The 144,179-nt window shown below is 34.2% G+C and overlaps 2 protein-coding genes across 2 annotated transcripts; one reads left to right on the top strand and one right to left on the bottom strand.

Moving 5' to 3' along the window:
- Positions 1 to 57,637: 57,637 nt before the first annotated feature.
- IGFBPL1 (insulin like growth factor binding protein like 1) lies at positions 57,638 to 120,617 on the bottom strand. The gene is made up of 5 exons (XM_074281809.1): positions 119,982 to 120,617; positions 75,832 to 75,941; positions 71,930 to 72,046; positions 70,915 to 71,068; positions 57,638 to 65,472 (listed from the first exon to the last, which is right to left on the bottom strand). Exons 1-4 carry the CDS (start codon positions 120,481 to 120,483, stop codon positions 70,919 to 70,921), a joined length of 879 nt encoding a protein of 292 aa, XP_074137910.1. The 5' UTR covers positions 120,484 to 120,617; the 3' UTR covers positions 57,638 to 65,472; positions 70,915 to 70,918.
- On the top strand, positions 57,647 to 59,660 carry ALDH1B1 (aldehyde dehydrogenase 1 family member B1). The gene has a single exon (XM_074281808.1). The coding sequence runs from the start codon at positions 57,647 to 57,649 to the stop codon at positions 59,198 to 59,200; it is 1,554 nt and encodes a 517-aa protein (XP_074137909.1). The 3' UTR covers positions 59,201 to 59,660.
- Positions 120,618 to 144,179: the final 23,562 nt, after the last annotated feature.

Genomic DNA, 144,179 nt, shown 5'->3' on the forward strand with positions numbered 1-144,179 from the left:
CTTTCTGCTTCTGTTTTATGAGAAAATTCAACACATTCACATTCATAGTTAAAATGACTAATTATGTATTTCCCACCATCTTATTTTCCCCGTGTTATACTTTTCTCTTTCCTTTCCCTCTTTCTCTCCTCCTCAGTGTTTTGTTTTGGACCACCACCTCCCTCAAACAGCCCTCCCTTTTCACAGCCCCTCCCCTTTTCTTATCACTTTCCATTTCTACTTCTGTTCTCCCTTCTATTAACCTCCCCCTTTCCTTTTCCCTTTCCTCCCCTACTTTGCAATAGGATGAGACAAGTTTCTCTGTGAAGCTAAATATGTCTGATATTCTCTCTTTGAGCCAAATCCAATTAAAGTTCAGACAATTCTCTTTTCCTTCCCTTTTTTCCCTCAGTTGTAACAGGTCTTTTTTGCCTCTTCATGAGATTTAATTTACCCCATTTTACCTCCATTTTCCTCCTTTTTCAGTACAATCCCCTTTTCACTGCTAGTTTATTTTTTGTATCATCATAATAAAGCCAAATTATATGAACCTGTAAGTATATACCTAAGAGAGATACAGTTCTCAAGAGTTAACTATATCATCTTTCCATATAGGGATGGAAACTTTTATAACTTTTAAAATAAATGATTTTTCCTTTCATTTTTACCTTTTTTATATTTTTCTTGAGTTTTGTATTTGAAGATCAAATTTTCTTTTCAGCTCTGGTCTTTTCATCAGAAATAAATGAAATTCATCTGTTTCATTAAATGTCCATCTTTTTCCTTGAAAGACAGTGATGAATTTTGCTGGATAGATGATTCTTAACTAAATCCAAATTCCTTTGACCTTCAGAATATCATATTCTAAGTCCTTCAATCTTTTAAAGTGGAAGCTGCTAGATTCTGGATAATCCTGATTGTAGCTTCCAGAAAGAATTATTTCTTTCTGGCTGCTTGCCATATTTTCTCCTTAATCTGATAATTCTGAAATTTAGTTATGATATTCCTTGGAGTTTTCATTTTGGAGTATCTTTCAGGAAATGATTGGTGAATTCTTTCAACGGCTATTTTCCCCTCTGGTTCTAGGACATCATGGAAGTTTTCTTTGATGACTTCCTGAAATATGTTGTGTAGACTTTTTTTTTTCATCATGGTTTTTAGGTCGTCCAATAATTCTTAGATTTTCGCTCCTAGATCTATTTTCCAGGTCAGTTGTTTTTCCAATGAGGTATTTTACCTTTTCTTCTATTTTTTTTTTCATTTGGGGGGAGGTTTATTTAACTGATTCTTGATGTCTCATTGAGTCATTCACTTTCATTTGTTCAATTCTGATCTTTAGTGAATTATTTTCTTAAGTTAGCTTTTTTATATCACTTTGCATTTGGCCAATTGAACTTTGTTCTTTGGATTGTTTTCCCATTTCACAAATTCTGTTTTTCAAGAGTTGGTTTCTTTTCCCATTTCATCAAATCTATTTTAAGGAGTTTTCTTCAGATAATTTCTGTGTTTCCTTTTCCAAACTCTCCTACAAAGTTCCATTTCCTTTCCCCATTTTTCTTCTCACTGTTTTTAAAGACATTTTTTGATTTTTTCCAAGAGAGTCTTATAAGATAGAGATCAACTCATATCACCCTTTTGGGCTTCATCTGGAGATGTTTTGCCATTAGTGTCCTCAGGGTTTGAGATTTGTTCTTCTCTGTCTCCATAAAAAGCTATTTATTGTGAGAGCTTTTTGGGGGGATGGTTGGTCATTTTTAAAGGTAGAGGGTTACTCTTGGGACAGAGGGGAGACTATCCCAAACTTCCTGTATGGGTGATAAAGGCTCCACACTGCTCTGGAACCGGTGCTACTGACTTCATTTCCATCCTGGGTAGATGTGGCCAAGTCTCATTATTCTGGGATTCAGGGACTCACTATTTTCCTTTTGTTATTGTGTTAAATGTCTCACAGCTAGTGTGCTGATCCACTGGCTTCTGAACTAGGACAGAATAGCCAACCTGCTGTTTTTTGGCTAAGAGCCTCCCAATAGAGTTCCCTGGCATGTGGATACCACCCCATCCTGGATCTATGTGATGCACCTGCGCTCAGCCACCACCAATTTCTGATTAAAACATAGTTTTTTCTGAAGTTCTTTCAAATTATCTTCTGCTAGAAATTTATTGCACTCTCCAAATATTTATGGATTCTGTCACTCTAAAACCATTTCATAGACTTGACCTGATGTTGATCTGAGGGAAGCCTGGAAGAGCTGAGACAAAGACCTGTCTACTTTCCACCATCTTGATTCTGGTCCACCTGATCTGATTTTTCTTTTGTAACATGAAGAATATGGAAATATGTTTATAAGACTTGTGCATATTTAATCTATATTAAATTGTTTGCTGTTTTGGATCGAGAAATTTTTGCAACACAAGGTTTTGCAAAGATGAATGTTGAAAAATGTTTTTGCATGTATTTTGAGAAATAAGATACTATTTAAAAAAAGAACAGAGTACAATCTGATATAATGGAAGGTACCCACATCAATGAGATAAATTTTCATTGTTTAGTTGTTTTCAATTATGTCCAACTTTTCAAGACCCTATTTTGGAGTTTTCTTGACAAAGATATTGGAGTGATTTGCTATTTTCTCCTCCAGTTAATTTTACAGAGGAGGAAATCAACATAAACAGGGTTAAGTGACTTATTCATGGTCACACAGCTAGTATATGTCTAAGGCTGGATTTGAACTCAGATCTTCTTGACTCCAGACTCAGCACTCTATCCACATCATTGTGTTAATAATTAATAAATAAGCTACTCCTAGACAATTGATATTATTTTTGTTTTTCATTCATTTGGTTGCATTTAACTGTTATGGTACCCACAGATTTGTTCATGAAGTTTTCTTAGTAAAGATACTGGAATGGTTTGAGAATTCATTTTTCGGTATTGTCCCATGTTACAGATGAATAACTAAGACAAATAAGGGTTAAGAAACTTGTCCATGTCACACAGCTAGTAAGGATCTGAGTCCAGATTTGAACTCACATTTTCTTGACTCAAAATATAGTGCCCTATCCACTGAACCACCTAGCTGTCCTGTGAAATTATTATCCATATGTTAAACAACAATAACTAACATTTATGCAATGCTTTAAGGTCTAACAATATAGATTAATGAATAGAGGCTTAAATAAATGGCTTACCCAGTCCTGTTTTGTTTTTAGGTTAAAAAATACTCTTTTTTAGGCAACATTTAGAACCGTTACTAAAAATGCGAAAGAGCAAATAATACTCCTTACCTCCTCCAATGATTTAGCCAGTTAAATTTTAATATTTCAGAGGATCTATGGTAACTGAGGCAGACAAAGATTAAATGGATTGTTTGGGTCACACAGCTAGTAAGTATCTGGAACTAGATTTATATTCCAGGTTTCCTGACTTGAAGTTCAATGCTATACCACCTCCCTGACTTATTTTCCTTCTCTGAAATTGCTACATTCTATTAGCCAATACTATTTATTTATTTATTTTGCAGCAATACTCATTAATGACATTGGTCTAAAATTTTATTATTCTGCCTTATCTTTGTCAAGTTTAAGGATACAGAACATATTTGCCTGTATGCTATCTTTTTCTTTTTTTGAAAATATTTTTTCTGTAATTCTGTAAAAGGTATCATTTGTTCTTTGATAGAATTCATTTATGAACTCACAGTCCTGAGAAAATGTTCTAACTGGTTTTAGCATTTCATTAATGGGAAATTTAATTTCTCCTTATGAAATCAGTTTGTTTATTTTCTCAATTAAATTTTAAATTATAAATTTTCATTCATTTATCTTATAGTTTCAGATTTAATATGCAATGTATGTAGCAACCTATATAAAATGTATGTTATTTTTATATTTGTTTCTGATTTCCTATTTCAGTCATTTGTTATTCTGTTTACTTTTTCTAAAATAAATTTAATTTTCCTATTTTTCAACTTTTTGTCACTTATTTATCAACTCAGTTGTTATTTCATTTATAATATTCCAAATTTGTTCTTTTATTTTGACATCTATCAGTTTTTTCTTTTGGTGTATTAATTTGTCAATTTTCCAGATTTTTAATTGCAAATTAAACCACTAGTTGACTTCTTTCCCTTTTGCTAATATCATCATTCAAGAAAATAAATTTACTTCTGAGTACTACTTTGGTTACATCCCACAAATTTTGCTAAGGCAGAATTCTATTGCTATGTGATCTTCAACAAGATTGTTGTTGTTTATATAATTTTTTTTAAACCTAAACATCATCCAACAATATATTTTTAGACTCTCTAAAATCTTTTTGCCATATTTTCCTTCTTACTGTTTATTACATTATGCTCTATTAATGCCATGCTTAAAATATCTCTTTTTTTCAATTTGTCACTTCCTTCTTTATAACAAAAAATGTGATCAACTTCTTTTTTGAATGCATATATGTATTTTTTTCTTTTGGTGCCATCTATATGTCTAACACATCCAATTTCTGTAGCATTCCATTCAAGTCTGTAATTTCTTCCTTGTTTGTCTTTTTGCTTGATTTGCAGTGTTTAAAATATAGGAAAAAATAGCTCAATGAAACAGAATAGATAATCCAGAATTAGAACCAAAGGCTTAATATAAATTCAAAAATTATAAAACACTGGGAAAAAGAATTATTATATAATATAAAACGCTAAGAATATTAGTTAAGTATGCCAAAATACAAGATTGGATAGACATCATATATTATATAGACATCATATATTATATAAATTCTAAATGGATCAATGCTAATTTTTTTAAAAATTATAAAAACTTATAATGAATGTAAATTATGTAATTATTACAATTATAGAGGGGAAGAAAATTATTTTCTATTGAATAAAGAGAAGAAATCATAGGAGACCTTAAATTAGACATTCACCACTTCCTAACTAGATATTCAATGGATTTCTGATTGGTCTCACTGGCAAGTTCATTTATCTGTTCTTCAAACCACCCTGCCTACTACCAAAGTAATTTTTCTTTAACCCAGATCTGACAATATTATTTCACCTACTCAATAAACATCACTGTTTCCTTATTGCATCTTGGATGAAATTCATAATCTGCTTTTTGACTTTCAAATTCCTCCATTAACATTGTTTTACCCTGTTTTTCTGGTCTCATTATATACTGAATTGCTCATTACTCACTTATGATACCCTATCTCCTACTTCATCCACTGTAGCATCTAACTGCCCTTCTTAAGAGTAGGAATTGTTTTATTTTCCATCTTTGTATATCTGACCCCCTGCCACAAAGTCAACTATTGATAAATTCTTGTTGCTTGACATAAAAATAAATAATTTTTGTACATGGTGGGGGAAGCATCTAGAAATTAAATGAAGAAACATCATGAAGAATATCACAAAGAAATAATTTTTGATGTAAATATTCCTGATAAAAACCTGAAATTCAAAAGCTATAAAGAATTGGAACAAATTCATAAGAATAAGATTCTTTCTTCAATGGCTAAGAAATCAAAGGCCATGTACAAGTACTGAATGTGGGCCTGTAATTATGCTCAAATCCTAGCTGGGTGGTCTTGGTCAAGTAACTTATTGACTCAGAACCTTTTTTCCCTCATATGTAAAATAATGTTAATAAGCCCTGGAATATAACAGGGCTATTATGAGGATCAAGAAAATTAATTTAGGTAAAGTATCTTGTAAAGCAGCTGGAACCAGAGGATAGTGCTGGGTCCAGAGTCAGGAATATTTATCTTCCTGAATTCAAATTCAGCTTCAGACACTTAACTGACTGTGTGACCTTGGATAAGTAATTTAACTCTGCCTCTGTTTCCTCATCTATAAAATAAGCTGGCAAAGGGAATAGCAAACCACTCCAGTATCTTTGTGAGGATAATCCAGAAAGGGTCACAAAGAATCAAACGTGACTGAAAATGACTAAATAACAACAACAAAAAAAGCTTACAAATTAGCTAAAAGTGCTATTAACATGATACTTTAAAAAAAACACAAATTTTTGATTAACACAAAAATATTCAAACTTCCTAATAACAGTATTAATATAAATTAAAGAAACTCTGAAGAATTGCTTTACATTCACAACATTCACAAAAAATAACCAAAAAGGATTAGCAATGTTGGTGGGACTATAAAAAAAACAGGCATACCACAGTATATGCCCGAGACAAGAGTTAAACATACCTTATTTATAACATGGATGAACTATTACACAAAAAGTTAAGGCCACTAGGATGAGAAAGATAATAATCAACTGAAGAAAAATCTTTGTATTATCTCTAATAAGGTGTGAATTCCAAGTTATTTAGTCAACCAATAGAAATGTATGACCTAACAATGTGCCCCAGGACAAAAATGGTCTAAATTCTAAAAATGAGATTTGGAAATCACTTATAACTATATAGAGTATTCCAAGTACCTAAAATAAGAGGAATGAAAATCAAAACAACTTTGACATTTACTTCACGCAGGAGATTGATAAAGATTTTTTACAAGTTGACATAATCAATGTTTGAAGAGTTGTGGAAAGACAGGTATTCCAATGCACTGTTGGTGGAACTATGAATTGGTCTAACCATTCTGAAAAGTAATTTGGAATTATGCAAAAAAGTGACAAAAATGCCTATGCCCTTTGATCTAGAGATCTCAGTGTTAGATAGAGATTTCCCAAGAAGTTCAATGAGAAAATGAAAGCCTCTATCTATACCAAAATATTCATAGCAATGCTTTTTAAAGCAGCAAAGAATTGAGAACAAAGTAGATTCCCATCAGTGGGAAATAGAAAAACAAACTAAAATATATAAATGTAAAATAATATTACTATGATATAAAAATTTGATGAATGCAGAGAATAATAGGAAGGCATATGAACTGATATAAAGTAAACAAAACCAAGAAAATAATCTCAATGGACAGAACAATAAATCAAAATTGAATGCTGAAAAATATCATGATCAAGAACAGCCTGAAGGAAGAGACACAATAAGGGACTACTGTCTGCTTCTTTTTAGAGTTAAGGGACTATAAATGTTTAATATTGCACATAATATCAGGGTCTTTTTTCAACAAGATAGTTCATTTTGCCTTTTTTCCCTTTCTTTTTTATTATAAGTGATGACTGAAATTTATTCTCAATGAATATATTGAATAATATAGATGTTACAAAAACCATAAGTTATCAATAAAATATATATATTTTAAAAACCAAGCTTCTCGATTTCCTTATCTATAGTTCATATGCCAGGCTAAATTTTTAAAAGATATTTAAACTCTTACAATAGGTAAGGAACAGGGATTTTACTCTTGGAGCTATCACAGAGTAATGTTGCCCCTCATTTGGATTTTCTATGGGCATCTGGGGAATTGTGTATGTATGGTAAACAACATGACCCTCTAATCATTCAATATGACTCTTCTTTTCAGGTATCTCAGGAAAATACAGAAAAGTATATGTTTTGGCCACCCCAAACAGATGAATTTCTCTAGAACTGAGAGCATACTTAACTGCAAAGGAAAATGGGGTAAGGCAGAGAGGGAATCCCTCCCTAGCTTTTTGAAAAATCAGATTCAAGAAACACTGAATCCAGTTTATAGGAAAAAATGAATCTGACATGTCCACTCTGTGCATTTAATAATAAAGCACTCAATTAAGGAAAAGATTAGCTTGATAGGCCAGAAAATCATCCTGAGAAGTTGAAGGAGAATGGTAGGCTTTTAGGGAAAATGACAGGGTATGTGGACAAATGAGATCACAATCATTGGTCTCTGTCAGATAATGGGATGCTATTCATTTTCATGATAAAAGAATTCTCCCCTTTGCCTAACTTATTTCAAGACCTCGCTTTAAACACTTAATGTGAGTATTTTAGATTTCTAAAATGCAGTGCTTGTCTGGAAGTCTGCCAGGATTTGAGAGAGTAAAGGGGGGAGAATGGGGAATAGAAGAAAAGGCACTGATTGATTCAGGTGGTAAGGGTAGAAAGTGTTTGTCATGTTTGTATTGTCTCTCACTATTATTCCATGCATGTTCATGGATGCTAGATGATAAGTGCAGAATTGCTACATTAATGAACATCTGCCTTCTTTTCAGAAACTGAGCTTTAGTGCATCAGAAATAAAAAATAAAAATTGAGAAATGGGAGCCATCTGGTGGAGATTGCTTTTTTCACATTTTGTTTCTGTATCTAACAAAAGATTGTCTTTCATGACCAGATTCTTTTGTTAGAAATATATATGTATGTATACATAAATATATGTGTGTATTCATATATACATATATATATAAATATACAAATATATGTATATACATTTACACATACATATAATAAAATTTTTTGTTAAAAGTTTGCATGTGCATATGTATGTATCTCAATTCATTGAGTCCTGACAACTAAATTTGCCCAATTTGCCATCTTTAACCCTGTCTTCACTTGTCTAGTACTACACAGCAGGAACCAATTCAAAACCTCAATATATTTCATGACCATTATCCCTCAGGCCCTGGACTGAACCTGTCCCTCAATTTACTCCACCTCTACCCAGCACAGAGCATTCAAGAGATGGTCTCTTGTTCCTGGTTTTGACCCCTTATGTGTAGAAATATTTGGTGCTCAGAATTTGAGTTCAAACGGTCTAGGAAACAGGGTAAAGGATGTATTATTCTTGGTGTTTGGTACCTTTTTTAACATAATAAGCCATAATTAATGTTGCCAATCACAAAGTATTTGTTGAAGAAATGGAGGGAGGAGCTTCAAGGAGAGGCAATCACTCATGTCACCTATACATTTAATAAATTCATATCACATATAGTCCTGAAATGTATATAACAAGAGATTTCTAGTCAGGGATTGCATAATAATCCATCTGATTTTGAGGAAAAAAAGACATAGCTTTTAGTCACAATTTATATATGTTAAAATAAAAGATATATCAAAGACAGGTGCCAGTCTATCACATCAACAGCCAAGATTCCTTTTATCTTCATCTAAGAATTACCACAGTGTAGTTGAGATCTGTCAACTACTGATCAATTCTGTCAAGATTCCAGACTGACCTGGGTGACTTTAGAACTTTGGGACATATTTAAATTTATATTTGGCAGTTAAGTGGCTCAATAAGTAATGTGCCAGGCTTGGAGTCAGAAAGATTTATTTTTCCTGAGTTCAAATCTGGCTTCAGACACTCTCTAGATGTGTGAATCTGGGCAAATCACTTAACTCTGCCTCTGTTTCCTCATCTCTAAAATGAGCTGGAGAAGGAAATGGCAAACCACTCCAGTATCTTTCTCAAGAAAATCCCAGATGAGGTCACAAAGAGTTGGACATAACTGAACAATATGTTTTATGCTCAAAAGGACAAAGGAAGCTAGAGTCCATTAAGAATGAATCAACCTCAAATTCAAGTACCTTTTAATGCACCAGTCATCAATAGGATAGAGAGTGATACACATAAATGGGTTGGTTAAAGTTCCTTTTGTGGTTCCATGGTTCACTTTTTAAACTCATCAATAATTAAGATTATTTTCTATCTATATGTTGATCCCCATCTGTAATCCTCCCAGGAAAGGTGTTTAATGTGACCATACTTCCTCAGAACACATATAATTGAGGAATCAAATAAGTCACTTCTATGTGCCAAGAACTGTATCTTGTTCCGAGGATACAATGGCAAAAACAAAATAGCTCTGCTCTCACTGAACTTACAACATGCTGAGAGGAACATACATATATTACATAGTAATTATTATATTATTTTCATATAATATTATGTATTATATTATATTATATTTACAAAGAGAGAGAAAAGTAATTCCAAGATATAAATACAAAGTAACTTTAAAAGCAGGAATCTTGGGGGGAATCAGGAATGATCTCTTGAACTGAATTTTTACAAAAGCTAGAATTTTCAAGGAGAAAAGGTGAGCAGGGTGAGTAATTGAAAAATGAAGGAAAGATTACAAAGGCAAAAAGATAGGAGAACAGAATGTTGTATTTAGAGAATCACAAGAAAGTCAACTTGGCTGTAGTATAATATGCCTGAGGGGGAAAGAAATAGCCTAGAATATAGTCTATACTATAAATAGTCTAGAAAAGATAAACTACAGCTAAAATGTGGAATGCTTTAAGTACAAAAGATATGTATTTGTATTTTATCCTAGAAATAATAAGAAATTGTTTTAGTGATATGGCCACAATACTCCAAAGAAGTATTAGCTTGAGAGAAGTAGCTCTTATATGAGTGATTCCTCCTAGATAAATCTGTTTTACCAAACCATATCTATATTCTATTTGAATGTGGCAGAATCCATTCTAACATACCTTTCCTGATGGAAGAAGATGAAAAATGGATGATTTGAAACTTTGTAGGTAAATTATTAGCAAATTTAATATAAAATTAAAATAAAAATATATTGGGTTGGTATATCAGCTGAACTTCCCTTGAACCTCTTACTTCCTATAATTATTTTTATAGAATCATACAAAATCTCAGAATTAGGAAGGACCTTAAAGATTGGCCTAACCTATTCTTGAACAAAAATCCCCTATGTAACATTAAATTCTATCAAAAAGTAATTTATTAGGTGTCATAATTTCTTATGAAGATAAATTTATTAACATATTGAGTTATTTTGTTAACTTATATTATGGGCATTGTACTAATTTCAGGAAATATAAAGAAAAAAATGAAAATAATTCTATCCTTACAGATCATTTTTTTGCTGATAACTTCAACATTTATATACGTAACCCTCATCTATCTCCTGAGCTCTTATTCTATATGTACTTCTATTTATCATTTCTTTCTCTGGATGCAGAAAGCATCTTTTTAATGTCCTTTAGAGCTAATTTGACTATTTATAGAAGTCTAAATGACTCATTTGATCAAAGTTGAACTTAAAACAATATTGCTGTTACTGTATACAATGTTCATTTGGTTCTGCTCATGCATGGATAATTTCTCAGCATTGATCTTTGCATAGCCTTGTGTTCCAAATTTTCCCCTCCTTCCCTCAACCCCATCCCTTGGATGATAAGTAATCCAGTATATGTTTTACATTTTAAAGTATGTATTAAATCCAATATATATAAGCACATTTGTATAATTATCATGCTTCACAAGAAAGATCAGATCAAAAAGGAAAGAAAATTAATAAGAAAACAATGCAAACAAATAACAAAAAGAGTGAGAAAGTTATGTTATGATCCACATTCAGTTCCCACAGTGCTCTCTCTAGGTGTAGTTTGCTCTCTTCATCATGAGATTATTGAAACTGGCCTCAATCATCTCATTGTTGGAAAGAACCACATCCATCAGATTGATCGTCATATAATATTGTTGTTGCTGTGTAAAATTATCTCCTGGTTCTGCTCATTTTCTTACCATCAGTTCATGTAAGTCTCTCCAGGCCTCTCTGAAATCATCCTGATGATTGTTTCTTATAGAACAATAACATTCTGTAACATTCATATACCATAACTTATTCAACCATTCTCCAACTGATGAGCATCCACTTAATTTCCAATTTCTTGTTACTACAAACAGGACTGCCACAAACATTTTTACACATATGAGTCCCTTTCCTGCCTTTAAATTCTCTTTGGAATATAGGCCCAGTAGAAACACTGCGGGATCAAAGGGTATGCATCATTAGATAATTTTTTGAGCATAGTTCCAAAGTGCTCTCCAGAATGGCTGGATCCATTCCCAGTTCCACCAAAAATGTATTAATGTACCAATTTTCCCACATCCCCTCCAACATTCATCATTATCTTTTCCTGTCATCTTAGCCTATCTGAGAAATGTGTAGTGGTATCTCATAATTGTCTTAATTTACATTTCTCTGATCAATAGTGATTTAGAGCACCTTTTCACATAACTACAAATGCAAATTTATAATTAATTTCTAAATAAAAATTGTCTATTCATATCCTTTGACCAATTATCAATTTGAGAATGGATTGAATTCTTATAAATTTGAGTCAATTTTTTATATATTTTAGAAATTAGGCTTTTATCAGAACCCTGAAATGTAAAAATATTTCCCAATTTATTGCTTCCCTTCTAATCTTGTCTGCATTACTTTTATTTTTCCAAAACCTTTTTAGCTTAATATAATCAAAATTATCTATTTGGTGTTTATTTATGAGTTCCAGTTCTCTGGTCACACGTTCCTTCCTTCTCCACAGATCTGAAAGGTAAACTATCCTATGTTCTTCTAATTTGCTTATAATATCACTCTTTATGTCTAAATTGTGAATCCATTTTGACCTAATCTTAGTATATGGTGTTAGATATGAGTCAATGCCTAGTTTCTGTCATACTAGTTTCCAATTATCCCAGTAGTTTTTGTCAAATAGTGAGTTCTTATCACAAAAGATGGGATCTTTGGGTTTGTCAAACACTAGATTACTATAGTTATTGACTATTTTGTCTTGTGAACCTCGCCTATTCCACTGATCAGTTATCTATTTTTTAACCAGTACCAAATGATTTTGATGACTGTTGCTTTATAATATAGTTTTTGGTCTGGAACAGCTAGGCCACTTTTATTGGTATTTTTTTTTATTAATTCCCTTGAAATTCTTTATTACTTTTCTTCCATATGAACTTTTTTATTATTTTTTTTCTAGATCTGTAAAATAAGTTCTTGGGAGTTTGATTGGTATGGTATCAAACAAGTAAATTAATTTAGGTACTATTGTCATTTTTATTATATTTGCTGGGCCTACCCATGAGCCCTTGATATTTTCCCAATTTATTAGACCTGACTTTATCTTGCATGAACTGTTTTGTAGTTGTGTTCATATAGTTCCTGACTTTCCCTTGGTAGATAGATTCCTAAATATTTTATATTATTGACAGTTATTTTGAATGGAATTTCTCTTTGTATTTCTCATGCAAGTATTTCCATCTTTTTCTAAGATCATTGAACTCATAATGTCTTGTAGCACAGTAGTATTCCATTACAATCATATACCACAATTTGTTCAGCCACTACCCAATAATTGGGCATTCCTGTAATTTCCAGTTCTTTGATTTGGTAAAGAGAGCTTCTATAAACATTTTAGAACATAGAGGTTTGTTTCCTTTTCCCCTAATCATTTCTGGATTGTGTAATATGTGGTATTGCTAGGTTGAAGGGTATAGGTAATTTAATACAGCTTTGGACATAATTCCACATTATTCTCCAAAATGGCTGGATCAGTTCACAATTTCACCAGCAATGAATTAGTGTCCCAGTTTTACCACATTCCCCCAAATTTGTCATTTTCTCTAATTATTTTAGTCAATCTGATAGGTGAAAAATTCCATATTTCTCTCCAAAATGTTGGATCAGTTCACAGATCTACCAACAATATATTAGTGTCCCATGTCCTCTCCAACATTTGTTATTTTCCTCCTTCCATCATTTTAATTAATCTGATAGATGTGAAATATCACAGAATTGTCTTAATTTGCATTTTTCTAATCAAGAATGATTTAAACTTTTTTTTTCAAATGACTATAGCTTTGGTTTATTCATCAAAGCACTGTCTATTCATTTCTTTAGTCCATTTATCAATTGAGAATGGCTCATATTCTCATAAACTTGATAAAGTTCTCTATATATTTGAAATGAGACCTTTATTCAACAGTCTATAAAAATGTTCCCCTAATTTTCTGTTTTCCTTCTACCTTGACTATATTTTTTGTACAAAATATTTTAAAATTTTATTTTAATGGCATATTATTTTTCCAATTACATGTAAAAATGGTTTTCAACATTCGTTTTTATAAGATTTTGAGTTCCCAATGTTTTTCTTTCTCCCTCTTTTACCTCCTCCCTCATGAAGACAGTAAGCAAATTGATAGAGGTTATACATATACATTCATTTTCAACACATTTCCTTATAAGTCATGTTGGGAAATAAAAATCAAAACAAAAAGGGAAAACCACAAAAAAAGAGAAAAGCAAACAAAAGTGGAAAATACTATGTTTTGATCCACACTCAGTCTCCATAGTTCTTTCTCCAGATGTGGATGGCATTTTAAACTATCTAAAATTTATTTGAATTGACTTGGATCACTGAATTGATAGAAGAGCTAAGTCTATTTTAATTGATCATTATACAATCTTACTGTTGCAATGTACAATGTTTTCCTGGTTCTGCTCACTTCATTCAGCATCAGTTAGTGTAAGTCTTTCCAGATTTTTCTGAAATCAATTCTCCTCATCATTTCTTTTAGAACAGTATTATATTACATTTGTATACCATAACTTATTTAGCCACTCTTTAATTCATGAGTATCCACTCATTTTCCATTTCTTTGCCACCAAAAAAAAATTGCTGTTACTAATATTTGTGTACCTGTGGATCCTTTCCCCTCTTTTATGATATCTTTGGATAGACCTAGTAGTGACACTGCTAAATCAAAGGATAATGTACGGTTTTATAGAAGCTTTGGGCATAGTCTCAAATTGCTCTTCAGAAAGGTTGGATCAGTTCATAACTTCAGAGTTTTTTATTAATATAAATAATAATTATTATAAGTAGTGATTTAGAGTCTTTTTCATATGACTATAGACAGATTTAATTTCTTCATCTGAAATATCTTTTGACCATTTATCAATTGGGAAATGACATATACAAATTAATCTACTTATTGTTTACCTTTTTATGACATCCCATCTCCTATCTCTGGGCCTTTTCATTGACTACATTTTCCCGTGCCCAGAATACATTTCATTCCTATCCTCACTCCATCCCCTGCCCCAATCTTCTCAGATTTCTCTGTATCTGTCATCATTTCTTACAGCACAATAAAGTTTCATTATATTCATGTACTTTCTATATTTTGTCCAGGCTTTCCCCTGTTGATGGGCACCCTCTTAGTTATCAGTTCTTTGCCACTATCAAAAGAGATGCTATAGACATTTTTGTAAATTCCCTCTTTCTTTTTGATCTCTTTGTGATTCAGATTTAGTAATTCTAAAGAATTACTGGACCAATTCCTCATTCCACCAAAAGTGTGTCAACGAGTCTGTTTTTCCATGACTCTCCAATATTTGTAATTTTTTTTAACTTACCAACTTTGCTTATCTAATTGGTATAAGTTGAAATCTTGGTTTGGCTTAATTAACATTCCTTAATTATCATTTAGAAACTTTTTTCATATGGCTATAGGAAGAAAAAATTTCTTCCCTTAACAATTATCTATTTATTTCCTTTAACTTTTTACCAATTGATGAATAATTCATATTCTTATAAATTTGAATCAATTGCTTATATATCTGGAAAAGGCTTAACAGAGAAATTTGCTGCCAAGGTTTTTTCTAGGTAGTTGTTTCTCTTCTAATCTTAGCTGAATTTGATTTATTTGTACAAATATATTTTAATTTTATGTAATCAAAATGTTCATCCTATTTTCTGACTTTCCCTTTCCCTTCTCTGGTCTTGACTTTTCTCCTATCTATAGACCTGAAAGATAATTTCTTCCTTTTTCTTCTAATTGCTTTTATGAGTTGAACTTTTATATATCTATTATCATATGCCCATTGAAGCTTATCTTGGTATGTGATGTGAATGATTGGATGAAATTTATTTTCTGCTAGACTGCAGTTCAGCATTCTTTTTTCAATTAGTGATTCCTTTCACTCAATAAATTGAGTCTTTGGATTTATCAAATACTAAACTATTAGGATTATTTGCTTCAAGATGTCATATATCTAATCTGTTCCTTCATTTCACCTCTTCATTTTTAACCAATACCAAATTCCTTTTTATGATTATTGCTTTGTAGTAGAATTTGAAATCTGCACTGTTTGGCTCCCTTCCCCCCTCTTTTTTGTTCATTTTCATTTCATTTCCTTCAGTTGATGTTCTTAACTAAATTTTGTTCCTCCAAGTAAAAAAAGAACTTTTCTACTTTAAAAGAAGTAGTCCTTTAATAGTTTGATTAGCTTAACTCTGAATAAGCAGATTAATTTGAATAGTATTATCATTTTTATTATCATCTCTGTCTGCTCATGAGCATTCATTACTTCTCCAGTTATTTGCATCTGTATTTGTGTAAGGAGTGTTTTTAGTATACAACTTAGAAGGTAGATTCTTAAATATTTTGTAATTTATAATTATTTTAAATGGAATTTGTCTTTCTCTTTCTGCTGAGTTATCTTGATAACATATGGAAATGCTGATAATTTACATAGATTTATTTATATTCTGCAACTTTGCTGAAGTTTGTTTCAATTAATTTTTTATAAGTACACAATCATGTCATCTGCAAAAATAAATAATTTATTTCTTTTTGGCATATACTTATTCCCCCCATTTCCTTTTTCTTATCTAATTGTTATAACTAGCATTTTTACCATTATAACAAAGAATAGTGGAAGAATAGGTAGTTTTGTTTTACTTCTGAACTTATTAGACCTGATTCTAGTTTATTCCCTTTTCATAAAATTTTACCTCTTGCTTTTACATTTAATACAATAAGGAAAGGTCTATTTATTTCTATGTTTTCTAATTTTTTAAACATAAATGGATATAGTATTTCATCAAAAGATTTTGTTGTATCTATGATTATAACCATATGGCTTTTGTTATCCTTTATTAATATGGTAAATTATGTTTACATCTTTCCTAATATTAAACTAATTCTGAATTCAAGGCATAATTCCAACCTGGTCATATATAATGAGTAATCTTTATAATATGTTGCTGTTGCTACTTTGTTAGTTTTTTTTTTACTTTTTCATGCATATTCATTAGGTATATAGTTTTCTTTTTCTGTCCTTATGCTCTCTAGATGAAATATTAAGACTATATATCATAACACGATATCACCACCAGTTGAGGTTATTTTTATAAACACTTTGATTAATTTAGGGATGGGGAGTACTTGCTAGAATTTGCTTGTAAATTTCCACCCATCCCTTGCCTTTGTGTTCATTTATGATTTGTTCAGTTTCTTTTTCTGAAACTGAAATGTTTAAATTCTTTATTTTTTTGTTTTGTTATTCTGGGAGTTTTCTGGTTTTGTAAATATTTATCCATTGTATTTAACTTGTCAGTTTTATTGGTAAATAGTTAAACAAAATAATTTTGAATAATTCATTTTACATTTTTGTTTGTAATTCAGTTTTTCATCTTTCTTTAAATCAGCTTGTTTAATGGCTTAACTATTTTGGTTTTTTTCCCTTCTTTTTTTAAATCAGTAGCTATAATAGCTATCAATGGCAGCTATTTTAATGGGTTTTTTAAGTTTCTAGTTTATTTATTAATTCAATTGGTTTTTCCTTTTAATTTTTAAAATCTCTTTTATGATCTTCAGGATTTTCTAGTTTAATGCTTAGTGAGATTTTTTTAATTTATTGGCTTTTTAAGGTTATTTTAGTTGCATATTCAATTCATTAACATGTTCCTTCTCTCTTTTACTATTGAAAGTGTTTGGAGAGAAAAAATTTCTCCTAAAGATTGTTTTGGTTGTATCCTCAAAATTTTTATGTGTTATCTCATTTTGTTATTATCTTTAATAAATTATCTATAATTTCTGTTTTTGTTAATTCATCAATTCTTTAAGATCATATTATTTTATTTTCCACTTAATTTTCAACTCTTTCTTCATCAACTCTTTTTAAAGTACCATTTTATTGTATTTCATTGTGTTGAATAAAGGATATGTTTCGTTAGAATGTCTGCTTGTCTGCATTTGTGTAGAAGATTTATGCCTTAAAATATGTTGAGGTTTTTAAGTAGCATATATAACTAAAATATATGTGTGTATCTATATCTATATAGACATAGATATTTAAATATAAATTCTCATTCAATAATTGACATCAGTGTATCTAAAATGTTCAAAAATTCTATTTAGATCCTTAACTCCTTTTTTTTTAACATTTGTATAACTCTGAAAAGGATGTATTGAGACTCTCCATTTTATAGTGTTATTGTTTATTTCTCCCTTAAATTCAAATTCAATTAGATCCTATGCCTTTTGTTACAAATATATTAGGTAATTATATTAGTCATTACCTAATATACTTTATCATAATGTAGTTTCCACATTTATCTCTTTTAAGCAAGGCTATTTTTTCTGTTGCCTACTCTGAAATTATATATACATTTAAGTCCAATTACAATATAACAGATTTTACTTTCACTCTTTATTTTAACTCTGTGTTAATCTTTATGTTTTGAGTGTGGTTCTTATAAACAATATATTGTTGGATTCTACTTTCTAATCCATTCTGTTTTTTCTTGCTTTCTTATGGCTAAGTTCATTTCATTCACATTCTGTTATGCTTCTTGATTGTATATTTCTTTCCATTTTTTGCAACTTAATTTTTATAAAAACTATTATTTATTTCTTTCTTTTTAACCTCTTTTCATGCTGCTTCTTCTGATCTTAGAGTTTATTATATTTCTGATTTATTTCTGAATCTGTTTTCCTTTTTCCCCTTCCTTTCTCTTGTTCCTGGTTCTTCTTGCCATTATATTCCTTGAATAATATCTGCTATGTTCTTCAAAGACCACAAGAGTGCTTGGGTCAAAAATAAACTTTAATCAGATCCTATGTAGTCTGACTAAAGACACATTCTGCCTTTCTGGGATTTCTGGAAACCTTAACTTGGGTTTTGGCAATACACATGCAATTTTGGATCTGAATTGTGTTCCAGGAGTCTTAGCAAGCTGGAGTCAGAGAGATTGCATTACCTCTAATGGCAGCTAAGTAGCACAATAGATAAAATGCTAGGCCTAGAGTTTGGAGCACAAGTTCAAATCCAGTCTCAGAAATTTCTTAATTGTGTGATTCTGGTCAAGACTATTAACCGATGTCTGCCTCAGTTTCCTCATCTGTATACTGGGGCTAACAAAAGTACTTCACCAAGAATATCAACTGAAATAATATTTATCAAGTGCCTAGTATATAGTAAACACTTAATAAATGTTTATTCCCTTTCCTTATCCCTGCTCTCTCTCTCTCTCTCTCTCTCTCTCTCTCTCTCTCTCTCTCTCTCTCTCTCTCTCTCTCTCTCTCTCTCTCTCTCTCTCTCTCTCTCTCTCTCTTCATCAAAGGGATAACACCATGACTTGTTCAGTACCCAAAGTCCTGTTCATAGATTCCTTCTCCTGTATTAGAGCCACAATTAGAGTCAGAATGGCCTTTCTGTTTCTGAGATCTGATTCTGAGATTTTCTCCCATGGGTTAGTGAGCTAGCACTATATCCTGATATATCCTGGTTCTGCCCCTCAGGGTTTAAGATCCAATTTCATGGGTTAAAGCAACAATACCACATCCCCTAAATCCACCTAGAAGTTAAAGCTAAGATTCAAATCTCTTCTTAGGGGTCATATATGGGGGCAGCATTATAAACCTATTTTCCTGGTATTTGGGTCCTTGATCCCAAGCAACCTCTGTTGTAATCTTGTGCTAGAAAGTTGACCCACAATGATTTTCTTAGATTTCAGATCTCTACTCAGACTGGTGATTTTCTGAAATCTTTGTGGGGTAGTTGTAAGGAGAGCTGGGTTGCCCTGCTTACTCTTTCTGTTCCATTTGGGTTTGCCTGCTAGGTTTGGAGAGGGTTTTTGTCAACTCTGTTAAAATAATTACCTCCTGTTCCATTAAGTAGAACATATTGTCAAATGCTAGTTTCTAATGCTGAATCTATATTTACTTCCCTCACATGATGAACTATGATAGAAAAATACATGGTTATGCATATAAAAATTCTGCTGTGACTAAAAAGGGACTAAAATTAGTATATTAGCAGCAGGAATGAAGAGAATGACTATGTGATGGTGATATTCAAAGAAAAAATGAAAAACCTTGGTGATTCACTGAATTTAGGGATGAAGAAGAGATGCAAAAATGACATCATGTTTTATAAGATTGAATGATTAAAAGAAAGCTGATATCATTGATAAAGACAAGAAAAATTAACAGGAAGAGATAATGTTATGAGAAATTGATAAGTTTTACTTGGAATTGTTGAATTCCTTATGACAATGAGAAAACAAAGTGGAAATTTTAGTAATAGTAGGCAGCTGAAGATGTAGAAGTCAAGTTCCAGCAAGAGGCAACAACTAAAGATACTGATTTAGGAATAATAAACATAAAGGTGATGATTGAAAACATCAGAATGCATGAGCTTTCTGATATATGTCAGAGAATGAGATACATTGGCATAGAAAAAAAGAGGTAAGAGAGTGAGACAGAAGATGGGAGACAAGAAAAATGGCTAACTAACTCACTGATAATAGCTCAGTTTAGATAAACCAATAAATCTACTGATTTGCTATTGCACAACTCTACTTTAAGCTATTACCTCAAACCCTACTCAAGCTGGCAGTTTTCCTGTCTCACGAGCAGCTCACAGCTGATGAATGATTTTCTAATATTAATGACATTCTTATTTTAAGAGAAATTCAATATGTCATTGATATCATCATTTCATTCATCTTCTACACTAGCTATTCTGAAATTACCTCTTCTAGATTAATCATTTCATTTGACTGTCTTTGGAAAAGTAATGTTATTCAACAAGGAGAACATTAATTTTCCAAGACTATGACATACAGCAAAAGGAAGACATAACACTGTAGAACTCACTTTGGCTCCAAAAATCATCACCTCTCTTCAGGAAATAGCTCCAATTTGCCACCAGTTCTATATTATTTCATCTATAACACTTTATACATAGTGAGGAAATTAATTGATTCTTTAAAAATGTAATCAGAATGAGTCAAGTGTATGTGATTAAGTCTTTAATAATAGTATGGATTATATATAAATATATATACATATATATATATGTACACCCATACACATATGCACATGTGTAAACACAATAAACATATAGACATATTCACACATATATATATTGCAATACATGTGTGTCCTTATGTGTTTGTTATATTTTTATGCATATACATATATGGTTCAGTCTACTAAAGACTCAATCATACACTTGACATATACACATACATGCATACATGCATGCATGCATACATGTGTGTATATTTCCTTTCTTGCATTAGGTCCCCAGATACTACTAATTTTAGGATTTTGTAGGTAGCTATGTTTCTAAAACCATCTCATAAGTCCCTGCAATGTTTTTCCATTTAACAGTTTTACAGTTAAACGTGTCTGTCTTTGGCTCTCTTAAACCTTCAATTTTTGTTGTTCTCTTTCCTTATATATACATCACACCATCATCTAGATGAAAATCGAAAAATCTAATTAATTGTATTGATGTATCTAAATACAAGAGTTTGACATCATGTGAACTAAATGTCTAGATATTTCAATAAAATTGAAATCTATTCAGGGTGAAATGAGTCATTTGCCATCATTTATTATGTTTGTCTTTGCTTAGAGAGGCTGATTATTTCCATTGAGGCACTGTACAAAATAGCTATCTAGGCCCAAAATTTTAGTTTATCCCAAGGGTAGGTAACTAAAATAAAATGAGAAGGTAGCATGGATTCAGAATGCCATCATTTCCAAACTTTCTTCACTTTCATGACCAAACAAATAATCGTTTCTACTCACTATTGCTACATGGGAGGATGATACTGTAACTCATTACAACTTTTTCATTGGCAGTTAAAAGGAATATATATAGAAAGAAGACACAGGTATGAGTGGAATATGAAGGAATAATATATTTTTAATGATGAAATTAATGTGTGAGAGAAGAATGTACTGAGAGAAAGGGAAATAAAGAAATGGAATTGTATAAATTATCTGTCATAAAAAGAAGTCAGACAAAGCTTTTACAGTAGAGAGGAAAGGGGCGAGGGGAGAGAGGGTGAGTGAGTGAACCTTTCTCTCATCAGAATGGAAATTTCCTCAAAAAGGAAATAACATATATATTCAACAGGAATATAGAAATCTATTTTACCCTGCAGGAAAATAGGATGGGAATGGAATATGAGAAAGTGAGGAGGATATATAAAAGAGAGCCCCATGATGTAAGGCTTATTGGAGGATGGAGTCATCAATACCAAAACACTTTTGAGGAGGGACACAATAAAAGGAGAGAGAAAATAAATGGGGGAAATACAGTTATCAGTAATAATTGTAAAAAAAAATGAAGCAGTTTCTCTGATAAGGCCTCATTTCTCAAACATAGAAGAAACTGAGTCAAATTTATAAATAATAATAATAATAAATGATCAAAAGATAAGATCTGTGCCCAAAGGGCTATAAACTCATGCATATCCTTTGACCTAATAACATCACTAATAGGCATGAATACCAAAAGAGATTTTTAAAAATCAGAAAATAACTGATATATTAAAAAAAATTACACAGATCTTTTCTCAGGGGAAAAAAAAGGAAATTGAGGGGAAACCCATCAATTGGAGAATGACTCAATAAACTGTGATATGTGTTTGTGATGGAATATTATTGTTCTATGGGAAATGATAAGCAGGATGCTCTCAGAAAAAAAAAACACTAAAGACAACAACAATCTGCAAAGTCTTCCATGAACTCAAGCAAAGTGAAACATAACTGTATGCAAAGTAATAGCAATAGCAATGTTCTGGGATGACCACCCATAAATGGCTTTGCTATCCTCAGTAGTACAATCATCCATGATTACTCTGAAGAACTTAATGATGAAAAATCCTATCCATACCCAAAGATAGAACTGATTGTGTCTGGATAGAGATGCCTCTCTCTGTCTCTGTCTTTCTGTTTTCCTCTGTCTCTGTCTCTCTGTTTCTCTGTCTCTCTTTCTGTCTCTGTCTCTCAGTCTCTCTGTCTCTGTGTATGTGTGTGTGTCTCTCTATCTCTGTCTGTCTGTCTGTCTGTCTCTTCCCCCCTCTCTCCCCTTAATTTTTCTTGAGGGTTTTTATTTTTATTTGTTTTACATGTGGCTTCTTAATTGTGGCTGGGGATAAGGGAAAGAACCTAGAACCAAAAAAAGTTTAAACAGATGTTTAAAAACACATTCTTTTTAATGTACTTGAGGTAAAATATTAAATAAACAACAAGAAAAAATCCAATTCTTCTGCTAATTATTATTCTAATCTTACTTCAAAGAAACCTGCTATCCTTGAGGGATGCAGATAGACACCAAGAAAATACCAATAAGTTATCCTTCAAGGATGTTTGGTGCACTGTCTCTGACCTTGTAGATAGACTCAAAAAATGAACATCTCTTAGTCCATAATGAAAAGAGGGAATGGTTTCTAGGTCCTCTTTCCCATCTTTGAACCAATCAAATTGTTACCTGCACCTCATCTATGTAGCCAACATGTTGTCATCAGCCCCATGATGTAATCAACCCAATAACTAATTATGGTATTTCCTCAACTACCCTGATCTTTTCTTTTTTTAAAAAAAGTTCTGTCTTAACTCTGAGATACCACTACATACTTGTCAGATTGGCTACAATGGCAGGGAAAGATAATGCAGAAGGTTGGAGGGGATGTGGGAAAACAGGGACACTGATACATTGTTGGTGGAATTGTGAATCCATCCAGCCATTCTGGAGATTGATTTGGAACTATGCTTAAAAAGTTATCAAACTGTGCATACCCTTTGATCCAGCAGTGTTACTACTGGGCTTATATCCCAAAGAGATCTTAAAGAAGGGAAAGGGACTTGTATGTGCAAGAATGTTTATGGCAGCCTTCTTTGTATTGGCCAGAAACTGGAATCTAAGTGGATGCCCATCAATTGGAGAATGGCTAAATAAACTGTGGTATATGATTATTATTGAATATTATTTTCTGTAAGAAACGTACAACAGGATGATTTCAGAAAGGCCCTGAGAGACTTATATCAACTGATGCTGAGTGAAATGAGAAGGACCAGAAGATCGTTATATACTTCAACAACAATACTGTATGATGATCAATTCTGATGGACGTGGCCATCTCCAACAATGAGATGAACCAAATCAATTCCAATAGAGCAGTAATGAACTGAACCAGCTGCAGCCAGCGAAAGAACTCTGGGAGATGATTATGAACCACTACAGAGAATTCCCAATCCTCTATTTTTGTCCATCTGCATTTTTTATTTCCTTCACAGGCTAATTGTACACTATTTCAAAATCCAACCCTTTTTGTACAGCAAAATATACTTTAAAATATGTAACATGTATTGGTCAACCTGCCATCTGGGGGAGGGAGGTTGGGGGAAAGAGGGGGAAAATTGAAACAAAAGGCTTGGCAATTGACAGTACTGCAAAATTACCCATGCATATATCTTGTAAATAAAAAGCTAATAATAAAAAAGCTCTGTCTTGATCTAGTGATCTTAAACAGAGACAGAACCATTGATTTGTTTATTAAATTATCTTGCTTAGAGAAAATATGCCTCAGTCTATGTTTGTTGAATTTCACTCACAACATACAGAAATAGGCTAAAATTTTGAACTTCACCTAACAATAATGGAATAAAAACAAGTATGAAATTAAATGATAATTAATAAGGCCCTAAATAAGTGACTTTAGAGTCTCTTCTCAACATCAACTCATCTGTCCCTCAACTGGTAGAATATTAAAAGTTAATTCTTTATTACAGAGTATAAGGAAAATTTTTAAAAAGCAAAGATTTCCCAATACAATGAAGAAACACTGTTGTTAGATAAGAAATTCCCAGAATAATTTTGCAATAACAAAAACCAAGAGAGTTGTTAGAAGATATAGCAAAATAACAAAAGAAAACAGTACAAAATTGAATTGATCCCCTAGAATAGAAACTAAGAATCTTGGCAAAGTGGTGATTAATAAGTAGCATGCTTTGTCTTAAATGGTGGACTACAAAAGATAATGGTCTCTACCTTCAAGGACCCTTACACTCTAATGGGGGAGACAATATGTAAACAACTAAGTGTATGTGTACGTATGTTGTGTATTAGGGAGATATATGTGTGTGTATGCATATATATATATATACACACATATACACAAAGATATATATATATATACATATATATACACATATACACAAAGATATATGAAATAAATGGGAGGTGGACAGCTAGATGATCCTGTGGTTAGCATACTAGATCTAGAATTTAAATATGCTTCAGACACTAACTTGTGAGCCTGGACAAGTCACTTAGCCCTATTTGCCTCAATTTCCTCATCTGCAAAATAAGCTGCAAAAGGTAATGATAAACTACTCCACTATCTCCAAATGGAGTCATGAAGAGTCAGACACAACTGAAAAAGAACTAACAACAAAGATGGAAGGTAATCTCAGAAGGAAGGTACTAGCAGTGAGGATGGAAGTGGGGAGGGAAAACAAGCCTTCTTGCCAAAAGTGGAATATAAACTGAGTCTTAAAGTAGGAGGAGTTAATAGTCAGAGTTAAGAAGGAAAAGCATTCCAGACATAGGGGACAGTCAGTGAAGACAGAAAGTCAAGAGAAAGAGTTTCACGTACAAGGAACAACACAAAGGCCAGTGTTACTGAAGACAGAGCAGTGGTATCAAATTCTTACAGAAATTGGGGCCATTACATCTTACCTAAGATTTCCTTACATAAGAATACCCATCTCCCAATTACTCTGTGTGTATGTATGTGTGTGTGTGTGTGTGTATGTCTACCTGCGTGTGTGTGTGTGTGTGTGTGTGTGTGTGTGTGTGTGTATTCCTGGTAGATAAATAGATATGGATAAATGTATAAATATACATACACACACACATATATACATATATATATATATATGTATAAAGAGAGAGAGAGAGAAAAAAAAAATTTGATCCTGAGAATAATAGTGAGCTACTGGAATTCATTGAGTAGGAATGGTCAGATCTAAGTTTTAGGATTACCACTTTAATTTCTGAGTGGAGAATAAACCAGAATAAAAGAAACTTCAAGCAAAGAAATCAACCAGCAGGAATAGTCTGGGATAGAGGTATGAGGGTCTATATGGCTACATAAGGGTAAAGAAAAGATGTGGTATATAAGAGATGTTTCAAAAGCTTGGCAACAGCTTGGTTAAAGGAAGTGAGTAAGAAGAGGTAAGGATGCCACCTAAGTTATGACTGCCCTAAACAGAAATAAGGGAGTAAAGCAGAATAAAGGATTTAGGGGAAAAATTGAATCATATGAAGTCAGTGAGTGCCACACTTTTAATCAAACATCCTTATCAGTAAAAAATGTTTGAGGATGCACTTTAAATATAAATATATATATATATATATATATATATATATATATATATATATATATATATATATATATATACTTATTGTAAATTACATACATGCACTATTGAATGAATAATGTATCATCTATGTGATAAAATATACATAAGAAATCAAATTAAAATGATAGAATAAAGATAAAATAAACCTTTTTAGATAATAGAACAAAGAAACTGACATGAACTGAGAAGGCATTTAACTGTCAGTCAATATTAAGTGTTAGAATTATTAAATTATTAAAATTTTATTAATTTAGTTTTTATTTTATTATTATTAAAATATTAGTAAAGCTTCATTTCATTCTTACTTTTTAAATAAAAATAAGTAGAAATTGAAGTTGCAATATTTTCCCCATATCCTAATGGATCTTCTTTCATCCTTCCCCCATCCACTTTGGAGGCTATTGATCTATGTGATACAAGTAATATTTTCCCAATTTTACAAATAAGGAACCTATGATCCAAAGAGTGGCCTTTTCTATTCTCATTCTGCCCCATTAAAATTCTGAGACCAGGACTTTGTTCCTTATTATCTGACTCTGAGATTCCTTTTTTTTTTTTTCCAAGCCAATCTCTGAAGCACTTAATACATGGCATATACCTTATATCAAGAACCAAATGCTCTCTTGGCTATCTGTCACTGTTAACCCCCAGCAGCCCTTCTTCTATGTAGTGACCTCCTCACTGATGAAGATAAAATGAAGGTAGGAAAGATTACTTGCCTCTTGGTATGAATAATAAAATGATATGGTCACTTTAAATGTTTAGGTATGCATATTTAATTTTCAAGATGTCTTTGCAATTACAAAGAATTGAAATTGTAATTAGAGTAAAATGTCACCAGGTGGAGATGGTGTCTTCCTGGGAACAATAGGCTTAGCCAGAAATTAAATTTGCTTGAAACGGCAATAAAAAATAAAACTATTGTTTTGCAAAACCAGAATAGCTCTTAAAGAGCATAAACCTCAATATTAGACAGTATTACCAAGCTTTAGATTTAAATTAGGATTTTAATAATACACTTTTAAATAAAATGAACATTTTATTTTCATTAAAGCCTTAAATATTATCATATTAGCTATTCAAGATCTTTTATACTTTACTTCCTTTATTTTTATATGGAACATAGAATATGAATTTCTTAAGGGCAGGATTGTTAAATTTTTCCCTTTGTATTATATAGCATTTAGCAAGATGTCTTGTACATAATTCCCACTAAATAAATAAATGTCATTTAAAATTGAATTAAAGTGAAATCTTTTATGGGATATGTAAATATCCAAGTCTCATCTGGTGTTAAATTATCTTCAACATTTTCTTTTATAGGAAGAAAATTTAAAACCATTGGAAAAATACATTTCTATATCTGTACTGACTTTCAAAAGAAATATTAATTTGTCTTTCTGGCTTCTCAGGTCTTCATTTCCAAGTTTTTCTTCCAAAGGCTAAGTTAAATGTAATGGCTACCATTTATGTATCATTGACATAGATGATCTCATTTAATCCTTATAAGCAGCCCTTAGTCTTTAATTTTAGTGTAAGATGGAGATAAATCAGTACCTAACTCACAGGGTTGTTGTAAGTATAAAAAGATATATTTCTAAGGCACTTAGCACAGTGCCTAGCACATAGTAGGTGTTATATAAATATTTATTCTCTTCCTTTACTCTTTCCCTCTGAGATCACTTTCAATTAATCCTATATAGGTTTTGTTTCTACATATTTGTTTGCATGCTGATTAAAATTCCTAGAAAGCCTTTTTTAATATTCTTTCTTTTGCCTTTCTTTATATTCTGAGAGATTACCACATATCTGACACATAGTGTGTACTTTATAATGTTTAATGACATATTATTTGTATCCATATGACACTACATCAAGGACTTCCTAGGGATTGTGTTTCTAATGCAAAAGGTAAAGATAATCCATCATAGCTAACAATTTTTATCCCTGGCAAAAGCATTCATAAAATTCCATGATAGAATCAAAAGTGAATTTTTAAACCACTGATTAGCGGAGAGAAGTTTTCATAGCATTCCATGGCTTTTGCCAGGAAATAAGAGTGGCTTATTTGACAGTTTGATGGGACTGTCTGGCTTGCTTTGTTTACCATCAAACTTCAAATTTCTGTTTCTCAATCTGAATCTGATGTGGTGACTGGCCTAAAGCCAATTTTTAAAAAAGGCAGATAAAGTCTGTGAGAAAAGACACAGAAGAGGAGGCAGCCAACAACTGGAATATTATCAGAGCTAAAAACCAATGACCCCAATTCTTGTTCACAAATAATCTGATGAGACATGATCCTAAAAATTGAGTAATTTTTGTTACTGTCTCTAAAGTTCCAGAAAGAAGAGGGGGCAGGTCATGAAAAGTGAGAAAGCGTAACACTAACAGCAAGCGTCAGTTCTTATATAATTAAGATTTGTTCATATGATTTTCATGAAAAGGTAGCTCTTGTTGAAAAATTGTGACCATGTTGCCTAGAGGGAGAGTGTTGAAATGTAGCAGGCACTAAAATGGGAGTCAGAAGGCACTGAGATTCAAATTATAGTTCTAGCATTTTCTAACTGGGGACTATGGACAGGTGATTTATACTTTCTGAGCCCTAATTTACTTATCCATAAAATGAAAATTTATATCACCAGTACCTTGACCTCACAAATTGGTGTAAGAATCCATTGAAATAATGTAAATGAAATATTTCTCAAATTGTGAAGTCTTACATACATATAAATGTCATGTATTATCATTATTTTCTTATTCCCCCCTTTCGGATGATATTCAGATTAAAAACTATCCTAGGACAAGTTGTTGTCTGCAATTATCTCTTTTAACATTATATTTACTTTTATTCATTTAAAACAGACTACTATGTCAGTGTATAAAATAGATTGCATCTTGTTTCCATACATGATTTTACTTTCTGTCACTAGGTTTCTAGATTTTGAAAGCTTTCCATGGCATGTTTGTTCCAGTTGTTCCATCATTTTTAGTCATGTCCAACTTTTCATGGACCCTTTTTGAATTTTCTTGGTAAAGATATTGGATCATTCCAATATTTTTCTTTTCCAACTCATTTTTACAGATGAGGAAACTGAGGAAAACATAGTTAAGTGACTTGCTAAAAGTCACACCGTTAGTAATTATAAAAGGCCAGATTTGAACTCAGATCTTCTACCCTAAGCCTGGTGATCTATCCATTGTACCACCTAGTAAAGCATTCATGGAATGTTGGACATTATAACTGTAACAGGGATGATTCAATGGGACAATCACTCTGGCTCCATGGCAATGGGTATATTCATTAATCTCTTATGGAGGGACAAGGGTTTCAGTTTTGCTAATTTAAGAGACTTTATTAGTCCCTGTGACTATAGAGTAGCTGGTTGACACCTCAGAAATAGGCAAATACAACAAATCAAGATTTGCTTCACTTTTTTTGATTAATTGTCTAGACAAGAAAGTGATCGAGAAAATATTACTAAATTTTTTGTTAACATTATTAATGCAAATTAAGTTTAAAACTATGTCATGCATTTGCAAAGATCTGGGTGTTATATTTGCCAGAACACCCTTGATTATATCCCTTGCTATGCTTGACTTTTAATTCCTTCCAATAAATTTTGTAATTATTTTACCTAATTCATGAAGCATCTTCTTGGTAACTAATGTGTTTTAATTTAAATCTATGAATCATATGAGTAATATTATTTTGACCATATTGTTGCAGCTGAGCCACAAATGCTAAATATATGTCCAAGGTTTTCCTTTTTTCCCCATAAATTATTTTGTAGTCTTATTTTTGTAAATCTTACATGCATTTTATGGGGGGGGGGTTGTAAATTTTTTATTCACTTTAAACTTAACTACAAAATGAGAAAAGAAAAGGAAAAGAATCTTTTCATATACACAGCAGAACATGAGAGGATTCAATATAAAACAATAAATTTCCTTTTTAAGAAGAACTACATAATAAATAGTACACATTGTTTTCTTTTTTTATTGGGAAGTAGCTTTTATTCATAACACATTTGCTTATATATACACACATATAATCATATTTGATTTAATTCTATATGTAGCTTTGATATCAGATTTTTATTCAAAAACATTTTGCTGAAAATATTCCCCCATTTAACTGTTTACTTTCTAATTGCTTTGAGTTTGTGTGTAAAACAATTTTATTTATTTATTTATTTGTTTTTATAATTATAATTTTTTGACAGTACATATGCATGGGTAATTTTTTTTACAATATTATCCCTTGTATTCACTTTTCCAAATTTTCCCCTCCCTCCCTCTATTCCCCCTAGATAACAGGCAATCCCATACATATTAAATGTGTTACAGTATATCCTAGAAACAATGTATGTGAGTACACATTGTTTTCAAAGGTATTTAGCTTTCCTTTGCTTCCTTCTAGGTTTTCTTTTGTTTTCTGTTGTGCATATTTTACTTCATTTTTTTTCTCCTCTTTCCCCCATCCAACCCTTAAAAAAAAAGCTATAATTAAATGCAGATATAGATATAGACCTAGATATATACTTATCTATAAATACAGATAGATATAGATATATACATTCATACACATAGATGTAAGACTATACTATGCATATTTCTACTTGTCATTTCTTTTTCTGGAGGCAAATAGTTTCTTCCTTCATAGTTCTAATTAAAGACTTGTTTTTCTAAATCAAACCACTTATGATTTCCTACATCACAGCAATATTCCACCACAATCACTTTCTATTTAAGAGATTGTCTATCAAAATTTCCACAAATTTTTCTGCATTCCTTCTATCTTTAATTATGTTAGTTTTATTTATATGAGAAATGTTTTAATTTCAAATAATGGAAATTATCCATTTTACACTTCAACAATGCTGTCACCTTATGATAAAGTTTAAGGTCTAACACTGCTAATTCCCCATTCTTTACATCTTTTTTCCTAGTTTCTTTGAAATTTCTGACCTTTTGTTCTTCCAGATAAACTTTATTTTTTTAACACTAAAATAATTTTTGGTAATTTAATTGGCATGACATTAAATAGATTAGTTAGACAAAAAAATTGTCATTTTTTATTATATTGGTTTTACCTATTCCCTGAATAATAAATATCATTCCAATTATTTAAATCTAACTATCTTTGTATAAAAAAATGTTTTATGTTTATGTTCATGTAGTTCCAATATCTGTTTTGGCAGATACGCTTTCAGTTATTTTATACTGTCTGGCTATTTTAGATGGTCTAAAATAATATTGAATAATATTGGTGACATGTAGTATAGTTCCCCTGGTTTTTCTCTTAATTAAATCTATTTTAGTTTTAACTTTGAGATTATAAATGCTATCTCTGTTTTTTGTTTTGTTTTGTTTTTACATAAGATTCTACTCCAGCCCTTTATTTTATCTTTGTATATAACTTCTCATTTTTGTTGTGTTTCTTGAAAGCAACATATTGTTGAATTCAGATTTTTAATCTGCTATATGTTTCTGCTTTATCGGTGTGAGCTGCAATGTGAGTGTGAGCTACAATTACTTGTGTGTTTCCTCCTTCCTATTTTTCTTCACTATCCTTCTCAACTTAATTACCCTATTCCTCCTCACTCCTTTAATTTACTTCTACCTACTACCTTGCCTTCCTATTCCTTAGCCTACTTACTCTGAGACCTTCCCTATCCTCTCCCGACCTTATCCCTTCACCTTCTTATTTCTCTGTAAATTTAGAAGACTGCTGTAAATGTAGATATCGATATAAACATATAATAATGTATATATGTTGTTCCCTCTTAAACCCATTTCTGATAAGAGTGATTTTCTAGTACTACCCACCCATCCATTTCACTTCCTTGTACGGCATCAATTCTTCTTTTAATGTTTCATTTGCATGGGATAATTACTCCTTTTTTATTTCTCTCTACACAGTTTTATGTTTTTAGAATCTCCTTATCATATGCTACTCAGCCCAAGCCTTTTTTTATACTATCTAAATAATGATAATAAGAATACTGATAACATTTTCACATATTAAATATAAGCAATTTACTTTATTGAGTTCTTTATAATTGATCTTTAATGTTTAACATATTTCTCTTGAATATTTATGCTGAATTTCTATTAAATTAAGCTGGTTTTGTCACAAATACCTGAAAGTCTTTTAGTTCATTGCATATCCTCTTTTTTTCATTCAAGATTGTACTTAACTTTGCTCAATAAGTTACCATTGGATGTAACCCTAGTTCTTTTGCTCTACAAAAAATATAGTATTCCAAAGAATGGATTGTGTCTGAATGCAGATTGAAGCATACTTTTTTTTTTTTAACATTTTTTTACTTTTACTTTCTTTTTGTGGTTGGGGAGAATCTTTTCTTTCACAACATGACTTTTATGGAAATGTTTTATATAACTATGCATGTGCCTTCTCAATAGGGGAGAGGAAGCCAGGAGGGAGGAAAGTGAAAAATCTAGAACTCAAAGTTTTTAAAACAAATGTTTAGAATGTTTTACAAGAAACTAGGGGAAAATAAAACATTAAATTATTATATATATATATCCAAGACTACAAGCCTTCGGTGTAATAGCTACTGGGTCTTATATAATCCTTATTGTATCTCCATGATATTTAAGTTGTATTTTTCTTGTTGTTTTTAATATTTTCTCTTTAACTTGGGAGCTTTGAAACTTGGCTATAATATTCCTGTAAGTTTTCTTTATGGTATCTCTTTCAAGTGAAGATAGTGGATTTTTTTTCTATTTCTGCTTTCCCTTTTTGTTCTAGAACTGTAGGAAAATTTTCCTTGTTAATTTCTTGTAATATTATAATATTGATTCTTTTTTTTGATCATATCTTTCAGATAGTACAACCACTTCAGTATTGCCTGTCCTCAATCTGTCCTTCAGATCAGTTGTTTTCTGATGAAATGTTTCATATTCTTTTCTATTTTTTTTTCATTCATTTGATTTTGTTTTATTATTTCTTGGTGTCTTAAAACATCATTAGCTTCCCCTTGCCCAATTCTAGTTTTCAATGAATTATTTTCTTCCTTAAGTTTTTGATTTCCAGTTGGTTGACTTTTTTTCATAATTTTCTTGATTTCTTTGGATTTCTCTTTTTTTCCCCTAATTTTTCATCAATCTCTCTTATTTTATTTTTAAAGCCCTGTTTGAATTTTTCCAAAAACTCTTTTTGGGCTTGGGACTACTTGATGTTTCTCATTGAAAAATGAATATTTTTTTTAATTCCACTATCTTCCTCTGAATATGAAGCCAGATCTTATATACTAACTTAACTTACTCATTTTTATTTTGTTTTTATCAGCTATTATTATAATCAAATTCTAATCCCAAGGTATGGGAATGATAGCATAAGCCTCAGACCTTCTTACTCAAATTTTCTGAACTTTGCTCTAAGGACCCAACTCTTAGGTATTCCTCACTACCCTGAAGCCATAGCTAGGACCTCAGATATGTTGTTCTCTCTGTGGTCCCTCTGGTGGCTTCAGACTATAGCTTTCTTCTCCACCCTGGAATTGAAACCAGGGACTGTGCTCTCCTGAAAGAGCCCACAGCAAGCAGAATCCCCATCCCTCTGCTGCCATATTCACCAGACCTATGCTAATTCCTTCTCTGTGTAAATGAACTATTGTTGCTTCTCTGTGCTGAGCATTAAAATTATTCAGACTACATGAGTGGAGCTTTTGATTAACCAATTAGTATTCACTAATAAAATTATACTATCCTCATCTAATTTGGAAGAAAGTAAAAAAAAATGCTTCCCCAATGAGCCAAACTTATTTAAGGTCCACTGAGAACATGTTCTAAATTCTGTCTCTTATTTGCGTCTGTGGCACTTACCGTAATATAGCACATATTCAGTCAGATCTGACTCTTTGTGACTCCATGTGGAGTTTTCCTGGCAATTGGTTTGTCATTTCCTTCTTCACCTCATTTTATAGATGAGGAACTAAAGCAAACAGGGTTAGGTGACTTGTCCAAGATCACAGAATTAATAAGTTCCTAAAGCTGGATTTTAATTCACAAAGATGAACCTTCTTGACTCTAGGCCCAGCACTCTATCCACTGTACCACCTAAAAGATCTTTCATAAATATTCAATGGGTTGTCATAAAAGAAGTTGAAGTTCACTATGGCCTAATGGTCTAAACAACCAGAACTTCCCTAGAAAAAGAGATTTTCCCCCATACAATGAGATTACCATTCTTTCTGGTATTATAATTTTAAAAATAAAATATGATGTTCCATTCAAAAGATAAGAACAAACATTAATCAATGTGTTCTGTAGGATAATTAATAGAAATACTTCAGCTTCTGCTTCTGACACTGTCAGAGGAGATTTCTGACTACTATGCTTCATCTAAATGTTAGAGTGACAATAAATAAATGATTTGACAACAAGCAATAAGTAAGTATAAGGTTATCACACATATTGATCAAGAATGTAACTTATTTATTAACTATATTCATGCCATATGTATTTTATGTGTGGGGTGGCTAGTGGTACAGTGGATAGGAAGATATAAGTTCAAGTCCAGCCTTAAACACTTACAACTATGTGACCCTGAGCAAGTCAATTATCTCTGTTTGCTTCAATTTCTTCATCTGTCAAATGAGCTGAAGAAAGAAATGGTATACTACTCCAGTATCTTTGCCATGAAAAGCACAAATGGGGTCACAGAGACTTAGATGTGACTGAAGTGACTGAACAACCACAAACATCATTTTATATGTACTTGCAGGTTTCTGGGAATATCCTTTAATATTTACTTACCTATTTCCCCACCTGCAAAATAAGGATCATAATAGCACTTAGCTCACAGGGTTATTGTAAGGATCAAATAAGGTGACATTTATAAAGCTCTTATAGTGCCCAGCACATAGTAGGTCCTATATAAATATTAGGTATTGTTGTTGTTGTTATCTGCCACTATAATCTTAAATTCTTTGTGAGAGCTTCCCTCTTTGTACTTGAATTCTTACTCTTAGCACAATACATAGTAGGAGCCTGATCATATCTTGTTGATTAACCTATTATGAACCAATAGTTCTAGTTGTCTCAATCTATCTTGAATCTCTATTACCCTAACAGTGTTTGGGGCAACGCAGTGGGCTTAAAGGAGACTCAGACCATCCCAACACCATTCCCCATCCCGCTTCTTCCTTCCACTGGAAACTTTATTTCTAGTTGGCTTTGCCAGGCACTATCTCACCAGGGTAAAATCTTTGATATGCTTAAAACTAAGAAACTGTCATGCCCTTTGCCCATCTTAAAATTCTATGTGTTCTACAGGCAACAAATTTTCCCCCTCATAATTCTATCTGATCACCAAGGCCTGCTCTTCCCTATCCCTTTCACATTAGGGAGTTTAGGGCTATGATAACTCCCCCTCCCCTGCATCTGGAAAATTCACATAAAAATTTTGGCCTTCCTTTATATTAGAAAAGTATAGATTTTTTTTCTTTTTCTTCTATGGGGTATTTATAGGCCTTTGTTGTAAAATATGGATTAAGTATTTGGTTACATGTTATATGTAGCTCAGTTTTAAGCAAAAATACTAGTCTTTGTGTATTGTCTATTGGCTTTCATGTTCTTAAACTTTTTACTTATTTTAATTTTAAAAAGGAAATTGTGTATATTTATAGTATTAAAAGATAAAATATCTTGATGTTATATAATACTCTACATATATTTCATGCGTTTCTGAGTTTCTAAACTATTTCTGTCTCATCTGCTGGACTTCATATGTCATCTATGGCTTCTGCAAAACTCTCAAAAAATTCCCATTTAATTTCTTATGCTAGCCTGTAATATATAAAATCCTCAGTAGAACAAGTCATAATATGAAAGGAATAACTGGCCATAGCTTTATTTTGTGAGAGGCAATTTGTTTAAAAGTCACACCACTATTAAGTGTTAAGTATCTGAGGCTGGATTTGAACTCTAGTCCTCCTAACTCCAAGGTTAGTGCTCTATCCACTTCAGCATCTAGCTGCCCCTGGCCATAACTTTATCATGATCTGGAAAAAGTCGCCTGACTTTGTAATATCCCCAGGAAAGTCTCTGACATTTAAATTTTTTTAATTTTTTTCATAAATTCACTACTCAAAGGATTTGTTCATTTATGTCATTTACAAGCTACACATGAACAAATTCTTAGAAATCAAGCAAGGAAACCAATCCTTTGAAACCAGCTTTATGAATAGTATGCAATAAAGAGCTTATAAAATGTACTAGAAAGAGATTCTGTCCACTGTCACAAAATAAAGCCTGTTTCTTTTCTGGAAATGCATAAAGACAAGGTCTATTGTAAAAGCTAACTGAGCAGTCTGATTCTGATCCAGTCAGTTCTATGAATGGCATCAGAACTACATTTCAATAAGCATTTGACAAGCAATGCTACCATTATAATTTCTACTAATGAAGATCTTCATTTATTCTGCAATAAGTTGCTTGGGACATTGAAAAGTTAAGAGTTTTGCCTTCAGACACAGCCAGTATGCATCAGAAGTAAGACTTGATCCAGATCTTCTTGGGGGAAGATAGGTGGCACAGTGAACAGGACTCAGAAGGACTTGAGTTCAGATACAGCTTCGAATTCTTACTAGCTGTGTGACCCTAGACAACTCATTTAATTCTGTTTGCCTCCAGTTTCTTCATCTATAAAAATAAATTAAAGAAGTAAACAAGAAAATCCCAGATACAATTGAAATGACTAAATAACAACAGATCATCCTGATGCAAGCTAGATTTCAATCTGATTCCATGTGGTAATACTCGTTAATGCTTATGCTTAATTTCTTACTAAGGTATTTTTATATTAAAACTTAAACATGTAGAATCAAAGATTTAGAAAGCTACATGCTCTATACCATGTACAAATTCCTCCATATGTACTAGAGTCAGAAAGATCTAGATTGAGATACACAGGGATCATGTGATTTGGGGCAAATAACAGCCTCTTTAGTGACCAAAGCAACTCTTTAATACTTTAGGTTGCAGAGAAAGTGTTGATTTGAATTGAAAAAATTCTTCCCTGGTAGCTCCCTTTGCCAGGTCTAAAAAGAAAGACAGAGACAGGAGAGTCAGAGACACAGAGAGAGAAAGATAGAGACAGAATAAGTCAGAGATAGAGACAAAGAGAGAGGCAAGAAAGAAAGAAAATAAAGAGAAAGAGAGAGAAAAAAGAGACAGAAACATAGACATAGACATAGACAAAGTCAGAAAACACAGAGAGAGAGCGATAGAAAGAGACAGATACAAAGAGAAAGAGAGGCAAGAGACAGACACAAAGATAAAGAAAGAGAAAAGGTAAAGGCAAAGAGAGTGGAGAGAAACTGATACAAAATGTCAACAAATACAAACCTTAGATACATTTTAATTTGTTTCTTGATATTTAACTTTCATTATTCTCAATTTGATTCTAGCTTCATCCCCTGATTTGTATACACCTTGTTTTTCAATACTATTTATCTTTATATGATCAATCAAAAATCTTTTCATTGTCTCCAGTGCTTCCAGACACTGTAGCACCAAAAATCCTATCAGCTTCTGTTGTTAATAAGCAGTGACTTCCATCCATCACAGCCACAAATGGCCTAGTCCCCAGTTAAGCCAGCAGATCCAAGCAGAGGCTCTTCCCTCTTATCCCCATCTCTCCAGCTTCTCCATGAAAAGAAAGAAATTGGAAAGTCACAATCATGCAGGATATACTCATGACAGAAATATCATATTAGTAAGAACCAACATTCAACATAAAGGTTGAAAGTTTACAAAACACCTTACATGTTATCTCAGTTGATCCTCACAACAACCTTGTAAAGTAAGTATCGTTATTAATCCCATTTTGCAAATGAAAAAACGGATGCTATGAAAAATTAACTGATTTGCTTACAATCAAATTGTAAGTATCTGAGGCAGAATTTCAACTCAGGTCTATTTCTGATTGCAGCACCTGGAATCCTATCTACTGCTCCACTCAGCTGCCCAAAGAATACAACTTCCCTAGCCCTGCCTTTCCTAATGAGAACTGAATGTTCCTTTATCTCAAGATGAAGTACACAAAGAGTCACAGAATGTTAAAGATACAAGGGCACTTTGAAATCCTTTTGTACAACCCTCTGATTTTTCAAATAAGGAAATTGAGACCCAGAAAAGTGAAATGTTCAGAGTCACAATAAGATTCCTTTTCCCAATAGAGAATACAAGAATAAGCTGTTTCTTTAAAAACTTTAAATATAATAGTTTTGTTTACTCATTAATCATCTTTCTGCAGTTGCATTTTAGAAGTTTGATTTAAATATATCCACTTCCCTATATAGACTGTATTTAACATGGACTATATATATCCTTTTACATTTGCAATAAATCCAAATGCAGTATAATGCTTTTAAAAAAGTAAAACTCTAAACAAAATTTAACAAGCTTTAAAATGGTTTACTTGCAAATTACACTTCTAACAGACTTCTAGTGGTTTTAAAAAAACACAAAATATACCTTCATAAAAACTTTTTTAAAAATATTCAAATTAAGTAAAGGGGCCAAAGCTCCTGGATACTGCCCCATAAGAGAAGAAATAAAGACCTGGGACACAAGGTCCTGTTGGAGGCAGAAATCTTTTAGCATCATACCAGACAGAAATACTGAGATCCTTTGCATAGAGAGCTTTGGACATTTTTAAGCCACCAAAAGGATTGGGCATTGAAACAGATTAAAGGTAGACCATAGAAGCCCTAATTTTTTTGTACTTAATAGTAATTTTTCTAATTACATGTAAATATAGTTTTCAACATTCATTTTTGCAATTTTTCTTCTTCCCTCCCTTCTTTTCCTTCCATCTCCCCTCCCAAGACAAGCAATCTGATATAGCTTATACATGTACAATCGTATTAAACATATTTCCATTTTAGTCCTGTTGCAAAAGAAAAGTCAGAACAGAAAGAAAAAATGATGAGGAGGGAAAAAAAGTTAAAAGCATGTTCTTCAATCTGCATTCAATCTCCATAGCTCTTTTTCTGATTGTGGATGGCATTTTGCAATCACACATCTTTGGGAATTGTCTTAGATCACTGTATTGCTGAAAAGAGCAAAGTCTACCATAGTTGAATAACAAATCACACGGTTTTACTGTTACTATGTACAATGTCCTCTTGGTTCTGCTAACTTTACTCAGTATCAGTTCATGTAAGTCTTTTCAGGGTTTTTCTGAAATCCCCCTGCTCATCATTTCTTAAAGAAAACAATATTCCATTACATTCACATACCACAACTTATTAATCAGTTCTCTGGTTTATGGGTATCCCCTCAATTCTTTGTACCACATGTGAGTACATATGGGTCCTTTCCCCATTTTTATGATCTCTTTGGGATATAGATCCAGAAGTGGTATTTTTGGATCAAAGGACATATACAATTCCAAACTGAAAAAGTACTAATCCAAAAGACTTCTTAGGAACAATAATAAGTTCCTATTTTAACTAATTGTTTTTGCTAACTAAGTGCAAAGTTTAATAGTTTCCATACTCCAGAAGTAATTCAAAAGTTAAGTGCCCTCTAAATTTTGGGGGCCCTGGTACAAAGTCCCTTCACTTTGCCCTAGTTCAAGCTCTATTACAAGCCTAGAGAAAGTATAGAAAGTGGTTTATATTTTCCAAATAGAAACATATGCTTGCTTTCCATCAATCACTCTGATAAGAATGTATCCTTATTTTTCATTTCAATGCATACCCAATGTCACATTTCACAGTATGAAAGAGTATTAGACTTGGAGAAGCCTTGAATTTAAATACTTTACATATTTTATCTCATTTTGCTAGTCACAACATTGCTATAAAATAAGTGCTATTATTATTCCCACTTTAGAGATGAAGAAACAGAGACAGACATAAAGTAATACACCTAGCAAATGTCTGAGGCAAGATTTGAATTCAGATCTTTCTGACTCCAACTCCAACACTCTAGACATTGCACCAGCTAGCTGCCATATGAAAAGAGGAATAATAATATCTAAAGGCTAATTTCACAGGATTATGGGAGGTGGGGAGAGAATCAAATGAGATAATAATGGTTGTAAGCTGTTCTGTAAACCTAAAACACTGTCAATTATTATTATTAATTGAATAATGATTTAATGTATTATCTTTCCTAAATAACATATTTGCTTCTTTTATTTTTAACTAAAGATAAAATTAGTGGTGCTGGGGCAGCTAAGTGACACAGTGGATAAAGCACCAACCCTGAAGTCAGGAGGACATGACTTTGAATCAGGACTCATACACTTAGCACTCCCTAGCTATGCGACTCTGTACAAGTCACTTAAACCCAATTGCCTCAGCCAAAAAAACAAAAAATAAAATAAAATAAAATTGGTAGTGCTTAATTTGCTTCATAGTATAAACAACGAGGTTGGTGATAGTCTTAATTGGAGGATATTATCTGATTCATCCCTCTTTTAAGAAAAAATTCTTTATTTTAATAAAATAAGAAAAATCATTAATCAGCCTCACTGATCATTCTACTCAAAAACATGATACAAAACTAAATTAATACTTAAGTACAAACAGAAATTTTGGCACCTTAAGTATTTTTCTTGTCAACCTTTAACTTTTATCAATTTTCTAACACTCCTCCATGAATTTATCCCCATCCTTGAACAGAATTTGTTTTTCAGCTCATCCTGAATAAGTGAAAAAAGAAATCAGAGATTCAAGTTCAGTTCCCACCTGTTAAATATTACCACTGTGACTTTAGGTAAGTCACTTAACTTTTCTGGGTCTTAGTTTCCTATTATATAAAATGAGAGGGTTAGACTAAATATTCTCCAGAGTTTTTACCTTTATAAATCTATGCTATAGAACCAAGCTTCCTAACTGTGGTTAATACACCAAATGGGGTCTCATAACTGAATGTGGGGAGTCACAAAATTATGATTTATTATCAGTAAATGTTTGATATGTATACCTATTTTATATACCTAAATACTCAAGATAGTGTCAAAATTTCTCAGATGAAAAGAGGTCATAAGTGGAAAGTTTAAGAAACCATGCTCTAGGACAGGGATTCTTCTTCCCTTATAAAAAGTGGACCCCTTTGACAAAATGATAAAGACTATGGGATCCTTCTCAGAATAATTTAATTAAATAAAATAAAATATAAATAATCACAAAGGTAAAATGGTATTAAAATAGTTACCAAAATATTTTTTAAAGTTTAGAGAACCCCTGATCCAGATCCAGAAATAATTATGCCTTTATTTTATATGCCACCATCCTGATAGTTAAGTCCCTTAAGTTTACTTAAGAAAGAAATTTTTTTAAAATTCCATTTTATCTTCTTTGTACAACAGAAATTATTAGCCCTTTTTGTGTCACAGACCCCTTTGGCAATTTGATAAAGCAATGGCCCCCCTTCTCAGAATAATGATTTAAATTCATAAAATAAAAAGAAAATCAACCATATAGAAATATAGTTACCAAAATATTCACAAAACAACTGGTCATTTAAGAACCTCTGAGCCTAAATCCTAAGCCTAGCATTCAAATTTTTTTCCTGTTTAAGGAATAATTTCATTAACTAAAAAGGCATCTTTAACCTGAATAATCAAAGCTAAATTATCATTAAAATTTTATCTATAGAACTATTTCCACCTCAAATCATGATACAATGATGGAAATTTGAGGCATAAGACTCAAAGGCTAAAGAGAGAGAGATTTATGAGTAGAGACTATTCTAGGTCTATTTTATAATAGGACCAACTGTAAATCTAGCAAATATTAATCAGTAAATGTTCACTTTTTATGATGATTCAGTCATAAAAGAACTGTTTCTTCAAATAGTCTATTGCATGTAATTACATTTATCAAAAAAGATTTTTGTCCAGAATAAATAAAGTTAAAACCCTGTTAAATATTAATCTGAGGTTATCTCAATCTTATATATATATATATATATATATATACAGATATATGATATACAGAGTTGCTTTCTTACCCCTGCCCCTTTTGGGTCTTAACTTGAAAACATAATTGAATCATAACTTGGGAAAGAGTGGAATGTCTGCAAGGTTTTTTTTCTTTCACCTCAATAGTGTTCTATCTTTTCCAAATACAGGTCAACATAGTTTTCAACGTTCATTTTTGTAGGATCTTTTGCTCCAAATTTTTCTCCCCCCTCCCCGACATAGCAAGCAATCTGATTTAGGTTAAATATATGCAATCCTTTTAAACATATTTGTCATATTGTACAAGAAAAATCAGGTGTTCTGCAAGTTTAAAAGCATATGGAATACCTCATTAAAAAGAAATATGAATATGCAAATAAAAATATGTTCCAAAGGAAGCAATAACCACATACTTTTTTCTATAATGCACATCAACCCTCATCCTCACTGGCTCAAAAGTCACATAAATGACTTGATGACCTCGGATTATCTCTTTCCTTTGTGCCTTCCACTTATATTCAGATCTACCTATTTTACTTTCTTTTTATGCTTGACTATCAAAGGAATGCTGTGGCAGAGTAAATAGAGATGTACTTGATGTCACAAGTTCCTAGGTTAAAATTGTATCTTAGATATGTACTAGCTATGTGACCATGAGCAAGTCACTCTACATTTCTAAGCCTTGCTTTCTTCATCTGTGAATTAGACATTATAGTATCTATCTCAATGTTTTCTATAGTGTTCAAATGAGAAAACAGAAATAATTTGCTATTATGGTTGAGTCACATCTGACTCTTCATGACCCCCTTTGGGATTTTCTTGGCAACGATACTAGAGTGATTTGCTGTTTCCTTCTCCAGATAATTTTACAGATGGGGAAATTGAGGCAAACAAGGTTAAGTGACTTGCCTAGGATCACAAAACTAATGTGTCTGGGATCAAATCTGAACTCAGAAAGATGAGTCTTCCTGACATTAGACCCAGTACTCTAACCACTATGACACCTAGATACACATTTTAATATTCATTCTCTTATTTAAACTTCACAACAATCCTGCAACAAACAGCATATTTTGAAAAGCTAGATGGCTCCATGAAGAGAGCAAAAAACCTGGAGTCAAGAAGATATCAGTTTAAACCCTGATTCAGATATATACTGTCTGTGTACCACTAGGCAAGTCACATATCCACATTTCCTCATCTGTAAAACAGGGTGCAATAAAAACATGTTTCCTTCAGAATTGTAAAGATAAACTAACATTTCCAAAATTTTAGAGTGCTACATAAATTTATGTTATGGTGGTAGTATCCTCATTTTCCCAATGGAGATTAAGTGACTTGCTAAGATATAGTAATAAAACATTGAGCCAGAATTTGTATTGCCATATTCCAACTCCTGGCTAGGTGGTCTTCATTCTATATCCCACTGCTACTGGAATTAGTTGAGCATCATGACAAAAAAAAATTCACTGGATTCTTCATGAATATGAATAAGAAACATAGCAGGATCCAATAGAAAAACAGAATGTGTCTGAAACATTATGATTAATATTCAAAGACCTCATCAGACATATTGAGCATGTAAATTTGATAAGGGAACCAAGCATAATGTATTGTGAGAAGGGACAAACTTGAAAGGTTTCATTTCATTTGTCCATAAGGAAGAATTTCACTATTGGAAGAATAAAATATTAGAATGAATCACTAAGGAAAATTATTGCATCTATATCTCTGGAAATTTATTTTAAGGAAAACATGGAGGACCTTCAGTCTTGAAAGTTCTGATAAATGCATGAAGACTGGATGAGATAATCTCTCAGGTTCTTTGTGAAAGCCTCATTCTCAAGGAAAAGCTTAAAATCTTGAAGAATATTTTTTTTCTTTGAGAATCTCAAATAAATCTCACCATTCTATTTTTAATGAAGTTTTATCAAACTTTTGATGTTGCTCTAAATTACAAGGATTTTTTCTCTCTTGTATCCTCTTGTATCATCCTCTCCAGTGAGATCAATTATGACCTCTATGCAAATAACTCACAAATCCAATCATTCAATATCAAATGCTTACTGGCATCTCCAAATGGATTTCCCATCAGTTTCCCAAAGTCTACATATCCAAAACAGAAAACCTTATCTTTACCATCTTCTTATCCCTCCTCTGAATTTCCCCCTGTTGAAGGCAACACCATCCATTTGCCCAGGTACCTTAGCTATCTTGGATCATCCTCAACTACATACTCTTCTTGACCCCCTTTACCCTCATAACTAGCCATTTGATAGATCTTATCAATATCATCTATTAAACATTTCTCATATTCAAATTACCTTTTGCACTACTGCTAAAATATCCTAATTAGTCTTCCTGATTCCAATATTTACCTTCTTTAGTCCAAATCACACAAATTATCTGAAATAATCTTCCTAAAATGCACATCCCACTATATCATGTTTCAGTTCAAGAGCCAGTACTGGCTCCTTATCATCTCTAAGGGGTCCCACAGTTAGTAAAAGACCCAATTTGAATTCAGGAAGACTCATCTTTCTGACTCCAGGCCCAGAACTCTGTTTAATGGTGCCACTTAGATAACATATATATAGTGAGCGATATATAGATAACAATACATTCACATATATACATACATTTATACATATATTTGTATATTTATAGGTTAGATGTTGGGAGTGATCAGATATGCCTTTCCTCTTCTCCCCTCCTCTAATCTCCCTCCCAGCCCACCTCTTCACCATCTCCTTCAGCATGGAGGGATTCATAAGCCTGTCACTTGAAAATCTGGAACAAGAAATATGTGCTGGGGACATTTTTCATAACTTGGGGGAGTGCCTTCTTTTTAAGTTTTTTTTCCTAAAGGGTGTGTGAAGTATGAGTTCAAGGTATGTTTTGCCTCAGTGAAAGTTGTGTTTCATGTAATGTAATTTATATACCATCCTCTGAATACCGTGTGCCATATTTAGCTATTAAACTCTATAAAAACTATATATATATATATATGTATATATACATACATACGTACATGTATATACATACATATATACATGTATATTTTTAATGTAATAGTCACTACTCTAACCCCTCACTGTCCAAAGCTCAGAGATGTTATATTTCACTCTCTTCCCATAGTTCTCCAGGACCTTTAAGGGAATTTGGGAGTGCCTGGTTACTCTGCCATTTACTCTAAACCTTCTCCAATTATGTTCTCCAATATTACAGATTCCCTCCACCCTAGTTCCATTTAATCACTTACCAGATTAACTTTAACAAAGGAATAATTATTTCAAAGATATAGTGAGAAGAAATACAAATATGCCTCCTCCCAGTACCAGGAGAAACATAATATCCACATATACCTTATGTCTAGAGAGGAGAGGGAAATTAGGTTCACAGCTTAACTCAATTTCTGCATTGCAAAAGTCTCACCAAGTTCGGAGTCCAAAGTTCCTCTAGGCCTACATAACCCACTAGACTGGCAGCAACATCCAGCCAGGAATTCTGGCTTCAAGTTCTCCATGGTTCCATAGTCCAGGAACTCTACTACTACCTGTTGAATGAATAGGACCAACAAAATAGATTCTTGGTGCTAGTGCTATGTTTGAACAAGACAGGAGAGTGGGGGAGGAGTAGGAGGGTGGATGTAAAAAGAAGAGAAGAGGAAGGAAGAAAGGAAGGAAGGAAGGAAGGAAGGAAGGAAGGAAGGAAGGAAGGAAGGAAGGAAGGAAGGAAGGAAGGAAGGAAGGAAGGAAGGAAGGAAGGAAAGAAAGAAGGAAGGAAGGAAGGAAAGAAGGAAAAAGGAAGGAAGGAAGGAAGGAAAAAGGAAGGAAGGAAGAAAGGAAGGAAGGAAAAAAGGAAGGAAGGAAGAAAGGAAGGAAGGAAAAAAGGAAGGAAGGAAAAAAGGAAGAAACAAAGAAAGGAAGGAAGGAAGGAAGGAAGGAAGTTTTTATATGATAAGACTAAATTAAATTTATATGTAATCCAACATCTATTTTTGTCTTACTTTTTTCAGTCTCTTCACCTTTGGCAAATCAAAGGGAGGAAGGAAGAGAGGGAAGGAAGGAAAGAAGGAAGGAAGGGAGAGAGGGAGGGAGGGAGGGAGGAAAGGAAGGAGGGAGGTAAAGAGGGGGGAAGAGAGAGAGGGAGAGGAAAGGGGGAAAAAGTCTGGTAGTGTTAAAAAGCATCCTATTCCAGTTATATAGACTAAAAAAAGAGTTTTCTCCCATTCATGTGTTTGGGGAACACAATATGTTTTCTCCTAGGAGAAGCAAACTGCTGTTATCTCTCACAATCATAGGTGATTTGGTCACATGTATTACATGTGTGTAGGACAATTGAAAAATACTACAGGAGACATCAGGAAGAGTTTCATATAGAAAGTGACAGTAGAAATGAGATTTGGAAGAAACTAGAGATTTTAAGAGGTGAATATGAGGAGATAAGCTCATTCCCATAGCAGGAAATAAACAGGGTACTGTCACAAAGAGATGGAGTTCCATGTATTAGTAAAAGTAAGAACTCAATATGGCTGAACCCATAGTGTTCATGAAAAGGAATATGTTAAAAGCTTGGAAGATTGGTTGGGATAAGATTGCAAAGAATTGAATTTTCACAGCCAAATAATTTATATTTCATCCTAGAAGCACTAGAATTTATTGATTTACTTAGTCAGATCTGTACTTTAGGAAAATCACTTTGGCAACAGTGTGGAATATTAATTGAAGTGGGAAGCCATCTAGGGGCATTTAGTTCCTAAGGTTTTTTAGTTTAGATGCAAAACTAAAATGGTAACTGTATAAGTGAAAAAGACATATTAAAGAAATTTAAAGGTAGAAATGAAATGATAAGATTTGACAACTGATCTGCTCTATGGGCTAAGTGAAAGTGAGAAGTTTTTAAATTGAAGACATAAGTTGATACCAAAAAAAGAAAGAAAGAAAAGATAAAAAGAAATAAAAATATCTTGTTTCAGATCTTTTTGTATACAGTGATAAATTAAATTTCTGACCTTGGAAACTGAGGAAGAAGTACTACAGTCAAAATGGAAAAGGCAAGCAAAAGTGAAACCTAGCCTAAATAACCAAAACCCATTTAGAATAGTCAGTAAACATGTTATCTCATTAGCATTTAGAACTCCTTGACAAGGAAATCTCTTCTACCAATGCAGAATAGTACCTTTTCTGAAACATAGTTTTAAAGAATGGCCTAGAGTATGAGCAGACAAGTGATTTGACCAGGGTCCTAGAGGCATGAGTCAAATATTAGCCCAGATCTCCCTGGTTCTGAGGATCTTGTTTCCTCATTGCCACCGCATTATTGTATACTGAATCCATACTCAACAACTAAAAATGGGTTACATATTTTCCTTAGCAAATCTTTGCAGTTTCCTTTTTTTGTGTTTAGATTTGTTTACTTTGAAAATGTGTTAAGATAAATAATCTTCCTGCCCATCGACCATTTCTAGGAAGCAGTCACCCATTGGCTGATAATGGCCTGGGAAAAGTCAATTGGTTTTGTTTTAAAAGAACAGGCAATAAGAGGTCAAAGCTCTATAGTTCCATGACCTTTGCTAACCTTACATGCTATGAGTTTTGTTCCTCTTTCCTTGGCAGTCATTCTCTGTTTGTCTTAAAATAATTAACAGTGACTTAGGACAAAGAACCACTTCAAGGAAAATCATTAGGGTCATTAAATAATATGACAATTAGTGATGAATAATAGATATTTACCTCAGGGAATTCTAACTAAAAGGGACTGCCTATTAGTTAAGCAAAGTCTGTCTGAATGGGATTATTTCAGAATATGGTATCTTCAGCAAAAACATTGTGTCCTATAACACATAAGCCTTTTTCTAGGTCTAATTCCAATATAGGACAGTTAGGTTGTATAGTGGGTAGAACACAAGGATTGAAATCAGGAAGAACTGGTATCAAATCTTGCCATTTAATAATTGTGTGATCCTGGCATAGTCATTTAACCTCCATTTTCTTTTCTGCAAAATGGGGTTAATAATAGCACTACCTCCAGGAGTTGTTGTGAAAATCAAATGAGATAATAATTGCAAATCATTTAGCACTAGGTGCCTGGCACCTAGTAAATACTATATAAATGTTAGCTACTATTATTTCTGAGTGGACTGAGTCCCAAAATAGTATCTTTCCTGCCAAGAACTTCAGGCTTTGAGACTCTTATGGTATAGAAATATGTAGTCAGGAGATTATGATAAGACTTACTTATGTCATCTGTGCTTTATATATAATTGTACATGTCTAATAATATATCTATTAACTATTGTCTGTCCTGAATTATGCTGGTATTCACTGCTTATATGCATTTGTTTATGCACCAGGGTAATATAAAAAAAACCATAGCTATATTTAGCTAATATATGCTAATGTTTAAACATGTTCTTTATTTAATCTGCTCAAAGGTATTACATTGCTTGCTGTTAAGCTTCTTTGCAGATGTATGGAACATGTGCAAGATATACTTTAGATATGATTCCAGTCCCTGAAACAATCTGTCAAGTGATGCTTTGCACTATGTCATTGCTTAGAGGTTTTCTGAGAGTAGCACCTAAGGAATACTAAGATAATCATCATCATTTTTTTATGTATAGATGACTATTTTGTTACTCCTGCCATATATATACAGATATCTTCCACACCACTACAGATTTCACAGAGGACTAATAAATTTTCTGGCTCCAGGGAGAAATGTAAACTGCCTTAGGGTGGAGAAATTTAGGGAGAGGGAGTAGTCTTAATTTCCAAGCAGGAAGAAGAGATTAGAAAGTTGAGTAAACAGGAGGAAAAAAATATGAGAGTCAAGATGGCAAAGAGCAGCTGTTGAGAAATAAATTATGATAGAGCATAATAAAATCTAGACTAACACTGTGCTGTGATACTACAGTAAACAGACTCATAGCATCAGAGATCTGCAGTCCTTGTGTGGTAGTCAAACAAAGGAACATCCAGATCCAGGTACCCTTTTCTCTTCCTATGAGCTAGGTGTGGAAGTTTCTATATCTATTGATTTCATATTAGACTTCTTTTACTTAAAATAAACCCTACTAACCTACAGAAATAAAAAGTCGTGCTTATATTTTATTTCAAGCCACGCAATAGAGAGAAAAGGAAAAGCACATTCCTTATTCTAAGGAAGTGAAGATTTGATCAGCAATAGCTAATGTAAGGGGCAGCTAGGTAACAAGTGGATAGAGTGCTAGATCTGGAATCAAAAAGACTCATTTTCCTGAGTTCAAATCGGGTCTCAAACTAACTGTGTGACCTTGGGTAAGCTACTTGCTTCGGTTCCTCATCTGTAAAATGAGCTGGAGAAGGAAATAGCAAAACACTCCAATAACTTTGCCAAGGAAACCCCAAATGGAGTCATGGACCTATTGGCGCCTGAAAAATGATTTAACAACAACAGTCGATATGACAGCTAAGAGATATTAGTTATTAGATAGATATAAGCTTACTATATAAAAATGGATTTCAAATACTCCTCAAAATAAATCACAAACTAATTTGGATAGGCAATGAGTTTTTCACTTAAGAGATGCCATTTTTGGCAGTTTGGATTAAAAAGAAAGCTACTCCCCTTGAAGGAGGAGAGAGCTAAAGGAAGTCAAGGCTCCACAGAAGAATTTTCTTCCTTCCCCAGGGCATCAATGGTTTAGCTTTTTCCTCTTAAGACACCTCCTACCTTCAATTGTGATGGGTTTTATGTTTGTTTGTTTGGTTGGTTTTTTGGGGGGGTCCAAATGTTCTGTCATCCATTTCATTCACTTAAACTGACCTTTCTTATAGTATCTTCAATAAACATTTAACAGAAAATCATCAGATAGAATCCATCGGATAGAATCAGAGAGAAAAATGGTTCTAGTTCACACATCATATGGAGAAAGAAGAAATGTGAGAATTGAGAAATCAGGTGAAAGTGAGAAATTATGAATGCTGGAGTTAGCTATTAGAAAGTATCTAGTTCACTCATCCCTTCCTTATACAGATAAAGAAATTGAGGTAGGAATAGGCTGTTTCAGAAACTGAGACACAGAGTGGTAAAGATATTTGCCTAAGATCCTTCAAGGAATAAGCAACAACTGCTAGAAGCAGCTAGGTGACACAGTAAGTAGTGTGCTGAGCTTTCACATATTCATTAGTTGTTTATACATATATAAACTACCTCAATTTTGTCCTCTCTAAAATGAGGATAACAGCACCTGAGTTAACATAAGTAAAGTGCTTTGCAAACTTAAAATGCTATGTAAATGAAAAGCATTATTATCAAGCCCATTGCTTCAGCAGGGAAGAATTTTAGAAGTGAAATGACTTGTCCAAGATCATTCAGTTATACTCTGTCAAAGGGAGAACTTGAACCAAGTAGTCCAGATTGAACCTCATTCAACCACCCTAAACCATTCCACTTCTTACTTGGTAGAATTGTTAAATTGTACCAAAGTGTTATAAATTCACGCATATCCTTTGCTCTAACACTATCACTACTAGGCATGAATATCAAAAGAGACTTTAAAAAAAAAAAAAAAAAGGAAAAGGATCTATGTCTAAGGGAGGGAAAGTATAGCAACTCTCTTCTCAGGCCAAAAATAAAATGGAAATTGAGGAGCCACTCATCATCTGGAGAATGGCTGAATGAATTGTGATATGTGTTTGTGATAGAATATTATTGTTCTCGGTGAAATGATGAGCAGGATGCTCTCAGAATAAAACTTGCAGAGTCCTCCATGAACTCAAGCAAAGTGAAATGCACTGTATACAAAAAGTAATAGCAGTGTTCTACTATGACCAGCTATAAATGATTGCTATTCTCAGCAGTAATGATCCACACTCCTTTTAAGGATTTATGAAAAAGTCTATCCATACTCAGAGAAGGAACAGATTGTATTTGAATACATATGGAAACATTCTCTCTCTCTCTCTCTCTCTCTCTCTCTCTCTCTCTCTCTCTCTCTCTCTCTCTCTCTCTCTCTCTCTTTCTCTCTCGCTTTAATTTTTCTTAAGGGTTGTTTTTTTTTTTTTTAATTAAGGTGGAAGATTATGTTTTCTTACACAACATGACTTTCATGGAAATGTTTTGCATAACTTCACTTTTTTTTTAGTGAAGGCTGGAAGTGAGAATAAGGGAGAGAACTTGGAAATCAAAAGTTTTTTTGTTTTTTTTAATAAATGTTAAAAAGTCTTTTAAATGTAACTGGGGGAAATACTAAATAATTTGTTTAAAAAAATAAGGTGAATGCCTACTTTAGGAATTAGTTGTTTTGTCTTAGAGGAAATCACTAGTTGGGAAAGTGTAAGAGGCTAGAAAGGGATTATTAAGGAAACATTCAACAGAATGAAGTTAATAGAAATTAATTTTGCAAATAAATAAAAACAATTTGTGAACAAGTTACTATAAAGATTTTTCAAAGGAGTCATCTGCAAACACTGTGCTTTCCAAATTACAGAGCAAACAAATGCAAGAATTGCGTTTATCAGCCGAAGTTGGGGGCGGAGGGGGGGGGGGAGAAGGAAGCAGACCAAAAAAAAAAAAAATGGTACAAGTTAAAGTTCATCTTCAACCCGTCTTATCAGGAGCATAAAGGCAAAGAAGAGAGCAAAGAGCAATGGATGTTTACGCTTTAGTTTAGGTTCCCAGCTGCAGTTAACAAAGTAACAAAACCACTAGGAACCTCTGGGGAAAGGTGACTAGGTCCTGCCTCCCAATAAAGCCTGAGGTGTGGTGTGGCTGTACCAAGTGCTGATCTCGCGCCAACAGCGGGAACAGAGGGTGGAGACACTAAAGGTACCTCTCGGAGTGTCTCTATAAACTGGCTGTGCACCGGAAGGGACTGAGCTTCTGCGCCCTGGATGCTGCTAGCCAACTGGACCAGAAGGTAACGGCCCAACCTGAACCATAAGGTAAAGACGCACCTATAGCCCAGCTTCCCCTATCCTCTTGGTAGTGGTACGAGATCTAGGCCTGAGCCCGGTGCGCTAGAGTTATTTCAGCCTAGCACCAAGACACAGGTGCGGGGAGCGAGCATCTTCCTATTGAGCGCGATCCAGCTCCATCGGTCGCTAGCTCTCGGACACGTCTCCCTTGACGCTGGATTGGGGCTGTCTTCGCAGCTCAGTTAGGCTGCCTGCTTGACTGTGTCCTTAGTGGCGCCGGCAGCTGCTCTCTGCACCTAGCCCTGTGAGAACACAGTTCCCTAAGGAGTTCATCTGGTGCTTCCCAAGCTACTGAAAGTTCCTAAGAAGACGATGAACAGATTCTTAAAAACTGGAAGGGAACTTAAAAAAAAAATCTAGTCAAGGGATTTCTAATCGTTTTTATGTCCTGATCCCCTCCCTCAGTCAGGTAAAACCCATGAACCTCTTTTCAGCATTTTTTAAATTTAATATTTTTACTTTTCAATTACATTTAAAGAATTTTTTATCCATTTTTATTTTTAAAAATCTATGAGTTCTAAATTCTCTCCCTTATCTCCACCTTCATTCCCCATTAAGAAAGCACATGTGAAGTTATGCAAAACATTTTCATAAAAGCCATATTGTGAAAGAAAACATAGGTTCCTCCTAAAAAAAAAAAAACCCTCAAGAAAAATAAAGTTAAAGAGAGTATAGCATGTTTTTAAATGCATAAAATAAAATATCATAAAGGACACCAACTTTATTGAAATTGTTATTGTGGACTTCAGGTTAAAAGCCCTCAATCTAATCCAATTTTCCTATGCATTTCAAGCAACCCAAAATTTGGTGTCAGAATATCTATATTAAAATTCCGAGTCTGCTACTTAACTACAAGTGTTATTCTACCTCAGGTTTCTCATCTTAAAATTTGGAATGGGATTATTGTATTTTATAGAGCTTTAATATTTTCAGTGTGTTTTAACATATTTTAACTTATTTGATCCTCAGGACAATCCTGTGATATAGGTGCTGGTATTATCTTGATTTAGATGAAGAAACTGAGGCTAAGTAGAGTTGTCTAAGGTCATGCAGCTGCAGAGTATCTGAAGCAGGATTCAAATTCAAGTCTCTAACTTTGAGTCCTACATTCTACCTGCTGCCCACTTATTTGTTTGATAATTAGAGTCCATCCTAAAATAAAGGGGATTGCTCAGGAAAATAAATGAACACTCTTTCATTGGAGATATTCAAGTATTCATCTTTGGATTGGAGGTATTCAATTATTCATCTTTGGTTTGGGCCTTGGTAGTTTCAGATAAACTGGATTAAATCTAGGATCCCTTTTCAACACTAAGGTACTGCGATTCTCTGTGTTATAAAGTTTTAGATTTCTGCAGAAGGCAGCTGGACCTAGAACACTTTTCTTTTGCCTGTCCAATGCAAAATGTTTGGAATTCCATAGCTCTGTGCTCCTGGAATTTCCTTGCTATTCACAGTTTTAAAAAATAGTGATTAACACAAATTGCCCCATGGTGAAAGCTCCTGGAAGAAAACCTAATGAAACTCCTCAAATATAGAACTCATAAGACACTAGGGCATTCTCATTATTAAGCAGTCACACTTTTTACTTTCCATAATAATTTAATTAAGAATCAACTTAAACCAGAATAATCACAGGAGAAAGAATTTTCATAGTGTCCACTAAATTAAATTATATAATAATAGCATATCTCCTGGGAGAAAGAGTAGTTTAATTGCTAAAAGACGGGCTTAGCAATCAAGAATTGTTGTGCAGTTGTTTTTTCAGTCATGACCAAGTTTTTGTGACCGTGTTTGGGGTTTTCTTGGCAAAAAAAAAAAAAAAAAAAAAAAAAAAAAAAAAAAAAAAAAAAAAAAAAAATAAAAAAAAACTGGAATAGTTTGCAATTTCCTTCTCTAGCTCACTTTACAGGTGAGGAAACTCGGGGAAACAGAATTGTTTAAATAGTTTGCCCAGGCTTACAGAGCTAGTAAGTGTCTGAGATAATTTTTGAACTCTGAAAGATAAGGTTTCCTGATTCCAGGTCCAGTACTCTGCATTCTGATGCCATCTAGCTGCTCTTGGAGTCAAGAATATCTGGTTTGAAACTCTACTTCGTGCACATAAAAATGGTGTGACCTTGAACTTATTCCGTCAGAGTCACAAACAGCTTTAAAGTAATAATTATAGATTAGTTGCAGATTTGTGTCTATATGCCTCAGAAGTTTCCCACATCAGCAAAATCATAGGTCAAAACTCTCCTACTTCCAAGATAACTCTACTCAGTTCTCTAGGGGAAGATAAAGTGTCAAGGATAGAAGTGGAACAAGAAATATTTAACAATTAGCTCTTTTTAAAAAATCATGTATGCAACACACTTTTAGGTTTAATTTATATTATTAATATTCATCAATCACTTTCTTAAGTCTAGACAATTAACAAAACAGTAAATCAAGAACTGATTTGTAGCATTTGCCAATTTGCAAGGTGTAAATGCTGCCATAGAAAATATAATAATCAGTTTTCATGAGCAGGTTTGAGATGGCTCTATCACATTTCTGGTATGGGAAAATTCTCTTGGTAGAAAAATATTTGTAGGCACTTATAGTCACAAGCTACAGACCAGAAAGGTCCTATTTTTTATTAGATTAAACACCCTCAGCCCAAAATGGGTGCCTCCAAGGATGTTTAATTGATTGAAATGATAAATTAAATAATAATATAGATTATAGAATTCAAGGCAAATAATCCATAATTCAATGTAGCAAATATGACTTCTTCAAAGAAATCTCAAGTCAAAAAGACTAAAGGCTGGAACCAATATATCCCTTATGGCTCAAACTGTCAGAAAATCTGGTTTCTAGAAATGGGTTCTACCTTGAGCAACTTAATCTTTTATGCCTTCCTCTTCCTTTTTAATCCCTGATTAATCAATTCAGTTCTTCTTGATCTCCTTGCTCCTTAAACTTATCACCAATGTTGCACAGCCAAGTTTCATCCTTAAATTACTTCCAACATTTGTTGCCCTCACTCTTATTCATTGGTTACTCAACAAAACTATAGAAAGTAATGAAATCTGCTGACTGAGTCTACTACAAATATATTTAATATTATTTCAACTGGGCTTTCACTGCCCTCAAAGCAATCCTTTTACATCTCCCTAATTGATTCACTGAGGTGGGTAAATGGAAGAACAAATAGGATGCCTGACTAGGAGTCAAAAAGATTCATCTTCATGAGTTCAAATCTAGCCCCATTTACTTGCTAGCTGTGTGACTCTGGAAAAGTCATTGAACTCTGCTTGTGAAATGAGCTGGAAAAGAAAATGGCAAACCATTCCAGTATCTTTACAAAAAAAAAAAGCCTCAGGAAGAGTTAAAAAATGACTGAATGACAATAATTAACTTACTGTCCCATTTATCATGACAGCTTCTCCCAAACTTTCCATTTTTTTGTCATTTCCCAAAGCTTCTTTCCCCCCCTTCAGCTGAGAACTGTGCTTAATGTTTCACTAAAAAAAACTTAAATCATTTGCCAAAGATTCTTCATATCATATCATCACTCAGATGCCTTTCCTTACTATCTCTTCCCTCACCCCAAAGCAAACCCTTTCCATATACAAGTGACACCATTCCATCCCATCTTCTTTAGCTGATCATTTCTATCATTCCCACTCTAATTAAATTCAGTCACTCCCTCTATGCCTATTACTTCTCTGCTTCCTACAAACATGCCTAAGTTTCTCCCATTCTCAAAAAATTCTCACTTGATACATACATTTCCATTAGCCATTATCCCTATTTGTGGCTCAGCTCTTTGAAAAGAAGTTCACAATCTTGCCTCCACTTGCTTTTCTCTAATCTGTTCTTTACTCACTGATATTGTCAACACTCTGGTATAAATCTTCATCCTTTCATACCTAGATTACTATAATTGTCTTCTGATTATTTTTCCTGTCTCAAGTTCTCCCCAGCTCCACTCTTCCACCCAACTTCAAATTGATCTTCCTAAATTACATGTCTTACAATGTCACCACTGCTACCACTAATTCACTCCCTGTTACCTTCAGGATCAAATATGAAATACTCTATCTGGTGTTCAAAGTCCTTTATATTTTCACCTTACCTAGTTTTCTAATTAACTCCTAATTAACTTATGTCTTTCTTTACTCCCATATACTCTGTGATCCAGTGATCCTGGCCTTTTGCTGTTCCCCACATTTGCACAGGTTGTCCGACAGTGCTCTGGATTCTCTTTCTCATTGTATTTTTTTTTCTGGTTTTCTTCAAATCCCAGCTAAAATCCCACTTTCTATAAGAAATATTTTCTGATCCCCCTTAATGCTAGTGTTCCCTCTGATTATCTTTAAATATCTTATATGTATTTTCTTTTTACTGTCCCATTTCACTGTTGACTCACAATAAGTTTGTAGTCTGAAAAGACCCCAGATCTTTTTTGATAAATTACTGTCTAACCATTCTTCCCCCATTTTGTATTTCTGAAGTTGTTTTTTATTTTGTTTTCTACCGTACAAATATTCTAACACAAATCACTCTGGCTTTCATTGATTGGCCAACAATAGGTCCCAGTCCAAGTTTTACTTGGCCATTTTGGGGTCCTGATTGGCTCAGTGAATGTACATAGCAATTGCTTGTTTTGGCCAGAAACCCTCAGATTCCTCCCCTCACAGGTTGATTTTTCCCCTCTTTTTTTTTTTTAAGTAGGTAACAGAGGTCATTTTTTGCCTCATTTTTCACCTGGCTTTAATCATTGAATGGGTGTTGCCTCAGTCTAAATGAGACCTCTTAAAGACCTTAACTTTAAAAGTCTAAAGTCTCCAACTGCTTCCTAGGATACCTTCAGTTGTCTTGATCTATATCTTGCCACTGGACCCAGATGGGATGTTGCCCAGCCCTCCCTCACTTAAATCCAATTTATTTGCAAGTCACTGCATCATCTCCCTGATATCCTAGTTCTGTCTGAGAAGGAAGGACAAACAACAATTCAGGTATAACACATTGTATTTATCTTTCAGATAGCTTGTCAGGATTATTTGGGATCCCAATTTAGCCATCTAATATGTTAGCTATTCCTCTGAAGTTATCCATAAGTTTGATGAGCATTCAAATCATCTGTTTATTCAAATCATTGGTTAAGAAAAATATTAAGAGCATTATTCTTTTGGGGACATATTGAGTTTTAGACACCTATGGGGCATCCAGGCAGAGATGCAGGCAATTGGTAATGAAAGCTGGAAATGAAAATCTTTTACATTGAGATGATAATTGCACTCTGGGTCAAGCTGAACTAGGACTTAATGATCTGTAAAGTCCCTTCCGGCTTTCAAATTCTTTGATTCTATAATTTATGCTACTGAGCCTAATTGAGAATTATGAAGAATCTAAAAATCTTACCTCTTACAAAATAGAGTACTTTTTTAAAGGGCAAGATTCTATAGAATTTGTTATAATCTGAAACCTCAGAAATCCACGTAATAAGATTACAAATATAGATCTTTTTGTCAATAGGAATACATTTAACCATAATGATTCAAGGTGGCTTATGTTGTTCCCCCTACAGAAGTACCATGCTGCGTCTCCTGGCCCCCCGGTTATCTGGTCTTTGTAGAAAGGCTGCTCCCTTTTCCTCTGCTGCATCTCTTCCGAACCCTGTGCTACAGCCAGATATTCGATATGACAAACTCTTCATCAATAATGAATGGAGGGATGCAGTCAGCAAGAAGACATTTCCAACGGTCAATCCCTCCACGGGAGAGGTCATCACTCATGTGGCTGAAGGTGATAAGGCAGATGTGGACTTGGCCGTCAAAGCTGCCCGGGAGGCCTTTCGGCTGGGGTCACCATGGCGACAGATGGATGCTTCTGAAAGGGGGCGTTTGCTTTATCGCCTAGCTGACCTGGTAGAGAGAGATCGCATCTACCTAGCCTCCCTAGAGACTCTGGACAACGGCAAGCCTTTCCAGGAATCCTATGTCCTAGACCTTGATGAGGTCATTAAGGTATATCGGTACTTTGCAGGCTGGGCAGACAAATGCCATGGGAAGACCATCCCTATGGATGGAGAGCATTTCTGCTTCACAAGGCATGAGCCTGTTGGAGTGTGTGGCCAGATCATTCCATGGAACTTCCCCTTGGTCATGCAAGGCTGGAAACTTGCCCCAGCTCTTGCTGCCGGCAATACTGTTGTCATGAAGGTGGCTGAACAGACCCCACTCTCTGCTTTGTACCTTGCCTCCTTGATTAAAGAAGCTGGCTTTCCTCCTGGAGTTGTAAACATCATCACAGGCTATGGACCTACTGCAGGGGCTGCTGTGGCCCAACACATGGACATTGATAAAGTGGCCTTTACTGGCTCTACCGAGGTTGGGCATCTGATCCAGAAGGCAGCAGGAGACTCCAACCTGAAGAGGGTCACCCTAGAGCTGGGGGGGAAGAGCCCCAGTATTGTCCTGGCAGACGCAGACATGAATCATGCTGTGGAGCAATGCCACGAAGCACTCTTCTTCAACATGGGTCAGTGCTGTTGTGCAGGTTCTCGGACCTTTGTGGAAGACTCGATCTATGATGAATTTCTTGAAAGGACTGTAGAAAAAGCCAAACAGAGGAAAGTTGGGAATCCCTTTGAGCTTGACACACAGCAAGGGCCCCAGGTGGACAAGGAACAGTTTGAAAAAATCCTGAGTTACATCCAAGTGGGACAGAAAGAAGGCGCTAAGTTGATGTGTGGAGGAGAACGCTTTGGGGAGAAGGGCTTCTTCATTAAGCCCACTGTCTTTGGCAATGTTCAGGACAGCATGAGGATTGCCAAGGAGGAGATCTTTGGGCCTGTGCAGCCCGTCTTCAAGTTCAAAAAGATCAGTGAGGTTATTGAGCGAGCCAACAATACCAAGTATGGATTGGCAGCAGCGGTGTTTACCAAGGACCTGGACAAGGCTATGTATTTGACCCAAGCCCTGCAAGCTGGAACTGTGTGGGTCAATACCTATAACATTGTGACATGTCACACTCCTTTTGGAGGCTTCAAGGAATCTGGAAATGGAAGAGAGCTAGGGGAAGATGGACTCAGAGAATATGTAGAAGTAAAGACTGTAACAGTGAAAATTCCTCAGAAAAATTCATGAAAAGTGAATGCTGTAATGCTCATGGATCAGACTCCAGTGGATCCTACAACAACCTGAGCTTTACAGATCACTCTTTTGTTCAATGTGATTACTTTCAAAAAAGACAATGATTCTGACTCAAAAGTAGACTCTGGTGTTCTTTAAGTATGAAGTCTTAAAGACTAGCAGATTTTTCCAATCTTGATTCTTCTTCACTTTGATTTGTTGGGTTCTTTGGTTTCAATTTTTATTATCTTGTTTGCTGTTATTTTTCTAACCTATAACTAGAATCTCTTTCCCTTTTGCTACTCATTTCTACTTAAATTTTATCTCTTTTTTGAAAAAATACAGTTAATAAATTCTGATCTTCTTTAAATCAAGATTGTAAAATGATTTTTATCTCCAAATATACCATGTTGGTACATCTCAAATTGACATCTGCGTAATGTGGCATAATTAAATAAATACATGATGAATATAAGAGGCAAGATGGTCTAGAGTTCTGAATTAGGAGTCAATGGACTCACATTCAAATTCTGTTACATATTATCCATGAGCCAGTCATTTCACTTTTCTATGTCTCAGTTTCTCCATGTGAAAAAATGAGAGGGTTTCTTGACTACAAGTCCACATACAACCAGATTTCAGACATTCCATGAACTTGAATGAGAAAAAAATGATATTTTTATTTCAATATAATTGAAATAGAAATGAAATTGAGTAGTTTGTCATTTTCTTCTTTAGCTGATTTTACAGATGAGGAAACTGAGGCAAACAGGGTTATGTAATTTGGACAGGGTCACACAGTGAGTATAAGTGACATAAGTGTCTGAGGCCAGATTTGAATTAATGAAGCTGAATCTTCCTGCCTCTAGGGCCACCACTCTATCCACTCTGGTACCTAGCTGCCCTGAAAGTGACCTTATAGCCCATAAATTTTCCAACCCCTTGTTTTACAGTTGAAGAAACTTGAGACTTTTCTCACTACCTATTATTTTTCTCTTCTCTTTCCTCCTACATAGAATCCACAGCACTGTGTAAAGGTCCTTCAGTGATTTTTCTAATCTCATTACCACCTTACCACTGCCAAAAAATCCTATTCTTGATAAAAGTCTGGTTCATTTCTGAGGATCATTTTTCCAATAATTAGGTAATTTTGGAGGTTATTCACTATAACCCAAGCACAGAATGACAGTTCAATAGTTATTCACAATGTTTGCTGGTTCTGTACTAGAAAAAAAAAAACCGCTGCTAAATTATATGCTAGACTATGAAAACACTTCGAAGTAGCCCACTAGTTCAATGTTACTAGACACAAACAAGGTTAAGAATTCTTTTTCTAAGTCCTGGAGCATGTGAGCTGAGTATTTTTCCAATTCTTTGCCCTTTGATTTAGTTGAAACTAAGTATTTTACTTCAAACATTTATATTCTTTCTCTTGTTTCCTAACATGATAAAACCTGAAGGCAGAGGTTTTTAGAAAGTCAAAGCTAAGTAAAAATGGGGACCCAATACAAAAGAAATATAATTGCCATCTGACACACATCAGACTTGAAGAGTACCAGATTTAATTTTGTGAGATCCTATCCCATGAAGTCATGACCAACCATCAGATAATTGCAATAGCTCAGGTATGAAGTGATGGGGGCCTATGTCAGTATGGTAACACTGTTAAGGAAGAAGGCAAGACAGTGGTTTGTGTCTATCCCATTTGACATTATAAAGAGTGTCTACAGGGACAATGAATCTACAATTCCTTTTATTTCATTTCATTATTTGAAAATCAGTTGGACAGGCAGTTATTGGGAACTGGGGCTGTATAAGTTGCAGTGTACTTCAAGTCAGATACTAGCTCTGTAACCATAGCTATGTTGTTAATTCTCTGAGACTCAGTTTCCTCATCTCTAAATTGGGCATAAAAATACTATCTTGCCAACTGTGAAGAAATCTTAATTACTTAAAATGATTAAATGGTAACAGAATACTTAATAATAGCATGTGAAGCCATAATGTGGATTAAAAGAGCATTTCTACTACTGCTCTATCCCCCAAATTCATCATAGGCTTCCCCACTTTCCATGTCTTTGCTCATGTTGTTCATCCCACTGAGAATGTCTTCCCCTGTTGTTCCCATCCAATTTCTCTTGTTTCTTGAAAGCAGACCAATTCTATTATTTCACTATGAAGCTGTCCTTTCAGTCTCCAATTCATAATTCATAATGATCTCTCCCCTCTTCAGATCACAGCATTTTTCCCCCTGAGGCAATCAGGATTAAGTGACTTGCCCAGGGTCACAGAGCCAGGAAGTGTTAAGTGTTAAGGTCAAATTTGAACTCAGATCCTCCTAACTTCAGGGCCAGTGCTCTGTCCACTGTGCCACCTAGCATTTTTATATGATGCTTACCATCTGTGTTAATCACAGGAAAGCCACCCAATCCTTCTGACCTTCAGTTTTCTCATCTATGCAATGGACATAAAAATTCTTAGAGCTGTCATGGAGAAATAATTCTGTTAGCCTCAGAGTACTATGTAAATATGAATTATTATTTTACCCCTTGTTTGGCCCTTAATCACACATATTCCCTCTATAGATTTTGTATTCTGCTAGTGTTCCTTTGATTTCAAAGGAATAGAGTCAGCATCCTCCAGGTATCAACAAAAATTAGTCTATCTCTGAAGCCAGAAGCCTGCCCTAAATCCATTCAAGTTACCTTCAAGGAATGAATAAAGCATTTATCAAGTGCTTACTATGTGCAACACACCATGCTAAGTATGGTTGCTACAAATAGAAAAAGCAAGACACAGCTCTTATTTTAATGGAGACCACATACGGAAGGTCTCATCTTAAGTTAGATGGAACAGTCTCATAGTTCTTAGGATGCAGCAGCAAAGCAATGTTAATGCATCTTCCTTAAGGAAATTTCCAGTGACAAATCATATCTGTTTCTAATGCTAAACCATTTGACAATACCAAAGACTTTGGGGACAAGAATGTTTCATCCCTGGAGCTAGGATAGCCAGCTGGCCAGAACTAGCATCCTCAATTAACTTGAAGTCCCTATTCAAACTGATTAGGGATGAGAGTAACCATTAAGACCTATGATATTGGTGTCAGGCTCTATAGTAAGTGCTATATAAATATTCTCTTTGGATCTCCACAACCACCTCAAGATGGAAATGCTAATTATAATCCCCATTTGAGAGTTGAGGAACCTGAGGAAAGCAAAGGTTAAGAGATCTAGCTGGGATCACACAATTAGTAAATATCTGAAGTTAGATTTGAACTGGGATCCTTCTGCCCAGCACTCTTATCCACTGCACCACCTAGCTGCCAGGCATAAAATCAGGAAGATACATCTTTTTTCATTCAAATCTGACTTCAGATACTTACTAGCTATGTGACCCTGGACAAATCACTTAACCCTGTTTGCCTTAGATTCTTCATCTGTAAAATTAATTGTAGAAGAAAATGGCAAACCACTCCAATATTTTTGCCAAGAAAACCTCAAGAGTCATAAAAAGTCAGACACAACTCAACAAAATAATTTTTTTTTTCAAAACCATTTCTTTCTCAGAATCAATTTTTTAAAAAAGAAATAGAACAACATTTATTTGGGGTTTTTTGTTTTGTTTTGTTTTGTTTTTGCAAGGCATTCAAGGCTAAATGACTTGCCCAAGGTGATATAGTTAATAAGTACCAAGTGTCTAAGGTCAAATTTGAACACAAGTCCTCCTGGTTTCAGGGTCAGTGTCTATCCACCATCGCACTTACCTGCCCCGAGATTACCTTTATAAAGAATCTTAAAAAGCTATTTCTGACCTTTGTGAAACAGTTTTAATTTTAAGATAGAGTAAATACCTTTAAAATTGATTAGTAATAAGAAAAAGGATCACAGAAGAAGGAAATATTAAAGTAAAAAAACTATGTATAACATAAACAAGAAATAAGTATATTCACAAGCAAATATGGAATGTATTAGGAACATTAATCAGCCTTCAGGTATCAAAGGTCAAATGGAAATGGAGCATTGGGAGATAAACAGACACTATCTAGGTGTTATATTAATTAATAATTAATTATTAATGCAATAATTTAAAGTAATAATTAATGTTTTACTGTATCTAATACACCTGATGTGAAGTAAAGCATGGAGGTGTGAATGAAAATGGGAAATGTGAGTGGATAATAAAGGGGATGGAATAAATACAAGTCTATTTGTCTAATTCCAAACAAGACTGAACACACAACTTCAAAATAGTTTATTTTCAATGTACAGAACTATGTGACATCACAGTATCTTATGAAAATAAACTAGTAAAAATTTAGGATTAGAAAACAGCTTCCCCCCAAATCACAACAGCAACCACATCACAAAATCTTAGCTTTAGACTCCTCAGTTGAGGAAAGTTTTAGGGTGTCACAGTGTAAGCATGAGGGAAGACAGACTAAGATATCTAAAACAAAAAAAAAAAAAAAAAAAAAAAACCTACACTTTTGGGATGTGAAAATTCCAGAAATGGCTACAGATATCCTTCAGAAAGACGAAAAGCAGTTGGAGTTTCCAGTATTATCAAAATGACTGAAAAATTGTTTTGCTCTTGAAGACTAAGACCTGATAGCATTAACTGAATTTTTGCATATGAAAAAAGATGCTGATATTGCCCTTTCCAACCCTCAACCCCCATCAAATCGATGACTGGAAGATCTTGTGGTCTACTCTGATAACTTCAATCAAGGATTCAATTGTGTTATTGAAGATGGAGTTAAATGACCAATCCTGGCTCCAGAAGACAGATGAGGAGCTAGTTGCTCTACCTGTCAGGGTCAAGTGCTGTCAGATGCTTTTGCAGTGATGGAGTGACAGGAGTCACCTAGAAAGCACTGGTGACACTTCCTGCAGAAGGTCCTTAATCAGAATGTACTCATAAAATTCATTACAAAGAAAAGTAAAATCCATGGCCTTAGTCTACCATGATTTGTCCCAGATCAGAATTTGGTTTTAAAATATCAGATTTGGCCTAAAAACAATCTCCAACATTTGAAATGTAGTTTATTTAACTTTAACCAGGGGAGTAAGATACTTTCTATCAGGGAGGTATAATGGAAAGGAGTGCCATATTTGAGAAATCAGAGACCTTAGTTTAAAATCTCTGACACTTACTAGCTGCAATTCACTTTCTCATGCTGAGCCTTAGTTTTCTCATCTATAAAATGGGGATAAAAATAGTTGTGCTGCTAACATCATAGATCTAAGTGAAAGGGTTATGAGCTATAGGTTTGGAATCAGAAAGAAGAGTTCAAATCCAATCTCAGACACTTAATAACTGTGTGACCCTTATTTGCCTCAGTTCCTCAGCTGTAAAATGGAGACACAATGAAGTAGGAAAGGGCAAACTACTTAATGTCTTTGCCAAGAAAACCCCATGGACAACTCCACAAAATCACAACACATCAGACATGACTAGAACAATAAGAGCTTTAGACATCCAGGATCATATTTTATAGCTCAGATCTGCAATATATAAAAAAAATCCCACTATATTCATTGACAAGGTAGAAATATTCAAAAGTAAAATCTATACTATTACAACATTTCTATTTTCATATCCAACTAGATGCAGTTAGCATCTGACATTGTAATTCTAACACAATGTACACCAAACAATGTATAGGTGTGCTCCCCAGATAGAAACCTGTGTTTAAAAAATTAGCATCTTGATTGTCTAACGTGAACCTGTGGCAAGTACACTGCAAGTTTCATTAACCATCAGTTGATAGAATATTATATGCTTCAGAGTAGAATGCAAAACAATAAGGGGACCTTTTATTATTCAATACTTTATACTATCCCCTGAAGCAGTATAATTTTTTAAAAGAAATTTTCCCTCTTACAAGGTCACCTGAGAGGTAAGGACACATCATTTAAACAATCATTATGCAGTTGGAATAAATTAAGAAGCAGGAGTGTGAATACTTCCACTTCTAAACATGTACACTAGGGAGAGATTTCCCCTGGGAGATATCAGCTTAAAAAAAAAAAAAAAAAAAAAAAACAAGTTATATACAGAAAGTTATTTCTCAAAAGCTGCCTGTGATTTTGTTTTGATTTGTTTTCCTTGTTCATTACTTCCCAGCTAAAAATTACAACTGTATCTTTTTTGTTCTAGTTTTTAATCTAAATTGAAAAGCACATAAAAAATGGGTCAGTGTTTTCTAGCTCATGCTGCACAATAAAACAAAACAATCCACTAATTGGTTCTTCTCCGTTTTTGTGATCAGCTTCCCTGGCACCCTAGAAGAAAAAGAAAAGAAGAAAAATTGGTTTAGATTAAAAAAATCCAGAGCAGTGTGTCATATCCTAACTTGATTTATGTCTGCAAAACAAATCATTTTTAAAGACTAGATTAGATCTTAATTGTTTAAAGTCAAGGGGCAAAAAGACATTCTTTGTCAATCAATAAAAATTTATTAATCACCTATTATGTGCCAGACACTATTCTAAGGGTGGAGGATAAAAAGGGGGGGGGGGAGAGAGGCAGCTAATCCCTGTCCTCAAGGAATTTACAATCTAATGTGTGTGATAACAACTAAACAAATGTGTACAAATTAGCTGCATATAGGATAAATAGGAAAAAAAATGAATGAGAAGAAAAACACTAGAATTAAGAGAGATTTCTTTTTTAATGGAACCTTAGCTGAGACTTAAATGAGGGAAGATAGGAAGAGAAATAAAAAAGCAGCACATTGTAGGCACAAGAGACAGCCAGAGAAAATGCCTAAAGCCAAGAGATAAGGTCTTTTTTTTTTAATAGAACAGCAAAGTGGTCAGTGTTACTGGATCAAAGAGCATGTGGTGAATCAACTTAGTGCAACTCTGCTGGACTTCAATGGTTGTGCACACCTTCATCACCCTTCCTGATTTCCTTTTATTAATAAGGAGAGCCTACTCATAAATAAAAGAAAACATTCTACCATTATTAACAAATAAGCATCAGATTTGTATCTTTTTGGTTTCTTCTCATTCACAAACAACCATTTACTGAGTTGCCGCTACATTGTGCTAAGTGAAGATACAAAGATAAAAGTGAAACAATCTCTGTCCTCAAGAAGATTACATCCTATTAGAAGAACCAATATGTTCATTACATTTACACAAAGTCTTGTGTCTGAGACAGGTGATTTCCAGGTGGATGCTTCCTTGGTTAATATTCTCATCCAGGTCAAAAGGAATACATCCTATCCTGGGGAAAAATACAAGCAATTCCTTCAAATTATTTGAGTCTCATAGCTCCCAAACCAGAGTCTAAAGCAGTATAAAGATTCCTCATAAGGTGACAGCCTACATTCATTCCCTCAGAACCAATTTCTCTTGATGTTTGGCTACTAATGAAGGAGATACTTGCCAATCATACAAAGGATACTTTGTGCCAATGATATTTAAATTGACACATAAATCTAACAGCATAGAAACTGGAATAGTGAGAGAAATGCTTATTAATAACTATTTAGGGAATTCTAGGCTTCTCCTCTTTTCCTAAAGATCTGATTTTTAAGAGTTCAGTTTCTTGAAGGTCATTATTGGATTAACTTTCTTGTTCAAATTCCACCCATGTGGAGTAGCTACTGTGTTCTAACCAGGCTCGGGTAGGGCACACATTTTTTAAAAGATTGCCCAAGGCTGGTAGTGGTCTGGATATATAGTCTCTCAGTCTAAGAGTGATATGATGTCTCTTTCTTCCTCCCACTGTGATTAATATTTATTTTGTGATTAATTGTTAACTAATCAGAATTCATTGTCACTCTTCCAAAAGAACATATGGATCTATTTTGCCATGATTTGTCTCTAAGAGAGACAGCCAAATAGCCATACGTTTGTTAATAAATGTGGTGGCATTATTAACAAAATGATGACATTACCCAGAAATTATGTCTCTCAAACTTTTTAAATTGCCACAATAGTTATGCATGGTCTTTCACATCCCTTGAACTCTCTTAAGAAAGAGAATATGAGATGAGATAGGTATGACATTTCTCTGGGCTACAGCTTTCAACTAGGATTCAAGTCCCTAAGAAAGAAATAATTCCAAGTCATGGTCACAAAGTGATGGTGCCTATCAATGGCCATTCCAGGAGAAAAAATAAATGGGATCAGGTTCTTGGCAAAGATTCCATGAGATTCCCAGAGAGGGATAAATATCCCCCAAAAGAAGTAATGAAATATGACATCACTATAACCAAAACAGTCAGTTAGAAAGCAGCTTGATTTAATTCAGATGAAATTTATAGTCAATGATGAATTCTTGGAAATGATTTTATCAGCCTTGGCTCTTAAGTTGAGTTCTCCCTTTAGAAATATACTACTATTTTTTGGTGGATCTATTTTATGGCCCAAATAAACCAACTTTGTATATATTCAGAATAACAAATCAACAAATAGCAATGAAAATCACATGGTTGGTATGTTACCCTTTAATAGCTAATTCACTCTGGGGTGCTGAACTATTTACTTCTAGCAGCAATATTTGTATTAGGTATTTTTCATGCCTGATTGAAGAAATAATTGAATCCTCTCTAAGATCACAAGTTCAGGAAGTCAATTTTACTCAATGCTTTCTGGAAATGAACAACCTTAGAGGTCAAATCCTATAGATCTCTGGAGACAATGAAGGACATCAGTAAATCGGAAAACTGTCCAAATTGGGTGAACAGATTTGAGATTATGATCTAAGAGGTTCAGTTGAAAGAAATGAGGAAAAAAAGATTTTTGAGGAACATGATAGCTTGTAAGTTTTTTTCAAGTATCTTTCTCTCATTGGTTCTTATGCAGAAGAGGAATTAATTATAGTCAATCATTCAACTAACATAAAATGCTTATGATGGAACAACAAAGCATTGTGTTGAGCATGGGCCATACTAAGAAAGGCAAAACATAATCCCTTCCCTCTGAGAACTCATAATCTAATGGAAACAATGACATACAAACAACTATGTACAAACAAGTAGGATAAAATGAGGGTAATCAACCAAGGGAAGATGCTGGCACTGAGGCTTTGGAAAGGCTTCTAAACAAGGTGAGATATCAACCAAGACCTGAAAGAAGCCAAGGAGTAGAGAAGAGGAAAAGTATTCCAAGCATGAGAGATAGCAAGTGAAATCTCTTGGAGTCAGGAGATGGAGTTTCTTGTTTGAGGAACAGCCAAGAGGCTGGATCAAAAAGTCTGGAAGTAAGATAGAAAACTGGAAAGACAGGAGAAGGGTATGGTACATAGGGCTTTGGAAGACAAATAGAGAATTTTATATTTGATTCTGAAGAAAATAAGGAACTATTGGAGTTTATTGAGAGAGTAGCATGGTCAGAATCTGCTTTAGAAAGACCACTCTGACAGCTAAGTGAAGGATGGACTGCTATGAGGAGAGACTCCACTGTAGACTTGCCCTGAGAGCTAAACTGGGAGAAATGATGAAAACTGCAAAGAAGCAAATTTAAGAATTATGTAAGAAAAAACTTGCTAACAAATGGAGGTAAAAAATGGAGGTCAAAGGATATAAACAACTCTCAAAAGAAGAAATCCAAGTGATCTATGGCCACATGAAGAAAAAAAATAAATTACTAATAATTGGAGAAATGTATATTTAAAAAGTTCTGGGATTCCATTTCATACGCAAAAGATTGGCAAAGTTGATGAGAAAGAAAGATAATGGGAGAGACACACAGACAGAGACAGGGAGAGAAGGAGGGAGGCAAGGGGAGGGGAAGGAAGGAAGGAAGGAAGGAAGGAAGGAAGGAAGGAAGGAAGGAAGGAAGGAAGGAAGGAAGGAAGGAAGGAAGGAAGGAAGGAAGGAAGGAAGGAAGGAAGGAAGGAAGGAAGGAAGGAAGGAAGGAAGGAAGGAAGGAAGGAAAGAAAGAAAAGGAAGGAAAGAAAAGGAAGGAAGGAAACAAGGAAGGAAGGAAGGAAGGAAGGAAGGAAGGAAGGAAGGAAGGAAGGAAGGAAAGAGGGAGAGAGGTAGAAGGGAGGATTAAAGGGAGGAAGGAAAGAAAAAAGAAAAGAAAGGAGGAAGGAAGAGAGAGAAGGAAGAGAAAGAGGAAAAAAGGAGAAAAGGAGGGAAAAGAAAAACAAATATTAGAAGAAAACAAGCACATGGTTGAATTGTTGGAGGAGATGTAAATTGGTCCAGTCACTCTGGAAAGCAATTAAGAATCATTCCCCAGGAGTCACTAAACTATTTATCCTCTATTACAGTGTTTATGCTCCAAAGTGATCAAAGTGTGGAAGAACAGATTGCCTGAGTACTGCAGTGGCACTTCTCCCTCAATACTAAAAGAAACAGAAATTCTCTAATATGATGAATAATTACTCTTTGGAGGATATGATAGAACGCATATTAGGGAGCTGAGTGACACAATAGATAGAATGCTGAGTCTAGAGTCATGAAGATCTGAGTTCAAATCAGGTCTCATATGCTTACTAGCTTTGTGACTCTAAAAGTCACCTGACTTCTATTTGCCTCACAAATAGATAATAAAGATAAGGATAGTACCTACATCCAAGAATTATTATGAGAATCAAATTAGATAATAACTGTAAGGCATTTAGCAGAGTACTAACACATAGGAGCACATAACAGGCACTACAAGAATCATACTGAATGTGATATGTCAGGACTGTGGTCTACACCCACAAAAGGATAACTGCTTAGCCATCATCCTTAATATCATCTTATACATCATGGGAAACCTTTTTTATTTTATTAGATGTTGGTAAAGAGGACATAATAATTTATCCATCCCCTACTCATTTTTAGGCTGAACAATTAGTCTTATGAAAATGAACAGGAATGAGTTGTTGTGACTGGATGAAATAAGTAGTTTTCTGTTGTTAACAATATTGGATTTCCTGGACTCAAAACTGTCCTGTTCCTCATAAAGAGGTGATACCTCTAATGGTTATATGATCAAAAAAAGAGCTTGGAATTCAGAAGTTGTGGTTTGTCTGCAGACCTCAGAGGTACTGAGATACTGAATATTAAGATTCTAGCAAGATAGAAAATCATTTAGATCTGGGAGCAAATTGAGAAAGGGACTATTTTTTTCCCTTTCTTTGTATCACCAGCACTTGGCACACAGTACATATCAAATGACTAATAAATGTTCATTGATTTGTTGATAAGTCCCAAGTGGACCCCAAAAACATCTAATTCTACCATACAGGAATGTTTAAGTGCCTTATGTTCCAAAGGTTACTTTTAAGAATTATAGTCTCATTTTCTTGAATTGCTTTTTTTTCCCTTGTATATAATATATACATACTAATATAATGTATATAATAATGTATTTCTTTGTTGGTAGAAGAGCCATCTTCAATCATTGTGATCTATATTTGGCCACTGGACCCAGATGGCTCTGGAGGGGAGAGTGAGGCAGATGACCTTGCCCAGACTTCTCTCACTTAAATCCAATTCACTTGCATGTCATAGTATTACCTCTCTGATGTTAAGGTCCTCTTCAAGAATGAAGGATTAACAACCACTGAATTAGGAATTTGTCCACACATATATCTGTCCCTTTGAGCCCTACTGTCTATTTCATTAGTGTTGTTCAGCCACTCAACTGTCTTATATTCCATTGTTTATAGATGGTAAGTTAATGAAAGGGATACCCCTAAATTCCTTTCTAGAGCAGCAGTCTAATAAGATATTGATATCAATGAGACCATAGTTCTGATATTCAAATTACCTCATTACATGTCATCATCTGGCGCTATGAAGTTCATTTTTTTGTATTTATTCAGATCTGTGACCTTTATTGTACCATAGGATTGTGTCTCCCCCACCATGTTAGTGGCATGGCACTGGTACACCCCTTCATCCTCCTTTGTCAGAGGGTTTATCTAGAAAGAAGATAAGAGAAAATATGATAGTAAACATATTTTAACAATAAATATTTTATTAAATAAATGAATATTAAATATTTGTCAGATAATTTAGTGAATTAATATTAATGAATATTTATCTTTAAATAATCTTCATAAATTAAGAAATTTATCTTCATTAATATTTATTAAGAGTGGGTCCTTAATAAGTATTTTTAACTGAATTCAAATCAGCAATGCCACAGAATGAAAATCTGTTGAAATCCTCTATAAAAATGAAATCTTTAGATTTTTTACAATTGGTCACGATCTAAAAGAAAAGATTATACACATCTTTTCTCCTAGTAAATTTTTCTTCTGAAAATAAAGTAAATCTTTGCCTTTTTTAAAAAACACATTTGTCCATCTTATCTGAGTCACTGAGAAGCTGCAAAATTTTACATATCAAACATAGTAAAGACTAAAAATAATGTCTTTAATAAAATTTGTTGAATCAAGTTGTTTGCATGAAACCTTCATGGGTATTAGTGTAGATTATATAAAAATAGTGGGAAAGGCATCTTTGCAGGCCTCCTGAACAATTTTTCCATTGTGAATGAGCAAATTCAGATGCTCAGGAAAGTCCTCACCTACTCATTCTTTTCTCTTCAGTAGGCTTTTACAATCATCCAGACTTTATTCCTGTCTTTCATGGCCATACTGTACTTTGTACTTAAAGTCTAATAATGTGAATAAATAAATGAATAAACTAATGAATGAATAAAAGCATTCATTAAATGCTTACCATGTGCCACATTTTGTGTTAAGTTTGGGAATACAAACACAAGTGAATTAGAGAAGTGGTAGCTAAGGGAGGATACAAACAAAAGTGGTACTTACCAAAACCCAACCTGTACTTTCATGTTTGGATGGACCACCACGAACCTGGACAGCCATATTAACTCGGTCTCCAGGCAACTCCTCCAACAACTTGACCCCTTTTGGAGACTCTGTGATCTGTAAATGTAATTAAAATCATTCAAGACTTGCATAGCCAGAATGCTACCAACATCTTCCATCAGCCTATCTAAATCCTAGTTTATTACTGTGCACTCTATGGATGTCCAAAAATATTTCACAGATTTCATCATGGTTTCAGCATGCACTGCTTGCTTGTAGTACTATTAATGTTTATGTGAGTTATAATTTTTATTCTTATAAAAATCCTTGTTCAAAACTTTGCTTTGAAGACTTTGTATTCTATAAATGCAAGCCAAGTTCTGCATCTGGATTATTGTTGTTGAATATAGTTGAATAGTTGAAAATAGTTGAAAAGAAAAAAAAAAGTTAAATACCATTATCATACAAGTTTGCAACAAAACGTGAGATATTAAGGGGTATATTTTAATCTGTACCATTCTCACAAAGTGTTTAATACTTCTGAGACAAAAAAAAGAGTTCCTGAGACATAGGTAGGATCATGGATTTGGAGCCAAAAGAGGCAAAAGATGCCATTGTATCAATCATTTTATAGATGAAAAACAGAGGTAAGAGATGTCAGTGCCATGGTCAATTCATGCGGGGCCAAGAAAGCTGTGGACAAGTTATATGGAAGAAACTGAATGCCACTCTGATTTTGAACTAAATTCTGTGAAAATCAATGCAATCAAGTATCAGCAATTGGTAGTTGCTCAGATGGCATTCTGGTCAAACACTATCTCCATCCGGATCAAGAGCTCTGATTACAAACATTTTTCAGATAGTATATCTAGCATGTCCCCAAAGATGTCATTGCAATTTTAAGCTTTAATAGTTTAAGTGGCTTGTCAAACTATTAATAGCTTGTTTTAAAAATTAAGCTTTAAGGGACTGCTAGGTAGTGCAGTGGATAGAGATTAGCCCTAGAGTCAGGAGGACCTAAGATGATATCTGATCTTAGACATTTACTAGCTGGTTGCCTCTGGCCAAGTCACTTAACTCAAAATTTTCCCCCTCCCCTCCCTGCAAAAAAAAATGAGCATTAATAACTTAAAGCTACAGTAAGACTTTGGAGATACCCAGCATGGCAGAATTTTTAAATTAAGAGCAACTAGGCTTAATGAAACATTTCTACTAGTACTAGATTTAATAAAAATTTTAAAAAGCATTCCTTTAAGAAGAATAGAGAGTAGGCAGTTTTCAAGAACTGTATATCTCAGTGACAAGGGAAACTTAAGTAATGATAAGAAAATAGGACAAGCTCAGTTGGCCAGCAGTTTGCATCTATAAGGTATCCATTACATAATCCTCCCCTTTTTTGATGACAATGACTTTTTTAAAACAAAAATACTTGGTGTCTGTGATACATCAAAAGGAAAAATATAAATATATTTGCATGTTACATTATATAAATATGTGAAGATGTCTTTGACCAATAATTATAAAGAATTCCCAACATTTAGACTAACCAAGCCCGCAGTGTAAATATTTGTGAAACTATTTTTGCAATAGTCTTTAGAGGCTGAAGTCCCTTTCTTTAAAATATTTCCAATAGTGATGAATCTTCATCTTTCTAGAATGGATTTGATTTTTAGAAACATGCAAAAGTAACTTAGGGCTAAAGCTGATCCAATACATACTTCTTCAAATTATATCTTTATAATATTAGCCTTTAGGCTCAATAATGTAGATATCTAAAAAAAATGAGGAGTATTCTTAGAAAAAAAAGTATTAGGAGGATCAGTAGAGACCTCTTATAGAAGCCAGGTATTCAATGAAAACTTGATGGAAGCCAGGAAGTATAGCTATCAAGAGAGATCATTCTTTTTTTTTTCTTTTTGTCTTTTTGAGGTTGTAGAAGAGAGTAAATTGTCAGAAGACTAGAAAGGTAGAAATGGGCCAGATTATGAAGGGATCTAAAACTCAAATAAAAGATTTTATATTAGATCCTGATGGTCATAGGGAACCACTAGACTTTATCCAACAGGGGGTAACATGGTCAGATCTTATTTAGGAAGATCACGTTGGCAACTGAGTTAAGAGTGGACTAAGTGTAGAGAGACATAAATCAAAGAGACCAATCAAAAGGCTTGTTGCAATCGTCCAAATATGAGGTGATAAGAGCATGCACTTCAATGGTAACAAAATCAGAGGAGAGAAGGGGACTTAGAGATGTTGTAAAAGCAGAAAGAATAGCACATAGCAACAAATTCAATTTGGAGGATGAGAGAGTGAGAAATTGAGGATGATACCTATGTTGTAATTTTGGGTGGCTGGGAAGACATGTTCTACTGAATATGGAAGAGAGGGCATCAGGAAAAGACAATAAATTCAACTGTGTTTGATATTGGATATGCTGTGTTTAAGATATCTACAAGACACCCAATTTAAAATGACCAATAAACAGTTGAAAATGCAAGACTAGAGGTCAAGAGAGATTATAATTAAATGAATAGATCTGAAAACATCAATATAGAGATAATATTTGAAACTGAAAGTTGATATGCTCTCCAAGTGAAATAATATAGAAAGGGAGAAAAAGAGCAGATCTCCTTAGGAGACATCTCAACCAATTTTTGTCTTTAAGTTTGTCATGTGAGTATTTTAAAGTGTTATATAAACGCACATTATTATTAATAATAAAGAAGCATAACATACTGGATTTGAAAATAAAGGGGACGGATTTGGTTGCTGATTTGGTCAGTTATTGATTGTATTAACTTAGACAAATAATAACCTTTCTGGGCTTCAAGATAGCTGCAAAATTAATGGGCAGAAAGCCTAGCCTTTAAGAAGAGTTTAAATGTCTTCCTTCTTTTTAGAAGTGGGAAAGCATGTATATGGAACACTTAATACTGCTGGACACAGCTGATTCTATATTCTGATTCTATCAGTGTATGCTATAAGTATGTATTTGATGGGTTTTAGAAGGAAGGAAGGAAGGAAGGAAAGAAGGAAGGAAGGAAGGAAGGAAGGAAGGAAGGAAGGAAGGAAGGAAGGAAGGAAGGAAGGAAGGAAGGAAGGAAGGAAGGAAGGAAGGAAGGAAGGAAGGAAGGAAGGAAGGAAGGAAGGAAGGAAGGGAGGGAGGGAGGGAGGGAGGGAAGGAAAAGATTGAGAATTAGAAAGAGAGAGAGGGAGAGAGAGGGAGAGAGAGAGAGAGAGAGAAGAGAGAGAGAGAGAGAGAGAGAGAGAGAAGAAGAAGAAGAAGAAGAAGAAGAAGAAGAAGAAGAAGAAGAAGAAGAAGAAGAAGAAGAAGAAGAAGAAGAAGAAGAAGAAGAAGAAGAAGAAGAAGAAGAAGAAGAAGAAGAAGAAGAAGAAGAAGAAGAAGAAGAAGAAGAAGAAGAAGAAGAAGGAAGAGAGGGAGAGGGAGGGAGGAAAGGACAGAGGAAGGAAACAATATTTTTAAGTGCCTACAATGTGCCAAGCATTGTGCCAATTGTTTTACAAATATTAACATATTTTATCCTCACAATAACCCTTGGAGGCAAATGTTATTACCATCCCCATTTCAAAGTAGAAGATAGTAAGGCTGACAGAGATTAATGATTTGTCCATAGTCACACAATTACTATGTGCCTAAAACCTTATTTGAACTGAGGTCTTCCTGCCTCCAGACCTCACTCTATCTGCTGAGCCACCTAGCTGCCTCTGTATGTGCTATTTTCTTCTTTCATTTTTTTTTCTTTGTTAAAAGGGATGACATGTAAGCCTGTGTAGGTTATTTTTGTTACTATAGCACCCAAGATAACATTTGTGATAACCATCAAGTACAAACATTGTGAATGTCTGTGACACTCCTCTTGTTAGTGTGTTCTGTAACTTACCTTCCTCCAGGTAATGACTGGTGTTGGAACAGCCTTCACTTCACAGGACAGGTAGACTTGGGCCCCAGTTACATTGTGAATCTTTTTAGGTGGCATAACAATCACAGGAGCTGGAGAGAAAATGAGAATAAAACTATCAATATGACAAATTCTTTTATTCTGTGCCAGTCTTAAAGTACCAGAAATATCTTTCCTTCCCCCAATCATAGCTTGCTCAGAATCTCTCTGCATTTTTCTAAGGCTGTATACAATAAAAACAAGAATACTAATAGTAAAAGCTCAAATTTATATAGCACTTTAAGGTTTTCAAAGGTTTTTTACACCTCTGAGTCAGACTAGAACAAAATCTAAGCACAAACCCAAACTTATTTTTCATTTGTTTTGTTCGCTTTTTAAAACATTTCTCATTAGAACTAAAATGTAGTTAAATATATCAATAAACCCCCAAATGGTAATTAACTATATAGAAGGACTATGAATAGCTTCCCTTGGGAGGGGAAGGGAAACAAGCATTTATTAGGCACCCACCATAGGCAAGGTACTATATGCTAAGCACTTTACAAATAATATCTTATTTGATCCTCACAACAACATTATGAGGTAAGTACTAGTATGGTTCTCATTTTACAGTTAAGAAAATTGAAGTAAACAGGTTATGGGACTTGCCCAGAGTCACACAACTAATGAGTATATGAGACCATATTTGAATTCAGGTACTACACTGGATGTGCCACTTTAACCACTAAAAACAGAAAATTTAATCTGTACGTAAGACAGATAACTAGACAACTAAAATAACTGCAGTATTAAAAGAGTAGTGTTTTGCAACTAGTATTTTAGAACTGAAGATGTTAAAAATAATTTCAGTAATGTTGTTAAACAGTTCATTGTTAAACCAAAAGCATAGGCTGCAAAGTGATTCCAGTAATACACAACTGCATCCTGATTAGTGTGAATAATTAATTCAATAAAACAATTGCATATTAATAAATTACTATATAAATATAACTGCTAGAAATTTTAGTTTCCACCCTAATGAAAACAAGCAGTTTGAATGTGAAAAAAGGAGAGAATTTGAAGAGTGCCACAACTTCGTAGTATTCTTTATTCTTGCTAACAGAATCTAACTAAAACATCAAAATTCATATTATATACTATTTCTAATCTTGGTTTCAGAGAGCCAATGATGAAACATTGCCCTCCTCTTCATAGAAAAGAGGTTGACTTTGGGTATAGATTATAACATATGTTGTCAAATGCAATTACTGTGACTGTTTTTCTTTGTTTTATGGGAGGAGGGAAAGAAAGCTATTGGGAATAAAAGACAGAAAATAAAATATACGTGCTTTTGAGTGGATTCAAACTATATTCTACTGGAATAGCTAAATATGGAATCAAGGGAAGGTGTCTCCAGATGTTTAAAACAATAATAGTAGTCCCATCCCAAATTGGTCAATAAAAGTGGAGAAAGTGAAAGAAGCCAAATCATTTTTCACTTGAAGAAAAATGTACATCCAGTCAGAACTCCTATGTTTCTGTTTTCATAATATAGTGATACCAATATAGAAGCTCAGAACTATATTCCTAATGTCAGATTAAATTAAGTTCAAATTTTTATTTCTAGGCTTTGTACCCAATTGAGCACCTGATGCTGACTAGTAAGATTGAGCAGGCAGATGCTACCACTGCTCAATATGTACAATTATTCCTGACTTGCTGAAACTGGTGCTCAGCCCAGACCCTGATAAGAATGTGAAAGGATGAGGAGGAAAGAGAATATAAATGGAAAGAAGATCTCATTAACATTTTTAAATAAAATAAATTATTGTTTTATGATTTATCCTTCGACCCATTCATTCTTTAGGATTATATTACTGTATATATGTTACCTCATTTGATCCTCACAACCCTGAGGTTTTATTATTATTATCCCCATTTTACAGAGAATTAAATGGAGGCCCAGAGATGTTAAATAATTTTCCCAGGATCATACAGTGAATAGGTGTCTTAGATGAATTTTCTATTAGATTGAGTTTAGTAAAATATACATTTACTATTTCTGTTTTTCTATATTTATTTACAAGATTTTTATGCTCTAGTCAGTTTTTATAAAGGAGGCGTGAAAAGATGAGAAATTTCCCTATTCTTTGTCATTCTCATTCTCATTTTTACAGACCCAGAAGACTATCATATTGATTTTTTCTTAAATTTAAATCATGTCTTTTGCATTTTTCTTATTTAGGTTTTTCTTATATTTGTCTACATCTGAAAGGAGCATGTTGAAATCTCCATGATAATTATTTATTTCTATCTAAGTCCACAAATATTTCTTAAATATTTACTACGTGCCAGTAGTGTGTTAAGTGCAAGAGATATAAAAGAAGAGAAAAACAATTCTAGCCTTCAAAGAGCTTACATTATAATGGGGGGAGATCACATTCCAACAATTGTGTTAATACAAGATATCTACATAGTAAATGTTAAGTAATCCCAGAAGAATGTTACTAGCATTGACAAGGACTGAGAAAAGCTTCTCACCGGAGGTAGTATTTATACTGAAACTTGAAGGAAGTCACAAAGACCAGAAGGTGAAAATTATGAGGGAAGATATTCTATGCATGTGGAACTGTCAGTTAAAAAGAAAAAAAGGAATGGCTTTTTCCTCTCCAGGAAGCTTGGCCTAAGACAGCAAAGTAGAAACACTGATCCTACACATGATAAAGTATGCTTATCCACCTCCAGAGGAAAAAATTAATACTGTCTAAATACAGACTGAAGCATGTTATTTCTCTCTCACTCTTTCTTGCCTTTTAATTCAAGTCTCCTTTTACAAAATGACTAATATGGAAATGTTTTATATGATGGCACATGAATAACCTACAACTGAATTGATTACCATCTCAGGGAGAGAAGAGGAGAGGGGGGGCAGGATAGAATTTAGAACTCAAAACTTTTTTTAAATGTTTAAAAATTGTTTTAGTGTGTAATTGAGAGGGGAGAAATAGAATACATACATAAGTAAATGCATATGTACAGAGAAAGAGAAAGAGAAAGAAAAAGAAAGAAAGGAAAGAAAGAAAGAAAGAAAGAAAGAAAGAAAGAAAGAAAGAAAGAAAGAAAGAAAGAAAGAAAGAAAGAAAGAAAGAAAGAAAGAAAGAAAGAAGAATAGGAAGGAAAAAAGAATAGGAAGGAAAAAAGAAAGAAAGGAAAAAAGAAAGAAAGGAAGAAGAGAAAGGAAGAAAGAATAGGAAGGAAAAAAGAAAGGAAGAAAGAAGAGAAAGAAAGAAAGAGAGAGAGAGAGAGAGAAAGAAAGAGAAAAAAGAAAGAGAGAAAGAGAGAGAAAGAAAGAGAAAAAAGAGAGAGAGAGAAAGAGAGAGAGAGAGAGAGAAAGAGAGAGAGAGAGAGAGAGAGAGAGAGAGAGAGAGAGAGAGAGAGCCTAATTATTAAAAAAAAACAAGAAGAGAAATACTGGTCCTATTTAGGTTAGTTGAACCAGGGATCTCAATCTCCCTGTGTATCCTGATACTCCTTGCTACTCTAGATGGAATAATCAAGCTGGGATCCCAATGGTACCATAATTCTCAAGTGGAAGTCTCTTGTCTCCCATAATCACTGATGGTGTGAGTAGGTAAATAGATTCAATTCTCACTCCCTGTCATGATCCTGGAGTTTAATGTACCAGGCTCAAACACTTCTCTGTTTCCCTAGTCAGAGTCCAGACACTATTCCCTGCCACACTCTCCTTCCCCCTTCTCTCCAATAAAGGGATAGAATCTGACATCTTTCACAGTACAGACTCATTCTGGAAACCAGGTCCAATCCTGGCCTGCTACAATTCTAACTAGCAAGCTAAATCAATTCTAGACTACAGTAAAAGTCTAGAATCTAGAACGAGGACCACGCCCCGTCGCTGCCATAATCCTTAACTAGGAAGTTGGGTCATGGCTAGGCCTTGTGTTCCAGTTCCAGACAGGTTGCAGGGGTTCTTAAACTACGGCCAGCGGGCCAGATGCAGCCGCTGAGGACATTTATGCAGCCTGCCGTTTTGGCAAATGGGCTGAGGGGCGGAGACAGAGTGTGAGCTTTTGTTTTTGCTATAGTCCGGCCTCCCACTGTCTGAGGGACAGTGAACTGGGCCCCTATTTAAAAAGTTTGAGGACCACTGGATTAAAGGTTCTGGAAAATTGAGCTTCATGGCTCTGAAGTAAGGATACCATATTCTATCCTGTCTCCTCTCTACAATTCTGCGTGAGATAGTATGGATAGGAGAGCCCCCTTTATACTGACTCAGATATGTTGTTTATAGAAATGATAGTAGGCTTTTATGGGAGGAGGGTTGGGAGTGGGAAGTGGTAGGGATTAGGTTATCCTTAGTTATTTGTTTCAATGCAGAGGAGCTAATTTTCATGGTCCTTAAGATCAATAGTGACAAACTCAATTAGAAATAGATCCCCACATGACCTGCTTATTGTCTAAGAAAATCACAAATGAACTTTTTTGTATGTTTTATTGTATTTTTGTTTTGTTAAACATTTTCTAATTACATTTTAATTTGATTCAGGCCATCAGTCTGACATGTCTACTTAAGGTGATTTTTTGGAGAACAGGGTGTGGCTAAAACCTTTCATGTGGTCATTTTAATCAAAAGTGTCATTTCTGTTTTTCTTCTCCCAACAAACACTCTCTATTGTGTCTTCCTCTCTCTCGATCCATCTGCCTCACAAGCTCTCTTTGTTCTCATTTTTCATTATGAGCTCCCCCCAAATGAAAGTCTAAGGAAAACCTTTTTTCCTCCCTTCTGCTTCTTCCCCTCTCCCTCTCAGTCCTGGATAGCCACCATCAGATGCCACAAAAGCTGGTTAAGAGATAAATACTGCTGAGACTGGTTCTTTATGATATTACTGTATTTGTGAACACCCAATTTCAGTGTAACAAATGGGAATGACATGAAAAGATTCAGGATTCAATGACATTTGGTGGCCTAGAAATGTATTTGTATTAACCTTTATCAAAAAAGATACTTGAAAATCCTCACTTCCTTCAATGATGGCATTTTCAAGCCTATTATGGTATTTAATATCTTCTGAATTTTTTGGATTTTCAAATATTCATGCATTTTATTTCCAGTGCCTCCTACACACACACACACACACACACACACACACACACACACATACACGCGCATGCGCGCACGTGCCAAAGAATGGACTTCTGATAATAGGTACTAGTTGCCTTAAAATTTCAAGAACTCAGAAAAAATTATAATTATTTTAACCAAAATGTGTATAGCACTACAAAACACTTTTCATACATTCATTATCTCTGAAACAAGGCTTTAGCAAATCCTGAGCTACCTAATATGTACATATCCCTGTAAGAGGCAACAGGAGGAGGAGATATTCTGTGGTCACCTAAGAGTGAATGGAATCAGTCTTTTTCCATTGGCTGTGTAGTAGAAAAAAGGCTTTGTCATTAAAACTGATAGACTAGAACAGTGTCTTTCTCTCCATCTATCTCTAATTCTCTCTCTCCCTCTCTCTCTCTCTCTGTCTCTCTCTCTCTGTCTCTCTCTCTGTCTCTCTCTCTCTCTCTCTCTCTCTCTCTCTCTCTGTGTGTGTGTGTGTCTCTGTCTCTGTCTCTCTCTGTCTGTCTCTGTCTCTGTCTCTCTCTCTCTCTCTCTCTGTCTCTGTGTCTCTGTCTCTGTCTCTCTGTCTCTGTCTTTCGTCTCTCTGTCTCTGTCTCTCTCTCTCTGTCTCTGTGTCTCTGTCTCTGTCTCTCTCTGTCTCTCTCTGTCTCTCTCTCTCCCTCTCTCTCTGTCTCTGTCTCTCTCTCTATCTATCTCTCTCTCTCTCTCTAAGAGACCACATATCTCCCCTTCCTTTCCCCTCTCTTGCCAATGGCCTCCAGATAATAAGGCCTTATTCCCTCACAACAGGAAGCTATCCAGGTAAGAGCTCTGTTCCTCTCCTCTTAAACCTGGTCTCAGGGCCTCAAGAATTTGGCTTTAGTTCCATTTTATTTCTCCTATTCAGTCCAAGTCTTTTCACCTTGTTTGTCTCCATTTCCTCATCTGTAAAATGAGCTACAAAGGAAATGGCAAACTACTCTAGTATCTCTGCCAAAAAAAAAAAAAAAAAAAAAAGCAAAACCCTAAATGGAGTTGTACATGACTGAAAATGACTTAACAATCTGGTGAAAAACCCTATCTACCTTGAAAGAAAGAACTGACAAACTGAAACTTTTTGTAAACTTTATTTTTCTTGTTTTGCTTTGAGGTTTTTTTTTTGGGGGGACAGGTTTGTGTTTTCTTTCAAGACATAATTAATAGAGAAATATGTTTTATAACTATAAGTGCATAACCTATATTAAATGAGGAGGGAGAAGAAACAAGAGAATTCTGAAATCAAATTTTTTTTCATGTTTATTTAAAACTAAATACAAAATAAGAAAAAAAACAAAATTGAAAAAGAAAGACAGGACGGGAAAATTTAAAAAAAAATTCATTATCATGAGCCCAGCAGAACATCAGGAAGAATTCAAAATATATAACAATAAATTTCTATTTCAAGTAACCCTATATATAATAATAGAAGTGATTATATTTATGATTGTCCATATTTCTTTGATTAATTGTAGATTATTCTTCTCTTCTGTGAACTCTTTATTTTTTTTCCTTTCATCCCCACCACTTCCCCAAGCAGGCTACAATTGAAACCCAAAATTAAAAAAAAAATGTTAAAAATTGTTTTTATGTGTAATGGAAAAAAGAGTTAGGAAGAAAGAAAAGAAGGGAGGGAGGGAGAGAAGGAGGACGGAAGGAAGGGAAAGGAGGGAGGGAGGAAGGAGAGGAGGAAAGAGAGAAGGAAAATAAGGAGGAAAGGAAGGAAGACAGAGAGAGGAAAGGAAGGGAAAGGAAAGGAAGGAAAAGGAAGGGAAGAAGAAAAATGTAGGGATGGAAATAATCACAATTAAAAATCATTTGAGCCTCACACGTGTTAATATCTTCACTTTATAAATGAAGGAACAGAGGTCCATAGAAGTTAAGCTTACTCATGGTTGCAAGGCTACTTAGCATCAGAAATAAGTCTTGAAACCAAGGCCTTACTAATTCAAAACCTTTGATACTCTCCTTGATTGCCTACCCTCTCTATAAAATATGAAATGCTATAATTGCTTACAAAAATAATGATTATTATAACAATGTTAAAAAGGATATATTTCCTCAATGTGTTGTAACTTTTGGTTTTTGTTTTTATTTTGTAGATTAGTCAATATGATTCTTTGTAACCCCATCCAGGATTTTCTTGATACTTTGTCATGTCCTTCTCCAGGAAACTGAGGAAATAGGATGAATTGACTTGCCCAGGGTCATATAACTAAAAAATATCTGAGGCTGGATTTGAATTCAGATCTTCTGACTCCATGGCTAGTAGTCTATCCACTGTACCATCTAACTGCCCAACAAAGTGTTTTGCACATAATGAAGACTAAATAAATGTTGGTTCAATTAAACCTAAAAGTAGGCTTTAAAGACCTCTTTTTTTTTTCTTTTTAGTACTGACTTTTTGTACCTCTCTTAACATTTGGCCTAGTCTGTCTTTAAAGGCTTATTTTCCTTACTATTTTTTCCTCCTCCACCAAACTATTGAATCTTATTCATGATTTTCTTGCATCACTCTCACTTCTCTTCCCAATTTTTTACTCTACCTCTCTTACTTGATATTAAAAATCATGTACTTTCATGGCCCGAGACCAATTCATAATTTTCATGGATGCTATGGGTATAGGAGTTTTGACTTGTTTATCTTCTTTTAGTGTATTTTGATCTTCCTTGTCAACATAGTAATTGTCTACAGTCACATTTTTTTCTGTTGTTTGCTCTTTTCCCCAGCCTATTGCTTCACTTTTAATTCTTTATTAAAGGAGGTCTCTGCTTACAAGGTTCCAAGCTTTAGGGGTTTTATGCAGCTCTTTTCAGAGATACTTCTAGAGACATAAATGTTCAATCCATCCAAGTTGGTATGATTTAAGGAGAGATGTTTTTATTACTCTCCTGCTTGTTCTCTGGTCTGTGAGGGAACACAAGCACTCTTTCTGAGTTCCAGAACTGTGAGGAGGGTTCTCACTCCACTGTAGCTGCAAATTCTTTTGTGCTAGTGCTATTCCTCATCTTGGGGCTGCCTCCAAGGACTGCAACCCTGATCTAAGTATGGGCAAAGTAACAGAGCCCTGCCCCCCTTTGCCCTGGCAAAGAGAGCCCTATAATCTCCTTCTGATTTATTGTTGGACCCTCTTATCATCAATGGCCTGAGACTCTGGAAGCAACTGCTATCATTTCTAAGTCATTGGCTCCCAAAGCCTCCTCCTGGTTTGCTGGATCTGGTGCAACCTATGCTGGACTGTGCTCCACTCTCACCTAGGTGCAACAGACTTTTACTGCTGAGCTTTTAATTTTCTTTGTCTTTGGTGTGTCCTGCCACTCCAGGAATTGTTTTATGGCATTATTTTAAAGTGTTCAGAGAGGTTTGGGAGAATTCGGGTGAGCCCACTATCTTGGTTCCTCCCCTCCACACATAGCCTTAAACATCATATCATTATTCAAGGACTGGAAGTTTTCTATTTTATAATAGTTTATATCCTTTATTGAAGTCAAAATATCAGTTGGTCAACTTGGTTACAATTTGGGTATTGAAGGGATGAGGTAGGGAAGAGGAGGCTGGGGGGGGGGGACCATCTCCTTGACATTTTTTAAGAAAAAATTTTTTTCTTATATTACACTAAGAGGGCTCAGGTCCATGAAGTAAGAGGTGTCTCAGTACACGCAGAAATACTAGATAGGACACCATGATGAAAGCTCTTTTAAGTATTGGGGAAATCCTGGAGGTTCATCAGATTGACCACCCACAATCTGAACTGAGTCAGGAAGCATAGGATATGTTCATCTGACTAATGTGAGCCTAGAACTTCAAGGTTGGGACAAGACTGCTTTCTAGGTGTTCTTTCAATCAGGAATCTGGATTTTCAGATTTCAAATTCCTGGTTTGTCTTTTGTTAGGTCAGAAAAGCTGTCCTTTCTCTGCAGTCTCTGGAGCCCCTCTGTGGCAAGTAAATGTATGGCACTCTACCTAGATCAACATTAAACTGCTGGCAGATTTCTTTTCCAGCTTCCCAGCCTATTGTCTTAGACATAGAAAATACTTAATAATGTTTGTTAAACTAAACTTAATAATAAGCATTACAGCTGCAAATTCTGGGTTAAGCTACACTGGATGCCGGGTGCAAACAAATTATCAGGTAATGGATGGGATGGGGTAGAATATTCCTTTCTTGGGGCTTAGAGGCAAAGAAAAACATTGAAAAACCAATTCAGCTGTAACTCCCTCAGGGACAGGAGTATTTTGGTTGCTTCTTTTGTTTGACAAGAGAAAAGAAAAAGAAATAATTTTAATACTCCAAAATTTGTCTACTTATTATACATTTTAGTAATTTATATTGTTGTACATAGGAAAAACTGTATACAGAGGATGCTAGATAGCTCAGTGGATAAGAGTGCTGGACCTGGAGTAAGGAAACCCAAGTTCAAATGTGACCTCAGATATTTATTTGTTATGTGAACCTGGAATGTCACTTAAGCTCTGTTTGCCTTAATATACAGGAGAAAGAAATGAAATGGGAAAACTACTCCAGTATCTTTACCAAGAAAAGTTCATGGATAGTATAGTCCATGCAGTCAAAAGGAGTTGGATGTGATCTTATAACTCAACAACAACAACACAAGGATTATTTTGATCTTTGTACAGTACAAATATAAACACTCAGTGCCTAGCACAATACTTGACAAGTAGTAAAGTACTAGATATAATTGCCAATATCTTTTTCTATATATTTTCTGATATGTTAGAATTATGTAATTTCCTACTGGTATTTTTAATTTCTTTTGCATAAAATGTGACTATGGCACATGTCAGCCCACTAACAAATACCTGAGAATCTAGGATCAAAGGATATCTTCCCAACTTTTGGGCTCTTGGTGGGACCAATACTTAGGAATTAGGTTAAGATGTTAACCTAATTTCCTTCTCTTCCCCAGAAATTGAGATGAAGAATAATACTCTACCAGGTGTTGAGATAAAATATTGGTGTGTTTGCTCTTATTTATATCATTGAAGTAAATCTTTCTTTGTAAATGAAAATTTGGCTTTAAATTTAAATGGCCTGGGGTATTTCTTGTTATTGTTCAGTTGAGTCAACAAGAAGGTGTTTTGCTTGGAAGTTTATAACATATCTTATTTTCTTTGTTTTCTCAGTAGGGATGGGGACTGTGGAGAAGAAAAGGAAAGGAGAGAAAGATCTTTATTTAAAATTTTAATTTAATTTAATTTAAAAGCAATTCTGTACTCTTGTTTTTCTACATGTTGCATCCCCCCCCCCCCAACAGAATGAAGGCATCCTAACTTCAGGAAATCTTTTGTTTTTGTTTTTCTATCATCAATTCCTAAGTCAATGCCTGGCATATAATAAACACCTAAAAATATTTATTGGTTGATCTTTCATTTTCTATTCTATTTCTTCTCCAAATGCTATTTTTTAACTTTCATTTGGAATATTACTATTTTTTCCTTTTCTATTTTCAAGTTTAATCCATTTATTTTATACTTTCTTTCTTATTAATACAGAGACTCAGAGACATAAATTTGTCTCCAATTTTGACTGCATTTCATAGACTTTAACATGTGGTATTTTTGTCAATCTTTTAAATATTCCATTATCACTATTCTGATTTCCTTTTTAACTCAACCATTAGTTAATAGATTTTTCCCATTTCTATGGAGTTTTATAACTTTTGTTCATATTATTAATTCTAATTTTGGTAATAGTGATCTGATCCTACCAAACATAAATGAAAATCAGCAAAGTTAGAAATGGAAAAAAAAAAGGAGATTGTAACAAACAGCAAAGTTTAATAATAATAGAAAATATAGTTATATTCTAATAGATTAAAACTCTCAACTAAAAAACTAATAGAGGTGATAAATGAGTTTAGTAAATATGAAAATAAATACATAAAATAATATTATTGCTAAAAATAAGAGTATAAATTAAAAACCTTATTTGTAACAAGACCCCTATGACATTTGAGAATATCTTTTAAAAGTAAGTTTTAAGGAGCATTGTTTAGCAATTTGGACATAAAGAACAAAGTAATAAGGAAAGAACATTAGCTTTGGAGGTAAAGCATCTGGCTTAAATCTTTCAACACTTACTGCTTCCTAAGTGATCTTGGGCAAGTCATTTAAATTCTCTGGGCCTCAATTTCCTCATTTCTAAAATAGAAGGCTTTCTGAATATAAGCTTTATAATTCTTTGATGTAGATTTAGATGAACATCTCAAACCACATATCTCAGCAATCTGTAACTAGATTAAAGCCTTTTTAATAAAGAAAACATAGAAAAAAGAAAAATGTACTGATTTGTTCATAAATTAAGAGAGATGACATTAAATAAAAGGAATTATTAGGGACAAGATAAATATACTTAATCTCATCAAATATTTTTAAATCTACACAAGAATATGATTAAAATAAAAAGAAAACTAATAGATGGGGAAAGGATTTATGAAAAATAAAAAATTAGACACCTAAAATGCATAAAGGATTTCTAAAAATTTATAAAGGGGGAAGCAAGGTGGTGCAATGGATAGAGCATCAGCCTTGAAGTCAGGAGGACCTGAGTTCATATCTGGCCTCAGAAACTTAAAACTTCCTAGTTGTATGACTCTAGACAAGTTGCTTAACCCCAATTGCCTCAGCAAAATAAATAAATAAATGAAAATTTATGAAGGTCTTTATATATCAGCCTTAATAAATTAAGAAACTATTTTCAAAAGAAGTATAAAATTATAAATAATACCTTTAAAGACACTCAAATTCATAAATAATCAAAAGGGTGCAAATCAAAACAACTCTGAAATATTTCCATGTACCTATTAAACTGGAAACATTAATTCACTCAAAAGAAAATGCTGGCTCTGTCATGGTGGGGAAGGAGAGACAAGCCTTCATAAAGTGTGCCAGACACTGTGTTAAGTGATTTATAAATATTATTCCATTATTTCCTCACAACCTTGAGGAGCATGCACTATTAGTGGTCCCAGTTTACAGCTGAGAAAACAGGCATAAAGAGGTTAAGTGACTTGCATTTTACATTTATTTTACATTTACATTCCCACATCTACTAAATGTTTGAAGCCACAATTGAACTAAGGTTCTATTTATCTACTACATCAACAAACCCACATTCATTGTTGGTAGAATTGTAAACATAAAGAATTTTCTTTTGAGAAAACTTGGCAGTTTGCAGTGAAAGTTATGGGAAAATTATGCATTTTTGACCCAATAATTCTACTGTTTGTTACAAACTCTGAAATTAAAAAAAAAAAAAAAAAGAGGAACTTTCTGGTCATAGATTTTCATATAATATTATTTTAATTGGAAAAGGTAAGAAAAAAGGAAAATAACCAACCATATTGCAATATTTTCGTGTACTAAAATACTACAATATCATTGATATGAACAAATATGAAGTCTATGAAGAAATCTGGAATGATTTTTTTTTATGAAACAATTCAAAAATTTTAAAGAAAAAAATAGAATCAAATAGAGAACACATAATAACTTCTGCCATAAAAGAAGAAAAATAAGTGGGAACAAATGAACAAAGAATCCTGATAGCAAAGCAAGTGATTTAAAATTTATAATATTTAATGCACTGACATTTAGTAATTTCAATGTAAATCAAGTATAACTTGTACTTATGCTTACCTGATGTACACCATTTAACACCAGAGGGCACCCTAAGGATTTATCCTACAAGCTCTCACTGTTTCTCAAACTGAGAAGCTCATCCTCATTCATGCCTTAGCTCCCCACATTTTTAAATCAACCTACAAATTGTGTCTGCTTCATCCAAATAAATCTTAAGACTCAGGAATCCATTCCACTGACTTCCCTATTCATCTCTTACTTGCTATGGCATTTGCAGGACATACTATTAAAAAGGTTTTCTTCAAAATGGTAAAATCATGGCAAGAATCATTAATGCATCCAAAGTGAGTATTATCCACTTAAGAGTCTTTCCATTCCTAGTTTAACAAGAATAGCAAATGCTGAACCAAAGATGACTAAAATTGTCTTCTTCTCCCTCTCAAATTAAAAGGGCCCTCTCAGATTTAGATTCATATATTCCTTGTAAGATTTATTTTTTATGGATCACTTTGATAGTCTCATGAAGCCTATGGTTTACTACCTTTTAGTAATGTACTATATGCCTTTTAAATGCATAAAAGAAAATCCATAGGATGGCAACAGAAACCGATTATGTTGAAATATAGTGGTAGAAATATATTTTTTTAATTTTATGGACTCCCCATTATTCCATGTTACTTACAATCAGAAAGAGGGAACAAGGTCTTTTCTCACACATCTTGCTGATATCTCATACTGAAAGCTTAAGTTTAGCTAATATCTAGGGTTTTCTCCAAAAGTTCAAAGAGAAGAAATATATTTAACATACATCATCAAAAGGACAGCTATTTATTAACTCCACTCAAAAGAAATGCTTGATACGTGTGTGTGTGTGTATGGAATTTTGGGGGAGGATGGGAGGAGGCAGTCAGAGCTAAATGACTTTTCCAATGTCACACAGTTAGAAAGTGCCAGGTATTTGAACTCAGATCCTCCTGACCCCAGCACCACACCATCTAGCTCCCCCAAAACATTAATAATTAAAGTTGTTCAAAAACACAATAAGCCAGTATATGTAGAAGCCATCTCCCAGTTATTAGAAGTGGATCAAATTGAAGTAAATGGTCTCTGAGGTTCCTTTCAATTCTCAGATTCTATAATTCTAAAAGTATAATATTTCTCATTAAATATAATCTGTGACTCAGTTTCCTTAATCTGTAAAATGAGAGAGCTCAGACAAGTTAAAATGTAATCGATTCACAAGTATTTATTAATACCAAGCTTCAGTGGTTATATTGAATGTAAGATTTAATTCCTGCCTACTCCCCAACTTTGCATTCTAATTAGGATGAGATATTGCATGCACACACAAAAAGGTATTGCACACTATCTCAATGTGTTGCTTAAATGTCTAATAATTAGGAGGAACAATAGTAAGTCAATAAGTCTTTATTAACTGCTTTTTTCTATTAGGAATTGTGTTAATCACTAGAATTACAGATCAGCTATGTTAATCTTTAGAAGTTAAGAGAAGGGAGAAGGATTTACTGAGGAGCTGATGATGGTTAGGAATTAGCGGGGAAATAGGAGCCTCATTTCTTCATCTGTAAAACATAGGTAATAATTCTTCAGTATCCACCTCACAGGATACTTAGGAGGACCAAAGTGATAATTCATGTAATTAGTTTGCCAAATCTTGGAAGTTCTATAAAAATATCAGTTATAGTCACCATCATCATCATTCTTATTAAAAAAAAAATAAAATGGTTGATATGGCATTTAGAAATTCTAGGTAAATAATTAATCGATCAATAAATTGAACCTACTATGTGTTGGACATTGTACATGATACAAATCAAAGAAAGAACCAATTCCTGCACATGAGGGGCTGCTCTAGTGGGGAGCAGTCATTAGGTCACAATGAGCCAATACAAGTTGTGGCACTAATCAACATAGTTTGATGCTGGCTGCCTGATGGCGTTCTACTGTGCTCCCTTTGGTATGAGCTGCATTTGTAATTATAGCAACAGTTATTAACAGATGCTGACATAGTTGCCTGGAGTAAATGAGCAGTGCTCAATTAGGACAATGAATATATTAGCACTAGATCCTTCAAACTTCATTTTACAATTCCTTCCCTATATTTCCTTCCTTCATTTTTACTGTATCTTCATATTTCCAGGAAAAAAACAAAAGAATTCCCGGAGGTGAGTGCTCAGTGATGATGTGAGCAGACAAACTTTCCAGGAAAAAAGTTTCTATTTCTAACATTACTTTCTAAAACAAGCACAATAAAAATAATAAGTTCTTTTCAGAGAACACAGGAGGAAAACCAAATGTTTTAGAAACCATAGATACAAGCAGAATCCTGAATAACTTGACAAGCAAGTGGAGGAAGGTCAACTTTTTAGCTGGAATAGTGTAAAAAAAAAAAAAAAAAAAAAAAAAAACACTGGGTGGGGGGGATAGTAAAGGGGAAAGGATAGCAGCTGTCCTACGTGACTTCATTCTTTTATAACAAGGACAAGGAAAATGCCATCTGTTACAAGATTTTTTGATTGGCAAAAATCACTACTGTGACAATGTGTTTTACCATTTTACTATCTGTGACAAATTCTTTTAACTGAATCCTTAAACAAGTAAGTGTATGCTATAGAGGATCCCAGGTTTGGGCCCTTCTGATTAGATAGATTAATCCTTATCAAGCTTTTTCAGTTTATCAGTCATTTTAATAATTAGGTAACATAAAGTATTGAACACTGACAAACAGTAATCCTAAAAAGTTAATAATAATTTGAATAACATGCAGCTGAATTCATAGTTTTAAGAGGCTTTAGAAAAAGAAAAAAAAAGATTGCAAGATCAAAGAATTTTAGAGTTGCAAAATTATAGAAATTATCTACCATTGGGAGATCAAAGAATTTTAGAGCTGGAATGTGCAATGATTTCATTTTACAGATAGGTAAGATCAAGGAGATGTGACATGGCTAAATTAGCTGAAAAACTAGAACTAGAATTCTCATTATCTTGTTTTTAAGATCAATGTTTATTTCACTGTATCACAGTCATTATCTAAATGTGCTAAGAGTAACTACCAGATATCCACATTTTTTTTAGTATATTAAAGATAATTTATAAAAGACTAACAGTAAATCTCTATATGAGTTCCTAAAGTTTAAACCAATTGTCTCTAAAATGAAGGAGAAAGGGGAAGACACTGACTTGCTCCTAAAGAGAACATGGTCTGACTATAAGAGGTATATGAACAGCTAATGAGTATGAGAAAATTAGTCACATAACATATTCTCTACCATAGGCAATTTGGGGCTTGCCACCAACACAGTCATGCAGCTAGGAGACACAATACATAGAACACAGGGTTGAGAATCAGGAAGACTTCTTCTTCTTGAGTTCAAATCCAAACTCAGATACTTACAAGCTATGTGACCCTAGACTAGTCACTTAACCCAGTGTGCCTCAGTTTTGTCATCTGTAAAATGAGCCAGAGAAGGAAATTGCAAACCACTCTGATATCTTTGCCAAGAAAATCCCAAAGTGGATCACAAAAAGTCAGACATGATGGAAAAACCATGAATAATAACAAGTATAATAATAACAAATGATATCATATATAAGAAAATTTATATTCTATATATATATATATATATATGCATATAAAATATATACATACCTATATGCACAAAATAATATATGGAATATTTTTATTTCTTGTTTGTACATAGTTGTTTGCTCTGTTTCATTAGCTTTTAGAACAATATATATTTAAATGTTTATTGCTATCCAACTAAATGAGCTCAGATAGAACAATAAATTGTAAATCAGTGATACTTTCTTCTTCTGAGTTAATTTGATTTTTCCCCAGATTATCTGACACCTGTGGCTCCTTCTGCTGCTTTTATATGAATTACCTATTCTAGTATACTTGAAATTCGCCTCAAAACAAACAGTTCTCCCTTTCCACTCATGCTAATTCTAGAGTGTGGTCAGCTCTTCTCATTGACCTTTCAGTGATTGATGCTAAGCTTCAAACACGAATTTCTTGCCACTTGCTTTTTCCCTATGGATTCTATTGCCTGGAAATTTCCAAATTCTTCTCTCTTAGATAATAAAATTTATGTGGCCACTTCAGATTGACAAAATACATCATCTTTCAGACAAAATGTAAACTCTATGAGTATAGAGACGTTCATGTTTGTCTTTGTCTCCCCAATGTTTAGCACATAGTAGGTGCTTAATAAAAGTTTGATTAGGGGATTAATTGATAATTCTTTTCATTTTAATCATGGACCAAAATTAGAAATTTTGGAAACCTGAGAAACATTGGGAAAACTACAGAAAAATATAAGTATCATGGCAGGGTAATGAGGAGATTATTTTTAAAAAGAAATTTGGTTTTTGCAAGGTACCTCTACTTTAATTCATATCCCATAGACAATGACCTGCTACTGACCCATGAGATCAGGCCATAATTTCTATGCATTCTCCAGCTGGAGTGGGGAAGGGGAATTGGAGGACTCATGTTGGACCAATTTGTGTCTGCCCAAAGCAGGAAAAACTTAAGTGTCAAGAATAAGGAGCATGGATTATTTTATTCCTGCTTCAGAAGCCTCAGGTAAGGGAATAAACATTTTAGATCTTCTGAAAGCAGAGATGGACTCCATTTCCTCTGAGCAAGATATTCTGACTCTATAATACACTTACAAAGCCGGCCTCACTTTAATGTACTATGTACTTGAGCAAAACACTCAGGAAAAGAGACATCCTTGGCATAAATTATCTATGAAGAGGTCCCTTTGAAGAAGCTTCATAATTTATTAGACCCAGAATTCATAACCATAGCACGTAGGTCTTTGGTGTAGCTAAATGTATATTTTAATGGATTCTATATACCAATGTTCTCAATTTTTAAAGTGACATTTTTCTGATGCAAACAATCCTCTAGCTTCTATAACCCATGTTTCCATGTAACAAAAGAACTAGACTGCAGCCTAAGCCAAGACTCAATTGGTTACATACCCCTGTCTCATGCAGATAATGAATTATACCGTATAATGTATTCATACCCTTGCTCCTAGAGTCTCATTAGGAATGCACAAACCAGGCAAGGTTTGGGGTTCAAAGCAATATCCCAAACTGTTTATCAAATGCTTCAGCTGGGGAAAAAACACAATCATAATTTACACAGAAATTTTAGGGCCCTGGATTTCAAGTAAAGAGAGAGTGGAAGAATGACAGAGACAGAGAGAATGAATCCATGGGTTTCGGGCTCCTACACATTTACTTTAGAAAATTTTTCATGAGTTGGTGGTCAACTTTTTATAAGGTTAATGAATATTCACATTTCTCTCCCTTTTCCCCGACTCTCTGTAATTCAGAAATCTTTAAGTAAAAAGCCTATTATCACTGAATTTTTTGTCAATGGAGAAAGACTCCACATGTTATAATTAAAGTTAAATTCTTGTTATCAATTCCAGTTTGAATCAGATCCATCACCTAAGCAGAAGAATGAAAAATCCCCAAGCTCCATTTGGAAATGATATTTGTTAAGATACCATAAGAAAGCAAAAGAGTATTTAGGTTCAAAGACCCAGAACAGGAAGGACCTCAAAGAACCTTTATTTACAGATCAAGAAAATGGGGCAAAGAAAGATTAAGGGGTTTTCTCAAGATCACAGACATTGTAAGCAGTAGATGCAGGATATCCTGACAGGAAGCCACTAATATAATCGTAGTAGCATGATCTTCATTCACCAGGATACCTGAAGGCAGATGTGGAATACCTGAAGCCATAGAAGGAAAGCCAGCAGAGTAGACTGTGTCCTGAAACACTTTCTGAAAGGGTTACTAGTGAGCTAGGTTTGGGCACAGGTTTGGTTTGGTTTGGTTTGGTTTTACTCTTCCAGGAATAACTAGAATTTTCAGAAAGTAGAGTAAGCCATAAGAATCCCAACACCTATCAGGCTGCCTAAGAAGAAGGTCAAATTCACATACCAATCTAATAGTGGATGAGTAGTCCTGGATGGGCTCTTTGTTACCTGAACCAAGAAACTAAGCTGTTAGTATGATTCCAAACAAAAGCAGAAATGAAATGTTGAGATTGCCAATTTTCAGATAGGTCCCTTTGTCCATTCTCAAACAATACTTTAAAAAAAAAATAGGTACCTATTTTTCTCCCTTTTGTTACCTTTACTTTTACCACAAAATTAAATGAGTAGTTCAAAATCATCCCTTCCTTCCTCTCCACCAACTTATTATTTATGGTAACTCTGATACTGGATATTTTTTCTAAAAAAAAATTTTCCTTTCCTTTGTCCTCCTCATCAGATCTCTTCTAGTAAAAGCATTTTTTGTGTGCAAGTTATTCCAGCACAGGCTCAGAATTTATCTAGCAAAGGCATTTGAGCAATTTCTTTTCCATCCAGTCTAGTTATCTTAAAATTTTCTCCTGCCTCAGGTTGACTTGAAAATTTACAAGTCAATACTGCATTTTATTATATCTCACCCAATTATTCTTTTGTGTTATTGTTAGGATCTCCCTAAGGTTTAAAAAAAAATCATATGGTATGTCTTTCTGTACATCATAGAGCAATCTCTTTCTTTTTTCATAGAAATAATAACCTATGTACCGAAGATAATTTCATTTCTCTTTTTCCTGATTATTGTAATTTATTTTTCTCATGCTTCTGCTTATTAATAGCTTACAATGTTTCAGGCATTGAATTGGAATAAATAAATAATAAATAACTGGAATAAATAAAAAAAAAACAAATGGTTGAATGAATGAATAAATAAACAAACAAACAAATAAATAAATAAATACATACATACATAAATAAATACATAAATAAATAAACAAAGGAGATGGGGTTACTAGCCTTAAGGACCTTACATTCCTTTAGGAGGAGAGAGCATATATACAAGATTGATGGCCAGATAAGGGTATTTTGGTTTAGGAAATCACAAGGATGGTGAATGGAATTATAAGATAATTCCTTGGTGTATTCTTTCCAAGAATGGGAGTATTGATTTGATCAATATACACAAGTAGAGAAAGAAGAGAATTTAGGAATTCATCGTATTTTACAGAAACAAAAACTGGGGCCCAAAGTGATTTTAAGGCCTTGCCCACAATCATACAGATAGTTAAATGGTAGACTGGGAGGAGATACCTCATTTCAGATTGCCATTTCAATTTTTCAGAAAAAAATTTTTTTCAAGAACGCTTAGTGATTAGTTCTTCTAAACTCTAATTTGACCCCAATGTTGAGCTAATGGAAGAAACTTGCACACACATCCATTTAGTATTTGCTTTTAACAAAGGCTATCTCTTGAAAGAATAATAATATAAATCTAAATCTCTTTTGCTTTTCAGTAATGGGTGAAATGTATAGTCTTACATAGCATAAATGCTTATCAGTTTGGCAAATATGCTGGAAGATAAAAAATAAGATAATAATAAGATAAATAAAATAAGTTTGGTTTTTTTTAATATTCTAGATTTGAAGATCAAACTGCAGTGGAAAAAAAAGACATATGGTCAATCCAAGTTTCATAAGGGATAGGATAAAATCCTCCATTGTTTTTACATCTAGATGTGACTAGATTAACCTCTTCCCTGACTACTTGAAGTATCTCATTGTATTTCAACAATTTCCTTGCCTATCTGCACCTGCAACCGCAAAAAGTGGACACAAATTGATGTGGGTTGACATGTGAACATTACTAAGATACAGCAAGTCTTATTTAATTATTTACACTTTTCTTTAAAAACAAAAGGAAATGATCCAGTCTGTAGAAAGCCGTATTCAACAACCCTGCTCTTCCTGTTCTTCTTTGAATTTGCAATATGACCCAAACCAAAATGAGGCACAGCTTGCTAAGAGAGAGTCTGACCCATTAATTTTGTTTAGAGTTAATCATCCATGGAAGTGTTAGTGCACCTCAATGGGAAAGTTTGCCATTCTCCCAGCTTTGTTCCAGAATCAACATTGCTGTTTCAATGTACCACTACATACTTTTCTTTGCATTCAATAAAATGAGGAAAACTAAAACAGGCTTTTAGTGAAGAGATGGTCTAAGAATGGAGAGAATATTCACTCTTTTCTACTACTAAGCCCCTTTCATTAAATGGATAGGGACAGGCCTGTTCATTTTTTTGTGATTAATTAGGTTTGTTCATTTTCAAAGATTTGTCATTAATAAATGGAATTTCGTTCTATTGTTGCTGGATTTCAAATTAGTTTAATTCTATTATTTTAGAAATATATTTTGATATGAAATACCCTTTCTTTTCTCATATTTTTTATGCCCAAATAGCAGCTTCTTTTTAACTCTTTTATAAAGTGGGACTAATGCTTATTGTAGCACTCCTTCCAGAAAACAAAGAAACACATCTTTTCTTCAGTACCAAAAAAAAAAAAAAAAAAATTTCAAGGATGTTTATAGAGTGTCTTCTGGTTCTCATGGTTTAGGGACACTGAGTTCTTCCAGACTGACCGAGTTCTTCCCCTCAGAAAGAAAAGAGAGACTTGGTTTCCCAGGCTTACTAAAACAAGACCATAGGCTCAAGAGCAATTGATGGTGTGGCCTTCATGGCTTACTAGGGTCATCTGTTGATTATATCTGAGTTCACAACATTTAGTTGCATACTTAAGGAAGTCATCTTGAACCTGTATGGATAAGGAAGCAAAACCTAGTCAAAGTGACAAAACTGAAAGTGCTACAACACACCATGAGCTTCATTCCTTTGAAACACACAAGATTTCTTAAAGCCAAGTAATCCCTCAAGTGAGGAATGTGCTGAATACCAGAAAGCCAATTGTTAAAAATCCAAAATTTTTAAAATTCTCTGTAAATCTTTATACTTCAGAAATTAGCAAATGACACATATCAAAGCATGATTTATCATTCTGTTGATTATCTAGACTTTAAAAAGTAATAGGAGAAAATGTTATTAATACAGATTTAACTTAGAAGTGCGGCTAACCATTTTCCCTCTCCTTAAGAACTGATTGTTAAACATTCACTAGCATACCCCTTATTGAAATTTACTATTACAAATTAATTCTTTTAATTAACTAAAGTCTTGCTTCTGCTCATTTTTTGGTTAAAATGCAAGCACCATGTGTAGTAACTTACATCTATCCACTTGGCAAAAAAATTTTTTGATAACTATTTTAATTTAATTGATTTCCTTTGAAACCCTATGTACTTTATATTATATATTTAAAAGCATTATTATAAAAGAGGGTTCATAGGCTTCTCCAAACTGCCATGACATAAGAAAATATAAAGAAAACCTAAAGTATTATTGTAAGACAATTAATCATTGGAGGGGAATCAGATATTATTATCACCCTAACTCTTGAGGTATTAGTTTATTGAATTGCTGCTGCTGTAATTGCTTCCTGAGACATAATGGAATATAGAAAGTCAGTTCTGCAAAGAGAAAAAGGGAAAGATCCTCAGTGAGAAACATTGAGGGGAAGGGGAAGAGGAAGAGAATAGGAACAAACCACTATGATAACTAATACATCAATGAGAAATTATAGCCATAGGGTCACTAGGGAAATTTTGTTTAAATTTTGAAGGAGAGGGGAATTTTTAAAAAACTACTTATTTTAGAGATCTTGGAAAGTCAAAAAAAGTGTTGACTTTCCTTTCAATAGTTTCATGTTGGAAATTTTCTTCTTTTCTGTTTTTGCAAACAACTGATACCATTCATGGAACTGATTCGTTTTATGTCTAGTCATGTAAATTTGCATGAAGCCACAGATCCAAGTAAGTCATTTATGACTTTAATCTTAAAGACTTATATAAGACTTTTAATAAAAATTGAAAATGTATATGTGGTGTTAGTGGTCATATCAAACTGGCACTGTGAGAGCTGGAATGAAAACTAATCCTCAAATTCCTCTGAGGCTCCTTTGAGTTTATTGGGAAAGAAATTAGCAAAGAAATAATGTCAAAAGGCATCTGCGTACCCTTTCTTTCCATATTATAATACTGTAACCAAATAACGGAATAACCAATGAGCTGCACAACATTAATTTATGCTAATCACTGCTGAAGTTACATTTCTGAGGCAGAACATGAAATGGCTTCATCCACAGCATGGAATTTGAAATCTCAGCATGAAAGGTTTCATGCATGAGACTCCTATTTCTTTGTTCCTTTGACAAAGTGGCATTCACAGTCTTCCCAGTTCCTTAGTAACATGCTACAAAAGCAAATCTTGACTTGTCAGTAGAGTTGGAGTTTCCATTGGTATGAAAATACAAAAACTTCAGTATTTTACAGCAATGCAGCCTTCAGGTTCTTACTTCTTCAAGCATTCAAAACATTAGTTCAATTTACTGTTTTCCTGATCCTACCCACTGATACTGGACAAGAATTAAGGCAGGAGTACAGCACACTAAACAAGTGAGCCCTTAAAAAAATTTGCATGAGACTGCTTGCAGAAGATGCACTGAACAGATTGGAAAGGGAGAAAAAAATAATGAACCTTTTGTGCTTCTCTTTCCAGTTCACTCCATCTCCACATCAAAAATAAAACCCCTTTGTTTTTGTGTGGATTTAGTCATACCAAAGAGGAGAGGGCATGAAAGGGGAAGTTATGGTGGAGGGTTTTTTTTTTAAACTGATGACATACTGTCTTTAAAATAATTGCTAAGATAGTCCCTACATTCCAAGTAATCTCCTTGAAATGGGAAACAAATTTATAGGAAATTCCAAGCTTTACATATATGGCATAAATAGATAGGTTGGTGAGTACTCTGTTAATGATCACCACTACCAATTCTAAATTCTCATAAGCCATATATTTCTTCTGTAATTTTTTAGGAGAGGTTAAGGTGACAATTTTTCAAAAAAAAAAAAGTGTAGGTGAGTAGAATATACAAACTTTAAGCCAGTGAGCTGGGTTTCATTTTCTGGTAACTAGTCCACATCCTTAAAATTTCCTTCTCAATCACATAAGAGGAGGAATCCCCATTCTTCCCTCTGAATTTCAAAACTGAAAAGGACATCAAGAGTCATTCCACTAAATCCACATACAAATAAGAGTCTCATCTATAATTTATCCAACAGGTCACGTAGCCTCTAGTTGAAAAATTATATAATCCCATTGCCTATTGAAGCAATCCATTTCACTTTTGGAGTATTCTAAGTGTTAAAATTTTATTTTTCTCTTCAATTTTCACTCATTGTCCCTAGTTTGGAACTTATAGACTACCAGGTGCCCCAGACTACTTTTTCAGACTACTGTCTAGACAAATAATTCCCTATATTTGTAAGGTTAATTTGCTGAATCCAAATATGACTATGTTATCCAAGCAGCTAGGTAATACAGAAATATTAGAATGGTGGGTTCAACATCAGAAAGTAGTGAGTTCCAAAATAAAGGCACTTAATCTCTTCCCACCTCATTTTCCTTACCTGTTAAAAAGGGTGGAGAGACATAGGACCAAATCAGTAGTGCCAAATAAATGCTAGCTACTATTATTAGCCCTATTGAACTGTGTTCTATTAGATTCAGTGCAGTGTTACAGCCTGTTGAGATCTTTTTTAGATCTAGACTATTTCATCCAACAAATCAATCAACCAACCTCCCAGCTGAATATTATTGTCAAAGCCTTTATCCAAGTCCTTGATAAAAATGTTAAATGGCATAGGCTCAATCATAGAACCCTGGGGCACTCTACATTCCTCCTTCACTTATAGATGTCACTTATAGATGACTAATCTTTGACTCTAGCCATTTACCTGAGCAGTTTCAAATCCTGCTAACTTTAACATTATTGAACTTACATCTCTCCATTTTTAAAGAGAAATAGTCAAATGCTTTAGTAAAATACAGCTTAGTTTTATCAATATCATTCCCCTTATGTACCATTTTATCTACACACACACACACACACACACACACACACACACACACGCACACACACACTCATCTATCTACTATAAAAGTAAGACAGAATGAGCTCTTCTTGATGAACCCTAGCTAGGTCTTTGTAATTTCTGCTTCCTTTTATAGATATTCACTAATCATCTCTTTAATAATAATGTAGTCTACATTTTGCCAAGAATTAAAATGAAGATCATTGACCTAGAGTTTGTACATCATATTTATCTTTTTCTAAAAATTGTGACTGAAAAATTATAGAAAGAATTATAATGTAGGTAGGTTATGAGAATTTTTAATGTGATATAAACTTTAGAGTCAATGATCACCAAGTCTTCCATTTTTAATAGTATTTTATTTTTCCAAATATATATAAAGATGGTTTTCAACATTCATTTTTGTAAAGCTTTGTGTTCCAAATTTTTCTCCTTCTCTCCCTTACCTTGCTTTCCCCAAGACTACAAGCAATCTGATATTGATTAAATATGTGCAATTCTTTCATCATATTTCCATATTTGTCATGTTGTACAAGAAAAACAGGACAAAAATATGAGAAAGAAAATAATCAAATAAAAAGGCAAAAATGCTATGTTTTTAGCCATGTTCAGTTTCTACAGTTCTCTCTCTGGGTGAGATTTCCACCCTAAATCTATTATAATTATCTTGAATTACTACATTATAGTTAAGTCCATTATAGTTAATCATCATATTGTTGTTACTGTGTACAATGTTCTCCTTGTTTTGCTCACTTCATTCAGTATCAGTTCATTTAGGTCTTTCTATAAGCCTTCTCTTTCTGAAAAGGTTACTGGACAAATGGGTCAGATTTCAGCAAAATATCTGACAAAGTCAAATGGAAAAGATGGTAATATGTAGGTTATTCATATAATCAGGTTGATTCAGAATTTAGCAAATACAAATAAAAACAATAAATAGAACTGTGACAATTAGAAAAAAATTTAGTGGAATCATCAAGAAATTGTCCTTGGCTTTATTTTGTGCAATAATTAATCCATTTTGTGTTTCATATCTAAAGCTATCAATTGTTCCTCAGTTCCTTTCAAAGCCTTATAAGTTCTCAGATAGATAACCTTCTACCAGGTGTAGGATCAGTTTATTAAGGAGGTCTCTATCAAGAATTCTGCCAGCAATGACTAAGATAAGAGACCCCCTGTGAATGCCATAGAATAATCTATTCCCTTTACCTCTATAAAGATGGACATCCTTGAACTCCTAGAGCATAATCTCTTGTCAAATAATCTAGAAAATTTTAGTCAGCTTTTGTATGAGCAATGGACCCCTCAGCTTTTAAATCTCAGCTGGAAGAGAATCAACACCCCCAGTGATTTACTACAAAAGGAGCCTAATGAGATTCAAAATTTCTTCTTCAATTGGAACTTCAGCTAGGGAGGGATGGATTTCAACCTGAGATAAACAATCAGTAGCTTCAGCATTGATTGGTGATGGTCTGTAGAGAATAATATAGAAGTGTTCAGCCTATCTCTCTAGGAACATGTTCTTATCTCTAATCAATGTGATTCCATTATCACTGAGTAGTTGAAATGCACCCTAGATTTTTGGTCTATAGATATAGAGATATAGATATAGAGCCCTTGTGCTGACTTCATTGTTGTATGCCTGTGGATCTGGACAATATACTAGTGCCATGCTAGGAAGCAATCACTTTCTTTTGAATTGTCTTAGGAATCTTCTTCTCAGAAGATTCTGAAGATTTCCCAGGAAAAATATCAGACACTGAGATCTTTTCTCAAACTTTCAAACTGCCAAACATTAAAACTCTACTACAGATAGCTTAGCTCCATTGTGTTGGCTACATAGCTTAAATGCCAATATATACTTGCCAAAAAGATTTTTTCATGGAGAACTCACAGAGGGCAAGTGCTCACATGGTGAACAGAAAAAGTGATACAAGGAAGACACAGTACCTCCCAGCATGGCATGTCCTCATCAGAGAAGGTGCTGTGCTCTAGTAGCAAAGAAGAATCAAAGTAATTCAGAAGAAACTTGAGTTAGAGAATCCACCCCAAAGGTTCATATAGACCATTTGTGTTTGACCTGTGGAAGAGCATTCTGAGTTCCCTATCAAGCACAGTCAGAAGCTATAATTTCACTCTAATATAATGAAAAAATTTTGGTCCTCTTCAACAATGAAATACAATACCCCAAACTATTAATTGCATGAATATCAACTTTTTTATGACTCAAAGTTAGGAATGGTGGCTAACACATAGGATCCAAAAAGATATACAGAAGAGCTAAAGTGTTATATCGAATATAAGAAGATAAAAATGTAAAGGGCTAATCCTGAAGTCTTAAGTTAAAAAAAATAAACTGCCTAAGAACAGACTGGGACATGCATTTAACTGTACAAAATTGTATGTGAAAAAAAGCACAATTTTAGTGTCCTCTGTACTCGGTGAAAGTGAAAAATACAACATGACCTGCAAAAAAAAATACATAGCCATGGATATTAATACAAGTCATGGATATGTTGACAAAGATCTTGATTCCATAAAAAGAGGGGTCTGACAGTCCCATTGTATTCTGCCAAGTCTGAGTTCTATGTACTATTATGACAACAGAAAGTATATCCAGAGCAGGGTGACCTATATGGCAATGGATTATGATATATGAAGATCAGTGTAAGATCTGCTCCTAGAGAGCAGAAATTTTGGAAGTGACCCAACAGGTGAAGACACCTGTCTTCGAGTACTGAAACAGATCAGGTTTGCTCCACTAGAACCAAGAGAATTGAAATAGTAACTATGGATGAACATTATAAAGAGACAGAAAGAGGTTTGACATAAGGTAGAACTTTCTAATAATTAGTGCTATCTCAGAATGGACTGGGTCAGCTCAAGAATTAATTTTTAAAAACAGTTTAAAGTTTACAAAATATTTTCCCCATAACAACCTTTTAAAATTTAGAATTCAAAAAATTTTCAAAGAATGTTAGAAGAAAAATTATAATTATATGTGTATATATATATGTATATATATATTTATTTATACATATGTATACCTATATGTATACTCATACATGTGTTAGAGAGACAGCTAAGTGGATAAAGCACTGACCCTGGAGTCAGGATCACCTGAATTCAAATCTGTACTCAGATACATAATAGCTGTGTGACCCTGGTCAAGTCACTTAACTCTATTTTGTCTCAGAAAATAAAATAGGCTTATAGATTGCTAGCTAGAAGATACCTTTGAGATTGTCTTGTCCAACTCCCTCATTTTACAGTTGAATATAAATGAGGTACAACTCACAAAGCCACAGAGCCAGGATTCTGACTTCAAAGCCAATATCACAGCATGCTAGGACCCTTCCTCTAGGTGGACATTGCAAGTTTTTAGCTTTGTTTTTTTTATAGATAGCAAGGAGAGACCTGTTATTTCATTCATTTAGAGAATTCCCAGGATGCAAGTCTGTTTCCTAGTTCCCAATGCAAATCTGTTAACTACTGCATAATTTAAATTTAGAGAATGGCCAAAGAATGTGACCTGCAATGGGTACAAATGCTTATTAATTGATTATGAAAGCAGAATCCCCATCATAAGATATATTCTAGAGCTGAAAGTGATCTTAAAGACAATGAAATTTAACTCCCTTAATTTACAGATAAGGAAATAGAGGTAGAGAAAAGTAAAGTGACTTGCATATACTGCAAGGTCTTTCTTCTATTCACTTCACCTTGTTGCCTCCCATTTTACAGATGAGAAAACTGAGGCTTAGAGAAATCAAAAGACTTATACAACTGATACAACTGGTAATTGTTAAAATTTGAATGTGGTTCTCTTAATAGACTTCAAGACTAGATTTCTTTCAGAGCACCATACTTCCCATTCCTGGAAGTTTTCAACAGAGGTTAGGTGACCGCCTGTCACAAATAGTGTATTAAAGAATCTTACTCGGGTATAGCTTGGATTATATGCCATATGATCCTTTCTAACTAGAAGATTCTGTTATTTCTATTCAGCTAATAGCAGCTAAGCATGTAGTTTTACTATCTCCTTATAATCAAGCCAAGCGGGAATAAAACTAAGCTGTCTCAAGCATGTTATAAAATTAAATATTCCTATCTCTTGTATCCACTAGTCTTAATTTTTATATCTCAGACTCTGGCCATTGCCTCTGAAACATCTCAGGGAAGCAATATTATAGAAGTAACTCAGATTCCAAATTATTATAAAAGGTCGTTGAGTTAGAGTCCATTAATTCAGAATGTGATTATTCCAAATCAATTTTTGCCTCCAATTTGTCTTTATACTATGAAATTAATAGAGTATAATCTATAGCCAACATTAAAAATATTCAAAGAACTAGAAAATGCAGGGATGCTCATCCATTGGGGAATGGCTGAACAAGTTGTGATATATGATTATGACAGAATACTACTGTACTATAAGAAAACAATGGTAGAAAAATATGAAAAGACTTGCACAAAATAATGAAGAGCAAAATGAGAAAAAAAGAGATCATTGTATACAATAATAACAATATTGTTTTAAGAATGACTTGGAGTGAAGATGTCATTTCACTATGTCATATTAAAATAAAGGATATATAAAGAAAAACTCAATCTGTATCCAGAAAAAAAGAACTGATAAACAGAAATATGTATAGAATATTTTTGCATATATATATATGCATATGTATATATACACACAGAGAGATAGATAGATGCATAGATAGATAGATAGATAGATAGATAGATAGATAGATAGATAGATAATGTGTGTGCACACACACCCCTATTGTGTCTAATGGAAGCCATCTCTAAGAAGGGTTAAGGGGAAGGGAAGAAAAAAATTAATAAGAGTTTCATTATAAATGTAAAAGAAATGGCAAGTTATACATAATAGATTTATAGTTTCATGTACAATCATCTTTTCATTATATATGTTATGTTAATGTTTGTTTTATTCCATATATTAAAAATAAAATTAATTAATTAAAAGAATAAAATTATTCATTATAAATGGCTAATATTAAGCTCTGAAAAAATGAAAATATTCTACATTTCTATTCCTGGTCAATGCTACTGTAAATAGAGCTCATGAGAGTTTCTAAAAAAAATTTTCTACAATTTAAACATTGCACTCTCATAGTGCTCTTCTTCATAATTAAGGGAAATCAACAACATTTTGTGTCTGTTTTTCAGAATGGCTAGAATCACATAAGAGACCAATCCTATAGGAGAGATCCGATTTATATGGAAGGCCAATGTATTCCTCCAAAATATTTTATTTATTCAACTTATTAACTTTAAAATTATTTCTCCTGTTCTTTTATTATGTGAATTGTCTAATAATTTTCCATAACCACCATTATCACCCAGATATTTATCAAATGACCACTAGATGCATAGCACCAGGTTTAATTCAAATATGGTATCTACCTTTCAGGAACAGAGATATGAGACCAAAGATTGATAATATATAAATGAATAACCTTTCATGTCTCCATTCTCCATTCTCCAATCTATATGAATCACTCACCATCATGTTATGACAATGAATAGGAATTTTTTAATACTGGGGGGAACAAAGATCAACAAAAGCTAGGATGACTTTTCAAGGTAGATAAGATAATGAAAATACATGACAGGGAGAAGGCTTTCTTCTTTTTTTTTTCTTTTGAAGAAAATTACTTTTAGACTGGAATGGGCAGATAAAAATATCTAATGAGAAATTGATACTAAAAATAAAAAAGGAAATAGAGGGCAAACAGCTGCCTTTGATGAGTTCAAATTACTGAATATAGATGAAAAAAACTCTCAGATTACTGAGGGAGTTCAAGGTGAATGACCTCTGAAAGATTATAGAGGATAGGAGAATTGAAGAAAGGGAGGAATTATCCTTGTTTGTATATTTTAATGGAATATGATGAAGTCTGAAACAACAGGCCCATTGGAGTTTTATTTCTGTTGAAAAAATCCTAAAACATTTTATTGAAAAGGATGTTTAGTGAATATCTAGAAAAGGAAGTTGTATAACATAGTTACATCAAGAAGTAACACAAGGCACCAATGTTAATTTGAAGGGAAATCTCTAGTGAAGTGCCTCAGATGTCTGTACTAGATCTGGTGTTGTTTAAAGAAACACATATTAAATTTGTAGGTGATAAAAAGCTAAAAAAAAAAAAGTTAAAATGTTAGATATTTTTGTCTTGAACCTGGAAGGACTTGTATGAACTGAATAAGAGTAAAGTGAGCAGAATTATTTATAGATATAACAATATTATTTTATAACAATAACAGCATTGTAAGAATCAACAACTATGAAAGACAAAGATCTCTGATTAGCACAATGATCAAATATAATTCCAAAGTATTTATGATGAAGAATGCTACTCATCACCAAGAGATGATGGACTAAATATACAGAATCTCAAAATGAGACATATTTTCAGACTGAATCAATGGGGGGATATTTGTTACAAGGACTTTGCTTTCTTTCTCTTTTTTTCCCAATTGTAGGTAAATGGGGAGGAGAGTGAGGGAGAAAGGATGCAGGGAGAAGGGAGGAAGGAAAGAGAGAGGAAGGGAAGGTGAGAGGAAGGAAGAAAAGGGGAGTTCCTTGTACAATACTTTTTTAATGATTTGCGATGTACTTGTAAATTCAAGTTTTTCAAATAAAATATAAAATAAAGTGAGTATTGTCCAAAAGTATAATGAGTTGGTTGAGCACTAATAGAGTATCCCTCACTAGAGGTCCTTAAACAAATTTAGGATGACTTTTGCAAATATTTTATAAGCTTTAACTAATGAGATCTTTCCAAGTATGAAATTCTATGATTTTGTGATTTGTCAAAATAAACAGTGTAGACAGCAGGCATATACACATGAATAGAAATCACTACAAGACAAGTAATTGTGCTAGATTATGTGGTGCAGGTTCTGTAGGAGTCTCAGAGAGCAATAAGAAGTCACCAATTCAGGCCTAAGAGGACTTCAAATTTATTTTTATCTGTATTGGCATAACTGGAGTTCAAAGAAGTCGAGTTCAAAGAAGATCTCACACCTGGCAGAACCAGGGGGAACCAGATCCTTTAAGTTCTTGCTTTTTTTCTACAATGTTTGGCTATTCAAATGTGGCCAGATGCTGCTTTTCTCATTAGTTTGATATTGATGACTCAAGGTTCATTAAAATCATTAAGGTATAAACATTTACTGGTCATATTTTTTAAAATGCAGCTAAAGCAAGATCTCTTTTAAACTACTCTCAATATGTCTGATTCTCAGCATCAATTTCCTATCAAGGGTAAATGTAATTCCTTCTGAACTTTTTAATTTTCAGCCTGAAGTTCTTCCTGCAAAAAAACCTCCTCCAGTTTGCTTTTGAGTTTCAAGGTAGTTGAAAATTAAAAATTAATGGGCTGCCAGCTGTTTCCATTTAGTCTAATTAAAAAGATGATCTAACCACTCCCTCCAGCTTCTCTGCTCTCACCTACTGGATTTTGGGAGCTGTCAAGCTTGTCTTCGGCTCAGCTCTAGTTTCACTGAGAGTTGAAAGATGCAGTTCTTCATAGCCTTGGGCAGAGATTTAACTACCACTGCTTTCTCAGCTTCTCCCTTTTTTCTACTAAAATAATTCCTCCCTTCCCTTCGGACTTCCATTCTCCCCTTCTGTGTAGCATAGTCAAAAGCAAAAGAGACAAACATCAAAGTCTCTTCGTGTGTCTGGACATGAACGGAATGAATTCTCATCATTTTCTTTGGAAAGTTTTCTCCTTCCAAAACAATGGTCCTTCCTCACCCTTCTTTTATGTCTTCTCTCTCCCAATATCCAACCTCCAGATATCTTTTGGCTTATGGTAAACATAGGATTTGCCTGTTTTGCATATAGATTTTTTTCTTTTACAAGGACCATATCTCTTCTCAAAATATAATATTCAAATAAGCTTAATATGAAGGTTTTCTTTTGTTTTCTAGTAAAGTAATAAAAAACTTTTCCCACAAGCATAGAGACAAAAGTTGAAGCCATAATAACAGAAATGTCATTAGAGGGAAAGACAATGTATCTTAGAGAGAACAAAGGGAATAACCATCGTTTCATAGCAAGAAAAGGTGAGAAGAGGGCAGCTAGTTGGTGTAGTGGACAGAGCACCAGTCCTGAAGTCAGAAGGACCTGAGTTCAAATATGGCCTTAGACCCTTAACACTTCCTGGCTGTGTGTGACCCTGAGCAATTGCCTCAGAAAAAAAAAAGAAGAAGAAAACATGAGAAGATATTAATAAAAGTTGAGAAGAAATAGTTGGAGAAGACAGAGGAATATAAGAAATATGGATTATTTCAGAAATCAAGGGAAGGAATTAATTCCAAAAGAAGGAACCTCTGTAAAAGGGTAGGGGACTATATGCAGAATGCCATATTCACTACTAGATTCAGTCATAGTATTGGCTGAATTTGTTTAACTGTCTTGTTGTTTTTGTTATTTTTAGAGAAATGTTATCTGGAAATTAGTATTATGAAACAAAATGAGTCAACAAAACATTTTTAAAATAAAAGTAAAAGTATGTGAGTGATCCCAAGTGTCTGAGAGAAGATGCCAAAAAAAAAAAAAAAAATGAAGATGGAAGGAAAAGGCAAAAGAATAGCAATAAGGAAGTTGATATTGTCAAACCTTTCATAAGGATAATTCCAGGAGAGTTTTGGGTACCAAATTCAGCTTGCAGGAAAATATAGATAAAAAATAACTAAAAAGAGAAATGGATATAATTCTGTTTTATATGAAAATCTTACTAAAAATATTTAATACAATCAAAACAGTTTCTTTTAAGGTTCCCCTTTTGACTTGGAGTACCATGTCAGCGAGTTAGAGAAATCTCTATAGAAGCTGTATTGTCTTTAAAAAAAAAAAAATCTGTAAAGGGGACTCACATGCAAAATGATTTGTTATCTTTGAACTACAGAGAGGGCTATCTGGTATCAACAGCCAGAACCAAGAAGTAAAGTACCAGGATGCCACAAATCTTTTCTACTGGCCTCTTTCCAGGCTCTATTCTCTTCAGGAAGGAGATCTCAAAAGCCAAGAAACCTATCTACTCATCTACTTTTATGTATCTGATACTGCATTTTAAACTTAGCACAAACAGGAAACAACAATCTATAAATAGAGTGAGGAAACAATTACCAGTTCTTAAATTAAAAAAAAAAAAGTCCTATCATTTGACACTATATTGGATATGCTAATAGTACAATTTTATATTTCAGTTTTAAATAAAGTAGATAGTTTCAATGCTACTTTTCATTCTGGATTTATACAGATTTTATGCAAATTTTTACTTCAATCTGATTGTGATTGAGGTTAAAAAAAAAAAGTGAACTATTATTAAGTTGCTACACCTTCATATGCTTTGCAAATTTAGAGTGAGAAATTTGCTTCCCAAACAAAAAAACCTTTTCATTTGGATAAAACACTAGACCTGGAGTTAGGAAGATATGAGTTCATATCCTAGCTTCAAATTCTTCCTTGCTATGTGAGCCTGGGCAAGTCACTTAACCTTTATTTACTTCAGTCTGCTCAGCTATAAAATGTAAATAACAATAATACTATTTCCCAGAGTTGTGAAAGTCAAATAAGATAATATTTGTAAAGTGCTTAGCACAGTGCCTGGCAAACTGTAGGCATGATATAAATGTTGACTAGTAGCAGTAGTAGTGGTAGTGGTAGGTCATGGTAGTCATACTACTACCTTTGTGAACTCTTTTTAGCCCACTCACTAAGTGTCACAATGACTAGTTCATTAGGAACCTAGCCCACTTTAATGATGTCTTCCCCCTTGTTAATAGTTTTGATAGACAATTGAGTCAGTCTTTTCCCTTGTTAATCTCTAACTCCCTTCTAGAAAGGAGTCAATGGTATAATAATAAAATCTTTGCCTCTAGATTTGGAAATAGTCTAAGCCAACAAATTCTCCTGAGACCCTTCACAACACAATGTATTTGGGGGTTCAGCACTTCTGCACCTCTATACCCCAAAAGGTATATATTATATAATATTACTCTGCAGATTTAATATGGTAGAAAATTATGCATTGGAGGAAAAAAATCTATGTTAGGAATAAATACAAACTTTTCACACAAGATTTATAACTGAAGTCACATTTAATGTAACTCTGACCTAAGATCATCAGCATAGCTAACTACAATCCTAAAAATCAGAGAAATTCTTAGAAGTCCAAGCCATGAGAATTATTAGCATGGACTTGAATTAAATAAATTCTTAATCAATAAGGAACAAGTAATATTACCTTTTTTAGCCTTTAAAGTCACCAAAGCACACTTTTCAAATATTTCACTGTTAGTTTAATCCTGCTAGGGTTTTGGTTTTTTTGTTTTTGTTTTTGTTTTTGTTTTTTTTTTGCCTTTCATTAAGATTTTATTGAACTAAATTACTTGATAAACAAGTTGCTTTAAGAGGTAATAAACCTCTGCCTCTTAGCTTGCCTGGTTTCTTTCTTTTTTTAAGATTTTTGTTTTCAAAACTTATGCATAGACAGTTTTCAACATTCACCCTTGCAAAATCTTGTGTTCCAAATTTTTTTCTCCCTCCCTTCCGCCAACCCCCTCCCCTAGATGGCAACTAATTCAATATATGTTAAGCATGCAATTCTTATATACATGTTTTCACAATTATTATTCTGTACAAGAAAAATCACATAAAAAAGAAAAAATGAGAAATAAAACAAAATGCAAGCAAATGAAACAACAAAAAAAAAAGTAAAAATACTATGTTGTGATCCACACATCCCATAGTCCTCTCTCTGGGTTCAGATGGCTTTCTCCATCACAAGACTATTGGAATTGGCCTGACTCACCTCATTGTTAAAAAGAGCCACATCCATCAGAAATAACCATCGTAAAATCTTGTTGCTATATATAATGATCTCTTGGTTCTGCTCATTTCACTTAGCATCAGTTCATGTAAGTTTCTCCAGGCTTTTCTGAAATCATCCTGCTGATCTTTTCTTATAGAACAATAATATTCCATAACATTCATATACTATAACTTACTCAGCCTCTCTCCAACTAATGGACATCCACTCAGCTTCCAGTTCCTTGCTACACAAAGGTTGCTACCAACATTTTCATACATGTAGGTCTTTTTTCTTTTTAATGATCTTTTTGAGATCCTGCTAGTTCTAAGGCAAATATAATCTGATTTTCCTGAGGTGACATAGCCATTATATATCAGAATTGGAATTTGAAGCCAAATCTTTGTCCACTATACTACATACATGACCTTTATTTGCCTATAGGAAACCTATAAAAAACTCTAAAACCCTGTTGTTATATCCGTATAAGTCCTTAATCTACAAATACCAATTACAAATCTTCCATTTTTAGTTGACTATTTCATGAGTTTCTTGTGAAAGAAAGTCATTACCTCATAGCAAATCTTCTAGTAATGAGACTACTTAAGGAGTTCACTAGGCTGTTTTCTGCCCAATAATAAGAGGAAAACTTAGCAACTTCAGGATTATTCAATCTGAGACAGTCCCTTATCCCTTATTTCTTGACAAGAAAAGTTAGCCAATTTAATTGAAGACCTGAGCAAAGTGATACTCTAGAAGACCAGAGAGCAGCAAACTTTGTCCTTAAACTTTATCCTGTGGATCTACATGGATTCCTGATCACCAAAGAAACCCAAGCTAAAGAGGCAAGGAAATTGAAAGAATGGACTTCTTTAAAAATATATCTTGGTTCTACCTATCCCCATAAACTAGAAATGTAATATCTCACCAAAGCACTAATGTTTTAATTCATCCTTAGCTTTCCAGAATGGTGGTACACCTCTGCGGAGATCCTTACCATTTGTTTCTATTGATGTTATCAAAATCTAGGACAAGCTCCAGTAAAGGACAGAGGCAAGAGGAGTTATATTTGACTGCAGTTGTTTAGGTCTAATTTTTTTTGTCCTGCATTGATGGTCAATAATGTTCCTATATACTTTTATTATCTTAGTCAAGGTATAATTAGCAATATTGTAGTCTGATAGTATTCATTCTGAGCTGAATATTGAACCTGAGGCCCCTCGGGGTAAATTCATTAGATATTACTAAAAAGAAAATTCCAATTTCCTCTTTATAATGAGGGATTTGGGAAAGAATGATAGGAAGACCTTTGTTTTCCTTCCATTAAAAAGTGACCTCATCTTACTTCCCCCTCAGGGACCTCATAATTTATGATGAATGGATTATGAAGAAAACCGTAAATGGAAGAAATTGTAGCAGATAAAAGCAAATAAGTTTTAAATGTCTTTTAAAGTTATTGTTTTATTCATGAATACAACCTCATTCAGGCTATGTGAAAGCACATATTCATGAATACTTTCATATAGCATAAATATCTTATATATTTTGCATCACTCAGGCTTTCCACATAATTAAATTTTCCAGATAATTTCTTTTTATGTTTAAGCAACTATCAGTTGATTATGTTGGTAGAAAGAAAATTTTAAACATGCTGATTCTGGTGAACTCAGATTAGCTGTAATGATGATTGTTGGTTCCAGAAAACAGATGGTGAAACAAATTAATCTCCTTTCGATAGAAATGTGGAACACTACAGAGACAGAGTGCTGCACATGCTTTCAAATGCAACTGTCTTGTTACTCTACACCCCATCTTTCCTATCATAAGTGAGCTGAGACCCTAACTTCAGGTCTTCTAAACTGAACAGTACTATGAGAAATATGAATCAAGTCTATTTTAAGAATTGTGTTGCTTCACTTCTTTAATTAAAGGATTACTCAACAATATGGTTCCTATCACTCTAGGTGCAAAGCTGCACTGTTGTCTAGGATGTGGGGGTGGGGCACTACAGGCTCTCGCTGCTTGATAGATATTTACTATTTTTTTTTACAATTTTAATATTTACTATTATACATAGTCTACTGCTTACTTGATGTTTATCTTTTTATTGATTTTAGACTAAGAACAAAAATACTATAAGCATTATTTCAACATTTGTCTGTTTCTGTGGAAATTTGCTATCATTACACCAAAGTTATATTCCTAGCATTTATTGAATTCAACTTGGTGGGGGCTCAAAGATAAGTTATAGTTGGTTGTTGTTCTTTTTTCTCAAAGAAGACCAAAATTACATCACTAATGTTAGAATTGTGTGTGTCTGATCAGATCAATACAAGCTCAGAATGCTCTGCCACTGGTTAGACACAATCAGTCCCACTGAACAAATGGAGTGAAATGTCTTAACTTTACAAATTTTGCATTTCATCTGAGCTAATTCAATTCTGCTTTGCTCATAGAGCACAGCAGCTTCTCTGATGAGGGCATGTCATGTTAGGTGGTCCTATGCCAGTGTCTCCCATGTCATACAATTGATTCCAAAGTTTTTAAGAGAGACCCTGAAAGTGTCCTTGTATCACTTTTTCTGGCCACCTTGTGAGCACTTGCCCTGTGTGATTTCTCCATAAAATAGGTTTTTTTTGGCAAGCATCCATTTGGCATTTGAACTATGTGGCCAGCCCAATGGAGTTGTGTTCTCTGCAGTAGAGTTTGAATGCTTGGTACTTAGTTCTAGAAAGAACTTCAGTGTCTGATGTGTTGTCCCGCTAGGTGATTCCTGGCAATTCCCAAGACAATTCACATGGAAGCGATTCATTTTCCTGGCATGGTGCTGATATATATTCAGCTTTTACAAACACATAACAATGAAGTCATCACAATGGCTTTGTAGACCTTCAGTTTAGTAGTCAATCTAATACTTTTTCTCTCCTATTTTCTCTCCTACTTTCTTCAGAATTTCCCAAACCCTGAGCTATCTCTGCCTGTTAGAGAAGCAGATCTGAAGGACCCTCAAGACAGCTGTGTCTTCTTTGGGGGGAAAGGAGAGAAAAAGCATTTATATAGTACCTATTATGTACACCTCATTTGATGCTCATAACAATTCTACAAGGTAGGTGCTATTATTATTCCCATTTTGCAGTTGAAGAAATTGAAGTAAACAGAGTTTAAGTGACTTGGCCAGGATTATAGAACTAATGTCTGAGTCTAAATATCAACTCAGTCTTTCTTGACTCCAGAGACAAAACTCTATCTATTAAGCCACCAGCTACCTCTAACTTCAACCAATGCTTCTTGTCCTATTTGTTCTGCAAGAATAAATGGGTTCAGGAGAATGAATTTTACCTTTTTCAAGTAATTTGTAATTATTTATAATTATAAGCATCAGTCCCAGGTCTCATGCCTATGTCTTTTAGTTCCAAGTACACAAAGCAAAAGATATGAAATTTAACACTAGGAAATAACAGAATTTACTTTGGAATAACAATGACAATAATGAAAAATCTATCATTATAAATGCTGGATCAGAGAATACCCCTTTGTGGACTGTGAGAAAAAAATTCAAATGAAATCAAATAGCATACCTTAATAAACAATGATTCAATTTTTCAAGCAGTAAAGTTACAATTAGATTCAACTAGAGTTTGTATTTAACAACAAAAAACCTTCTCCATTAGAACATAGATAAATGTTTAATTAAATATATGAGCTAATGCTCATTTACCACAAAAAGTGAGATTGAAATCAGCATTATCTTGTTTATTTTATATTAATTAGTAGAAAGACAACATAAAAAAACTGAATGAAATCTAGTCACAGATAAAGTGTTCTTGTGGTAAAACTAGCCAAGAATTATGATTTGCCTTGAATCCTTAACTGTTTCTTAAAGACCTGAATAGTCAGCCTGATACAGTGAAAAGAACACTAAGTTTATATTTAAAGTAAAGTTCAAATCATGACACTTATTATCTATATGACCTTGATACAGTAACTGAACTTTCCTACACTTCAGTTTTCTCATCATATTGAGAGCAAATTTCCTCAGTTAATTTCACCAGAACATTTCTTTGACTATTACTAGCTTTCATTCAGAATATGTGTGTGTGTGTGTGTGTGTGTGTGTGTGTGTGTATCTAGAGAGTCCACTGGGGCACACTTTCCCTGCCTATTATACACCTTTCAATAGGTATTTCCTTTCCTATTCAGGATGTGTTTCTTTATGTCTCAGTAACTACCAGTTTACAGGATCTAGGATGTTGAATCTATTGAATATTCATGCCTGCTTTCCTTTTGGTAAAGGGATTAGATAAATAAAATATTTACAATTGTCATTATTCATCTAGCCTCTAATTCCAATAAGAATAATTTATTCTGAGTTATAATGCCTAATTAGATTTTCTAGCCAAATCAAATGTGCCAGCCCAGGTCTAGCTTCAAAGTCTACAGGTAACTTTTTCTTTTTATCCTATTATTTAATCATGAGATCCTATGACATCAAGTTAGCTTCTTCACCTACCACTCCCCATCAATCCCAGTCATCTCCAAAGCCAAATCTACCTATCCCAGACGTATTTATTCTCAGGTATTCTCAAAGAACACTTAGAGTTTTAAATAGGTGTTGAGTGTTGACAAAGATCTTTTCCAAACAGGGCCTGACAGCAAGCACTAAAATTTATTAATATTTATAATTTAGAAAATACAACACATCATTATCTTCCCATTTACCCCCTAATTTGCTCCTATTTGAGGAAGGAGGTTAAGTTTTTAACAGGAAGAATACTAAAACTGAAATAAAGGGAACTAAATTTCAAAACTGGTTCTGGCATTTGTTAAATGTTTGAACATAGACAAATCACTTAATTCCTATGAGCCTCAGTTTCTCTATCAGTAAATAGAGATTCTATTTATACTATCTAACTTATTGAAATGTTATAAGCCGGTGCTATAAGAAGCTGTTGATTAGAAGCTAAAGTACCTCTTGGTACTACATAGCATTTAAAACAATGTGTAAATAAGTTATCATAATCATTATCATCATTAGTGTAAAAAAAGAGTTTAGATTAAGAACTTTATTCAAACTATGTTTCAGAGAAACCTGGGCTTTTGTAAAGTAGTTCAACTATTTTATTTCAAATGTAGATCAACTAAAGAGGGTATTGATTCAGTGTTTGATGCTTTATTATACATTTCAAGAAGTTTTAAAATATAGAAAGGATATTGATCATTCCATGAGCCTGAAAATAGATTTTTGATGTGTACATCTATCATGAATGAAACAACCATGTGTAATGGTGTTTACTAAGACAAGAAGAAGTAAAAGCAATGTTTCCTTAAATCTTTTCTCTTATAGAAAAACTGATGTACTCATTTGAAAAATGTTAATATGCAAATGAGAAGAGACAGTTTTATTAGAGATATTAGAAGAACAGCTGCTACTCAGGCTTAGGTCTTCTTCATTCAATCCTCCTCCCAAAGGGGGCTGTTAAAACACTGTTCCTGCTGTTTATGGCTGAGTGAATGGTTGCTCTGGGTCAGCATATAATTAGGTACTTACTGGTCTATAAAATGACCCCTCTGGCTGCATTTTTTATCTTGCTCCCATCAGAAAACTGTCATGGAGTGCAACAAAATATGCTTCAGTGCAAAAAAAGAATTTATGACAAATTCTAGAGAGAAATAAGCAAAATTTAAATGGAAAATGTCAGACCCCGGTTGACATTTGATCCTTATATTACTAATATTATGTTTTTAAAACAGCCTCTTTAATTTCCTCAGTTTAATGATATGTAGAAGTGCAATCTCATAACTGACATTTATGGAGCATTTAATGGTTTATAGCACTTTTTTTTTTACAACAGTCACGTTAAAAAATGTTATTATCATCTCCCTTTTACAGATACTAATAACAGTTCACATTTATATAAGCGCTAAAAGACTTACAGAGCTTTTACATATATTATCCCAACTGATCTTCAGTGCAATTTGTCACATAGATGCTCTTGTTAATGCTACTCCACAGAATAGAGAAACAGAAGCTCAGGGAGGTTCAAGTCACTTGACTGTGCTCACACTGCTAGTAAGCATCTGAATTTAAAAGCCAGATTTTCTTAACCCCTCCCCCAGTTAATTATTTTAGTTATAAGGAAAACACAAGTTCAGAATGACTATTTGACATGGTTTACTCAGTTACTACTCTATGATTATATGAGAAACAAACATATAAGTATGATATAAGTATAAAAAAAAGATACATTAAAAACTAGAAGTTTTGGGAAAGGCGTGATATTAGAGAGAATACCTAAGCTGAGCTTTGAAGAAAGCTAAGAATTTCAGAGTTGAAGAGGGAATAAATTCTACTTGAAGTGGAGGGGGAGAGTCTATGCAAAAAATTGGAAGGGAAAGATAGGATTTTGTTGTTGTTTAGTTTTGTTATCTCACATGGATTTTTCTTGAGAATGATACTAGAGTCATTTGTCATTTTCTTCTCCAGCTTATTTTATAGAAGAGGAAACTGAAGCAAAGAGGGTTAATCTATTTACCCAGGGTCACACAGCTAGCTAGTAACTTTCTGAAGCCAAATTTGAACTCAGTCCTCATGACTTAGCTAATAGGTCTGTTGGATGGAATGTAAAGGGAGTAAATGCATACTCTGAAAGTACTTTAAACTAGGTAGACTCAAATTGTGAAGGAATTTGCCTACTAAGTTAAGAATTTAGTGAGTGTTCTTCCACTACATCATATTACCTCTTAAAAAGATACCAACATATTAGGAATCTAAAATCAAGGATCATAAATGTAAAGTTAGAAGAGATTCTAAGGTCATTCTAAGGATTCAATCTCTTCATTTTACAGATGGGGAAATGGAGACTCAGAGCAAAAGATAACATATATTTGAATCCAGACATTCCTGTCTACAAGTCCAGCACTCTAGCCACTACACCTTACTACCTCACTCATTATGAGATTTATGCAGTACTTGCATTTTTAAGACTAAAATCATGTTGCTTCAATGAGAAAGTATTTCTTAGGTTACTAGTATGCTCCAACTCTAGCCCTTAAACAAAGAAAAGATCTTTTTTTTTTTTTTTTTTTTTTTTTTTTTTTTTCTTTAGAGCAGAATCCTGGAAAATGTTGTTTTTCCATTGAGATAAATTATTGTGTATTAATTGTTGAGAAATATTATTTATGAGATGAAGAAGAGAAACCACACCAAAAGAACATTTAGAAACCCTTTTCTTTAACATCTTGAGTACTAACTATGACTATCTAAATTAAAACTGCCCATTTTAGAAAGTAATGAATTGAGTGGAGAAAATAGTTGTCCTATACCTAATCTACTTTGTATATTTAGTCTTTTTGTTGTTGTTTAAGGATCTCTGTGAATCTTTTGGGGGGAGATCTAAATAGGGTCATTTAGAAACTTTGATTTAGAGATTTTTCCCAATAGTTTTACTTTGGGGGTATAATGAGCCAGAGAATAATAATAATTTTTTTTTAAATCCTGGTCCCTTTTCTTTTTCTTTGGCTCTCCCAAGATTGAACCCTGTCTGTCTGAGTCCAGAGCTGGGCCCCTGAGTGGGAAGAAGGCATCCCTTAACAGACAATGCATCAGACCTACAGGGTTTCATTCAAGGCTCCCTAAGTATCTCTTTTGTCTCTTCTCCATTTCTTTCGATTTCTTTAATCCCTTTCAATTTACCCAAGAATTCTTTATCCATCGGGTCTTCCTAATCCATCAATCTATCTCCAGAGTAATACACAGAATCAAAAGGAACTAGATGTGAAAATTTTTTAAATTATTTTGATATTATGCATCTTCTCGTTTCACTTAAAGAGAAAAATCTTAATTTTCAGAACAAAAAAAAAAATACTTTCAGTAATGTGAGGTTTTCTCGACTCAAGACAGAAGTAGGCAATGTTAGCAGCTAGTTACAAAAGTCACTGCTTCCTAAGAAAAGAAATCAATTTAATAATGTCTTGGTTCAATCCAATCTTAGATTGTGGGAGGTGGGAGTGGAGGAGGGGGAGAAAAGGGGAGGTTAGACTGCATTGACCCAGAACCGAAGGGGAAAAAAAAACAAAAACAAAAAACCTCTTCCCCTGCAAGAAGCCAATAGGTCATTGAGGATTACTGCACCGGTCAGTCATTACAAAATCCAAACAGGAGTAATGAGTGCTCTTATTTAAAAAATAAAAATAAAAACAATGGAATTTGTCGAAACCGTGAAAGTCTGGTATTTCCATCCCACCATCCCACCCACAAGTTTGTCAAGTGTGGGGAGGAGAGGAAAGAAATGAAGCGAACGTTTGACTTAAACCTATTCAGAAAAAGGTTTCTAAGAGTTTTGTGTTCTTGCTTTTTCTCCATCCCCAGATCTTCAGGACTTTTGATCTAGGAGGGCTGTGTCCAGGACACCGGTGGAGGGGACCAACTCCGGACTTAGTAACAGAACCTGCCACCTGCCTTTTTTTTCTCCTCTACCCCGAATACTCCACCCCCTTCTTTTGTAAGCCATAGATACAGTTAAGGTGGGCGCACGCCGAAGTAAGAGGGATCGCGTGGCAGGTTCTCCCCGGCTCCGCTCTTTGCTCCATCCCTTCTGGCTTCGGACCCCCCACCTGGGTCAGATAAAGGACTCACCCAACTTGCATTCGCCATCGTGAGCTTTGTGGACCCGCTCGTGGCCGGCCCTCACCGAGATCCAGCTGTGCAGGTGTAGGGCGCACACGCTCTGGTAGGAACGCCCGTCCGACCCGCACACGGCGCCGTCCTCCTTGCACACGCACAGCCCGGTGCCCTCCAGCTCCTCGGGTAGCTGCTCCTGGGACGCGGCAGCTCCCAGCACTTCCCGAGACTGGCTCACGCAGACCAGTCCTGGGCCGCAACGGGCTTGGCGCCTCCTGCCCACGCCACCTCTGCCCCCGCACAGCTCGCCCTCCGTGCCCAGGCACTGCTCGCAGCATCCGCAGTCGTCCCGTACCGAGAGCTCCCGAGCCTTGCACCGCACCGGCTCGCAGCTCTCGGGGATGCACTGACCGCACTCATTGGGGCTGCTGCTGTCGTTCGCCCCTGTCAAACGATGGGACCAATGGCATAGGAACAGCGAAAGTAGCAGGAGCCCGGGCAAAGTGGAACGGGGCATGGCGGTCCCCCGAGGGTAAAGAAAGAGCTAGGAAGAGCGGCTGGCTTCGGAAAGGGGCACTCTGCTTTGACTGCTTCCAAACAGACAGTAGCAGCTGAGTGGCGGCGTGGGTGGAGACACACCCAATTCCTTTGGGGGCGGGGGGGCGGGGAAAGAGCTGGCAGCCCCGGACTAACCCCAACTCCCTAGAGCAAAAACTAGATAGACTGGAACAAAGTCAGAACAGGAAATAAGAGCATCATCACCCCGAATCGTGACCTATTGCACTAGTTCTTCCATTTGTCTATCCTTTAAATGTAAAATATGGGTCATGGAATTTTTTCAAGTCGAAAGGAACTCATTTTACAAACGTGGAGATTAAGGTCGGGGACTTGGTCCAACATAGTAAAAAAGAACTGGAATTGGACCATTTTGACTCCAAATCTGGTGTTCTTACACCACACCATACTGCCTCCCTAAGGTTTCTATCACATTCTAATGTGCCAGCATCCGGAGCCGTCTGGTACCACAACCTTCTGTTCCAGTTGTTATAGGAGAAGTTGAAGAATTCTTCACACATGGTGATTAAAACAGTTTTGTTTTTTTTAATCATGTTGAAGTAATAACTAAGTATCTACTATGAGAAAAAAATTGGATTAAGAAGTAGGAAAGAGGCAAGAATATGCATGAGTTATGGTACCTGTGATCAGGCAATTTAGAGAGAAGACAAAATAAACGAGTATCATACAAAATATTAGATGATCATACTCTAGAAAAATGCAAAGTGTCAGTGTAACGTCTAAAAAGGGCCAGGATTAGTACATTTGTGCCTTGCATGATAGTTACTGAAAACTATTTTTTTTTAATTCCACTAAGCCATCTAGGTAGATAATATCGTTTTGTTGTTGTGTTGGTTTCAATCAGTCTGACTGTTTCTACTCACACTTGAAGTTTTCTTGGCAAAGGTATTGGAGTGATTTACGAATTCCTTCTCCAACTCACTTTACAGATGAAGAAAAGGAGGCAAAAAGAGAAACTACTAGTAAAAGTCAGATTTGAACTATTCCTGATTCCAGGTCTAGTGCTCTATCCACTATGCTACCTAGCTGCCCAAATAGCAAACCACCTTGCTTTTTATAACAATAATTGATTACACTTTAATAATAAATATGTATTTCATGAAGACAATAATAAGCTTATATCATACTTTTAAGATTTTCAAAGTACTTTGATATATGTTGCCTGAGTAATCAGACAATTATGATGGGTGAGTCATTTATTTATATTCTCAATTCTCTACTAAAAGAGGTGGCAGACTATCGGGAAGACCAAGATTTACATCCCACCTCTCACTTTTAATGGCTATGTCACCTCAGGCAAGTCACTTTCCTTCTTACTGGGCAAGGCAGTTAAGACTAATTTGCAGTTTAGTTGTCTATGAATATTGGGAGAGGAAGTTTCCTCCTCTACTAGTTTTCTATGTCAATAAAACTTTAGGTCTGTAACCCCTTTTCAAAAAAAGAAATCTACACAGTACCAACACTATTCTGGGGGCAGTCTTTCCTTTCTTCCCTAAATGACCATCAATCACTTTTTTCTCTCCAGTCTCAATACACCATCTACCTCCATTCTCCTTATCAACAGAAGATCTCAATTTCAATTTAATTAAGAAAATAAAAGGCATTTTGTATTCCAAAGCTTTGTGGGCTGTCCTAGCCAAAGAACTGCATTACTCTACTGGAGAGTGATCTTTCTTTCTGTACTTTCTGGATTTCAGAAAGTGGACCCAGTACCATACTCAAGAATATTTCCAGTGGCCTTCAAGAAGCCAGGGTTACCTGATCACAATAATGAGACCCTGGAGCTCAACTTCTGGGATGGTGTACTAGAATATAGGCCTTATATTACACTATCAAGACTAAAACACACATGAAGATACATATGGTTTCAGATCCTTGATCAAAGAATTAAATTATTCATGATTCTGGGATAAAATGCATGTTGTTCATGTCTGTCATAACTTTTTATGATCCATTTGTTAGAGTCTTCTAGGCACAGTTATTGGAATGGTTTGCCATTTTCTTCTCCAGCTCATTTTTACAGATGAGGAAAAGAGGAAGACTCATATTCCTGAGTTCAATTCTGGCCTCAGACACTTATTAGCTGGGCAAGTCACTTTATCTGTTGATCTCAGTTTCCTCACTCTATCCACTGAGGCACTTAGCTTTTAACACATTACTTTACATACTAAAATGTATGACCACTTTATAAAACATGATTAGAAGGGAAAAAAAAGATTATGTATAATTATATGTTTACTCTCTTTTTGTGCAAATAGTGAAAGAGTATTGATTCAGGGTGTAATTATTATCTCGAATGAACTGTGTTCATCACTAGTGTGAAGTGTATTAAGAGCAGATGCATATCTATACATAGCCTGCAGCATTTTTAATTGGCATAGCATACATTATATATGTGCAACAAACCTTTGCTTAAATTAAAACACAAAATCCATTTCCCAGAATAGAGCATTTGGTTATATAGCAGACTGTCTAGGCGGAAGAAGCTATCCCAAGTGTCAAAGGAGATCATCAATATTCATTGAAAATTTCAAAAGCACTGCAACTCAATAGGCATTTTTCTTCCTTTGTTATGTTCTCAGAGCTCCAATTAACACTTATCTTCAATGCACATGTGCAAAGGAAGGTAATGGGTAAATATATGCACTGAATTTATCAACCTTTAAGTTTCTTTCTATGTTAGAATACAGAGACAGCATGTTATATAGTGAAGCAAAAACTGAGCCTGAAGTTGGGAAGACCCAATTCTTTCATACTGTGATCCTGGTCAGGCCTCTTAACCTCTTAGTCACCCCAGGCAGTTCTCTAACATCAATATCTTAACATTATTCCCTGATCTCCATTGGTAAAGGAGTTTCTTCCCAGGGAATTCCCTATACCAATCAAATAGTAGGTTTGGATTCCCCTAAATAAAGATAGATTGTTAATTTACATTGCAGATAATACTTTCTGCCTTTCTAATTAAGGAACAAGGATAATTTTTGCCTTTAACTTTTATATGCATTTTATCTTCATTTTATATTGAATATTAACAAATAGACAATGAAAACCCTGAATAAAACAAAATAATGAAAGCTAGCTGGATTGCTTTATGGAAATTACAATATGATTTTGATTAAAATCAGTTTCATCCCCATAAAGAAAAAAAATCAGTATTCTTCTGGTGATATTGTATGGCTTAGTATTTCCCAAAGCAGGGAATATACTGGAACTCCAATCAACATCTAAGAGCTAATTGTTAAATTTCCCGTGTGAATTATTTGCACCTTGGAAATTGACAAATGCTACAAATCGGGTCTTGATTTATTGTTTTGTTGGTTGCCCAAACTTAAGAAAGTAAAGGAGAAAATGTTAATATTTCAGATTAAGTTATATAACTATGAATAGCTAATTTAACTTTCTAAACTTCTTACTTGTACAACAGTAAGTACTTACAGCACTTCACAGGATTGTTTTGTGGGTCAAGGAAGATAATTTATGAAAGCCTAGCATCTGATACTTTATGAGAGGTAATCTAGCATAATGAATTAATTGACCTGGCATTAGGGAGATACCGCCTTTCAAACTTGTTATTTTGTAACAAATATTTTTATTCCTCAAATCCCATTTCCAAAATTTCTTACTTTTGTGACCATAAGGAAGTCATTTAGCCTTTTTTTTCCCAAGTTCTCATGCAACTCTGATTAAATGAGCTATAGACAAACCATGATTAATATCTCTACAGGAAATTTCTAAACCAACAGTTGAAAATGGGTAAATATCATCTCTGAAAAGATTCAAATTTCAAAATGTATATTGTTAAATTAGAATGCATCCAAAGGAAGATGATTACAAATTTTTTTTTGAAAATGTGGAACTCAAAAATTTATTATAAAAAATAATTATCTTTACATGTAATTGAAAAAACTAAATACTATTTAAGAAGGAAAAAATGTGCATATACCCAAGCAACTTGATTAAAATATTTTGATGAGCTTATGGAATCATGTCACAGAAGAAATATTTGGAGGAACAACATAGTACGCTGGTTTTGGATTCAGAGGACATAGGTTCAAACCCAACCTCAGCTACTGCTGCCTGGGTCATATTTCATTATTCACTGTCATCTCATGGTCTGAAATGCTCCTGAGGTATGAATGTCTACTTAAATAAGTGAGATTAATGTAAGTCAAGTCCCTACATTTGGTATTTATTATATATAGACTGAAACAGTTTACACCCCCAAAGTAAAACTATTGGGAAAAATCTCTAAATAGAAGTTTCTAAATGATGGATTCAGCAAAGAGAGCATGGGCCATAGTTTTGTGGGGGAAATTTAACCTTAGAGGTTTGACGTAACTTGAATTTCTAACCAGATGCAGCAAGGTGAGGCTACTCAAGAGCTACACAGAGGGTAGGAAGAATTACAAGATTGAACTGATTTCCAACAGTGCCTTCCCCTGTTTGCCTCAGGAATTAATCTTATGTTACTTCAGGCTTTCTCTGCCAATCCTACCTAGTTATCCAGCACCTCATCAAAGTGTCCACAAGTTGCAGTTAGTTATTTAATTACTTAATGGTAATATGTGGTGCTTCTAATATTCTATTTTATAAGTCCAGTATCAATTTTTTAAAAATATCCCAGTGATACTTTCTATAAGGTAAGTGTACATCTACATTGAACTTCAGTATCTTATTTCCTAATAATAATATTTAATCTTTTGTGTAAAAATAAATTCTTCTTGTTACTTGGAAAAGTAAAAAATGAATTAGAACAAGCACTGTCCTCTTGACTAAGTGCTTAAACTATGGCCATGACTGATTAAGTAGCTATCTAGCTTCCTGATAATAGTGGGTTTCTCCAAGTCACATTTGCTAAATCTAACAATTTACATCAATTCCTTATCAATAGAAACTTCTGAGTGATTAAATTCCCAGCAACAATATTTGACAAACTACAAATAGATGCCACTCGCTTTCTGATGAAATTTTAAGCAAATTGAAGTATATTAATTGGATTTACATTCCTCATAATGATAATAGCTTTTGCTACTAAGTTTCTAGGGATTTGCATGAATCCCACATCTATAGTAAATATTGAGTGTGGTACTTGGAGAAATGTCAGTATATAACTGTATTCTACTTCAATAGCTTATTTCTGACAATAATATTTCACCTCATTACTTAGAGCTGTTGGGCTATTTTGAGCAATATAAAACAAGTGGAGGAAATAACCAGGACATTTGACAACATATGCATGATCTCACATCAGTAGGAACTCAATAATAAGACTGGGTTTGGTATCAGTGGATAAGTAATTTCCATTTCAATGGCATGTTTTGTAATAATAATATTTCAATCCATTAGCTAAATATAAATCCTTTGTAGTATTTTATTATTCAGTTATGTTCAACTCTTTATAATTCTTTGCAATTTTCTCAGCAGCTGAAATGGCTTGCCATTTCTTTTTCAACTCATTTTACAGATGAGGAAACTGAGGCAAATAGGGTTAAGTATCTTGTCCAGGGTCACACAGCTAGGAAGTGTCTGAGCCAAATTTGAACTCAGAAAGATGAGTCTACCTGACTCCAGGCCTGGCACTCTGCACCATTCAGCTCTTGTACTTAGGTCAATTTAAAACAAATTGAAACTAATTATACATTTGATTATATATTATACCTATTTATCTATCCATCCATCCATCTATCTATCTATCCTATGTAGATATAAATAGATAAATAGTCTATATATAAAGAGAGAGAAAGAAGAAGAGAAAGGTGGGGGAGAGAGAGAAAAAACACAGAGAGACAAAGAGAGAGAGAGAAACTATATATTCCCTTTAAAGCATGTTCATGTTTTCAAATTTCCTACTCAGCTTCCTAATAGAAACATTGCATTTATCTGGGTAAACTTATAGAATTTTAGCTATTTAAAGTGATCCAACCTTAATAGGAATATTCTATTTGGATATGGTCCAATGTTAACATATAACAATATAGCAGTTTATTAAATACAATCTTGCTTAGAATTCTCTTCTCTGCCTGTCAACTTAATTTATTGCAATGTATTTAACTTTACCATCCTGATTTTTGTCACAATTTAGAGATATGATTATGTAGTTTCTTCCAAATTAAGAAACTCATTTTTTCCCACTATTTAGTAGCACTTGCTCCCACTTTTAGTTGATTAAATATTAATTATTCAGTCAAATACTATCTATAGAAATCCTCTTTTCTAAGAGAAATTACCCTCACTTTTTAATATACCAAATTCATTAATTTCCATAATTAAATATTAACATCACCAAATACATACAATTTATTAATAAATGAAACCTATAATACACATGAAGATAATTCTTTTTTGTCTGGGAACATAGTCCCAAATAAACCAACTTATTGCAGAGACTGATTAACATTTCTTAAAATCTTAAAATATTTTAAATCTCTTCATACTTCTCGAGATCAGATTCAAATTTAGCAACTCAGAAAATAAGATTTGTTCTTTTTCTTTGTTGTCTTTTCAGTTGTTATAGGAAAACTCTCATTGATTCTTCATAGAATTCTCTCTATAATGTTTCTTTATAATTTAAAATTTAAGACAGTTTTGATGAGGTAAAAGTTTCACTTCATCATCTCTCTGCCTTATCCACAGGTTGCTCATAGAGGCTTATTAATGATAAATAAAATTCACACAATTAGCTTAAAGCCACTTAAGTGGTCAAAGGTCATCTAAAGCATTGGTATCAAATTCAAACAAAAACAAGGTCATAAAGCCATACCTGAGGACAGGTTACATAGAAAACCACATATTAACATTATCGTTTAACTATTGTATTTTTATTTCTTTTGTTAATATTTCCCAATTATATTTTCATCTGATTCAAGTGCACTGGGAAGTGTTGAAACCATTGGGTATTTCACACTTCTCTTTTAAAAAAATTTTAGAACCTTTATACCAAATGATGTGGTGTAATATAATTCTGAGTATCTCTTTTGGAGTTAGGTATTGGTTAGTTTTTGGTTAGGAGATATTAAAAGCATCTGAAGATTTTATTGGCTTAGAAGACTAAGGCTCAGGACATTGACAGCATTTAAGCACAAAAAAAAACCAGTCCATGAGGAAATTGGAGTGGCTCTCTCTGCCACTTGACTGGCATACTAACCTAGCTAATTTTGTATCATTGTTGAATATATTTTCTCTATTGTGTAAGGAAATCTTCTTTAACTTACGGTGATCTACAAGTGTCTCATTTCATTTCATTTCTAAGCCTTAAATACTAAACCAACTACAATGATGGACATTTCAAAAGAAAAAACTGTGGTTCAACATAAAGGAATTGTTACTTTGTAATAAAGTAGACATACCTGGGAGGTACCTTTTCTATAATCCTTTTAATAGGAGTTGTTTTATAGGTTTAAAAGACTCTTCTAGCTGTAGACACATCCTTGTGTTTTGTTTTCTTTCCCTGAGTATAGGGGACTGAGCAGTGATTCTAAAACAAATGTGTTCAGCCTTGGAGGCAATCTCATAAGTTAAAGATGTCAAGATATCCCAAGTCCCTCTATGTTGCTGACTGGTAGCAAGGAGTTGTATTTTATAAGCCATTCCACAACTGATAAATGGTCAGAGGATATGAGTATGCAGTTTTCAGGTAAAGAAGTCAGAGTTATCCATAGACATATGAAAAAGTGCTCTAAGTCACTTTTGATTAGAAAAATGCAAATTAAAACAACTCTGAAGTACAACCTCAAACCTATCATATTGATCAAAATGACAAAAATGGAAAGTGATAAATGGTGGGAGAGGATGTCAGAAAACTGGGACACTAATGCATTGCTGATGGAATTGTGAACTGATCCAACCATTCTGTAGACTGATTTGGAACTATGCCCAAAGGGCAACCAAATTATGCCTACCCTTTAACCCAACAATATCATCACTAGGTCTATATCCCAAAAGAATAATAAAAAGAGAAAGGATCTGTATGTTGAAAAATAGTATAGCAGTTCTTTCCATGATGGCAAAATATTGAAAATTGAGGTGATGCCCATCTACTGGAGAATGACTGATCAAGTTGTGATACATGAATGTAATAGATACTATTTTACAAAAATAAATGATGAACAGATTTCAGAAAAATCTGGAAGACTTATATGAACTTCTGCAAAGTGAAATGAGCAGAACCAGGAAAATATTGTACTTAGTATAAACCACATTGTGTGGTGATCAATAATGATTGACTTAGCTCATAGCAACACAATGATCCAAAGCAAGTATAAAAAATTTGATAGGGGCTGAATAAGACTCTCAGATTTTGATAGAAAGGAATATCATTAGGAGAGAACTTGAATTACTGTAAACAATCTGGAAGCCTAGTTACTGCAGAAGCAATAGGATTATCTCAGATTTAAGTGGGCCTTTTGTTAAATGGATTTTATTGCTATAGCTCTACTCCAGGTGGAAGTCTCTGGTAGAATTCTTAGCTGAATTCTTTTCATTGGCCAAACCATTATAACTTCACATTTATGATGTCAAATCCCCAAGGTAATACTTCCCCTATAAAAGACATACTCTGATATAATTCCCTAACTAACTCTTTTTAGGCTGCTAAATTCCTTTTAGTGTTAGCCTACCAGTCAATATCATCCCCTTCCCTTCAATCCTTTTTAAGGTTGTTTGCTAAATGTCAGAATAACTACTAAGGACCTTAAACTCTTTTTAGTGTTAATCCTGTAATTCCCACTAGCTATACCTTAATGACATGCCTGCTAGGAATTTCTTTTCCTTATTAAACACTGTTATGAATTTAGCCAGCTCTTAGCAGCATAATAAAATCTTTGTCCCTTTATTTGGGGGAGGTCTAAAACTACAAATTCTTTTGAGACAACTCATGATACTGGCCCATAACTCCATTGTACTTTGGGGGTCCTACAGTCCCGAAACCCTATTATTTTGGTGGGTAACCATATCATTTGGTAACTCCATATGGGAAAAATCTGACTGTATTCCTGTTACCTTGACAAACTCACAAAACAAAACACTATCCATACCAGATGAAGAATTTATGGGCTTGGAATGCAGATTGAAGCATTTTTTTAACTTATTTTTTTCTTGGGTTTTTTTTTTCTTTTGATCTGTTTCTTCTTTCACAATTGTAACTAATATGGAAATGTTTTACATGATAGCACATATATAAACTATATCAAACTGTCTATCATCTTTGGAAAGAGGAAAAGAGAGGAAAAGGGAAAAAATTTGGAACTCAAAATCTTGTAAAAATAAATGCAAAAAATCTATTTGACATATAAGTGGGTAAAAAATTAAATACCATTTTTTAAATTAAAAAATAATGATGAACAATATGCTTTCATAAAAACCTGGAAATACTTACATGAACTGATACAAAGTGAAGTAAGTAAAACCAGTAGAATAGTTATATAGTAGCAGCAATGTTAGATGATCATCAACTGTGAATGCTATCTATTCTCAGCAATACATTGATAATCCAAGATCATTTCAAAGAATTTATGGTGAAAAAATGCTATCCATTTCCAGAGAAAGAAGTGATAAAGTCTGACTGTAGATTGAAATATATTTTGGAGGGGAAGGGTAATCTATATTTATTTTCACAATATGATTAATATGGAAATATGTTGTGAGAAATGAATATTTCTCTCTTATATTTAACAACTAGCTAGTGTATCAGAACCAAGATTTATCCTCCTTTCTATTTCCTTATCCAGAAATCAATTAATGTGAGGAATACCTCTTAAAGTTTGACCCAGGCCCAGCCTCAGGGGGAAAAAAAAAGAAAGAAAGAAAAAAAAAGGAAAAAAAATAGGTTTAGAGCCACATCTTATATTATCTACATATATAATAATAAAAAGATTTCAAATGGTTAGTCATCTTAAATATAAAAGGTTTTATATATATATATATATATATATATATATATGTGTGTGTGTGTGTACACACACACACACACACACACACAACACACATACACACACAGAGTAAATTGGATAGAAGCTTTTGTTTGTTTTTATAATTATAGTTGGAAAGGGAGAGAAGACTGAAAAAAAAAAATTAGGCTACTTACACTGAGAGCTTCCTCTTCTCACCTTCTCATCTCATCTAGATGCCTTTTACCACCTTCTCCTTCTTCACTTCTGTTTCCCAAAGGCAAACCTGTGTCTATACAAGTGATTTAATTTGGTCTTATCTTTTCCAGCATATTGTCCCCTTATAAATCTCATTTTGTCTTTATCTTCAGTCTCCCTTTATTTTTTGGCTGCTTCTCTACTTCCTGTAAATGTGTACAGGCTTCCCTCATCTCCCTGAAACCCTCACTTGATCCATCCATCTCTGATGGCTATTATTTCATATCTCTAGGGCTCTGGGTTTGGAATCAGCTGGACTCCCTGGGCAAGTCACAACCTCAGTTCCTCATCTGTAAAATGGCAAATCATTCCAGTATTTTTGGCAACAAATCTCCAAATGGAGTCAAGCAGAATTTAATATGACTAAAACAACTAAATAACAATAAAGGCAATGACATTAGGTGACTCTACTATGTTTCCTTTCATTTTTTAATTCTCTGCAGTCTGGATTCTGATGTAATCATTCAACTGAAACTGCTCTCCCAAAAGTTACCAATGATCTTTTAATCTTTTAAGTGTAGTTGTTGAGGTTGGGAAGGGACCCCAAAAAGTTGGGATCACAGATTGGTGTCATGAGATATCTCAAAAAAATTTGCAGGCTTGGACTCATTTCCAAATCAAGAAGGCAAAGTATATTGTAAATATAATGCCAATTGAAATAGTCTAAATTCCGAGATAATTTAGAAAAAAAAAAAAAAAAAACAGAAGCAAAGAAACACATTTATCTAGTTTTTCATGTTATAGACATGCTATTTTTATGTCCTAGGGGTAGAATCAAGGAGTGGTCTCAAGAATTTGTTAATCACTGACCAACAGACAGTAATGTTTGGGGGACTATTCTAAGGCCAGAAGACTTGAAATCATTGACAGATTATTAGAACACTAGTCTCAGGATCACTAATATATCTTCCTTAAAGTCTAAGGGAAGAAATATTTATATTATAGCTGAGGACTTTTATACTCATTGCCAGAACAATAGCATTCTTAGATCAGAGGGCTTCAGGATCATAGATTACAAAACCAGAAGATTTAAAATCACTGACTTATTATTAGAACAGAAGCCCTCTAAGGACAGGGGAGTTTAAAATTATTGCTATGTCCCCTAGAAGCTATATGCCATCATAGTGACTTATTCTTACTTTCTTAACCTGTCTATAATTTTTGATATTGACATCTTCTCCTTGATATTGTTTTCTCTGCATTTTCCTGCTTTTGGTCATCCATGATTCTCTTCTTTCCTCTCTGACTATTTCTTCTAAGTCTTCTTTGCTTCATTTTTATTTAAGTCATAACCATTGACTTTGAGTTCCTTCAGGACTTTGTCCTGGGTCTTCTTTAATATTTATATATTTTTATTTATATAAGTAAAATTTAATATTTACTGAGAGATTGACTGACTCATAACGGGCTAACCAGCTTTGTTGAAATAGGAAGGGACCTTGAGACACAAAAAACAACATATGCCAAACAAGTCAAATTACCACTAGCACAACCATCTTTTATTTAAATTTTTTATTAATTTTTATAATTATGGAGCCAAGATGGCGGAGAAGAAACACACGACTCTGTAAAGGTCCTCACTCCCTCACAACCAATTAGATAAATCAGCCTCAGAATAAGCCCAGGACTGATAGATACCACAAGGACTGGAAGCACGACATACCAGCTGAAGAGAATCTGGAGTTTCAACAGAAAAGGTCAGTCCCCAGGGGAGGAAGAAGAGAGGCCAGCACAGACGGCTGGGTGTTAGCATAATCTGCGGATCGCGCTGGGAAGAGCTCTGGGATCAGAGAAGCCACTGAGATAAAGGAATCTGGCACAGACTATTAGCTATTCTCTGCTAATTATTTAGCAGTTCAGAAGAGAAAGCTAAAATACCTTAAAAACTCAGATTTTCCCCGGATCCTGGAGGTGACTCAGCAGATCTCTGCACCAGGGGGTGTGGCCTCAGCTACCACCTGAGAATAGTTAAGAGATTGACAAGTGGGCGGATGTGGCCCAAGGCAACACACACTGCCTAGTTTAGCTGGAGGGAGTGGAACTCAGCTCCAGGAAGTCCCTGAGAAGCTGAACCTTTGAACTAGGGACCGCGGTTTCTGGCAGACACTTCCAGTTTGAGCACAGGGGCTTTTCACGTCACCTGCTGCAGACATCCACGCCTGACCCGGAAGCATAGGCTGGGCTTTGTGCTGCCTTTACTGTTCAGCACCCTCGGGGCACAGCAGTGCTAATCACCTCTGAGGCACTTCCAGGGAGGGGGTGGGGAACTCTCTCCCAGAGCTCTATCTTAGCTCAGGCGCAGGAGCCGCTGCATCCATCCGGTCTGAGAGGAAGCTGGTAAAGAAGTAAATAAATAATTTCCTACCCCAGGGATAGACCCCAAAAGATTTTTAAAATATGAACAAAAAAGCCAGAAAAACTATAGATTCCTTCTACACAGAGAAAGAGTGGGTATCCAACCCCGAGGAAGTTAACAGCAGAGAGTCAGCAGATAACAACCTAAATGGGAACGATTCCTGCCCCCCATCACATAACTCTCTCCTAGAAGAGACTCTTAAAAAATTGAGGGAGTTTGAAGAAAAATGGGGAAAGGAAAGGGAAGCTATGATAGAGAATAACAACGTCCTGAAATTGGAGTTGGAAAAAATAAAGAATTCACAGGAGATGCAGGGAAACAAAATTTATGAATTAGAAAAGGTTAAAAAAAACACAGGAAAGTAGGATTTCTGAATTGGAAAAGATAAAAAAAGTCTCAAGAAAATAGAATTTCTGAATTGGAAAAAGAAAATCTCAAAAAAAAATTAGGGAAATGGAAAAAAATTCAATAGAGCAAAATAATTCATTTAAAAATGAAATTGGGCATTTACAAAAAGAACTAAAAACTGTGAAAGAAGAAAATAACTCCTTAAAAGTCAGGATGGAACAAATAGAAATGAATGACTCACAGAGAACCCAAGAATCAGTCAAACAAAACAAAAAAATGAGAAGCTGGAGAACAACGTCAAATACTTACTGGGAAAATCTATAGACCTGGAAAATAGATCTAGGAGAGATAATCTGCGGATCATTGGACTTCCAGAAAACTATGACCAAAAAAAGAGCCTAGATTCTATTTTACAGGAAATTATCAAAGAGAACTGTCCAGAGATAATAGAAACAGAAGGGAAAGTAGAGGTGGAAAGAATTCATCGAACTCCTTCTGAAATAGACCCTAAAAAAAGAACACCACGGAATATTGTGGCTAAGCTGCAGAATCACCACACAAAGGAGAAAATCCTGCAAGCAGCTAGAAAAAAACAATTTAAATACCAAGGTGCCACAATAAGGGTCACCCAAGATCTGGCTGCCTCCACATTAAAAGATAGAAGGGCCTGGAACCTGATATTCCGTAAGGCAAAAGATCAAGGACTGCAACCAAGAATGAACTACCCAGCTAAGTTTAGCATCTTTTTCCATGGAAGAAGATGGTCATTCAATGAAACAGAGGAATTCTATATGTTTCTAAGAAAAAAACCAGACTTAAACAAAAAATTTGATCTACATCCACAAGACTGAAGAGAAACAGAAAAGGTACACAGAACCCTTGAGAACTGTAACTCTGTTGTGGGTATATAAAAAGTACTCAAGGATAATTTGATTTTACTGATATAAAAGAAAAAAAGGGGGGGTGTAGTAAAGGGAAGGAGGTCGGTTCAGAAAAAGGGGAAGGAACGATAAAAAGAGGGAAACTACATCCCAGGAAGAGGCATAGAAAATACACCATATCTGAGGGAACTTAGTGAGGGGGAGAATCATTGTGTGAATCTTACTCTCATCAGGAGAGGCTCAAAGAGTAAATAATTAACATATTTGTTTTTCAGAGAATTTTCTCTCACCTCATTAAAAGGGGGGAGAGGAAAAGGGAAAAGTAAAAGGAGGATAAGTGAAGGGACTTGGAGGGAGGGGGGAGGGATAATAAAAAAAAAAAGGGGAGGGTTGCGCGTCACAAGGGGGGTCTGTAAATTAACTATCGGGGAGGTGGATCAGGGGGGTCAAGGGAAAAAGCATAATCTGGGGATAATATGATGGCAGGAAATACAGAATTAGTAATTTTAACTGTAAATGTAAATGGGATGAACGATCCCATCAAACGGAGACGGATAGCAGATTGAATCAAAAAGCAGAACCCTACAATATGTTGTCTACAGGAAACACACTTAAAGCAGGGAGATACATACAGAGTAAAGGTAAAAGGTTGGAACAGAGCCTATTATGCTTCAGGTAAAGCCAAAAAAGCAGGGGTAGCTATCCTTATCTCAGATCAAGCAAAAGCAGAAGTAGATCTCGTTAAAATAGATAAGGAAGGAAACTATATCCTGCTGAAAGGTAGCATAAATAATGAAGCCATATCAATACTAAACATATATGCACCAAGTGGTATAGCATCTAACTTTCTAAAGGAAAACTTAAGAGAATTGCAAGAAGAAATAGACAGTAAAACTATAATAGTGGGAGATCTCAACCTTGCACTCTCAGATTTAGACAAATCAAACCACAAAACAAACAAGAAGGAAATTAAAAAAGTAAATAGAACATTAGAAAAACTAGGTATGATAGACCTCTGGAGAAAACTGAATGGCAATAGAAAGGAATATACTTTCTTCTCAGCAGTTCATGGATCCTATACAAAAATAGACCATATATTAGGACATAAAGATCTCAAAATTAAATGTAGGAAGGCAGAAATAATAAATGCCTTCTTCTCAGATCACAATACAATAAAAGCTACATTCAGTAAAAAGTTAGGGGTAAATAGATCAAAAAGTAATTGGAAACTGAATAATCTCATCTTAAAGAATGACTGGGTGAAAGAGAAAATTATAGAAACAATTAACAATTTCATCCAAGGGACTTCCGGCCAAGATGGCGGCGTGGAGGCAGACAGCTGCTTGAGCTCCTCGTTTTCTCTCAGAACTTACTTCATGACAAGCCTCTGACTTAATGCTCGACCCAGAAAGAAATCCACAAATTATCACCAAGAGAAGACATCCTTGAAAGTCGCCAGAAAAGGTCTGTGTTTGCTCGGGGGAGGGTCAACCAGACTGGGCGCAGACTGAGGGCAGACAGCCAGAGCAAGACAGGCAGCTAACGCAGCTCAGACCGGAGGGGGAGGGGTGTGATCTCTGCCGTTTCTGTGAAAGGGCTTTTGCCACAGTGTGGATGCTCCATCTTGGCAGCAAGCCAGGAGCGGTGGAGAGGGTGTAAACACCGGAGGTGAAGATTAAAACCCCAGAAAGCCGGCGTCTCTCAAAGCCCGGCCACCCCCAACCCCCACCTGGACTGACTCGGTGCGTTCCCGGAGCCTCAGAGCACAGACTCAGTACAGTCATTGCTGTTTTGTTAGTGGCTCTCTGCTGCCCTACCCCCAGTCTGTAGAGGAAGCCCATTAATACCATCCAGCCCCATCCCCCGCAAAACAGACCAATTGTTTCTCTTGTCAGTTTGTTTTCTTTGATTCCTACTCTGACAAAATGAACAAAAAATTCAAAAGGGCTCTAACCATTGACAGCTTCTGTGTGGAGAGGGAGCAGACTTCAAATGCTGAGGAGACTAGGAACAGACTGTCCCCAGATGTATCCCCTGGGAGGGATATAAGCTGCTCCTCAATACAAAAGAACCTCATAGAGGAAATCAAAAAGGCTCTCACAAGAGAGCTGGAAGAGAAATGGGAAAAGGAAAGGGAAGCTTGGCAAGAGAGCCTGGAAAAGTCATCCCATGCATTCAAAGACATAATGGATAAAGAAATCAAATCATTGAGAAACAAGATTAGTGAGCTGGAAAAGGTAAACAACTCCAAGGAAAATAGGATTAGTGAGCTGGAAAAAGAAATCAGCTCTCTAAAAAATAAAATGGATAAAATGGAAAAAAAATCCATAGAAGATAAAAACTCAATTGGACAATTACAAAGAGATATAAAAAAAGTGAGTGAAGAAAATACATCATTGAAAATTAGACTGGAGCAAGTAGAAATGAATGACTCAAGGAGAAACCAAGAGGGAGTCAAGCAAAACCAGAGAAATGAAACAATTGAAAAGACTGTCAAGTACCTTACCAGAAAGACAACAGACCTGGAAAACAGATCCAGGAGAGACAATTTGAGAATAATCGGACTCCCTGAAAAATGGGAGGAAAAAAAGAGCTTGGACACCATTTTCGAGGAAATTATCAAAGAGAATTGCCCAGACGTTTTGGAAACAGAGGGTAAAATAGACATTGAAAAAATTCATCGATCACCTACTGAAAGGGACCCTAAAATCAAAACGCCAAGAAATATAGTGGCCAAGTTCAAGAACCATCAGACAAAGGAAAAGATATTGGAAGCTGCTAGAAAAAAACAATTCAGATATGGAGGATCCACAATAAGGATAACACAAGATCTAGCAGCATCCACATTAAAAGAACGCAGGGCCTGGAACATGATATTCCGAAAGGCTAAGGAACTTGGTATGCAGCCAAGAATAACTTACCCAGCAAGAATAAGCATCGTTTTCCAGGGAAGAAGATGGACATTTAACGAAATAAATGAATTCCATCTATTTTTGATGAAAAAACCAGACCTACATAAAAGGTTTGATCTTCAAATACAGAACTCAAGAGATTTCTAAAAAGGTAAAAAGAAATCTTGAGAACTATACTTCTGTCAAAAAAATATGTAAAGAACATATATACAATTTGTCTTAGAAACTAGAGGTGGAAAGGAGATTATATCATAAAAAAGTGTAAAGTGGTGGTACTACATCTCATGAAGAGGCAAAGGTAACCTATTATATCTGAGAGAAAGAAAGGAGGGAGATGAACATAGCGTGTATCAATAGACATATTTGATTTATGGTGAAACTTCTTCCACTTCACTGAAAAGTGAAAGGGAAGGAGTAAGCTAAGGGGAAGGGAATACAGTAATTTCGAGGAAAAGGGGTAAAATAAGGGGAGGATCTTTAAGGTGGGGGAGGGATCCTAAAAAGGGAGGGCTGTGAAAAGCAAGTGGTGTTCACCAATTTAATACTGGATAGGGGGGTAAAAGGGAAGGAAAGGGGAAAAGCATAAGCAGGGGTTAATAGGATGGCAAGCAATATAGAATTAGTCCTTCTAACCATAAATGTGAATGGGGCAAACTGCCTCATAAAGAGGAAGCAGTTAGCAGACTGGATTAAAAGTCAGAATCCTACTATATGTTGTTTACAGGAAACACACCTGAAACAGGATGAGACATTCAAACTAAAAGTAAAAGGGTGGAGCAGAATCTATTATGCTTCAGGCAAAACCAAAAAAGCAGGAGTAGCCATCCTCATCTCAGATCAAGCAAAAACAAAAATTGATCTAATTAAAAGAGATAAGGAAGGGCATTATATCCTGCTAAAGGGAAGCATCAATAGTGAAGCAGTATCAATATTAAACATGTATGCACCAAGTGGTGCAGCATCTAAATTCTTAAAAGAGAAATTAAGAGAGCTGCAAGAGGAAATAGATAGCAAAACTATAATAGCGGGAGAACTCAACCTTGCACTCTCAGAATTAGATAAATCAAACCACAAAATAAATAAGAAAGAAGTCAAAGAGGTAAATAGAATACTAGAAAAGTTTGATATGATAGATCTTTGGCGAAAGCTAAATGGAGACAGAAAGGAATATACTTTCTTCTCAGCAGTTCATGGAACCTATACAAAAATTGATCATATACTAGGGCATAAAAACCTCAAAATCAAATGCAGTAAGGCAGAAATAGTAAATGCATCCTTTTCAGACCATAATGCAATCAAAATAACATTTAATAAAAAGCCAGGGGAAAATAGACCAAAAAAATAATTGGAAACTAAATAATCTTATACTAAAGAATGATTGGATAAAACAGCAAATCATAGACATAATTAATAACTTCACCCAAGAAAATGACAATAATGAGACATCATACCAAAATGTGTGGGATACAGCCAAAGCAGTAATAAGGGGAAGTTTTATATCTCTACAGGCCTACTTGCATAAAATAGAGAAAGAGAGGGCCAACGAATTGGGCTTACAACTAAAATTGCTAGAAAAGGAACAAATTAAAAACCCCCAGACAAACACAAAACTTGAAATTCAAAAAATAAAAGGTGAGATTAATAAAATTGAAAGTAAAAAAACTATTGAATTAATTAATAAAACTAAGAGTTGGTTTTATGAAAAAACCAACAAAATAGACAAACCCTTAGTAAACCTGATTAAAAAAAGGAAAGAGAAAAAGCAAATTGATAGTCTTGAAAATGAAAAGGGTGAACTCACCACTAATGAAGAGGAAATTAGAACAATAGTTAGGAGCTACTTTGCTCAACTTTATGCTGATAAATTCGATAACTTAAATGAAATGGAAGAATACCTTCAAAAATATAGCTTGCCCAGATTAACAGAGGAAGAAGTAAGTAGTCTAAATAGTCCCATCTCAGAAAAAGAAATAGACCAAGCTATTAACCAACTTCCTAAGAAAAAGTCCCCAGGACCAGATGGATTTACAGGTGAATTCTACCAAACATTTAAAAAACAACTAACTCCAATGCTATGTAAAGTATTTGAAAAAATAGGGATTGAAGGAGTCCTACCAAATTCCTTCTATGACACAGACATGGTACTGATACCTAAACCAGGTAGATCGAAAACTGAGAAAGAAAACTATAGACCAATTTCCTTAATGAATATTGATGCTAAAATCTTAAATAAGATATTAGCAAAAAGACTTCAGAAAATCATCCCCAGGATAATACACTATGACCAAGTGGGATTTATACCAGGAATGCAGGGCTGGTTTAATATTAGGAAAACTATTAGTATAATTGACCATATTAATAATCAAATTAATAAAAACCATATGATCATCTCAATAGATGCAGAAAAGGCATTTGATAAAATCCAACATCCATTCCTACTAAAAACGCTTGAGAGTATAGGAATAAATGGACTATTCCTTAAAATAATAAGGAGCATATATTTAAAACCTTCAGTAAACATCATATGTAATGGTGATAAACTAGAACCTTTCCCTGTAAGATCAGGAGTGAAACAAGGTTGCCCACTATCACCATTACTATTCAATATAGTACTAGAAACTCTAGCCTTGGCAATAAGAGCCGAGAAAGAGATCCAAGGAATTAGAGTAGGAAATGAAGAAATCAAATTGTCACTTTTTGCAGATGACATGATGGTATACTTAGAGAACCCCAAAGACTCTGCTAAAAAGCTATTAGAAATAATTCAGAATTTTAGCAAAGTGGCAGGATACAAAATAAATCCACATAAATCCTCAGGATTTTTATACATTACCAACACAATCCAACAGCAAGAGATACAAAGAGAAATTCCATTCAAAATAACAGTCGATAGTATAAAATATTTGGGAATATATCTACCAAAAAAGAGTCAGGAATTATATGAGCAAAATTACAAAACACTTGCCACAAAAATAAAGTCAGATTTAAATAATTGGAAAGACATTCAGTGTTCTTGGATAGGCCGAGCGAATATAATAAAGATGACAATACTCCCCAAACTAATCTATTTATTTAGTGCTATACCAATCAGACTCCCAAGAAACTATTTTAATGACCTAGAAAAAATAACAACAAAATTCATATGGAAGAATAAAAGGTCAAGAATTGCAAGGGAACTAATGAAAAAAAAGTCAGAGGAAGGTGGTCTAAGTGTACCTGATTTAAAGCTATATTATAAAGCAACAGTCACCAAAACCATTTGGTATTGGCTAAGAAATAGACTAGTTGATCAGTGGCATAGGTTAGGTTCACAGGGCAAGATAGTGAATAAAAATAGCAATCTAGTGTTTGACAAACCCAAAGATCCCAACTTTTGGGATAAGAATTCATTATTTGACAAAAACTGCTGGAAAAACTGGAAATTAGTATGGCAGAAACTAGGCATGGACCCACATTTAACACCACATACTAAGATTAGATCGAAATGGGTCCAAGATTTAGGCATAAAGAACGAAATCATAAATAAATTGGAGGAACATGGGATGGTTTACCTCTCAGACTTGTGGAGGAGGAAGGAGTTTGTGTCCAAGGGAGAACTAGAGACCATTATTGATCACAAAATAGAACATTTTGATTACACCAAATTAAAAAGTTTCTGCACAAACAAAACTAATGCAAATAAGATTAGAAGGGAAGTAACAAATTGGGAAAAAAATTTTACAGTTAAAGGTTTTGATAAAGGCCTCATCTCCAAAATATACAGAGAATTGACTTTAATTTATAAGAAATCAAGCCATTCTCCAATTGATAAATGGTCAAAGGATATGAACAGACAATTTTCAGATGATGAAATTAAAACTATTTCCACTCATATGAAAGAGTGTTCCAAATCACTATTGATCAGAGAAATGCAAATTAAGACAACTCTGAGGTATCATTACACACCTGTCAGATTGGCTAAGATGACAGGAACAAATAACGATGAATGTTGGAGGGGCTGTGGGAAAACTGGGACACTGATGCATTGTTGGTGGAGTTGTGAAAGAATCCAACCATTCTGGAGAGCAATCTGGAATTATGCCCAAAAAGTTATCAAAATGTGCATACCCTTTGACCCAGCCATACTACTACTGGGCTTATATCCCAAGGAACTACTAAAGAAGGGAAAGGGTCCTGTATGTGCCAAAATGTTTGTGGCAGCCCTTTTCATAGTGGCTAGAAGCTGGAAGATGAATGGATGTCCATCAATTGGAGAATGGTTGGGTAAACTATGGTATATGAATGTTATGGAATATTATTGTTCTATAAGAAATGACCAACAGGAGAAATACAGAGAGGCTTGGAGAGACTTACATCAACTGATGCTGAGTGAAACGAGCAGAATCAGAAGATCATTATACACTTCAACAATGATACTGTATGAGGATGTATTCTGATGGAAGTGGATATCTTCAACATAGAGAAGAGCTAATCCAATTCCAATTGATTAATGATGGACAGAACCAGATACATCCAGAAAAGGAACACTGGGAAATGTATGTAAACTGTTATTTTTACCTTCTGAATACAATTCTTCCTGTGCAACAAAAAATTCGGTTCTACACACATATATTGTATCTAGAATATACTGTAATATATTTAACATATATAAGACTGCTTGCCATCTGGGGGAGGGTGTTGGGGGAGGAAGGGAAAAAATCTGAATAGAAGCAAGTGCAAGGGATAATGTTGTAAAAAATTATCCATGCATATGTACTGTCAAAAAAATGTTATAATTAAAAAATAAAATTAAAATTAAAAAAAAAAAAAACAATTTCATCCAAGATAATGACAATGATGAGACATCATACCAAAATCTTTGGGATGCAGCTAAAGCAGTAATAAGGGGAAATTTTATATCTTTAGAGGCTTATTTGAAGAAAATAGAGAAAGAGAAGATTAACGAATTGGGCTTACAACTTAAAAGGCTAGAAAAAGACCAAATTATAAACCCCCAACCAAAAATTACACTTGAAATACAAAAATTAAAAGGAGAAATCAATAATATTGAAAGTAAAAAAACTATTGAATTAATAAATAAAACCAAGAGTTGGTTTTATGAAAAAGCCAATAAAATAGATAAACCTTTGGTAAATTTGATTAAAAAAAAAGAAAGAGGAAAATCAAATTGATAGTCTTACAAATGAAAAGGGGGATCTTTCCACCAATGAAGAGGAAATTAGAGAAATAATAAGGAGCTACTTTGCCCAACTTTATGCCAATAAATTTGATAACTTAAGTGAAATGGATGACTTCCTCCAAAAATATAGGCTCCCTAGATTAACAGAGGAGGAGATAAATTGCTTAAATAATCCCATTTCAGAAAAAGAAATAGAACAAGCTATTAATCAACTCCCCAGGAAAAAATCCCCAGGGCCAGATGGATTCACATGTGAATTCTACCAAACATTTAAAGAACAATTAGCCCCAATGCTATATAAACTATTTGAAAAAATAGAGGATGAAGGAGTCTTACCAAACTCCTTTTATGACACAGACATGGTACTGATACCTAAACCAGGTAGATCGAAAACTGAGAAAGAAAATTATAGACCAATCTCCTTAATGAATATGGATGCTAAAATCTTAAATAAGATATTAGCAAAAAGACTTCAGAAAATCATCTCCAGGATAATACACTATGATCAAGTAGGATTTATTCCAGGAATGCAGGGCTGGTTTAATATTAGGAAAACTATTAATATAATTGACCATATTAATAATCAAATTAATAAGAACCATATGATCATCTCAATAGATGCAGAAAAAGCATTTGACAAAATCCAACATCCATTCCTACTAAAAACTCTTGAAAGTATAGGAATAAATGGACTATTCCTTAGAATAATCAGGAGCATATATTTAAGACCTTCAGTAAGCATATTATGCAATAGAAATAAACTGCAACCTTTCCCAGTAAGATCAGGAGTGAAACAAGGTTGCCCACTTTCACCATTACTATTCAATATAGTACTAGAAACGCTAGCCTGGGCAATAAGAGCCGAGAAAGAGATTCAAGGAATTAGAGTAGGAAATGAGGAAATTAAACTATCACTTTTTGCAGATGACATGATGGTATACTTAGAGAACCCCAAAGACTCTGCTAAAAAGCTACTAGAAATAATTCAAAATTTCAGCAAAGTGGCAGGATACAAAATAAATCCACATAAATCCTCGGCATTTTTATATATCACTAACAAAATGCAACAGCAAGAGATACAAAGAGAAATTCCATTCCAAACAAATGTTGAGAGTATAAAGTATTTGGGAATCCATCTACCAAAGAAAAGTCAGGAATTATATGAGAAAAATTACAAAACACTTGCCACAAAAATAAAATCAGATTTAAATAATTGGAAAGACATTCAGTGCTCTTGGATAGGCCGAGCGAATATAATCAAGATGACAATACTCCCCAAACTAATCTATTTATTTAGTGCTATACCAATCAGACTCCCAAGAAACTATTTCAATGACCTAGAAAAAATAACAACAAAATTCATATGGAAGAATAAAAGGTCGAGAATTGCAAGGGAATTAATGAAAAAAAAGTCAGAGGAAGGTGGTCTAAGTGTACCTGATCTAAAGCTATATTATATAGCAGCAGTCACCAAAACCATTTGGTATTGGCTAAGAAATAGACCGGTAGATCAGTGGAACAGATTAGATACAAAGGACAAAAAAGGGTACATCTGTAGCAATCTAATCTTTGACAAACCCAAAGATACCAACATTAGGGACAAAAATTCATTATTCGGAAAAAACTGTTGGGAAAACTGGAAATTAGTATGGCAGAAATTAGATATGGATCCATACTTAACACCATATACCAAGATAAGATCAAAATGGGTCCATGATTTAGGCATAAAAAGGGAGATAATAAATAGATTAGAGGAACAGAGGATAATCTACCTCTCAGACTTGTGGAGGAGGAAGGAATTTATGACCAGAGGAGAACT

Source organism: Sminthopsis crassicaudata, chromosome 1 (assembly GCF_048593235.1).
Source record: "Sminthopsis crassicaudata isolate SCR6 chromosome 1, ASM4859323v1, whole genome shotgun sequence".
Classification (NCBI taxonomy): domain Eukaryota; kingdom Metazoa; phylum Chordata; class Mammalia; order Dasyuromorphia; family Dasyuridae; genus Sminthopsis; species Sminthopsis crassicaudata.

Excerpts from the sequence above, each read along its gene's own strand:
- ALDH1B1 (XM_074281808.1), top strand. The coding sequence starts at position 57,647 with ATGCTGCGTCTCCTGGCCCCCCGGTTATCTGGTCTTTGTAGAAAGGCT.
- IGFBPL1 (XM_074281809.1), bottom strand. The coding sequence starts at position 120,483 with ATGCCCCGTTCCACTTTGCCCGGGCTCCTGCTACTTTCGCTGTTCCTA. Across the intron at positions 72,047-75,831 it reads CAGTCATTACCTGGAGGAAG|ATCACAGAGTCTCCAAAAGG; the intron begins GTAAGTTACAGA and ends TTACATTTACAG. Across the intron at positions 71,069-71,929 it reads AAAGTACAGGTTGGGTTTTG|ATAAACCCTCTGACAAAGGA; the intron begins GTAAGTACCACT and ends TCTTCTTTCTAG.